The sequence below is a fragment of the Microcaecilia unicolor genome, chromosome 10, assembly GCF_901765095.1.
Source record: "Microcaecilia unicolor chromosome 10, aMicUni1.1, whole genome shotgun sequence".
In the NCBI taxonomy this organism is placed as follows: Eukaryota; Metazoa; Chordata; class Amphibia; order Gymnophiona; family Siphonopidae; genus Microcaecilia; species Microcaecilia unicolor.
Genome location: NC_044040.1, coordinates 215,752,779 through 215,896,957, shown reverse-complemented (window position 1 = coordinate 215,896,957; position 144,179 = coordinate 215,752,779). Strand labels below are relative to the sequence as shown.

Below are 144,179 nucleotides of genomic sequence, written 5' to 3'. Positions count from 1 at the left end.
TTGCTTCCCTATAAACAGAGTTTCTGTGTAGCTCATAAACAGTACTGGGAATAGGTTTCCGCGACAAATGGATCACGATATTATTACACTATGTGAAATCAATCCTCAATCCAAATAGCACAGTAAACCGATGTTTTAACAAATGGTGATTTTCAGGTTTGAATATTGACTCACAATATCTTGATTTTCTGTAGCAGGAACTTGCATGGTCTCAAAATCGCACAAGTGATGCCCTCTCTGGAAAAGGACCCATCAAGGGTCCCTACCGCCTGCTTTACCATGCGCCATTTTGGCAACTATCGTGCAGGCCATATCCGCTGCTGCCCGGTTGCCAATATACAAAATGCCAGGGGAATAAAGCATATAATGCACCTAACAACCTAACACAGGAAACTAAATATGTCTAAATCAAATAAATCTTAAATAAAGTAAATACACTATTAATTTAATACCAGAGAAGGGAAAGCATTACAAAAAAAAAACCCAATCAAATGTACTGCACATGTTTATTATAATGAAAAAATATACCTAATAGCCGCTCCTCATACAAGTGAACCAAACATGTGAAGCAGGAATAAAATCTCCAAATAAATCACTGGGGGAATAATCTGAATCAATTCCTCTTGTTTTTCCACCCTCGGGTTCCCACTACGAGGCCCCTGAATGTTAAAAGTCCAATGCTGATCCAGAGGAAAATATGTCAATGATCCAGTTCACTTTCAAAGCACTGTGGCTGATAAATCGTTCTCTTTAATCATCCTTTTAAATGGCAAACGGGATCACAGCCACACAAAGCTCAATCAAATCCAGCTTCTTTGATAAGTCTTATTAAAATACTAGTAAAAAAGGCCCGTTTCTGACACAAATGAAACGGGCACTAGCAAGGTTTTCCTCGGAGTGTGTAATTTTGAGAGAGAGTGGGTGTGAGAGATGGAGTGTGTGTGTCAAAGAGAGAATGAGAGACAGAGTGTGTGTGTGTTTGTGTGAGAGACAGGGTCTGTGTGTGTGACAGAGAGATCACTGTGATAGACAGAGTATGTCAGAGAGAGTGTATGTGAGAGACAGTGAGTGTGTGCCCCCACCCCCAGCCTCCCTCTTGCAGGTCCCCCCCCCTCCCCACCCCCACCTCTCTGGGCTCAGGCCTCCTCCCCACCTCTGTCTCCCCTGCCCCCCTCCAGCCATGCATGTCCAGCGACCCTCCTCTCCCCGTGCCCCCCCTGCAGCCACCCATGTCCAGCGACCCTCCCCTGCCTCCCCCCCTGCAGCCACCCATGTCCAGCAACCCTCCCCTGCCCCGAGGCACCTGAATGTTAAAAGTCCAATGCTGATCCAGAGGAAAATATGTCAATGATCCAGTTCACTTTCAAAGCACTGTGGCTGATAAATCGTTCTCTTTAATCATCCTTTTAAATGGCAAACGGGATCACAGCCACACAAAGCTCAATCAAATCCAGCTTCTTTGATGAGTCTTATTAGAATATTTGCAGCTCTATATAAGTCACAAAAACAACTTTCCAGTTGGTGATATGACCTCTGAATCAACGCATTACCGCCAGGTTAGCGCTGGAGGCCTTATCGCTTCCGAAACAGGTGGCGGTAAGGGTTTCCCCGGGGAATGATCGTGGGACAAGTGTTTCACTTACCACATGGCCATTTCCTTTTGAAAAAAAAAGCCTTTTACTCGCTGTGGTAAAAGGGGGCCTCGGTTTTCGGCAAATCCATGCACCGGTGCTACCTCAGGGCTCCTTTTACTGCAGTTTTGTAAAAGGGGCCCCTTTTTTTTTTTCTTTTTATTTATGCTTTAAAGATTAATTCAGTCTTAGACCACCATAATTAAGGAGGAGTCATTCAAAGTAATAAAAAGGATAATAACATCAATTACCCAGCCAAGTTGAAGGTGGAAGCGGACAATTCTCTGCTAACCACCACTTTTCTTTTTAGAAAATTATTAGGAGAGGTATGGAAAACAGGTGTGAGGATGTTATAATGCCGTTGTATCGCTCCATGGTGCGACCGCACCTTGAGTATTGTGTCCAATTCTGGTCGCCGCATCTCAAGAAAGATATAGTGGAATTGGAAAAGGTGCAGCGAAGGGCGACTAAAATGATAGCGGGGATGGGACGACTTCCCTATGAAGAAAGACTAAGGAGGCTAGGGCTATTCAGCTTGGAGAAGAGATGGCTGAGGGGAGACATGATAGAGGTATATAAAATAATGAGTGGAGTGGAACAGGTGGATGTGAAGCGTCTGTTCACGCTTTCCAAAAATACTAGGACTAGGGGGCATGCGATTAAACTACAGTGTAGTAAATTTAAAACAAATCGGAGAAAATGTTTTTTCACCCAACGTGTAATTAAACTCTGGAATTCATTGCCGGAAAATGTGGTGAAGGCGGTTAGCTTAGCAGAGTTTAAAAAGGGGTTGGACGGTTTCCTAAAGGACAAGTCCATAAACCGCTACTAAACGGACTTGGAAAAATCCAAACTCCCAGGAATAACATGTATAGAATGTTTGTATGTTTGGGAAGCTTGCCAGGTGCGCTTGGCCTGGATTGGCCGCTGTCGTGGACAGGATGCTGGGCTCGATGGACCCTTGGTCTTTTCCCAGTATGGCATTACTTATCTCCTTTATTCTCTCATAGGCGTTCTAGTCAGGTTGCGGATACTGGGGAAAGGATGGTGGATGCATGGAACGTCCTCCCAGCAGGGCTGCCGAAAGACAGAGCCAGGCCTGGGGCAGGGCCACGCAGCTGCCCCCCCCCCCCCCCCCCCCACACACACACACACACTTTCGGGCTCATGCCGCCCCTGTCTCCCTTACCTTCCTGCATCTGCTCCTCCCTTGGTCTGCCACTCTCATGCTCCTGTGTGCTGGAACCCAGGTTATTGTGTTAACGTAATCACCCCTGGACCTGACACACAGGAGCAGGAAAGAGACAGACAGATGGAGCAAAACCTTCTGCCTACCTCCGGAAACCTTTCCGGTGCTGGGCCCCCCTTGGGCCCAGAGAATGTTGCCCCCCACCCCCCATCTCAGCGGCCCTGCCTCCCAGGGGAGGTAACATAGTAACATAAAGAAACATAGTAGATGACGGCAGCAAAAGACCTGCACGGTCCATCCAGTCTGCCCAACAAGATAAACTCATATGTGCTACTTTTTGTGTATACCTTACCTTGATTTGTACCTGTCCTTTTCAGGGCACAGACCGTATAAGCCTGCCTAGCACTATCCCCACCTCCCACCACCGGTTCTGGCACAGACCGTATAAGTCTGCCCAGCACCATCCCCACCTCCCAACCACCAGCCCCGCCTCCCAACCACCATCCCCGCCTCCCACCACCGGCTCTGGCACAGACCGTATAAGTCTGCCCAGCACTATCCCTGCCTCCCAACCACCAGTCCCGCCTCCCACCACCGGCTCTGGCACAGACCGTACAAGTCTGCCCAGCACCATCCCCACCTCCCAACCACCAGTCACGCCTCCCACCACCGGCTTTGGCACAGACCGTATAAGTCTGCCCAGCACCATCCCCGCCTCCCAACCACCAGCCCCGCCTCCCACCACCGGTTCTGGCACAGACCGTATAAGTCTGCCCAGCACTATCCCCGCCTCCCTCCACCGGCTCTGCCACCCAATCTCGGCTAAGCTCCTTAGGATCCCTTCCTTCTGAACAGGATTCCTTTATGTTTATCCCACGCATGTTTGAATTCCGTTACCGTTTTCATTTCCACCACCTGCCGCGGGACACACGGACTGTATCTGAATTCAAGAAAGCGTGGGACAAGCAAAGAGGGCCTCCGAGGGAAAGGAAGGATTTGCAGTGCCAGGCAGGGGGTGTGGAGGAAGTGGAAGGTCTTTTGTTTGCCATTATGTTCTGTGTTTCTGTTTCTATTAAACATTAGCATTGCGGAGCAGAGCTAATCATCTGAAATCACTTCTTCTCCCTTTCACCTATTCATTGCCAATCATCAGACTTAAGTAAAGCAACTTAGTAACAGGAAAAATAACATGGAAACTCTGCCAGGGAACCAGCAAGAACCAGATTGGTACAAGAATGTGAAACTACCTGTTCCTCAGTCATTGTCTTGCATAGGTGACCCCGCGTCAGTTTTGAAGGAATTAAGGTGAATTCCCAAGAAAGAATACAGCAGTCGTTGGAATGCGGTAGCTTACCCCGGCAACCTGCTGCATATCAGTTGCAAGACCGTGGCCCAGGATCATTGCGTCATACACATAGAACCTTCCCTCACATACAGACAATGAGTAAGACCAAAGGGGATGATGACCCTGGTCGTATTTGGGGGTCACTGGGGACTGGGACAGTATCTATTGCTTAAATCGAGCCATTAACAGTCCCTGTGCTGAATTTAATGGCCGTCACCAAGAATCATCAGCACTTTAGTGATGCAGGAGATGCTAAGTTAGCCAGTTCTAGGCTGGAGATTTTGGAACAGTCCTGGATTTCTAACCTTCCCATCCCAGTACATTATGGGACTTGTAGAACTGATGTCAATGGGGCAGGGGTCACACACTACAAATCTTACCCTGCTTTGGAATATAAGATCAACACCAAAACCTCCAGCCTGGAACTGGGTAACTTGGCATTTCTGTTAGTGGCCATGAGCGGATCACCGAATCATTTCCCAATTCCAAATGACTCTTGTTGGGCAGACTGGATGGACCGTACAGGTTTTTCTCTGCCATCATCTCCTATGTTACTTTTGGGTTCATTTTCAAAAGAGAAGGACGCCCATCTTTCGACATAAATCGGAAGATGGGCGTCCTTCTCACAGAGTCATCCAAATCGGTATAATTGAAAGCTGATTTTGGACGTCCCCAACTGCGTTCCGTCACAGGGACGGCCAAAGTTCAAGGGAGCGAATCGGAGGCGTAGCGAAGGCGGGACTTGGGCGTACCTAACACTAGGACGTCCTCGACCCATAATCAAAAGAAACAAGGGCGTCCCTGATGAGCACTAGTGGGTAGTGGGTTTTAGGTGGGGGGGGGGGCTCAGCACACAAGTTAAGGGAGCTATGTTCCTGGGAGCAATTTATGAAGTCCACTGCAGTGCCCCCTAGGTTGCCCAGTTGGTGTCCTGGCATGTCAGGGGGACCAGTGCACTACAAATGCTGGTTCCTGCCATGACCAAATGGCTTGCATTTAGTCGTTTCTGAGATGGGCGTCCTTGGTTTTGATTATCACCGAAAATCAGAAACAACCAAGTCTAGGGACGACCATCTCTAAGGACGACCAAATTTCAGGATTTGGGTGTTCCTGACCGTAGTATCGAAACAAAAGATGGACGTCCATCTTGTTTCGAAAATATGGGTTTCCCCACTCCTGGATGGGGACGTTTTGTGAGGACGTCCTCATCAAAACTTGGACGTCCCTTTTGAAAATGCCCCTCCACGTTACTCTAGGTCACTTTTCTTTCCACCCTTTTATAGACAGCTCAGAGGATGAAATCCATTCTGATAGTACCTGTCCTGGGTGGCACAGTATCTTCTGGTTCTGGTGTTCATTTTCGTTTAATAATTTACTGTACCACCTTTCAGGAGTTAACAAAGTTCTTCACAGATTCATAAGAGCAAAAATTAGCCGTTTTGGCAGTCTGCACAAACCCATGCCACTCAACTCAATATACATAACATTTACAATTAAACAGTCAAACCCAGTATTAATCATAGGCCACAGCTTTATTAAATCAAAAAACCACACAATTTTTGGAGGGCACCCAAGCCATGAACCATAGTTCTTATCACCATCTCCCCACCTTGCAAAGCTAGCTAGGGAGTTAACGTCCTGTGAAGTCAAGCGGTGACCTGCCATGTTGTTCGCCAGCTAGGTCACGTGGAGGGGCATTATCGAACAGGGCGCCCACGTTTTTATGAGGGCGTCCTCGCAGGATGGCCTCGTAAAGGGGCAGGGCAACGTGTATTATCGAAACAAGATGGACGTCCATCTTTCGTTTCGATAATATGGTCGGGGACACCCAAATCATGAAATTTAGGTCGACCTTAGAGATGATCGTCCTTAGGTCGTTTTTTCAGATGGTCATCCCTGGTTTTCGGCGATAATGGAAACCAAAGACGTCCATCTCAAAAATGTCCAAATCCAAGCCATTTGGTCATGGGAGGAGCCAGCATTCATAGTGCACTGGTCCCCCTCACATGCCAGGACACCAACCGGGCACCCTAGGGGGCACTGCAGTGGACATCAGAAATTGCTCTCAGGTGCATAGCTTCCTTACCTTGGGTGCTGAGCCCCCCCCCCCCAAAACCCACTCCCCACAACTGTACACCACTATCATAGCCCTTAGGGTGAAAGGGGGTACCTATATGTGGGTACAGTAGGTTTCTGGTGAGTTTTGGCGGGCTCCCATTTACCATCACAAGTGTAACAGGTGGAGGGGGTTGGGCCTGGGTCCGCCTGTCTGAAGTACACTGCACCCACTGCAACTGCTCCAGGTACCTGCATACTGCTGCGATGGACCTGAGTATGGCATGTGAGGCTGGCATAGAGGCTGGCAAAAAAGTATTTTTAACCTTTTTTTTTTATGGTGGGAGGGGGTTAGTGACCACTGGGGGAGCAAGGGGAGGTGATCCCCAAATGCTCAACTTGACCAAGAAGTCACCATTGTGACAGAAGACTTAGTTATTCACCTTTCTAAGTTATCTGATCAAAATATTAATGTCCCAGGTGACTTCAAGCTTAACACGGAATTGAAAGCAAATAGATCGATATTAAACTAGGCCAACATCATAATTAACATTAAAACCTACAGTTTAAATGTAAATAAAGGTTGAGTACAATGTACCTAGTAAAAAGCTTCCAAGTAGAGCCAGGTTTTACAAGCCTCTGTAAACTCCAGATAATAAGGGCAAGACCCGATCTCCTAAGAAGCCACATTCCTAGCCTCAGTGGAAACTGACGAAGGGCTCCGTGTATTTAACCTCCGGAAAAGAAGAGGATTTCAACCAACAAGTCTGAGAAGATCATAAAGATATGTCAGGCTTTTACAAAATTAAGACATCCTTTGAAGATTTCAGGGTCTCTCAATAAAGTATTATCTCAAAATAATAGGGGCCAATTAAAGAATTCAACACAGAAGTAACGTGGTCAGAAAGCCTTAAAACTGTGAAGATTAGTACAGTCTGTTAAGGGGCAACTGCTGACATCAGCCATGACGTAAAGGTACAAGTGTTCTTTAGTACGGGCTCTGGAAATCTCTGCAGGCAGCCGTACTTCAAGATTTCTAGTTGCCCTACACATAGGACCAGATTCAGTCGAAAAAAAATCAGAACTAAGCAAGATTCTATAAAGGGCACACGCTCTACAGAATCACGCGTAACGCCGATTCCTGCACCTAACTTTAGATGCCAGACTTACACCTGCTGGCGCCCAAGTCCGGCCCACGGAGGCTATATTTTATAACTACATGCGTGACTTTTTGGAATGCCCCGATACGTCCATTCCACACCCCCTTTTGAGTTACATGCTAGTTGAGTTGGGCGTCATGCCTTATAAAATACAATGCAGCCAGATGCATGTGCAAAATTTAATGAGTGCCAATTAACTTCAACAATTGGTTAAAACCCAAATATTGATCATTAAGGGCTTGTTACTCAATTAAATTGCATGCACATCTTGGATGCATTCACAAATTTGGGCGAGTAATTCTGGGCATCATATATAGAATCCATGGGGTACATAGGAATAGCCATATTGGTTCAGACCAATGGTCCATCTAGCCCAATATGCTGCGTTCAACAGTGGCCAATCCAGGTGACAAGTACCTAGCAGAAACCCAATTAGTAGCAACCTCCCATTACTCCCCCAGTGGTCACTAACCCCCTCCCACCCTCAAAAAAGTTTTTAAAAACATTTTTTCCAGTCTCAAATGTCATACCCAGCTCCATGACAGCTTTAATCTTCTCAGGTGGAACTTTGTCAAAAGCTTTCTGAAAATCTTAGATATACTACATCAACCAGCTCACTTTTATCCACATGCTTATTCACACCTTCAAAGAAATGAAGCAAATTTGGTGAGGCAAGACTTCCCCTGAGATAAATTTGCATGCACTGCTACTACTGCATGAAAATCTCTCATGCATATTCATTATGGATATCCCAAACATCTGATTGGTGGGAGGTCCTTCAGAAGAATTTTATGAACCAGCGATCTAAACCCTTATATGCCCATCCCCCCCACTGTTTACCTGAAGCCTGCCTAACCATCTCCAACAGCGCAGGAACTGCCCCTCACAACATCAGAGAGAGAACCTTCTCGGGCTGCCATTTATCATCAGACTAGGATTAGAATATTTATTTATACACCACCTTTATCCAAGGCGGAAATACAAAACCCAGAGTAGCAGTAAAATATGAGCTAAAAGCGAGTCCATGCGCTCAGAGCACAGCAGAATCAAGAAGGCACAGAAAACGTCACACAAAATTAAAAATCCCTCAATGTCCTCTTGAAATACACTAGTTCTGGGACTACTAACTCTCACAAAACTGTTAAAAGCCCAGCTCTTTGAAGCAGGGGCGTAGCTACGGGTGGGCCTGGCTGGGCCCAGGCCCACCCAATTTCAGCCCAGGCCCGCCCGGCGCCAGCCCCAGCTCCCATTGCCGGCCACTGCTGCTTTTCCTGTTGAGCAGCAGGGCCGGCGCTACAAAAAGAAGAAGCGCTAACAGCGCTAAGGACAAAAAATGTAAAAAAAAAAAAAAAAGCGTGGCACCGGCAGGCACTGTCTTGGCAGCCTTGAGGCATTGGCTGCTGGCTCGCAGGCTTCTCCCGTCTCTTACGTTACTGCCCCTGGGGGAGGGAAGTGGAGAGAAAATTTGGGTTCAGGCCCATCCAAAATTGGCAGTCTGGCTACGCCACTGCTTTGAAGAGGCCTTATGACCAGGCAGAGAAATATAATACCACCACCCACTCCCATCCCTCAGCACCTAAAATGACCATTTGAAATTCAGTAGAAATTACTGAAGGCAGTTTTACTGCTGTGTTCCTGCAGTCTTTCCCAGTCTCCAACTTTTACTGTACGTTATCCAGATGCTGGTTATGCAACTACCTCACATCTAGCCTCAAGACTATACTGACTCCTCATAAAGACCACACCTCCATATTTCCCTTTGTTACCTACCTCCTTACACCACTTTCTTATCGTATACTACATAGTAACATAGTAACATGCCAGCTTATAATCGAAAGTGATCGCCGGCCATCTTCCGACACAAATCGGGAGATGGCCGGCGATTTTTTTAAAAGCGGCGAAATCGGTATAATCGAAAGCGGCATTTTTGACTGCATCGCCGCTTTCCCGTCGCTTCGGCGGCGAAAGTTCAAGGGGACGTGTCGGTAGATTAGCGAAGGCGAGACATGGGCAGGCATGGGCGTGGCTACCAGATGGCCGGCTTTCGCCGATAATGGAAAAAAAAAGCGGCTTAAAGCAGTATTTCGCCGGCTTTACTTGGTCCTTTTATTTTCACGACCAAGCCTCAAAAAGGTGCCCCAACTGACCAGATGACCACTGGAGGGAATGGGGGATGACTTCCCCATACTCCCCCAGTGGTCACCAATCCCCTTCCAAACTAAAAAATAAAACTAAAAACCTTTTTTGCCAGCCTATATGCCAGCCTCAAATGCCGTACCCACCTCCATGACAGCAGAATGTGTTGTATCCTCCGACAGCCTTTCCCTGGTTGCGATGTGGCTCTCGGGTGAGTGTGACACCTTTTCTGTTAGGTGCCCTGCAGAGTCACATTAGCAATGCATTGTGGTGGGTGTAGGGTACTGGCTCTACTCCCATGGTGCTTTTCCCCCCCCTGCTAACTGGGTCAGAGTGTGCCCTGTTTTGTTTCCTGTTGTAGTCCATGCGGTAGTGGCCATTTTTGTAAGCCAGTTTTAGTTCCCTTTCCTGTGTTACCCACGTTAGAGAACGTAGTTCTTACCTTGCATAGTGCTGAAAGAGGGCATTGTACACCATTGTGCCAGATCTGACCTACTGCTAATCTTAGTACCAGGGGACTCTGTGCCAATGGGGCATAACCTCTGATCTGCAGTTAACTGTGAGTAAACATGCTTATTTCAAGAAAGGACTTGTTCAGAGAGATTAGTCTTCAGGTGTGAACTGGTGTGCCAAAGTTATACAGCAGCAATAAGTCCTAGAGGCTGTGTGCAGGTCCCTGGAGCAATTTTAGTGGGTGCAGTACATTTGTGGGTAGTGGGTTTGGGGGGGGTTGGGGGGGGGGCTCAGCTCCCAAAGTAAGGGAGCTATGCACGTGGGAGCTTTTCTGAAGTCCACCGCAGAGACCCCTAGGGTGGCTGGTTGGTGCCCTGGCATGTCAGGGGGGCCAGTGCACTAAAACTGCTGGCTCCTCCCACGGCCAAATGCCTTAAATTTGGCCGGGGTTTGAGACATAACTTTCCATTATCGCTGAAAAACAAACCCGGCCATCTCAAACCCGGCGAACTCCGTGGCATTTGGCCGGGCTAAACCGTATTATCGAAAAAAAGAGATGGCCGGCCATCTTTTTCGATAATACGGTTCCTGCCAGCTGTAGCGCCGCCGCCAAAATAGATTGCCGGTGACGTTCGATTATGCCCCTCATAGTAACATAGTAGATGACGACAGAAAAAGACCTGCACGGTCCATCCAGTCACCCTCTTATACCAATTATCAACTGAGCCTTCGGTCTGGTACAACCTAGATGTAATATGTAAATCAGATGAAAGCCTGGTTCTTCTCACAAGCCTTTAAGACCTGTGGCAACTGACTATCCACCGGGACTAGCTTCCCACATACCCAGTAACTGAGACCAGTTCTGCATACCTTAGTCATCTGTATATTTACCTTCAATTTAATCCCCCATGTGTTTATCCCATTGGTTTTGTTTTACTCATCTTGTCCATCTCTATGTGTCAGTCACACTTCTCCTTTCTGTTAAGTAGGGCTCCAGCTCAATTTTAAAATGTAATCGCGATTAATCGCATGATTAAAAGTGGGGGTGTAGCCAGCAGTCCATTGGGGTGGGGCATAAGGGTGGAAAGTCAAAATGTTGTCCAGCTAACTTGAGGACTTAGATGGGCCAAATTTTCATGGTTTAAAATTTCACCCACTCACTAGTACATTCCAGTGGCGTAGCCACAGGTGGGCCTGGGTGGGCCAGGGCCCACCCATTTAGGGCTCAGGCCCACCCATCAGTAGCACATTTAGCAGTAGCTGGTGGGGATCCCAAGCTCTGCCAGCTGAAGAATTCCCCCTGATGGTAACGAAAAATGCTACTCTCCATGATACTGGCACCTACGCATGCTCAGTTTTCAGCGTAAGCCTGCTGCAGACTCCAAGGTGGAAAGAAGTGTTTTCCCGCCAGCTGAGATATTTTTTCATGGTGGTGGTGGTGGGGAGGAGAACAATTGGTATCCACCCACTTCTTGCCCAGGCCCACCCAAAATCTGTTGTCTGGCTACGCCCCTGGTACATTCTATACGTTGCCTGCACCTGGGGTTTCTCTCTGACCCACAGCCCTTGAGAAAACAGGAAATTGTATCAGAAGGGGTGGGACGGGTCAAAGGGAAACAGGGGGAGTTGGGGGAGGGAATTGAGAGAGCTTATAGAACCACGGTTGGGGGCTGGGATGGAAAGGGAAGGGAAAGATGCCAGACTGCATGGGGGGAGGGGGCGGGAGAGTGACGGGAGGGAAATGCTGTGAAGCACCATTATCACTTTTTAAATCAAGACTAAAAGTATGTTAATCACAACATTAATCGCAATTAACATGCAGCCCTACTATTAAGGTGTCTGATTATATCGTACTGTCATTGTATCATGTGTAGGTTATATGAATATTCTTAATATGTTCTTATTAAGGTGTTTCATTGTATTGTACTGACATCATCACTACCATATTATATTTATTTACATAGTAACATAGTAGATGATGGCAGAAAAAGACCTGCACAGTCTATCCAGTCTGCCCAACAAGATAACTCATATGTGCTACTTTTTGTGTATACCCTATTTTGATTTGTACCTGTCCTCTTCAGGGCACAGACCGTATAAGTCTGCCCAGCACTATCCCCGCCTCCCAACCACCAGCCCCGCCTCCCACCACCGGCTCTGGCACTGACCGTATAAGTCTGCCCAGCACTAGCCCTGCCTCCCAACCACCAGTCCCTTGATTTGTATCTGTCGTTTTCAGGGCACAAACCGTATAAGTCTGCCCAGCACTAGCCCCGCCTCCCAACCACCAGCCCTTGATTTGTATCTGTCATTTTCAGGGCACAGACCGTATAAGTCTGCCCAGCACTAGCCCTGCCTCCCAACCACCAGCCCCTTGATTTGTATCTGTCATTTTCAGGGCACAGACCGTATAAGTCTGCCCAGCACTAGCCCTGCCTCCCAACCACCAGCCCCTTGATTTGTATCTGTCATTTTCAGAGCACAGACCGTATAAGTCTGCCCAGCACTAGCCCCGCCTCCCAACCACCAGTCCCTTGATTTGTATCTGTCGTTTTCAGGGCACAAACCATATAAGTCTGCCCAGCACTAGCCCCGCCTCCCAACCACCAGTCCCTTGATTTGTATCTGTCGTTTTCAGGGCACAAACCGTATAAGTCTGCCCAGCACTATCCCCACCTCCCAACCACCAGCCCCGCCTCCCACCACCGGCTCTGGCACAGACCGTATAAGTCTGCCCAGCACTATCCCCGCCTCCCAACCACCATCCCCGCCTCCCAACCACCGGCTCTGGCACAGACCGTATAAGTCTGCCCAGCACTATCCCCGCCTCCCAACCACCAGCCCCGCCTCCCACCACCGGCTCTGGCACTGACCGTATAAGTCTGCCCAGCACTATCCCCACCTCCCAACCACCAGCCCCGCCTCCCAACCACCGGCTCTGGCACAGACCGTATAAGTCTGCCCAGCACTATCCCCGCCTCCCAACCACCAGCCCCGCCTCCCACCACCGGCTCTGGCACTGACCGTATAAGTCTGCCCAGCACTATTCCCACCTCCCAACCACCAGCCCCGCCTCCCACCACCGGCTCTGGCACTGACCGTATAAGTCTGCCCAGCACTATCCCCGCCTCCCAACCACCGGCTCTGCCACCCAATCTCGGTTAATCTCCTTAGGATTTATTATTTATTTGTAGTATTTGTATCCCACATTTTCCCACCTATTTGCAGGCTCAATGTGGCTTACATTGTTCCGTAACGGCGATCACCAATTTCGGAAAAGAGAAATACGTAGTAAGATGGAGACGAGAGAGTGGATTAAGTATTCAGGTAAAGAAAGTTCATTTTCGTAATAAGAAAATAAAAGGTATTGGATTAATCTTCAATCGTGATAAATTAATTTGGACGACCAGAAATAAGATGGGAGAGTTAGAATATATTGCACTAAATGAAAAATTAGATATAATAGGCATCTCTGAGACCTGGTGGAAGGAGGAAAACCAGTGGGACACTGTCATACCGGGGTACAAATTATATCGTAGTGATAGGGTGGATCGAATTGGTGGAGGAATGTGCGGGATGATCTTTGGGCATTCCTGGGTGGTAAGTCTATCAAGGAGAGCCTTGAATCAAATAGACTGAAAATTCGGCAGGAAACAAAACACTTCTTGGAATCACTGTGGATTGAAATTCCATGTGGAAAGGGGGAAAGGATAGTGATAGGAGTGTATGGATGTTCTACCCTGCCTACTTTATTATGGTGTATCAATTGTATTCTGTTCCACTGTTGCTGTTTTAATGTGTACATTACTAAATCTGTATCTTATTATTGCTGTTATTAGGATTTAATTTGCCTGTCTCTAAATTTACTTCACTGTTCTGTGTATTTTACTCACATTTGGTCATTGTGCTATTGTTATGCTGTTAATGTAATGTAAGTTGTTGATATGACGCTTCACCTGTTGTACATCGTCTTGTGTGAATCATCACAAAGGCTGTTAATAAATAAATTGGCTAAGCCATAGCAGCTTGTAAATGCTGCTGTCAACTCTAGCTTGTTTGAAAGTCACCTTGAGCTCTTTTCTTAGAAAAACCTGTAAGAAAGATATTAAGGTGAAAATCTGTTAGTGGTCATAAGTACATAAGTAGTGCCATACTGGGGAAAAGACCAAAGGTCCACCGAACCCAGCATTCTGTCCCCGACAGCGGTCAAATCCAGGTCAAGGGCACCTGGCAAGCTACCCAAACGTACAAACATTTTATACAAGTTATTCCCGAAATTGTGGATTTTTCCCAAGTCCATTTAGTAGTGGTCTATGGACTTGTCCTTTAGGAAACCGTCCAACCCCTTTTTAAACTCTGCCAAGCTAACCGCTCTTCACCACGTTCTCTGGCAACGAATTCCAGAATATAATTACGCGTTCGGTGAAGAAAGATTTTCTCCTATTTTCTCCAGACCACTGAGTTTTCAAAATAATGGGAAAATGAATCTGATTGAATTAGCCCCAATGCATGAAAATATCTCTTATAATGCATTCTTTTGGTGGTCCTAAAGAACTAGAGATGGACATTCCTGGGACAGAGAGTCCCCTCTGCCCCCTAGTTTGGGAGATACTGTCAATGATTAACCTGGTATGAAAAATATCTTTGGCAGAATTAGCTGCTAGAACTGGAAATACCTGACAGGGATGGTGGAGGTGAATGGCTTAGGGTCACTGATTCTAGGCTCAGTGCAGCTCTTTTCTTATTCATCAGGTACACTGACAGTTACCAGTCACCTGCACTCCTCAGGTTTCCATCATGGTTTATTCGGTACTTCCTGTTGGAACACACGGGTCCTTTAGTATTCTGTCTGACCCTGGAGTCCCACAGTAGAATGCTGAACCTGTGCAGGTCAGAGAAGGTAACCCCTCCCCCCCCCAGCAACGTACATATCAGAAGCCCTTACCTGCTCACTAAAGTGCACAACCAGGCTTAAATTTCCTGTCACCCACAGAAAAAAATGCAAGGTATGAAAATGCTCAGAGACTCTGGTCCTTGACGTTGGAAGGAAAATTAAAGCATCATTCCTAATCCAGAAATTTGTCGCCATAACCCCCCCCCCCCAATCCCTCTCTGTGCAAGCGTATCCACCACAGGATTAAAGGTTATGTAAAGGAAGGCTTTTGGGGGGGGGGGGGGGGCCTTTTTCCACTGTACCGCAAGGTGAGTTACATTCAAGTACAATGGACATTTGTAATTTAGGATTTTATTGAATTTTTTCACGTAGAGAGGTGTGGTAGCCGTGTTAGTCCACTCTTAAAGGTTATCAATAGAAATCAAACAAAATAAAACATGGAAAAGAAAATAAGATGATACCTTTTTTATTGGACATAACTTAATACATTTCTTGATTAGTTTTCGAAGGTTGCCCTTCTTCGTCAGATCGGAAATAAGCAAATGTGGTAGCAGATAGTATATATGAGTGAGACATCCAAGCATTACTTTGACAGTCTGACAGAGTGGGAGGGTGGGGGTATGCATGGGGACATCAAAACATTTCATTGATATTCTAACAGGATGGGTGTTGGTAGGTGAGAGGAGGGTAACTCTGTTTCTCTTATATATACTACCTGCTACCAACATTTGCTTATTTCCGATCTGAGGAAGAAGGGCAACCTTCGAAAGCTAATCAAGAAATGTATTAAGTTATGTCCAATAAAAAAGGTATCATCTTATTTTCTTTTCCATGTTTTATTTTGTTTGATTTCTATAGATTCTACATGGAATGTTGCTATTCCACTAGCAACATTCCATGTAGAAGTCGGCCCTTGTAGATCACCAATGTGGCCGCGCAGGCTTCTGCTTCTGTGAGTCTGACGTCCTGCACGTACGTACGTGTCACAGAAACAGAAGCCTGCGCAGCCTTCTACATGGAATGTTGCTAGTGGAATAGCAACATTCCATGTAGAATCTCCAACAGTAGCAACATTCCATGTAGAATCTCCAATGGTATCTATTTTACTGTCATAGTAATGCTTGAATGTTTTCACTTATATACACTGTCAGCTAGCACATTTGCTTATTTCCGATCTGAGGAAGAAGGGCAACCTTCGAAAGCTAATCAAGAAATGTATTAAGTTATGTCCTATAAAAAAGGTATCATCTTATTTTCTTTTCCATGTTTTATTTTGTTTGATTTCTATAGATTCTACATGGAATGTTGCTATTCCACTAGCAACATTCCATGTAGAAGTCGGCCCTTGTAGATCACCAATGTGGCCGCGCAGGCTTCTGCTTCTGTGAGTCTGACGTCCTGCACGTACGTGCAGGACGTCAGACTCACAGAAACAGAAGCCTGCGCAGCCTTCTACATGGAATGTTGCTAGTGGAATAGCAACATTCCATGTAATAGCAACATTCCATGTAGAATCTCCAATAGTAGCAACATTCCATGTAGAATCTCCAATGGTATCTATTTTACTGTCATAGTAATGCTTGAATGTTTTCACTTATATACACTGTCAGCTAGCACATTTGCTTATTTCCGATCTGAGGAAGAAGGGCAACCTTCGAAAGCTAATCAAGAAATGTATTAAGTTATGTCCAATAAAAAAGGTATCATCTTATTTTCTTTTCCATGTTTTATTTTGTTTGATTTCTATTGATAACATTGAATTTTTTTTTAATTCCATTTAGCATTTCCATCAATATACCCAGCAAATAATCCATCACAAAAATATCATCCTTATTAATTATACAGAACATATGAGTTGTTCTTGCCCCTGGAGGACTCGCAATCGGAGTTTGTACCTGAGGTAATAGAGGGTTAGGTGACCAGCCCAAGATCACAAAAAGCTACAGGAGGATTTGAATCGGGCTTCCCCGTTTCTCAGCCCACTCCACTCTCCGTGGAGTTGTCAGCAATGTGGAATTCATTTCTGAACCGAATAAACGATCAGTCTCCAGGCCCAGCAGATCCATCAATCAACAATTCAAGATTCTGTGGAAGTAAGGGATACACTTCCGAGTGATGAAAGGTTGGGCTCCCAACTGCTCAGTCACCCCAATAAAGGTTTGGGCTTTTTTGCTTATTTTATGACATTCAAGAATAAACCAATACTAATAATAAAACCAATACTAATTCTCATGAATAAAGGATTCATTTCCCAGTAAGCAGTCTCTAAAAATAATAGATTAATCACCTAGCAGATGGTAAAATGGATGACCTCAAGCACAAAAGGAAAGCTTTGGAGGAAAAAGTTTTGAAAAGCACCTCTGTAAATTATTCAACCAGGGAGACACATTTATAAACTAATGGCTGGAATAATGAGCTGTCTTTAAAGCACAAAGGACACTTCCTCCTCGTAGTGCCAATGCCACTTTACATGGTGACACAGTGCCCCCTAGCCATGGCACCTGGTATAACATGTCCAAATAAAGTTGCCATCACTGGGTTTATTTGCATTTTTCCAATCGTTTCTCCAACATTCTGAGCAGTTGCTCTACAGACTTCCACATCTCAGGTCCACTCCTACCTAAATAACCTTGCACCTCTGTATGCTTTCCATCTAGACACTGAGTAGAGAGGTGTGGTAGCCGTGTTAGTCCACTTTTAAAGGTAATCAGTAGAAATAATACAAAACATGGAAAAGAAAATAAGATGATACCTTTTTCATTTGACATAACTTAATACATTTTTTGATTAGCTTTCGAAGGTTGCCCTTCTTCGTCAGATCTAGACACTGGAATTGCTCCTGTCACCTTTAGGAGAGGGTTTTGTTAACTTTTATGAATACTGATAGATGACAAGTCAGCTAGGAAGAGTTAAGAAAAACCATTTTTAGTTACACCAAGGTCCATCAAGCTCAACAACCCATATCTGACAGTGGTCAGTCCAGGACGAAAGTACAGGTGCACGATCTCTATCTGAAATTCTGAAAACTGAAAGCTCCAAAAACCAAAAGTTTTTTCATGAGGAAAGGCTAAAGCGGCTAGGGGAGCTTGGAGAAAAGGCGGCTGAGGGGAGATATGATAGAGGTCTATAAAATAATGAGTGGAGTTGAACGGGTAGATGTGAAGCGTCTTTTCACGCTTTCCAAAAATACTAGGACTAGGGGGCATGCGATGAAGCTACAATGTAGTAAATTTAAAACGAATCGGAGAACATTTTTCTTCACTCAACGTGTAATTAAACTCTGGAATTCGTTGCCAGAGAATGTGGTAAAGGCGGTTAGCTTAGCAGAGTTTAAAAAAAGCTCTGGACGGCTTCCTAAAGGAAAAGTCCATAGACCGTTATTAAATGGACTTGGGGAAAATCCACTATTTCTGGGATAAGCAGTATAAAATGTTTTGTACATATTTGGGATCTTGCCAGGTATCTGTGACCTGGATTGGCCACTGTTGGAAACAGGATGCTGGGCTTGATGGACCTTTGGTCTTCCCCAGTATGGCAACACTTATGTACTTGGGATTCTGAATGGAATCTTGCGAGTCTCTGGGGTTCTACATGGAATGTTGCTACTCTGGGATTCCAGAATCTTGTTATTCTTTGAGGTTTCCGCCAGGTATTTGTGACCTGGATTGGCCACTGTTGGAAACAGGATGCTGGGCTCGATGGACCTTTGGTCTGTCCCAGGATGGCAATACTTATGTACTTATGCACACCAAAACTTACATTTGATGCATGTGACAAACGTTCAACCCACATCATGCAGGTGTGTTGCATCAGTCACGTCTCAGTGCTTCTACCAGTCAGACGTGCCTCTTCTCATTTTTATTTTTAGCATTTTGTGACTTTGAGGACTGTGAAAATGTCAAAAAGAGCTGTAGATTCCCCTATGGGTAATAGTGAGAAGCAGAAAATGAACAATATTTTCCAATTAGTACTGACACGCTGTGCAATACTTTCCCTAAGCTCCTGACCGTCATTCTGAAATTCAAAAAGTCCAAATTCTGAAATGTGTCTGGCCTCATATATTTTGGATGAGATTGTGTAGCTGTACCAAGCAGATTCCAGAAGGTAGATCTATTTTCTTTTTTTTGAGCAGGGACTGTCTGTATCAGGTGTTCAGCGCTGCGTGCGTCTGGTAGCGCTATACAAATGCTAATATTAATTTCTTATAGCTCATTTCAGGGGGCATTTCTTCCAACTCTTCCTGGCTTATCCTTGTTTATGGACTTTTCCTCCAGGAACATATCCAATCCTCTTCTGATATTGGGTCATTTTGACGTCATCCTCTGGCAACAGACTCTGCAGCTTTTTTATGCATTGCGAGAACTTTCACACTGAGCCCGCAAATAGGTGGGAAAAATGTGGGATACAAATGCAAATAAATAAATCAAATCAAATAAATACAATTTTGTTTTCAATCTGCTGGTCACTAGTTTCACGGAGAATCCTCTTGATTTTGTGTTGACAGGTTAAAGAATAATTTCTTAGTTCATAATTTTACAAGCCTCTATCATATCCCTTCTCAGTCATCTTTTGTCCGAGCTGAAGAGCCCTAACCTTTTTAGCCTCTTTTCACAAGGGAGGTGTTCCGCCTCTTATTATTTTCATCGTCTGTTTCACTTCTGAACTTTCTCTCGTTCTGCACCGATTTTTTAGGCATGATATATAGAATCTCGCTTAATACATATTGTCATGGATATTCAATCCCACACTTATAGATTATGCTGGACTCGTACCACATATAACTTTGGACGTCCATGTCAAATGTATAACTTATACCATGGTACCACCAGTATCTTGGGTCTTACATGTCTATCTTATCTGTAAAAACCCTGATATGCTATAAATAGGTACAGGTAGGGAAAGGGAACGGGATTTGATTGTACTGCATTTGATGGTAACAATCAAAGCAGTTTACATATTATATACAGGTACTTATTTTCTACCTGGGGCAATGGAGGGTTAAGTGACTTGCCCAGAGTCATAAGGAGCTGCAGTGGGAATCAAACTCAGTTCCCCAGAATCAAAGTCCACTGCACTAACCACTAGGCTACTCCTCCACTCATTCCACCAATAAGAGCCAACCTCATCAGTGATGTCACAATGGCTTGATTGCCCGATACTTGGCTCACTTCTGATATTGTGATGTCATAAGGGAAAGGGGGAAAGGGAAATGGGACTTGATATACCGCCATTCTGAGGTTTTTGCAACTACATTCAAAGCGGTTTACATATATTCAGGTACTTATTTTGTACCAGGGGCAATGGAGGGTTAGGTGACTTCCCAGAGTCACAAGGAGCTGCAGTGGGAATTGAACCCAATTTCCTGGGTTCTCAAGCCATTGCACTATCCATTGGGCTACTCCTTGACCAATTTATGGTGCTATTAACTCATTATACAATACTGCTAAATCTAGAAATAATTTGACACATCTAGATAAGAGGTTTCCAATTATTCTCCTGATGTTTTACTGAAAATTGACCCATTAGCCTTTATTAGAGTTAATGATGTTGATGTACCATTGCTCTCCAAGGGTGATTTTTGACTGATTGATATCAACGGAAGCTGACTTGCAAAGGGCTTTGTTGCATTTATGACCGGTTTATCAGTTACGTTCATTTTTACACCCACAGCATTTCAGGGCCATTCATCATCTTGGACTACTGCAATGCACTACTATGTGGGTTTACCCCAGAAAACACCAACATAGTTCTAAGAAGTGTAACATGCAGTGCTGAATGGAACAGTGGCCCCTTTGCCACAAGCACTGTGCCGGCTGCCAGTGGAAAATCTTTAATTTTTCACTCACTCTAAGGTGAAGGCCTGATTATTTAAAAGAGAACTTCTACAGATATGTACTGACACGTGCATTGTGTTCCACTGGCCTTGAATCTTGTTGTCTCATGGCCACATGATTGTGATTGTTCAGTGGTGTCGCCTCAAGACTATATACTAAGCTCCTCAAGGAGCTGAAGTCATAGGAACATAAGCATTGCCATACTGGGTCAGACCAAAGGTCCATCAAGCCCAGTATCTTGTTTCCAACAACGGCCAATCCAGGTCACACAGGTACCTGGCAAGATTCCAAGTGAAACAGATTTTATCCTGCTCATCCTAGAAATAAGCAGTGGATTTCCCCAAGTCAATCTTAGCAATGGCGTATGGGCTTTTCTTCTAGGAATCTGTTCAAACCTTTTTTTTAAAACCCTGCTAAGCTAACTGCTTTTACCAAATTCTCTGGTAACGAATTTGAGTTTAATTGTATGTTGAGTGAAGGAATACTTTGTCCAATTATTTTATATTTACCATTTAGTAGCTTCATTTCATGCCCCCCTAGTCCTTGTATTTTTGGAAAGCATAAACAAGCGATTCATTTCTACCCGTTCCACTCCATTCACTATTTGATAGACCTCTATCATATCTCCCATCAGCCGTCTCTCTTCTCCAAGCTGAAGAACCCTAGCCGCTTTAGCCTTTCCCCATAAGGAAGTCATCCCATCCTCTTTACCCTTTCCCCTCACCCTTCACTGTACCTTTTCTAATTCCGCTATATCTTTTTTGAGATGGAGTGACCAGAATTGCACACAGTATTCAAGGTGTGGTCGCACCAAGTCAGAATGATAATTTACAATTTCAACATCTAAAAACCTGGCTCTGCAGCTACAGGCGGTAGAACGAGAGGACATGAAATGAGATTGAAGGGGGGGGGGGGCAGACTCAGGAAAGATGTCAGGAAGTATTTTTTCATGGAGAGGGTGGTGGACGCTTGGAATGCCCTCCCGCGGGAGGTGGTGGAGATGAAAACGGTAACGGAGTTCAAACATGCGTGGGATATGCATAAAGGAATCCTGTGCAGAAGGAATGGATCCTCAGAAGCTTAGCTGAAATTGGGTGGCGGAGCAGGTGAGGGGAAAAGGGGTTGGTGGTTGGGAGGCTAGGATAGGGGAGGGCAGACTTATACGGTCTGTACCAGAGCTGATGACGGGAGGCGGGACTGGTGGTTGGGAGGCGGGAAATACTGCTGGGCAGACTTGTATGGTCTGTGCCCTGAAAAGGACAGGTACAAATTCAAGGTAAGGTATACACATATGAGTTTGTCTTGAGCAGACTGGATGGACCATGCAGGTCTTTTTCTGCCGTCATCTACTATGTTACTATCCAGCTTATAATCGAACGAGAAAAACGCCCAAGTTCCGACCTAAATCGGGAGATGGGCGTTTATCTCACAAAAACGAATAAAGCGGTATAATCGAAAGCCGATTTTGGACGTTTTCAACTGCACTCCGTCGCGGATGCGGACAAAGTTGATGGGGGCGTGTCAGAGGTGTGGCGAAGGCGGAACTGGGGCGTGGTTATCACCCGAACAGAGATGGGCGCATTTCACAGATAATGGGACAAAAGTATGCGTTTTTAGCTAGAATTTAGGGCACTTTTCCTGGACCCTGTTTTTTCACGAATAAGGCCCCAAAAAGTGCCCTAAATGACCAGATGACCACTGGAGGGAATCGGGGATGACCTCCCCTGACTCCCCCAGTGGTCATAAACCCCCTCCCACCTCAAAAAATGATGTTTCACAACTTTTTATTTTGACCCTCAAATGTCATACCCACCTCCCTGGCAGCAGTATGCAGGTCCCTGGAGCAGTTGTTAGGGGGTGCAGTGGACTTCAGGCAGGTGGACCCAGGCCCATCCCCCCCCTACCTGTTACAATTGTGCTGCTTAATGCTTAGTCGTCCAACCCCCCCCCCCGAACCCACTGTACCCACATGTAGGTGCCCCCCTTCACTCCTTAGGGCTATAGTAATGGTGTAGACTTGTGGGCAGTGGGTTTTGAGGGGGATTTGGGGGGCTCTACACACAAGGGAAGGGTGCTATGCACCTGGGAGCTGTTTTACCTTTTGTTCTGTTTTTGTAAAAGTGCCCCCTAGGGTGCCTGGTTGGTGTCCTGGCATGTTAGGGGGACCAGTGCACTACGACTCCTGGCCCCTCCCACGAACAAATGCCTTGGATTTATTCGTTTTTGAGCTGGGCGATTTCATTGTCCATTATCGCTGAAAAGCAAAAACGCCCAGCTCACAACTTGGCGAATAAAACATGGACGTCTAATTTTTTCGAAAATACGCTTGGGTCCGCCCCTTCACGGACCCGTTCTCGGAGATAAACGCCCATGGAGATAGGCGTTTCTGTTCGATTATGCCCCTCCATGTATTCTTCTCTGTTTAATTAGTAGTTGTCCAGAGCAGCTTTTCCTTTTGAAATTTGAACCATTTTTTTTTTCAAACTTTGACCTGCTCTCTTTGCAATGGTTTGTGGAGTACGTTTTAGTTCTCTTAACATTTTCATTGGCTTTTACGACTTACCTTCTGCCGCACTGCATCCATGAACACAGACACCATGGTCCTACTCTGGGATGTTTTGTTCTCCTGAAGGTTTCACACTATCACTACAGGTGGGTGATGTGCGGCCAGTGTTTCCTTTCTCCTTCCTACCCACACTTAGGTCGCCTTCACACAGTGATTCACCTGCTTTGCTGCTGAATTTTGGGTTGCGCTCGTTAACCCCTTTTGTTTAAATTTTATATATATATTTTTTAAATTTATTGTGCATTTTATGTTACTCATAACCTGCTCTATTTGCTCCTTCGAGTGAAACAGCCAAATATTTTTGTTTTTTTTAATTTTTGTTACATTTGTACCCCGCGCTTTCCCACTTATAGCAGGCTCAATGCGGCTTACATATTATATACAGGTACTTATTTGTACCTGGGGCAATGGAGGGTTAAGTGACTTGCCCAGAGTCACAAGGAGCTGCCTGTGCCTGAAGTGGGAATCGAACTCAGTTCCCCAGGACCAAAATCCACCACCCTAACCACTAGGCTACTCCTCCACTAGCAACATTCCATGTAGAAGTCGGCCCTTGCAGATCACCAATGTGGCCGCGCAGGCTTCTGCTTCTGTGAGTCTGACGTGCAGGACGTCAGACTCACAGAAACAGAAGCCTGCGCAGCCTTCTACATGGAATGTTGCTAGTGGAATAGCAACATTCCATGCAGAATCTCCAATAGTATCTATTTTATTTTTGTTACATTTGTACCCTGCGCTTTCCCACTCACGGCAGGCTCAATGCGGCTTACATGGGGCAATGGAGGGTTAAGTGACTTGCCCAGAGTCACAAGGAGCTGCCTGTGCCTGAAGTGGGAATTGAACTCAGTTCCTCAGTTCCCCAGGACCAATGTCCACCACCCTAACCACTAGGCCACTCCTCCACTGTTGCTACTATTTGAGATTCTACATGGAATGTTGCTATTCCACTAGCGAAGTCGGCCCTTGCAGATCACCAATGTGGCCGCGCAGGCTTCTGCGAGTCTGACGTCCTGCACGTACGTGCAGGACGTCAGACTCACAGAAACAGAAGCCTGCGCAGCCTTCTACATGGAATGTTGCTAGTGGAATAGCAACATTCCATGTAGAATCTCCAATAGTATCTATTTTATTTTTGTTACATTTGTACCCTGCGCTTTCCCACTCATGGCAGGCTCAATGCGGCTTACATGGGGCAATGGAGGGTTAAGTGACTTGCCCAGAGTCACAAGGAGCTGCCTGTGCCTGAAGTGGGAATCGAACTCAGTTCCTCAGTTCCCCAGGACCAAAGTCCACCACCCTAACCAATAGGCCACTCCTCCATATAATATAATATAATTTAATTAAGGGTACCACCAACTAGCCAGATGTACCAAATAATCCTACTGAATATGCATGAGATTGGAGGCAGGGCATGTAAATCTCTCTCATGTATATTCATTAATCTACTTCTTACACGAGCTCTCCTTATTTCAATCTAGTCACATTTAACACTGATATGTAATAATCTTTTAGTGACTACTGTTCAATTTTTATGTTCTTTATTATTTTTCATTCAATATGATTTCTATCAAATATTAATGCTTCCTTTTGGTATCCACATTCAGACCCTTTCTCTCATTTCATACATCCTATATTCTCACAAATTCCAAGGAGGTCACATGATACATTTAAACTGCACATGAAACACAATAACTGTCCATAGTCAATCGTGTATATTCATTAGGGTTATCTGGAAAATCTGACCGGTTAGGTGGCCTCCAAGGACGGAGTGGTCATCCCTGGTTCAGAACTTGTAACACGTCCCCACAGTGCGGTGACGTTACGTAAATGAATGAAGTCATCACTGCTGAATCTTCCTGGCAAGGGACCACAGATGCAGAAAACGAAATTCACCAAGCACGAAGACTCCAGTTTATTGTAAAATATAAACCCACTTTATTACCTCTGCAGAAGCTTATCCACATAAGCTCTGGTAACTCTGTAACACAGTACTTTGCACTTGAAAAAGTATAACAAATGATTTAGCTGCACAGACACCGGCTTGTCATACCATCAACTCACAACCCCACAATTTGCATGCAGCCTACAACCCCTGGCTGGTCCCTTTCATAGCAGAAACAAAACAAGAGACCCCCCCCCCCCCCTTTAGTATCCAAGCAGACAATACGAAGAGCAGCAGTGATCCAAGGAAGGGCGAGACAGCAAAAGTTCTCTCGAATGTAACTTTAATGGAAACTAGAACAGCCTCTCTGCATTTGAACTGACTCTTCAGCACAGGAATTGCGGTATATATTGGCTACTTATGCGTTTACCAGTGAATATATTTGGAAACCAGTGCGACCCCTGATGAAGGTTATCCGAAACGTGGCCAGGTCGGGTCTACTTTCCATTAAAGTTACATTTGAGCGGCCTTTCGCTGCCTCGTCCTTCCTTGGATCACTGCTGCTGTGTAAACTGGTTTCTTTCATATCCAGTAGCCCAAGAAGGAAGAGCAGCCCCTCCTCTCACCAACTTGCAGTACATCCAGTGTTCCACCAGCGGGAGTTCAGCACCGGCAACAGTAGGCAGCCTTGTTCCAGTACTGGTTTTACCCCACTGCATTAATGAACGGACCCATGCACTTAACATTTCCCATGGTGCGATCAACCTGCCAGCATGGAGTCAACTGAAGATGAAGAGTAGGACAAATAATACTAGGGATGGGCTATCGTTTGCGATCAGATGAACAAAGAGAGGTGGAAGATCCCAGAGAAACCAAGTCAAAAGATGACCAAAAACGTTTAAAAGTTCTCCAATGTTTAAAACAGGATGCATGGGTATATATGACTCAACACGGGCTGTGTTTCGGCTCTGGAGCCTTTCTCAGGGGTCCCGTCAGTCAGTGAGAAAATCCTAATCTTAGATAAACAGGATACCTTTTTGCAAAATCGCAGAGGGGACAGCATATTAGTCCGCAGATTTTCTTTGACCGTTTGTTGCAAGGTGCAAAGAAAAGCTAAAAATATGGTATGGATTTGCGTTGCAAGACGTATGAGGAGAGACTTGCTGACCTGAACATGTATACCCTGGAGGAAAGGAGAAACAGGGGTGATATGATACAGACGTTCAAATATTTGAAAGGTATTAATCCGCAAACAAGTCTTTTCCGGAGATGTGAAGAGAGTAGAACGAGAGGACATGAAATGAGATTGAAGGGGGGGGCAGACTCAAGAAAAATGTCAGGAAGTATTTTTTCATGCAGAGAGTGGTGGAAGCTTGGAATGCCCTCCCGCAGGAGGTGGTGGAGATGGTTGGGAGGCAGGGATAGTGCTGGGCAGACTTGAACGGTCTGTGCCCTGAGAAAGACAGGTACAAATCAAGGTAAGGTATACACAAAAAAGTGGCACAGTGGGAGGCGGGGCTGGTGGTTGGGAGGCGGGGATAGTGCTGGTCAGACTTATACGGTCTGTGCCAGAGCCGATGGTGGGAGGCGGGGATAGTGCTGGGCAGACTTGTACGGTCTGTGCCCTGAAAAAGACAGGTACAAATCAAAGTAAGGTATACACAAAAAAGTGGCACAGTGGGAGGCGGGGCTGGTGGTTGGGAGGCGGGGATAGTGCTGGTCAGACTTATACGGTCTGTGCCAGAGCCGATGGTGGGAGGCGGGGATAGTGCTGGGCAGACTTGTACGGTCTGTGCCCTGAAAAAGACAGGCACAAATCAAGGTAAGGTATACACAAAAAAGTGGCACATTTCTTGGGCAGACTGGATGGACCGTGCAGGTCTTTTTCTGCCGTCAACTACTATGTTACTGTGTTTCACGGGACCCCTAAGGAAAGCTCCACAGCCGAAACACGGCCCGTGTTGGGTCATATAACTATGTGTTCTGTTTTTAACATTGGAGATTCAACAGGGCCGGTCTTAAGAAAGGAGTAACCGGTAAAGCTGCACGAGGCCTCGCACTCCCAGGAGCCCTGCGCTGCCGACTAGAGACCTGCACGGGAACGGGTTTTGCGAAGCTTTTTTTCCATGCTTATGTTTTTTTTCCCCCCTGTTTCCTCTCCCACAGCAGATCCAGCACTGGACCCCTTGAGTCCAGGCGCCCTCCCCTCCCTCAGCCACAAAAACCTGATTTTTCTTTGCTGGTGCTGGCAATGGTAACAAGCTGTCTGGATCGACCTGGTCCTTCCCTCAGCAGAGTCCCGCCCACATGTAAACAGGAAGTGACGTCAGAGGGGTGGGACGCTACAGAAAGAAGGAATGGTTGCCGTTTCCGCTGCTGACACCAGTAAAGAAATCAGGTTTTTGTGGACTGGGGAGGAGGGCGAGGAGGTGCAAGACTCTGGAGGGGGGGCAGTGAACAGGTACTGGACTGAAGGGGAGGAAAGGAAGAGGTGGTGGATCCACAGCGGGAGAGGAGAGGAAACAAAGGGGAAAACAGGGGACAAAGAGCTGCTGGGTTATAAGGGAGAAGGGGAGATAGGAGACAAGAAGTGCTGGACCATATAGGTTGAGGAGAAGGAAAGGGGACAAGGAAATGATGGACTATAGGGGTGGAGAGAGAGGGGTGGGAAGGACAGGGAGATGGGCTACAAGTGTGGGTGGAGAATGAGAGAGAGGAAATATTGGGGTAGAAGAGTGTAGGAAGAAAGAGGGAGGGGAGATGCTTGGCATGGTGGAACCATGTGGGAGAGGCCATCAGGGTTCTCAGGGGAGATGAGTGAGAAGAGGATGGTGAGTACAGAGGGTAGACGTGAATCATTGGGGGGGGGGGGCAGGGCTAGGCAAGGGGTTGGGGAGCTCCATTGAACTGGTCTGCACAGGGCCCCGCAATTGCTAAGACCGGCCCTAGGAGATTTTGGTCATCTTGTTGTAGGAGTGGAACACCGGATACTACCCGAATACTACTGCCTACCAGAACAACCTCATGTTTTGTGCCTATTGATGGACTTATACTTATGTATTCTACCTCTGCTTTTGGCTTTTAGCCATACTTTATCACTGCACTGGACCATTGTGCCTTACTCAGTTTTATTGTTTACTAATGTAAGACAGAATGCAGGGCTATTAGACATATAGCTTGTAACTGTAACTGTAGTAGCAAGGCGTATACGAGATCAGCTTGCACGTAGATGCCCCATGAATAGGTGGCCTTGGAGGGTGCTAACACCCCCGCCCTGCATCTCTGAGCCGACGAGTCTTATCTCCTGTGCTAGAAAGGAGCATTGTGTGTATGTAGAATAAGCTGCTAAGTTTCGTTTCTCTTGCCAGTATCTTTTCAGTATTATGACGTGTGTACGTACTGAGAACTACAATTATGCACTGTATGAACTACAACTGTTTACTGCGCATGCCAAATGTGACGTGTAAGAGGCCTAGTGCGCAGGCCCAGTAGGGAAGTATAAATGTAAGTGTCAGGTGATTTGCGACACACAGTGTCCTGAGACTACTCGGTACTGTTCACTTGCTAGCAATAAAGTTGCCTTGTTTGGAACCAAATTTGGCCTTTTGTCTTCTGATTTACTAGCCTGTTTCATTGGCGAGCCAGCCAGGAGTGTTATCAAAAGGGAAATCGGATTATATTCTTCCCCTCCCCCACTGCGGTCGGATCGGGTCATCGATCCCCTTCCGAGAAGGTGGTGAGTGGCCACCGCTGATTTCAGCGTCCATCTCCCGGAGGAGGGCCGATCAACTCCGCCCGACTGTAGAGGGGGCTGTGTGGTTCCGGCAAGGCACCTTTTTCTATTTCAGAGAGAAGCATACGACGGCGCGGCCTGCGACCCCGGCGGACAGGCGAGTATACTCTACGTAGTGACCGGCCCAGTAAGGACCGAAGAAGAGGCGTGATCACCCTCTTTTAGCCAGTGACTAATACGGACTATTGGTATAAGACTAGGTCCCGAAACTCACTAGGCTCCGACGACGAAACCGAGCGGCGAACGGGAGGGTTTCTTGTGGCGTATGAAAGTGTGTGAATGGGCTTGCAGTTCCAGGCCGGGCGACCGCGATCTGGTCAGGCCGAGTGTTGAACCTTTTGTGTCTGGTGGAACGAGACCCCTTACTCCTCCACCACCCCTTTCCCCCTTTGTCCGTCACCTGTCCTTTGGCACTCAGGTTAGGATGGGCGGGGGTGGGTCCACACCGTTAGATTTAATGACGAAACACTTTAGCGAAGTGTTCGATCAAGATAAATGTAGCAGGGCCGGGATGATACAGCGATGTCAATTTATGTGGGCAGGGCTAGGGATTGCTGAATGGCCCCCGGGAGGGTCATTTGAGTATGAAAAGGTGGCGGCGGTCATGAATATTGTCATAGTTGAAGGGAACCCAGGCTGCCCCGAGGACATTCCATACATCCAAGCGTGGTTGGATGTGGTCCGGGATCCGCCGGCTTGGGCCCAACGGAAGGTAGAGAAAGCCGCCCTTATGGTGGTGAAGCAGAGGAAGGGCCGGAAAACTAAACTTAAAGCCCTGCCGACCTATGCCTTCGCTCTCCAAAGCCCGGCAACCGCTGCCGTTCAGAAGGCCGCAGGGACCGCCCCTATACGGCCGACCGCCCCTAGCGTAGAGGCCACTGAGACCACGCCCCCTGCTACCATTGTTAAGGCAGAAACCACGCCCAGTACTACCAACACACTTTCTAGAATGAAAACCCCGAAGGAAACCCGAGGGAAAGTTCAGGGTTTGCCCGAAAAGAAGCCCCCAAAGGCCCCGATACTTGCTACGACGGAAGCATACGAAGACGATATTGCGCCACCGCCATATGCCCCTATGTACCCCGGCTTCGCGGGCCTAGCAGAGGGCCCGGATAACGCCGGAGCCTCCGGGTCAGAGTCGGAGGCCGAAGAGATTCCCCGACCAGCCTCACCTGAACCAACGGGCCACGCGACTACCCGGAAGAGTACACGGGGGGTGAAGAACATTACCCGGTTTCCCCAATTAAGTCCACAGAAGGCCATCCCTCCCGGCCGTAAAGGGGGGCCCATCAATATATACCCAGTCCGACTATCTACCACTTTTACCCCAAACCCGACAGAAGAAGGGGGTCAGCCCATTGAATCAACAGTTTATAGCCACGTTCCCTTCTCCAGTGCCGACTTGTACAATTGGAAATTGCATGGGCCATCTTACGACCAGAAGCCCGAGCAGTTGGTAGAATTAGTGGAAGGCATTATATACAGCTATAATCCTACGTGGGGAGACCTTAGACAATTAAGCGCCCATATTCTGACCACGGAAGAACGCCGTCTCTTACAACAGAATATGGAGCAAGCTGTTCGGGATGCAAACCCGACTCATGCTAACTTACAGAATCTAATAGAAACGGAGGCGCCCCTCGCTGCCCCTGCGTGGGATTACCGGACCGTTGAAGGCCAGGCCTTTATCCGCCGGTATCAGCAGGCGTACCTGGCAGCCTTGAAGAAGGGGAAGCAGAAGGTTACAAATATGGGGAAAATCCATAGTGTAGTCCAACTGAAGGACGAGAGCCCGGGGGACTTCCTTGAACGACTTATGGAGGCATTCAGAAGGCACAGTCCAATAAACCCTGAAGATCCCAAGAACCTCCCAACCGTGGTTATGAGTTTTGTTAGTCAGTCAGCACCGGATATACGAAGAAAGCTGCAGAGAACGGAGGGGTTTGAAGGGATGAGCATCAGCCAACTAAAAGCTATAGCTGATCGCGTATTCGGATATCGCGACCAAGAAGAGAAGACGGAGGCCCGGAAGGAATCGACCAGACGGATGCGGAAGAAGGCGGATGTGTTGGCCACGGTACTGGAAGAGCGCCTGAGGTCTAGACCAAAGGGGAGGGGCAAAAGGACAAGAGGAACACGGTCCCCCATAGGACGTAACCAGTGTGCAAATTGTCGGCAAGAAGGGCACTGGTGGGCTGACTGCCCAGAGGAGATACGGGACCGCCCGAGAGAGGAGGAACCATGGGACCGCCCGAGAGAGGAGGGGACTAACGACCGCACAGGGGGCCCCAGACGAGGCCGGGGCCGAGGCCGAGGAGGTCGAGGATGGGATGACCAAAGGGAATGGCAGATGGCTGTTGACGCTACCCGGGACAGTACCGCATGAAGAGACCGGGAGGGCAGAGTCCCCACTGACCCTCTGGTGGAAATTCGGGTGGGGACGCAGTTAATGAGAGCTTTACTAGACACGGGGGCCCAACGATCTGTAATCACCACTGCCATAGCCCCGGCCACAAAAGAAACCATACCAATTGTGGGGGCTTCCGGGAAGTCCCTTGCGGCGCCCCTCCTCAAGGAACGCCAAGTTCAGATCGGAGGGACGATGGTGTCTCATCAGTTCATACACATCCCCGGATGCCCAGTCCCCTTGATTGGTCGAGACCTACTCTGTAAGCTCCAGGCCACCTTGAAGTTCAAGACCACGGGGGAGGTGGAAGCTAGCTTTGAAGATCGGCCAGTAACACTTGTCTGCCCAGTGAGAGAAGAATGGAGACTACACGCCCTCCCAACTGTAGGGGCCGGCGACTGTCGGTATGACCAGAACACCCCTTTTGCCCAGCAGAGGCGGGCCCTAATGGATGAAGTGCCTAATGTATGGGCAGAAGTGAACTCAGGCGGACTGGCCGTAAATGCTATCCCCATATGGATTGAACTCAAACCAAATGCCCAAGTCGTCAACCAAGGACAATACCATATCCCTTATGCGGCCCGGCATAGTATGCAAATTCACTTACACAAACTTCTTCAACAGGGGGTCCTTAAACCGATCAGATCCGCGTGGAACACCCCATTACTGCCCGTTAAGAAGCCAGGCACATCAGAATACAGACCCGTCCAGGACCTGAGGAAAGTCAACAACCAGGTAGCCGACATAGTTGCCCTCGTACCGAACCCTTACTCCATTCTAGCCCAAGTGCCAGCCCACAGCAAGTGGTATAGTGTCATTGATCTGAAGGACGCCTTCTTCTCCATCCCCCTTGCTGCCGACAGCCAGAAGTTGTTTGCCTTCACGTGGGAAGACTTACAGACTGGAAATAAACAGCAACTCACATGGACCCGGCTCCCCCAGGGGTTCAAGAATTCACCCACCCTCTTTGGTGACCAACTTGCCCAGGACCTGAAAACGTACCAGGACGAATACGGGCCGGTCGTCCAATACGTGGATGACTTATTAGTGGCCCGTGAAACGTACACGGACTGTGCAGAAGCTACCCTTTACCTCTTGAAAACCCTGGAAGCCCAGGGGTACCGGGCCAGTCGCAAAAAGGCCCAGATATGCGAGATCGAAGTCGAGTATCTGGGGTTTCGCCTCCGAGAAGGAACCCGAAGGCTCGGTACCCCCCGAACCCAAGCCATTCGCAACCAACCCACTCCTGCGAATAAGAAGGAATTGCGGGCACTCCTCGGAGCCGCTGGATACTGCCGGCTCTGGGTCATCAACTTCGCTGTCCTGACCCAAGACTTGTACGCCAAACTGAAAGGACCTGAACTCGAGGGCCAAAATCTCCAGTGGGAGAAACACGAACTGAAAGCCCTTCAGGACCTCAAGGAGGCCCTTGTGGCCCCACCAGCGCTCGGACTGCCAGATGTGACTAAGCCGTTCCACTTGTTCATCGACGAAAAGAAGGGATTGGCACTTGGAGTCCTCACCCAACTGGTCGGCACCTGGCAACACCCTGTAGCATATCTCTCCAAGGGAATAGACAATGTAGCACGAGGATGGCCGGGCTGTCTCCGGAGCATTGCGGCAGCCTGTCTGCTGATACACGAGGCCAATAAACTCACGTTTGGCCAAACACTTTTTGTGACCACACCCCACGCCATCCGCGGCCTACTCGAGAGTCACGGACCCAGATGGATGACCAACTCCCGATTGGTTAAATACCAAGCCCTCCTGTGCGAAAATCCGGAGGTGCGGATCCTGGACACAACTAACCTCAATCCCGCCACTCTCCTTCCGGCCCCTGAACCACCATTCCACGACTGTGAGGAGGTAATGGCCACTGTGCATTCTAGCAGACCTGACCTCAAGGACCAACCCTGGCAAGGGGGCATTACCCTGTTCACCGATGGAAGCAGCCAAGTAATAGAGGGAAGTCGAAGAGCTGGCTATGCTGTTGTATCTGAGGATCACGTGATCGAGGCTATGGCCCTGCCGCCCGGAACGTCAGCCCAGAAGGCGGAGCTGATCGCCCTCACCAAAGCCCTCCTGTGGGCTGAAGGAAAAGTTGTTAATATCTACACCGACTCCAAATACGCCTTCCTCACCCTCCAGGTGCATGGAGCCCTGTACAAGGAGAGGGGATTTCTGACAGCTGAGGGAAAAGGACTCGCAAATGCCACCGAGATTTGCCAACTACTCGAGTCAGTCTGGAAGCCAAAGAAAGTAGCTGTGATGCATTGCAGGGCCCACACCGGCCGGACGGACCCTATCGCCCGTGGTAACCAACGGGCGGATGATGCCGCAAAAAGGGCAAGTCAGCTCCCTTACTCATCTCATCCTTCTGACCCCGTACTCGTCGTCCAGCTCCCCGCAGAGACCCCTATCTACACCCCCCAAGAAACGGAGTGGGCCCGACAAGAGGGCCTGGAGTCACGCAATGGATGGTGGATACTACAGGACGGGCGCATATGGATACCCGAAGCCCTGGCCTGGGCAGTGACGAAAGAGGCTCATGATCGCACCCACCTGGGCAGGGACGCTCTGGGGCGCCTACTTGAGAAGACCTACTACATCAACAAACTGTCTCTGTGGACCAAAAACGCTTCCAGTCAATGTGTAACTTGTGCCCGGAATAACCCCCGAACAGGACCCAGTCCTGCGCCAGGACACGTGCTCCGGGGCACTAGCCCTTTTCACGTTTGCCAGATTGACTTCACGCATATGCCCCCGGCCCGGGGTTACAAAGCCATCCTAGTCGCAGTGTGTACGTACACCGGATGGATTGAAGCCCAGCCCACTAGAACGGAAATGGCTAAAGAAGTCACCTCCCTACTGATTCATCATATCCTACCCAGATACGGTCTCCCCAAGCAGATAAACTCCGACAACGGGCCAGCCTTTGCCAGTGAAGTAACTCAACAGCTCAGTACAAGACTGGGCCTCGATTGGAAGTTGCATTGTGCCTGGAGACCCCAGAGCAGTGGAATAGTGGAGAGAGCTAACCGATCCTTGAAGAACCAGCTAGCCAAGCTATGTCAAGAAGCCAAAGCCAAATGGCCCGACCTGCTTCCACTGGCCTTGCTACATCTCAGGTGTACCCCCAAGGCTACCGGCCTTACCCCTTACGAGATGATGTACGCTAGGCCACCGCCACTACCCTCTTTCCCCGACTCCCTGCAGATACAGGGCGAGAATTCCTTAGTGAGACAGATGAAAGCCTTACACGAGGTAGTGCAGAACATCCAGCAATACACTGAGAGAGTAGCTCCCCTGGTTTTTACCAGTCCTATACACCGGTTCAGGGTAGGAGAGGAGGTGTGGGTGAAAGAGTGGGATGACTCTGACTGTCTGAAACCCAAATGGAAAGGGCCCTCCCTTGTTCTCCTAACGACCCCAACCGCTGTTAAAATTGCAGGAAACCCAGTGTGGATACATTGGACCCGATTGAAGCCTGCTGCTCCTACTAGCAGCGCCCCGAAGCGTTGGACTGCGCATCAACATCCTGACGCTCCACTACGGCTGACCCTAAGAAAGACGTGAACCGACAGATTCATGCCTGCCTCGCAACAGGAGCTCAGCTTTTGGACCCACTGCGTCTTTGGCTCTGTGTTCATTGCAGCCTTCATCGTGGGCCTCATTGTCTTCTTGCTGCAAAGGCTCGGATACCTCCCACCATATATATAATGCTGAGCCTACTCCTCCTCCTTTGCTCAGTCCCGAGCTATCCTACCACCCTGAGCCAGAATTGCACTGAATGCTTGCGCCTGGTGCGCCATCGTATAGAGGGAGGATATCACCTAGTTACCACCCTCATCCACCAGACGCAGCCCCCGGAAGGTAATTGCAAGCTCCTTCTGGCATGCGCCATCATCACCCCGGATGGCCTCCAACAGTTCCACAGATGTCTCCAAGGCAACCTCACTGTCTGCCATAGTCCCACCAAGCCAAGATACTACAATGTCACCCTCAGTGTAGGACTCCCTGCGTATGTGGCCGGGCCCCCGGGAGTTGAAGGTGATGGCATTCTGTATTACGTCAATTCCACTCGCATCCTTGCTGGCGGTATCCCAACTGTGGCTACACTCACCTTCGACGTTTGCGCCGCCATGGACAAACACCCTTGGTCCCGTAAGTGTGGAAGCCAAAGTTGGCGTCAGGCATATGTGAACGACCACAAGTATGTCTGCCCCTTCAGTCCAGATATGAGATGCTGCTCCCCTTGGGTTTGGCTCCCCTGTGCCGGCGACACTCGAGCCTCGGGCTGGGAACGAGTATGCGCTTATACGGGAGGAGGATATGCCGGATGCACCGGCCTGGGCGAATTTCGTCGAGGTTCTGGTAACTATGTGTCCCTGGACTGGCCCATCCGAGGCCACGACATGCCCTGGAGAGGAACGTGGGGCCTTGGCATTGACGGCGGAGGGATGGATCCGCTGACGTATATTACCATATATCAAAGCCTTGAAACAAAGCCTCCCACGCACTACCAGACTACTGTCGTTGGGTACCAAGAAGTATTCAATGAAATCGCTCGCGCTGAAGAGGCAGCGACTAAGTTCCCCATCTCCACAGAAGCGCGGAATATGTTCCTCAACCTGGCCGAAAACATCGCCTTCTCCCTGGGAATTACCAACTGTTTCGTCTGTGGAGGCACGGATATGGGTGAGCAATGGCCTTGGGAAGCGAAGGAGGTCCGACAGCAAACATGGGATGCGCTCAACACTACTAACATTACCTTTCCCCAGCGCCCGAAGCCGTACGAATGGGCCCTGAGAACCAATATCATCGGTACCCTCTGCGCTAGTCGAGCGCCATCGAAGCGCTATTCTGTACCCGTGGGAGATTCCGCTTGCACGGGGGTCCTTCAGTTTAACGGCAGTCGACGTACCTGGTGGCAGACGGACCGCCTGCCCGCCCCGGAGCCCATCTGGACTGAACCCACCTTGAACGCAACGTGGACACACGGAGGGAATGCCTCCCTTAAATGGGTAGCCCCGGAGGGCTACTACTATATTTGCGGGCGCAGGGCCTATGAACAGCTCCCGGCCCGCTGGTACGGTACCTGTCTCTTAGGCACCGTCCGACCTAGTTTCTTCCTTCTGCCCCTGCGAGTCGGCGAGACGTTAGGCATCCCCCTGTACGTGGAAAAGGGGCCTGATAGCATTGCCAGACGTAAACGGTCTCTTCTAAGCACCAAACCTAAAGTCCAAATTGGAGACTGGAAAGACAACGAGTGGCCGCCAGAACGTATCATTCATTACTATGGACCGGCCACCTGGGCTGAAGATGGCACATACGGGTACCGTACTCCTATCTACATGCTGAATCGCATTATCCGCTTGCAGGCAGTGCTCGAGATCCTTACCAACGATTCGGCACTTGCCCTCAACATTTTAGCCCGACAGAACACTAAGCTCATTACCGCAGTTTACCAAAATCGCTTGGCTCTCGACTACCTCTTAGCCCAGGAAGGCGGGGTGTGTGGCAAGTTTAACCTCAGTAATTGCTGCTTACAGATTGATGACCAAAGCCAAGTCATCAGCGAGATAACTGACCGTATGGTCAAATTAGCCCACGCCCCCGTCCAAACCTGGAACAGCGCTTGGGATTGGACTTCCTCCCTTACCAGCTGGTTGCCAACTTCCGGGAGCCTGCAAGGCCTCCTGGTCATGGGTGGCCTATTTCTGCTGTCCTGCCTACTAATTCCTTTGTCTCTTCCCTTAGTTTTCAGGTGTCTCCGCTCCACCATGGAAAGTATCGCTGACCGCCGGGCTGCTGCCCAACTTATGGCCCTCCAGGTGTATTCCCCCATTCCCCAGGCTGACGAAGAAGAACCTTGTGGCTGACGCGGACTTCTGTCCTCCCGAATCAGTTTATGAGCCAATACCCTTGTGCCAGCATAAGACCGGCTACAAAGGGGGGGGGATTCCATTAGGGACCCTCCGTCTCAACCCCGGCGAAGTAACCAGCGGCTGCACAAAGGCTTAGGGCTCCTTGTGACCTCCTTGCTAATACTTCTTGTCTCTCCTTTCTGTTTTAGGGTTCTGGAAATGATACTCTCCATCAGAATGACTGTCTAGTATCAAAAGGGGGGAATTGTAGGAGTGGAACACCGGATACTACCCGAATACTACTGCCTACCAGAACAACCTCATGTTTTGTGCCTATTGATGGACTTATACTTATGTATTCTACCTCTGCTTTTGGCTTTTAGCCATACTTTATCACTGCACTGGACCATTGTGCCTTACTCAGTTTTATTGTTTACTAATGTAAGACAGAATGCAGGGCTATTAGACATATAGCTTGTAACTGTAACTGTAGTAGCAAGGCGTATACGAGATCAGCTTGCACGTAGATGCCCCATGAATAGGTGGCCTTGGAGGGTGCTAACACCCCCGCCCTGCATCTCTGAGCCGACGAGTCTTATCTCCTGTGCTAGAAAGGAGCATTGTGTGTATGTAGAATAAGCTGCTAAGTTTCGTTTCTCTTGCCAGTATCTTTTCAGTATTATGACGTGTGTACGTACTGAGAACTACAATTATGCACTGTATGAACTACAACTGTTTACTGCGCATGCCAAATGTGACGTGTAAGAGGCCTAGTGCGCAGGCCCAGTAGGGAAGTATAAATGTAAGTGTCAGGTGATTTGCGACACACAGTGTCCTGAGACTACTCGGTACTGTTCACTTGCTAGCAATAAAGTTGCCTTGTTTGGAACCAAATTTGGCCTTTTGTCTTCTGATTTACTAGCCTGTTTCATTGTGACTTGGTTTCTTTGAGATCTTCCACCTCTCTTTGTTCCCTTGTGGAAGAGTTGGTCTTTGTTCCTTGGCTCTATCATTTGCAATGCATGTCCTATATCGCTGTATATTGTTAACAAACAAAAACGAGCAGAAAAAAAACATGACGACATCTGGAAACAGTGAGCACTGTTTCCCGACAGTGGAACCACCGTGCACGTGCGAACTATTGTGCATGTGCAAACTTGAGTGAAGAGTGCACTTCTTTTCACTTAGTGCGCACCATGATCAGAAATTAAAAAAAAACCAAGAACAGAATGGCCAGAAAGAGCCACATAAAACAAAAATGTCGGGTCCGATATACTGACTGCAGGAGTTAGCCTGGATATTCAATGCTGGGATGTTTGCAGTGACTGGCATTGAATATCTGGTTTATTTTTGGTCAGTTCAAACTTAACTGGCTACGCCGATATTCAGCGCTGGCCGATTTAAGTCTGAAGCGGCCAAAGATAAGCCTGGTATTCACGTGGCCAAATATGGCCGCCAAACATGCGTTGAAAACTGGCGAACAGCCAGTTATATCATGCGATAAAACCGGTTAGAAACTAACCGCAAAATTTCAGCGGTCAACGCCGGCCATATCTCACTGAAAATTTGCGGATAGCCAGTTATGGGGCATCTAACCAGCCAAGTGCCGATCCTGGCCGGTTCCATAAACAACACAGGAAACAACACGAAATGTAAACGTTCTGAGAAGAGTAAACAAGATTCACGTCTAACCGTTCAACCCTTGGGAAGGGTGAGAGGTCGGATGACAGAAGAAGACATGGGGCGGGGCAGAGGCGGAAGTTCGTGTGTTGGGCTGTTTATTGACATTTATTCACAGAACGGAGCAAGTTCAAGTGCTGTATTAGATCTGAGATAAAACAAAAAGGAGGTAAAAACCCTCACGAAACCGTGAGATATGAAGAAAAAAAGTGAGGAGAATGAATGATACCAAATAATATGTTTATTCACATAAAAAATGACCCGACACGGCCTACAATTGCAAACGTCTCTTTGGAGAGGAGTATAACAAGCCTGTTCCGTTCTTTTTTAAAAAAAAACTTTTTTAGAAGAGAGGAGACCCAAGAGAATTCTGTTTTATCATTTGCCTTGGAGTACATATTTCAAGTCACACTCTCTGAGGTTTTAAAGACCCCTGAGGCAGGCCTTTGGGCCGAAACACAGCCGTGTCGGGTCATTTTTTATGAGAATTACGTCATTTTTTTATGTGAATAAACATATTATTTGGTATCGTCATTCATTCTCCTCACTTTTTTTCTTCATATCTCACTGTATTAGATCTGGACATGATGGAGGCAGTGCACGCAAACCCCACGAATAGTCTTTGCAGAAATCCTTCTAGCTCAGGAGTTACTCCAAGAACAGCTTGAGAAACACTGGACCCACTGACAGTAGTAAATCCTCCAGCTGCTCACTCCAGAGATGCTCACCGAACACATACACAAAAAAAAAAAAAAAAAACCAATTTTCACCAATTAAGCTGAGAAGGAATGTCAGATTGACCCCAGTTTAGTAATACTGTCATTACATTAAAAAAAAAAATACAACAGGCAGCATGCAATATTAACCTTCCAGTTCCCTCACAATATTTCCACAGCAATGAACCCTGAAGCGCAATTGGACAAGCCCCAGGTCCACCCCTAAGGACAAACAGCAAGTCACCACAGAACAAGGAATGAGGTAAACAGGAGAAGTGCCTACGTGTCACGGCTGGGCCAATCCCTTCACCGTCTCTCTGAAAACTCACATCGGGCTGCTTCAGTCCACTTTCCTACCTTAACATATGTATTTCCAACTCACATCCTAAAAAAAGAGGGGTTAGGATCAATTCCCAGGGCTCCGCTTCTGCTCTGTGAACTGGCCAAGCACAGGACGCTGCAGAGAGATCTCTTACGGCCCCACTGACACAATTCAGCCACTGAATTACGGCAAGAGGACCATAACACAGACAAAAGAAGGAGCTTGAATGGACGGGCTAGACAGGAAGTAGAGCGGGGTTTTGTAGTTGAGGTAAACCCACCCAAATGGTTTGCAAGTGAAGGCTTGTGGCACTATATAGTCCAACAGAGGCCGATTCTGTTCGAAAAGCCCGGAGAAGCTGGAGGAGACCTACAGGGCCAAAAGGAAATGGACAATTGGACAGGAGAAGCAGATGCATAGAGGTCCAGTGCTCCGAGAAGCTGCTACAAGCGCCTTCTTACCCTCGCTGAGTCAGCATTTTCCGATCCAGCGCCAGCCAAGCTGAAGGCTCACAGTACTCTTCAAATGAATATATACATACATATTGTACACCTAAGTTCAGCAGATTCCTCTGGGGTTACTCCTTAGAGCCCTCGGAGAACCCGCAGGCAGCCTCCGAGACATTACAGCCCCAGCGAAGAGCAAGCGGGAGAGTTACTGATCCTAAAATACCAACATTCCGAAATTATACAGCAGGGTTGGGGTGTGGGGCTGGAGAGGAGGAGGAGGGGGAGTCAGCGGGGGAAACCGGTCTTGTCATTTAAAGCAGAATTTCAACATAACTTGTCAAAACATCCAGCTGTGTAGAAAACTAGCCATGTAATTAATAAGACGTTTACATATCAAATGGGGCCAATTCATTAGAGCAGGTCCTACGGTTGGCCAACCATGTTCAACAGTCACAAAGTAAAAATACATTAATAAATTAAATATGCAAACAGTGCTTATTTTACTGAGAGATAAACCACCAGCTACCGGCGCAAGTTCACGCCTGTCGGGGTTCTGAAGGGGAAAACAGGGGGGGACGGACGGGTGTCTACAGAAGGCCTGGTCAGGGCCCCCTCCCCCATCCATATATGGATTAGTGACAGAACATACGTCTCCAAAGAAAGAAAATCAGGGAGAGGAAATGTCCAGAAAGGATTGAAAAATGGAAGCAAGGGAGCGCTCTGACTAGCTGTAATGCTCACACAGTAACATTACAACCCCGCTATCATTAAGGAGGGCTCTGGAAGCAGCCACTCCAGTTCCTCTGGGGATGCAGCAATGTCCCCCCCCCCCCCATCTTGCCTCCTGAACTCGAGATCCGACAGCAGTCAAAACCCACAGTCTCACTTGGTAGAAATGGGCCTTTATCAGCTGGTCATTCTCAAGTGCTGCTGAGAAAAGATTTCTTCTAGAGAGTGGGCAGATCCCCAAAACCACAAAATGAGAAAGCAAAGTTCCTTTCACTCTCCAGTATAACTTTCTTTTAAACACAGACAAGAGACTGAACACTATTAGAACATCAAAAATACTAAATCAAAAATGTGTACACCTAGGTAGGCTCACACAATCATTTGCTTCTTCAAATAAAATTTATATTTATATTTATATATATATTAAAATTACATCTCTTTGTAAAAAAAAAAACAGGTCTACCCCCTCCAAAACAAAAAAAAACAACATAAAATAACCCAACGACGCAGAGATCTGAATGGCAAGCCACATAAATGGATTAAGTCCTTTGGAAACCCTGAGCTGTTTCCTAAGCCAATACTTTTCATGAGTTGTTCATGACAGCAGCAAAACTGGCGAGGGGAAGGGGGCAGCAGTCTATCCACTCGTTCTACCCCTTTACACCAGGCCTCACAGGTATTTGGATGTTTCCTTGGTCATTATAAGTTCAGCAGCAGGACCGATCAGTTCTCCATCCACCCTGAAGCTCCTGGGGTGGGGAGGGGGAAGGTCCCCTCTGCCCCTGACATATATCCAGCTGTCCAGGAATGGTTATCATCGTCTGCAAAGAACCAAAAAAGTAAACATATTTATCTGTTTCTGGGTTAAAACAATCAGCGACACAGGAGAGAGAAACCTGTTTTCATTTCGCCCTGATTTTAATTAAAGGCAGGACTGCACAACTGGGCTGAAACTTCCCAGAGTGAGCAGGACAATCAGTGAGCCAGAGGTGAAAATTAATAGTGACAGCCGCCATCACTAGCAAATGGACTCACATGTCCTGTGCCCCAGGCCCAAAAGTTTGTTTAAAACAAATCCATTTTATTAAACTGTCCCTGTTCTCTGAGAATATGCAGTGAAACGACATCAAATTCAAAGAATCAGAGACAAAAATACTAGGACTAGGAGGCATTCAATGAAGCTACAAAGTAGTACATTTAAAACGAATCTGAGAAAATTTTCCTTCACTCAACGGGTAATTAAACTCTGGAATTCGTTGCCAGAGAATGTAGTAAAGGCAGTTAGCTTAGCAGGGTTTAAAAAAAAGGCTTGGATGGCTTCCTAAAGGAAAAATCCATACACCATTATTAAAACGGACTTGGGGAAAATCTACTGCTTATTTCTGGGATAAGCAGCATAAAATGTTTTGTACTTTTTTGGGATCTGGCCAGGTATTTGTGACCTGGATTGGCCACTGTTGAAAACAGGATGCTGGGCTTGATGGACCTTCGGTCTGTCCCAGTATGGCAATACTTATGCACTTATGAGGCTGGCAGCAGGGGATTTAGCATGTTAACCTCTGAAAGAGGAGACACTGCTCCACACAGACAGGAACCTCTACAAACACAAAGGAACAAAGTTGAGGATAGCAAGGTGGGCGTTCCTACTTCTGTCTGCTTGTACTGTAGGACTCCAGCAGGTGGGCGCTGGCCAGCTCCAGGTTCCAATCGAACATCTCAAGAACTTTCTGACATTCCATCCTGGTCTTCAGGCCCAGGCAAAAGAGCTGCTCCACCTGAAAGGAAGAAACCAGTACAGGTATCAGCGGGTTTCTATCACCAGGGGTTCCCAAACCCGTCCTGGGGGGAACTCCAGCCAAAGAGGTTTCCAGCATATCCACAGAGAATATGTATGAAAGATCTGCATACCAAGGAGGTAGTGTATGCAAACTGATCTCATGAATATTCATTATGGATATCCTGAAAACCTGACTGGCTGGGGTTCTCCCAGGACAGGCTTGGGAATCACTGGACTACTCAAATGTTCTGTGATATGGGTTGGGCCCCTGTCAGCATGCTCCATCTGTAATATTTATCTCCTCTCTCAAGCAAATTAATAAAAAACAGAAACAAACAAAAACCTAACTAGATGTGTAAATATGCCATCTGATCTGCAGAATCAACGCCTAGATCCTTTGCCCGCAGGCCTGCTCACCTTTAAGTACTGGACAGCTTTCTGCACGCTCCAGCCATGGTTCTGCAAGGCCGTCTGGCACTCCTCGGTGGTCACTCCATGGACTGTCCTCTGGACCTGAAGTTCACACAGACAAGAACGACCTTAGCTAAAGCGAAGCTGACAACAGAGGTGGTGTCGCTGTACACAGTGCACTACACGAGGTATGTGGAAGAGAAAAAAAAACCTCAGGATTCGGGGGGGGGGGGGGGGGGGGGGGGCAGATCTATGTGTAAGACTCTCACGTGAATGCTGATCACATCTTCCCCAAGAACCCCCAGATCATCACGCATCCTTACTGGTGCTGGAACAACCCTGACGCCATGAACAAGCATTTTGCACACGTAAGCCTGAAACCTGTCTAGTGACTGCAGCTGAATGGAGCTCTTTTAAATAGTGCTTGGAATTGGAGAAGCTGAGGTCATATCTCTTCATCAAGTTTAAGCAAAAATCCTACGTTACTAGTTAAGAACCAGGGCTGCCAAGAGGGGGTGCAGGGAAGGGGCAAAACTCCCTGGGCCCGGACTCCAAGGTGGGGGCCCGGGCCTGATGCCGGCAAGCTTCCTCTTGCTGCCTGCTTCCGGGTCTGTCTCCCCCTGCCTCCTGCATGTCACCCAGGACCAGGAGAATTGCATTAGCGTGATATTGCGTTAATGCAATCATCCAGGTCCTCACTCCCGGCACAGACAGGAACAGGAAATGGCTTGCCAGCACCCTGGCTCCCCCTTTGGAGGCAAATACAGAAGAGTAAAGGGGTGGGAGGGCGGGAACAGCAGTGCGAGGGGAAGGGGTTGGCTTGCAGTGGTCCAGTTCTACCCCAGGCTTGGCTATTTTTGTTACATTTGTACCCTGCGCTTTCCCACTCATGGCAGGCTCAATGCGGCTTACATGGGGCAATGGAGGGTTAAGTGATTTGCCCAGAGTCACAAGGAGCTGCCTGTGCCTGAAGTGGGAATTGAACTCAGTTCCTCAGTTCCCCAGGACCAAAGTCCACCACCCTAACCACTAGGCCACTCCTCCACTGTTGCTACTATTTGAGATTCTACATGGAATGTTGCTATTCCACTAGCAACATTCCATGTAGAAGTCGGCCCTTGCAGATCACCAGTGTGGCTGCGCAGGCTTCTGCTTCTGTGAGTCTGACGTCCTGCTCTTTTTGCAAGAATTTTTTTTTTGGTGCTCGACTTTACTTTATCTTTGTAAAGCTGCTTTAGAGCACTTCATAAGAATCAGTGAAGGTTTTCATGAACCAAAGAAAATTTGAAGTTAGCATTGATATTATCAATATATTAAAAAAAAAAATTCTTGCAAAAAGAGCAAAATTGTTAAAATCTATTTGGAAATAAATTAACAGTTAAAATAATTCTTTCCAAGCAAGGTTTTTATGACCAGTGATGAACACCACGCCCCCAGTTAAAGCCGCTGAAAACTGAAAGTAAGCAGTCGGGCGTTTTGAGGTCTTTTCCTTGCTTTTTAGAAACATTTTGTTAAAATCAAATATTATATTTCCATATAAATTTTATTGGATTTCACTTATTTATACCTGGCACAATGGACCTGGATTGGCCACTGTCGGAAACAGGATGCTGGGCTTGATGGACCTTTGGTCTGTCCCAGTATGGCAACACTTATGTACTTAAGTGCTTGGGATTCTGAATGGAATCTTGCTACTCTTTGGGGTTCTACATGGAATGTTGCTACACTTTGAACTTCTGCATGGAATCTTGTTATTCTTTAGAATTCTAGAATCTTGCTGCTCTTTGGGGTTCTACATGGAATGTTGCTACACTTTGAACTTCTGCATGGAATCTTGTTATTCTTTAGAATTCTAGAATCTTGCTTCTCATTGGGGTTCTACATGGAATGTTGCTATTCTTTGTTTTTCTGCCAGGTATTTGTGACCTGGATTGGCCACTTTTGGAAACAGGATGCTGGGCTTGATGGACCTTTGGTCTGTCCCAGTGTGGCAATTCTTATGTACTCATGTACTAAGTGACTTGCCCAGAGTCACAAGGAGCTACTGTGGGAATCAAGCCTGGTTACCTGGGCTCTCAGGCCACTGAACTAACCATTAGGCTACTCCTTCATTCATGGCCAGAGAACCAAAGAAGCCAGAGTTCAGAGCTTCTTCCCCAGTTGCAGCGCCTTACGATCTTTGGCAAGTCGTTTTACCCTCCGCTGCCTAAGACACAAAACTAGAGATTGTGAGCCCCTCTAGAGACAGGAAAATACCTACTACTGAACATAACTCACCTTGAGCTAGCACTGAAAAAGGTGTGAGCCAAGATCCAAATAAATATTTAAAAAAAAAAAAAAAACCTTAAAACTGATACTGGTGACATAAAGCGATGCTATTCCCCAACACGACAGCAGGTGGAGCACCAAGCCCTCAAGATTTAATCTGACTGGGATGAGAGCAGGGGCGTATCTGAACCGCGGTGGTAGGGGGGGCCAGGGCCAGAGTGAGGGGGCACATTATAGCCCCCCCCCGCCGCCGCCGCCATTGCCGATCCCCCTCCCCCCAGCCGCTGCCATTGCCAACCTTCCCCCTCCGTTGCTCGCCTACCTTCGCTGGCGGGGGACCCCAACCCCCGCCAGCCGAGGTCCGCGTCCTCCTGCCGCTGCCTTTAAAGAATTCCGTCAGCTGGTGGGGGACCCCCAACCCCCGCCAGCCAAGCCGAGGTTCATTCTGTTTCTGAGTCTGACGTCCTGCACGTACAACGTGCAGCGATGTCAGACTCAAAAGAAACTTTCGTCGGCGCCAGCTTCAGTGGAAAAATGAAAGAACCTCGGCTTGGCTGGCGGGGGTTGGGGGTCCCCCGCCAGCTGACGGAATTCTTTAAAGGCAGCGGCAGGAGGACGCGGACCTCGGCTGGCGGGGGTTGGGGTCCCCCGCCAGCGAAGGTAGGCGAGCAACGGAGGGGGAGAGTTGGCAGCGGTAGGGGGGTCCAGGGCGAAATCTGCGTGGGCCCAGGCCCCTGAGGCCCCACGCAGATACGCCCCTGGATGAGAGAGAAGCAGAGCTGCAGAGACTGGATGGGACAGTAGGCAAACCCAGGTGGCTGCCCCTCAGCCAGTCACACACAGTCCTACCTCACTACACCATCCCCAGTTAAACACATTTCCACTGAACTATCTAGCTGACCTAACTCCTTTTACTGCCACCAAAATAAATCAACAGGGTGGGGAGGTGGGCGATCCACATAGAACACCAGGTGTCTGATTTCGTGGCAGACAGTTCTGCTTTCTCTACCCACCCAGGAAGCCTGGCTCTAACCCACCCCTCCCCCTCCTCTTCCTGCCCACCAAATAGAACAGAAATGAGAAAGCAGCCAAAGAGATGTGGAGACCCTGTCCCTTTGCTTCACATCACTCTCCATCTTCTACTGTGGTGCCAGTACCATGAAAAGTTTGAAACGTATCTGCAGACACTTCCTGTTGATGATCAGTTTCAAACTTCCCATGGTTGGTGCAGGCACCATAATGGAAAAGGGAAGGCGGTGTTCAGCTAAGGGCAGATCCTGCAGCAGTGCAGAGGAAGGGGGCAAGTGACAGATGCTGGGGGAGTGGGAAAGGAGAGTAAGGACAAGAATGTTGGTGGAAGGAGGAAGAGGAATTGGGGGGGGGGGGAGATGAGAGAGCAATGGGCCTTTGGTGGTGGTTATGAGGGGGGTGACTCTTAGAGATGAGCCTGGAGAGGAAAAGGAGGAAGAGAAAGAGAGGAAATGAGTGTGTTAAGAATGAGAACGATGATACATAAGTACTGCCATTCTGGGACAGACCGAAGGTCCATCAAGCCCAGAATCCTGTTTCCAACAGTGGCCAATCCAGGTCACAAGTACCTGGCAGAAACCCAAACAATAGCAACATTCCATGTAGAACCCCAAAGAGTAGCAACATTCCATGTAGAACCCCAAAGAGTAGCAAGATTCCATGTAGAACCCCAAAGAGCAGCAAGATTCTAGAATTCTAAAGAATAACAAGATTCCATGCAGAAGTTCAAAGTGTAGCAACATTCCATGTAGAACCCCAAAGAGAAGCAAGATTCTAGAATTCTAAAGAATAACAAGATTCCATGCAGAAGTTCAAAGTGTAGCAACATTCCATGTAGAACCCCAAAGAGTAGCAAGATTCCATTCAGAATCCCAAGTACATAAGTATTGCCATACTTGGACAGACCAAAGGTCCATCCCTTGCTTCTCTCCTATTGGTCTTCCGGTTCCTCCTTCCCCTGCTCTTGTCCTATGGCTGTGCTCCTTCTCCCTGCTGATGTCAGTCGCCAGCACTTTTATCAGCTGAGCTCTCCCTAGACTCCTTGCTTCGGCTTCAACTTTGGTAGGTGTTACTTGCTCAGTAGTATGCTTCTCCTCTACTTTGTTCTTCGTTGCTGACTTAGCCTGTACCTGGATTACTCTCGTGTCTGCTGCCTGCCTCCTGACCTTACCTGTACCTGGATTACTCTTGTATCTGCTGCCTGCCTCCTGGCCTTGCCTGTACCTGGATTACTCTTGTGTCTGCTGTCTGCTGCCTGCCTCCTGACCTTGCCTGTATCTGGATTACTCTTTTGACCTGCTGCCTGCCTACTGACTCTGCCTGTACCTGGATCACTCTCTTGCCTGCTGCCTGTCTGGCCGTCATGTTCATCATCCCGCTTCCTGCTCCATCTCGCAAGCTCTGCAGGCCGCCCGCACCTAGGGGCTCAACCTCTGGGGAACGGCGGTCAGCCCAGGTGAAAACCGGGGTTGTCCAGCCACCAAGCAGAACCTGGTCCGAGTACCGGGCTCAACAGCGCTCTACTTGGTACAAGAACTCACAGGTCTGACAGTAACCCTTCTTCTTCAGATCAGAAATAAGCAAACGTAGACAAATATCAGAATATATAAGTGAAACCTTCACTGGGCAGCTGTGCAAAGTGAGTATAAAACCCTTCCCTTATATATTCTGATATCTGTCATCATTTACTAATTTTTCTTCTGAAGAAAAAGGGTTACCCTCGAAATATAATCAAAATATGTATTTGGTCCAATAAAAAAGGTATATTCTTTTCTATGCTTTATTTCTATTTATTACCTCTTGGGGGGCCACATTGCCCTCACAGTCGGGACATGTACCCCCTATACTCTGGCAGCCTCTGATCATATAACCTGGCAGAGCCTGATACAGGCAGGGCACATCCTAGCAGAGTCAGAAACAGGTAGGGCGCTTTTCAGGGGCGGGCCACATGCAGGCACACTCTGCATTTTATGACAGTGTGATAAGAGTCAGCAGTAGAAATTCCTGTAAAACAGGAAGGCGTGGGTAGGTTATCTGTTAAAATATTACCGCTGGGAAAGCTAGTCTTGTCCTTCAGCCACAGGAATGGCATGGGTGTGCCAAATCTGTAAGTGAACAAAGAGGGCTGGTGTTAGGGGAGTGCAAACAGGGCAACTGGCTCTATGCCCCACCGGCTACAGGGAGTCCCAAGCCCGTCTGAAGCTGCAAGAGATAGACACAGTCTGCTCAAAGGGTTCTGGGACCCCTCTCAAACTTCTGCCCTAGAGCACAGCAGCCCTGTGAACAGGTTCCCCACGGATAGACTGGTCTATCCCTACCAGATGAAGTAATGAGGCACGCAGAGCTGTGGAATTTTTTTGTCAAAGGATGTGGTCGAGGAGCTGGGTTTAAAGGAGTACGGACAAGTTTCTAGAGGAAAAGTCTAAACCGATGACTGGCCAGGTACACGGGAGAACCACTGCTTGGTATCCCTGCCAGATACACGGACCCAGACTGGCTGCTGGCAGAGATGGGATGCTGGTCTGATGGACCTTGGTGTGATCCAGAATTTAGGATTTATTTATTAGGATTTATTTACCACCTTTTTGAAGGAATTCACTCAAGGTGGTGTAGAGTAAGAACAGATCAAACATGAGCAATAGGTAATTACAGCAGTAAAAATATTCAATTAACAATACAAAGTATGGCGTGTAGGGACATAATCAAAAGGGATGCCCAAGTTTATCTGAGGACATCCTTGAAGGACGTCCCCATCAAGGGGCGGGGAAACCCGTATTATCGAAACAAGATGGACGTCCATCTTTCGTTTCGATAATACGGTCGGGGATGCCCAAATCTGGAAATTTAGGTTGACCTTAGAGATGGTCATCCTTGGACTTGATCGTTTCTTATTTTCGGCGATAATGGAAACTGAGGACGCCCATCTCAGAAACGACCAAATCCAAGTATTATCGAAACAAGATGGGCGACCATCTTTTATTTCGATAATACGGTCGGGGACACCCAAATCTCAACATTTAGGTCGACCTTAGAGATGGTCATCCTTAGAGATGGTCGTCCCCGGTTTTCTGCCATAATGGAAACCGAGGACGACCATCTCAGAAACGACCAAATCCAAGCCATTTGGTCGTGGGAGGAGCCAGCATTCGTAGTGCACTGGTCCCCTTGACATGCCAGGACACCAACCATGCACCCTATGGGGCACTGCAGTGGACTTCATAAACTGCTCCCAGGTACATAGCTCCCTTACCTTGTGTGCTGAGTCCCCCAAAACCCACTACCCACAACTGTACACCATTACCATAGCCCTTATGGGTGAAGGGGGGCACCTACATGTGGATGCAGTGGGTTTTGGAGGGCTCACATTTACCACCACAAGTGTAACAGGTAGTTGGGGGGGTGGGCCTGGGTCTGCCTGTCTGAAGTGCACTACACCCATTAAAACTGCTCCAGGGACCTGCATACTGCTGCGATGGATCTGAGTATGACATTTGAGGTTGGCAAAAAATATTTTTAAAGAATTGTTTTGAGGGTGGGAGGGGGTTAGTGAACACTGGGGAGTAAGGGGAGGTCAGACCACTGGGGGAGTAAGGGGCGGTCATCCCCGATTCTCTCTGGTGGTCATCTGGTCAGTTCGGGCACCTTTTCGTGGCTTGATTGTAACAAAAAAAGGACCAAGTAAAGTTGTCCAAGTGCTCGTCAGGGACGCCCTTCTTTTTTTCGATTATGGGTCGAGGACGCCCATGTGTTAGGCATGCCCAAGTCCCGCCTTCGCTACGCCTCTGACACGAACCCGGGAACTTTGGTCGTTCCCGCAACGGAAAGCAGCTGGGGACGCCCAAAATCGGCTTTTGATTATGCCGATTTGGGCGACCCTGGGAGAAGGACACCCATCTTGCGATTTGTGTTGAAAGATGGGCGTCCTTCTCTTTTGGAAATGTCTGATAGTATACTACTTACAATGTCAACACAATATGTAATAGAACATTTAATAGACAGCATAGGGTATAAGCAAAGATGGAACATATAGATAAGAGAGTAAGAGGAGTTAGAGAGTAAGGCGACTAATTTAAAGAAAGTTGCACATGAGGTCAGAGAGATGGTTAAATATTATCTCAGCTAGGACAGGAGTGGATAAACATGTCCCGCTGCCGTAAGTGCAGCTCGAGTCACTCCTTGTGTCTATGAGTGAGATTAACGAGTTAGTTACATCTTCCATTAAAGGCCTGGTTGAAGTCTTATGTTTTATAATATCAGGAATTATTGCAAGGTAGTAAGATCAGGCACCATTGTATTAGGCCAACTAATTTGCGCTGCTTTTCAAAAGCGTACAAAGACTAGGGAACGTGCCCTGAAATTACTAAGTAGCACATTTGAAACAAATTGGAAAAGAATATTTTTTTTCACTAAGCAGTTAAGCCCTGGAATTGTTCACCGAAGGATCTAGTAAAAGCAGTTAATGTAGCTGGTTTTAAAAAAAGGTTTGGACAAATTCCTGGAGGAAAAGCCCATAAATTGTTATTAAGGTAGACCTGGAGAAAGCCACTGCTTATCTCTGGGGTAGGTAACATGGAGTCTTGCTACTTTTCGAGACTCTGCCAGATACTCCTGACCTGGATTGGCCACTGTTGGGAAGAGGATTCCGGGCTATTTTGGTCTGACCCAGTAGGGCAGTTCTTTTTTTTTTTTTGCATAATAATTTTAAAATACATGTACCAAACTTGGAAGAAAAGCACTTCTAGCAACAATCTCAAATCTATAGGTATACATCACCATTACACAGGAAATAATAACGTGCAACCTAATCCACAAAATAAGGGAGGCGAAGACTACGAAGCTTACAAGAGGGTCTCACATTCAAAGCAGAAAATAGACAAAAGAAAGGTAGACTAAGAGAGCAGAAAATCAAAATCCAATTCCAAGCTTAATTTCCAACATCAACAGCTTCAACCCCACAGAGTCTGAGCGAGAAGCAACTGTTTTTTTTGACTCTATCAACAATCGTAGTTACTCAGCATCAAAGAAAACATATCTTGTAGAAGAAAGTAGGTTCTTATCACGGCTGGCGCAACCCAGTAAGCGCAGAAGGGGGGGGGGGGGGGATCCGGCCTTCACAGGGCGCCATCATACCAACAATCACCGCAGATGCAGGAACAGAACTTTTTACCGCCCTGCGGGAATGGCAAAAGTTTTGTTCCTTCAGTAAAAAATCCTTTCCTCCTTTCCCACCTTCCTCCCCGCAGGTCTCATGTACAGGATCCTGCAGCTGGCGATTCACAGTAAGAGAGGCTGTCTCTGTGGCCTTCTTCCTCCTGCTGCGTCCCACCTTCTCTACTGCAACTTCCTGTTTAGCATCAAAACAGGAAGTTGCAGTAGAGAGGGTGGGGCACAGTAGAAGAAAAGCCAGGGAGACAGCCTCTCTTACTGTGAATCACTGCCGGCTACAGGAACCTGTGAGATCCCCAGGGAGGAGGAAGGGAGGGGAGAAAAGTGCTGCCTGGACCCATGGGAGGGACAGGAGAAATGCGGGGGCGGGGGGGGGGCTGGGCTGTACTCTAGGGTTACCATATTTTGTCCCCCCAAAAGGAGGACACATGCCCCACCCCCTTTCACGCCCCATCCTGCCCCCTTCCACACCCCCGCCCGCCCCCCTTTCATGCCCTCGCTCCACCCCGTCACATTTTCCCCTCCCCCTCCCCGTCACCCCCCTCCCCTTACCTTACTACTGCCCTGGTGGTCTAGTGACCTCTTCTTTCCTGCCCGGAGCGCTGCCCTGCATGGATCCTTCCTGTTCGTGATCTTGGCGCCGATTGAAAACGGCCGCCGAGAGTTGAAGTCTCGCGAGGTCACTTCAACTCTTGGCGGCCATTTTGAATCGGCGCCGAGATCACGAACAGGAAGGATGCATGCAGGGCAGCGCTCCGGCCAGGAAAGTGGTGGCTCTTTCCTGCCCCGAAGGCAGAAGAGGTCACTAGACCACTAGGGCAGTAGTAAGTAAGGGGAGGGGAGGCTGGACAAACTGGCAGACTGGCAAAACCCGCCCGGTTGCCCGGACATGGCCTCAAAAAGAGGACATGTCCGGGTAAATCCGGACATATGGTAACCCTACTGTACCCAAGTGAGGAGGACTAGGGATGGGGTGGGGGTGGGGACAAAGTTTGCAGAGGGAGGGGGGGGGGGCTCCAGAAACCCTTGCAGTGGTCCTGGCTCTTATGTGTAATACACAAGCAACGTGACATACCTTCACCTTATGGGAAAGAAGAAAGCGACATTAATTTGGGATGTGCATTATCTCGAAATAACTGGGGGGGGGCCATAGTTCAAGGTTTTATCTGTGAACAGGAAGACAAGAATGAAGGTGGGATAAAACTTACCAGTCGGATTTTTTCAGAGGGTCCAATCTCATGAGGTCCATCGTAAACAATCTTTTGCAGACTGTGTGAGGTCTTTACGCAGCACCTAGACTCTGAGTTGCTATTGTTGGAGGAAAAGTTTGCTTTGTAGTCTGTATGCTGCACCATGGGCCTGACTGTTGCTGTGGTGACCACCCTGTTGGCAGACACCTCCTCTGGGCCTTTGGCTTCTTTGAAAAACTTTTCATACTTGTCCAGATAAGGAGGTCGTTCCGGAAGCAGGTAGTAATGAGTGTTGCTGACTTTTTTCCCATCTTTGACTATAGGAAGTATGCAGGGCCCCTTGGAACTGTCCTTGCCCTGGGCCTGGATCACTTTGGGAGTTGCATACTTAGGGTCCAAAGCAAAACTCTGGGTAGTGGGCATGGGTTTTCCAGGAGAGGTGGACAAATACGAGCCTAGAGAGGTGGTGGAGCACATGCTTGATCTCTGCTGAGGGGAGCCCACCTGCATTGCCATGGGGCTGGGAGTCCTAGAGGTAGGCTGAGAAAATGCATCTCGAGGTGGGAGCTGAGGTGGTCTGTCCTCCTCCCCGCATGACGCCGGAGAGAGATCTCCAGACCAGTGTCCAAACTCGTTCCTTTTTGTTGCTCTCGGAGGAATGGGTATCCTAGGAGGAATCTGAGGTTTATCCTCAGACAGCGTTAGGGTAATATTAGGCTGGGAGGCACTGGGGCTGGGAGTGGATGCCAAGGAAGCAGCAGCCAAAGGGACATTGAGTCTCTTCATGCATTCTTGTTGCAGTTCCTCAAAGATCTCTGCTGTTTGGGAGAAACTGGCTTGCTTGCCTTCCTTGGGAGGTAAAAAAAGATTATCGTCCAGCACAGCTTTGTCAAACGCCTTCTCACTTTCAGACACAAAGCCATAGTTTGTTTCGCCCTTCTCCTTGGCTTGCTGAAGATCAACTAGCTCATTCTTGCTCTTCTGAGCTAACAGAACATCGGTGCTGTTGATAGATGACACTTCAAAGTCATCTTCATCTTGGGCCACTTCGTCATAAGCTGGAGGTAGGGGCAGAGGTTTGGAGTCCCAGTCCACCACAGGCGTTGGATGTAGCGGCCTGGGCAGGGTCCTGCAAGGGCTCTGAGGGGGTGTCTTGTCCAGCAAAGAGAAAGCATCCATTGCTAGTCTTGCTAATGTCGGTGCAGTAAGTTCCTCAACCGTGGATGGGGTAGATGGGCTCAGTTCCTCCCCAAAGTCAATGAGTGTGAGCTCGTTACCGGTCCCTTTACCCTCATAGAGCTGGCGATCACCAATCTTTGTGCCGGTTACCCGCGCAGAAGGTTTAATAAGCTTCAGACCTTTCACTGGCAACTGTTTCTTCAGACACAGCTTCTTCAGTCCTGAAGTGAGGCCGTTGTCTTCTTCGCTGACAGGGTCATACGAAGGCTCTGAAACACAGAAAGGACATTTCAGAGACAGGGCAGACACAAGGAACGCTTTACACACGTGCTTCTTGCTCATGGAAGTCATGCATGTACATGCGTGGAGAGGTGAAGAAATATTGGGTTAGAGCTTTATTACAAGGGAGCGAGATATGCTCCTCTCTTCGGAAGTACTAGTTTCTGTCTGTCATGTGTCTGCTGTCCCGGCTCTATTACAGCAGTGTGCCACTCTATGACAACAGCCATGGGACTCAATGAAATGATTAGAGAGCCATCTGTGCTGCTAAGTTGGGAACCCTGCTGAAATCCTACACAAAAGTCAACACTGTGTGTTATGAAGGATCTTGATCGAGCCAGGGTTATGAAGCAAAACAGCTGGTAAGACGGACCTTCCCAAATCCATCTAGCTGACCTAAGATATCCACAAAGAACATGCATAGAATAAGGGAAAAGGGATGGGATTTGATATACTGCCTTTCTGTAGTTACAGTCATATTGTATACAGGTACTTAATTTGTACCTGGGGCAATGGAGGGTTAAGTGACTTCCCCAGAGGGGCAAGGAGCTGCAGAGGGAATTGAACCCACTTCCCCAGGATCAAAGTCCGCTGCACTAACAACTAGGCTACTCCTCCACTAGTAGCGTTCCATCTAGAATCTCAAATAGTAGCAACAGTCCATGTAGAATCTCAAATAGTAGCAACAGAATCTCAAATAGTAGCAACATTCCATGTAGAATCTCACATAGTAGCAATATTCCATTTAGAATGTCAAATAGGGAAAGGGAAATGGGACTTGATATCCTGCCTTTCTGTGGTTTTAGCAAGATTCTAAAATTCTAAAGAATATCAAGATTCCATGTAGAACCCCAAAGAGTAGCAAGATTCCATTCAGAATTTCAAGCACATAAGTACATAACTGTTGCCATACTGGGATAGACCGAAGGTCCGTCAAGCCCAGCATCCTGTTCCCAACAGTGGCCAATCCAGGTTACAAGTACCTGGCAAATTCTCAAAACAGTACAATATATTTTATGCTGTTTATCCCAGAAATAAGCAGTGGATTTTCCCCAAGTCTATTTTAATAATGGTCTATGGACTTTTCTTTTAGGAAGATAGCCAAACCTTTAAACTCCACTGTTAACTGCTTTTACTATAGTCTCTGGCAACGAATTCAAGGATTTAATTACACGTGAAGAAGTATTTTCTTCAATTCGTTTCATCACGTGCCCCCTAGTCCTAGTATTTTTTGAAAGAGTAAACAAGTGATTCACGTCTACCCGTTCCACTCCACTCATTATTTTATAGACCTCTATCATATCTCCCCTCAGCCGTCTTTTCTCCAAGTGGAAGAGCCCCAGCCGCTTTAGCCTTTCCTCATAGGGAAGTCGTCACATCCCCTTTATCATTTTTGTCACCCTCGTCTGTACCTTTTCTAATTCCGCTGTATCTTTTTTTTAGATGCGGCAACCAGAATTGAACACAATATTCGAAGTGCGGTCGCACCATGGAGCGATACAAGGGCATTATAACATCCTCATTTTTGTTTTCTATTCCTTTCCTAATAATACCTAACATACCATTCCAGTCTATCATATGGAGATAGTTCTGGTCATTAACCGGCATGATCCAAAACACCAAAATAAGGAACTTAAACTGTACCTATGCCCCTCAATTGCAATCAGTGTAGAATTTATTTTTATTTATTTTTGTTACATTTGTACCCCGCGCTTTCCCACTCATGGCAGGCTCAATGCGGCTTACATGGGGCAATGGAGGGTTAAGTGACTTGCCCAGAGTCACAAGGAGCTGCCTGTGCCTGAAGTGGGAATCAAACTCAGTTCCTCAGTTCCCCAGGACCAAAGTCCACCACCCTAACCACTAGGCCACTCCTCCACTGTTGCTACTATTTGAGATTCTACATGAAATGTTGCTATTCCACTAGCAACATTCCATGTAGAAGTCGGCCCTTGCAGATCACCAATGTGGCCGCGCAGGCTTCTGCTTCTGTGAGTCTGACGTCCTGCACATACGTGCAAGACGTCAGACTCACAGAAACAGAAGCCTGCGCAGCCTTCTACATGGAATGTTGCTAGTGGAATAGCAACATTACGTGTAGAATCTCCAATAGTATCTATTTTATTTTTGTTACATTTGTACCCCGCACTTTCCCACTCATGGCAGGCTCAATGCAGCTTACATGGGGCAATGGAGGGTTAAGTGACTTGCCCAGAGTCACAAGGAGCTGCCTGTGCCTGAAGTGGGAATCGAACTCAGTTCCTCAGTTCCCCAGTTGGCCCTTGCAGATCACCAATGTGGCCGCGCAGGCTTCTGCTTCTGTGAGTCTGACGTGCAGGACGTCAAACTCACAGAAACAGAAGTCTGCGCAGCCTTCTACATGGAATGTTGCTAGTGGAATAGCAACATTTCATGTAGAATGTCCAATAGTAGCAACATTCCATGTAGAATCTCCAATAGCAGCAACATTCCATGTAGAAGTCGGCCCTTGCAGATCACCAATGTGGCCGCGCAGGCTTCTACATGGAATGTTGCTAGTGGAATAGCAACATTCCATGTAGAATCTCCAATAGTATCTATTTTATTTTTGTTACATTTGTACCCTGCGCTTTCCCACTCATGGCAGGCTCAATGTGGCTTACATCGGCAATGGAGGGTTAAGTGACTTGGCCAGAGTCACAAGGAGCTGCCTGTGCCTGAAGTGGGAATCAAACTCAGTTCCCCAGGACCAAAGTCCACCACCCTAACCACTAGGCCACTCCTCCACTGTTGCTACTATTTGAGACTCTTCTACATGGAATGTTGCTATTCCACTAGCAACATTCCATGTAGAAGTCGGCCCTTGTAGATCACCAATGTGGCCGCGCAGGCTTCTGCTTCTGTGAGTCTGACGTCCTGCACATACGTGCAGGACGTCAGACTCACAGAAACAGAAGCCTGCGCAGCCTTCTACATGGAATGTTGCTAGTGGAATAGCAACATTCCGTGTAGAATCTCCAGTAGTATCTATTTTATTTTTGTTACATTTGTACCCCGCACTTTCCCACTCATGGCAGGCTCAATGCGGCTTACATGGGGCAATGGAGGGTTAAGTGACTTGCCCAGAGTCACAAGGAGCTGCCTGTGCTGGGAATCGAACTCAGTTCCTCAGTTCCCCAGGACCAAAGTCCACCACCCTAACCTAACCACTAGGCCACTCCTCCATGAGAAGTGTGGTGGTTGAAGACCATCTTTATAAGCCAAAAATGAAGGTTTTGGGGACAGGAAAACAGACTGGGGGTTTCTGAGGGTGATGTAATGAATGTGTCAGGGTCCATGATCCTGGCTGGACTGTCAGCTGAGTTTTGTTGATCCATAGGCTGACCTGGCTGGTGCCTCTGCCTTTTTTGGGCAGTCTTTCATAGCTGTTTACTTCTCCTGTCTGTCATACTTCCAAGGTATTTAGTCAGGTCTGACTGTGGTTTTCCAGCTTCCTGCCTGACACATACTAGGGGCATTACATCTGTCTAACAGAACCACGTGCCCTCTGGACATGCTAGACCCCACCAGCCTGTCGGCCACTAAAGATCTGTCCTGGGCCAGCCAGACATGAAGCAAGGGATGACACAGTTACTAGGAACTCTCTACTTCCGCCTTCTCCAGTTATCCGGGTCTGGAACCCACAATGCTGCTGACTCATATTCCCCTTCCTTCTTTTTGCAAGGGGGGCAGCTAGTCTCACTCCTCCCCACTACTGCTTTTGTCGAGCCTTTTGCTGGATGCGGGTCAGAGCATGGAGCACAGCACACCCTGTACCTGGAAAGAGAAAGCAAGGTGAGAGAGCAGGGCAGAACTGCTGAAACTTACTCTTAACGAGGCCGGCAGGCTGTGGTGGACGAGGAGGGGGCTCCCCTGAAAGAAAAAGAGGCCACATAGCAGAGAGGGGCAGTGAGAGGAAGGAAGGGACGGACAAAGCAAGAGGTGGAGCAGACACCACGAGAAGGAAAGGGACAGGTGAGGACAATGAAGAGAAGAGGAATGAAAGAGTTAGTAGTGCTGGAACCCAAACTTAAAGCCATGCAAGCAATAAGGAAAGCAATAAGTAACTTAAGCAATTCCATGAACATATCTGCTGAACTTTTACAAAATCAAAATGGAAAGCTGTCAGTCCGGGCGGCTGGCGTGGCTACGGAAGGGATGCTATAGTTTCATTACACAAGGATTGAAAAAGGCAAGTTTTCCATGAGCCACAGGAGATCTCTCGCTGGGGAAAGAGCCTGCAAAGGGGTGGTCTTACTTTTTGCCCTCCCTGGGAGCTGGGTAGGTTTGGCTGTAGTCAGGTCTAATCCTAGAATGTCAGGAGGGTCCATCGGATTTCCCAGGTACAACCTGTAACGAAAAAAAACAAAACAAAAACAGGACATGAAAAACGCAGCATGACCATCAGGGAAGGAGAAGAGAAAAGATTCAACAATGCGCAGCTGTGAAAACAGCAGCAAAAGATGCACGAGACATACTGACTCTACAACCAGAGACGGCCCCGTCATCTCACAAGAGACCCCCCCCCCCCTTCCTTGCTTCCCAGGGAACAGAGCTGTGCTGTTCCACTAGCTAGAGACTTATATCCAGCCTCCAGTCACACGCATTACTCCGTCACCTTCCACGCTATCTTGGCGCTAGACTGCAACGCTCCGCCATTAAGAAGAACAGTCCCAGAAGTAACATTTATTCCTCTGTAAACTGGCCCTCGCAGATTCTGGAGACCTGATGCTGCCCCTCTTCCGCTTAATTTCTTGAGGAACCATAAATTGTCAGGACAGATTCTGGAGAGGCAGAGTTAAGGAACGAGAGAGTGCCCAAGGAAGATGACACCCAGAAGGCAAAAGCTTTAAGACAAAGAAAAGTATTTATTTATTTTTTTACACAGCCTCTCCCTCAGGAAACTGCTCTGTAACTGCTCTCAGTGGACCTTATAGTTATTATGTTTACATAAGTACATAAGTAATGCCACACTGGGAAAAGACCAAGGGTCCACTGAGCCCAGCATCCTGTCCACGACAGCGGCCAATCCAGGCCAAGGGCACCTGGCGAGCTTCCCAAACGTACAGACATTCTATACATGTTATTCCTGGAATTGTGGATTTTTCCCAAGTCCATTTAGTAGCGGTTTATGGACTTGTCCTTTAGGAAACCATCTAACCCCTTTTTAAACTCTGCCAAGCTAACTGCCTTCACCACGTTCTCCGGCAACGAATTCCAGAGTTTAATTTCGCATTGGGTGAAGAAAACTTTTCTCCGATTTGTTTTAAATTTACTACACTGTAGTTTCATCGCATGCCCCCTAGTCCTAGTATTTTTGGAAAGCGTGAACAGACGCTTCACAGCCACCTGTTCCACTCCACTCATTATTTTATAGACCTCTATCATGTCTCCCCTCAGCTGTCTCTTCTCCAAGCTGAAGAGCCCTAGCCACTTTAGCCTTTCCTCATAGGGAAGTCGTCCCATCCCTTTTATCATTTTTGTCACCCTTCTCTGCACCTTTTCTAATTCCACTATATCTTTTTTGAGATGCGGCGACCAGAATTGAGCACAATACTCGAGGTGCGGTCGCACCATGGAGCGATACAAAGTCATTATAACATCCTCATTTTTGTTTTCCATTCCCTCTTGTCCTTACCGCTGCAGCCAGCGTAATGTGTTACTTTGTTATTAGATATGTAACTTCAAATTAACTATTCAGTCAAGCTCTGATACACAAAGGCTGCAAGTAACCCATAGAGAAACAATGTACTTTTGCAGAAGCGCCTGCAGGTCTGCCACGTGAGTGGTGTGACAGAGAATATTTGGGAAAAGCAATTTCTTTTCAACTGTTAGTCACCTTTTATTCTTCACTAGCCGTTGAGCCCGTAAAAACGGGCTAGTATAGGACGGGGGGGGGGGGGGGGGGGGGTTGAAAGGCCCCTTCTCCTCGCCGCTGCAAGGCCCCCCCCCGCCGCCGAGCTTGCCGCTGCCCCTCCGAGGTCACCGCTATGCCCCCCCCCCCCCGAGTCGCCGCCACCCCGCCACCCGGGCCGGGCCCTCGCTTCGCTATTGAAACAGCGCGGGAAAGCAGCACACAGCTCAGATGAGCTGCCGTCCTTCTCTGCCTGTGTCCCGCCCGACACAGGCAGGGAAGGAAGGCCGACGGCAGCTCAGCTGAGCTGTGTGCTGCGTTGACGCTGTTTCTATAGCGGAGCGAGAGCCCGGCCTGGGTGGAGGGTGGGTGGCGGCAGCGACTCTGGGGGGGGGGAGTGGTGGCGGCGACCTTGGTGGGGGGGGGGAAGCGGTAGCGACGGCGGTTTTGTCCCTCCCCTTGCGTAGTACAGACCCTCTCTGTCCCGCCCCCGTCATCACGTATTGACGCGGGGGCGGGACAGAGAGGGTCTTTACTGCGCATTTGCGAGTGAGTTCGGTCACTCGCCGTTTATTTGTTTGATTATAACGGTGTGCAATTGAGCACCACCCTTCGGTTTCCAGTGGAATCGCTCAACTGCAAAAAAATACTAAGAATGGAACAGAGAGACACCCAAAGAGAAAGGCAGGTGAAGAAAGAAAGCGAACTGAGACAAAAAGCAAAAGTGAGAAAGGACAGCAGGAAAAAAAAACAAAAAAACATGTAAAAGACCCAAAATAAGAAACAAAAATCCCAGACAAAGGAAGAACAAATGACAAAGAAGAAAAGCAACAAAACCAAAATAAATAAAACGACAAAACATGAAAAAGGCATAACAGCTAATCACCAGTAGAGAAAATAAAAGAGCGAGCAAGATGCACACAGAGAGCTAGAGGGAGTGAGGAGATGTACAGAGAGAGCAAGCAGGAACATAAATAGCTAAATGCGAAGTCGCAACGTAACAGCTCTGGTTCTTACTCGTCAATCCGATCCGGAAAACCCCAGCACTGCTGGGGATTGGTGTCTCCATGACCAGTGTGGATGAAGCTGTTTTTGAGTGGGCGGCTGATGTCATGAGCTGACAGACCTGCTACGGATGTCACCGTGTTTCTTGGAAACTGCCCCACTTTTAGGGTCCGCTTGTTCTGACCCCTCCACCAATAATTTTCAGCTCTAAGGAACAAAAACAAAAAAACTTTTATTACTGACAAAGATAAAAGAGAAAAACCCCAAATAGTCACCCACTCTGAATGATCATATGCCCAAAGAGATACTAGATTTTGGGGGGGGGGGGGGGGGGGAGAGAGAAAAGGGCTGCCTCTTCAATTCGAGTAGGTATCTAGAGCACACCAGGTCCTCTTTCCACCATTCTGAGTGATCGTCACTCATGACGGACAGAAACTAGCGAGAAAGGCAGGCGCTAAATCCTAGTCCCAAAAGCTGCGCATTCCTCGTAGCAACCAGACATAAAAACGGCAGAGCAATATGGGTATCTTAAGCCACATGTGAGTCTAGGATTTATGGTGCGTTCATTCCATGACCTAGAAGGTTCTAAAGCGAACTGGCCACGCTGGGCCCTCCGCCTGTGGTCCGGGATAAAGCAACAGAAACATCCTGCAATCTGTGGGAACTCAGCCAACCGCAAGCCACAAGGAAGTTGCTCCCTTGCCAAATGGCAAACTACAAATAAATGCCTGGGACAGACCTCGAGGAATAGTTAATGTTGTCACCATCAACACCTGAACACTCAGCTGTCTAATGTAATGATATTTAGAGGATAAACAGCGATTTATGCACACAGACTGCATATCTATATAAGTTGTTTCCCCTCAATGTGGCTAAAGGACACGTGGAGGGGCATAATCGAACAGGGCGCCCAAGTTTTCCTCAGGACGTCCTCACAGGATGTCCCGGCGAAGAGGCGGGGAAACCCGTATTATCGAAACAAGATGGGCGGCCATCTTTCGTTTCGATAATACGGTCAGGGACGCCCAAATCTCAACATTTAGGTCGACCTTAGAGATGGTCGTCCCTGGTTTTCAGCCATAATGGAAACCGAGGATGACCATCTCAGAAACGACCAAATCCAAGCCATTTGGGCATGGGAGGAGCCAGCATTCGTAGTGCACTGGTCCCCCTGACATGACATGAACCTGGCACCCTAGGGGGCACTGCAGTAGACTTCAGAAATTGCTCCCAGGTGCACAGCTCCCTTACCTTGGGTGCTGAGCCCCCCAAAACCCACTACCCACAACTGTACAACACTACCATAGCCCTAAGGGGTGAAGGGGGGCACCTAGATGTGGGTACAGTGGGTTTCTGGTGGGTTTTGAAGGGCTCACATTTACCACCACAAGTGTTACAGGTAGCGGGGGATGGGCCTAGGTCCACCTGCCTGAAGTGCACTGCACCCACTAAAACTGCTCCAGGGACCTGCATACTGCTGTCAGGGAGCTGGGTATGACATTTGAGGCTGGCAAAAAATATTTTTAAAGTATTTTTTTAGGGTGGGAGGGGGTTAGTGACCACTGGGGGAGTAAGGGGAGGTCATCCCTGATTTCCTCAAGTGGTCATCTGGTCAGTTCGGGCACCTTTTTGAAGCTTGGTCGCAAGAAAAAATGGACCAAGTAAAGTCGTCCAAGTGCTCGTCAGGGACGCCTTTCTTTTTTCCATTATCGGCTAAGGATGCCCATGTGTTAAGCACGCCCCAGTCCCGCCTTCGCTATGCTTCCGACATGCCCCCGGGAACTCTGGTCATTCCCACGACAGAAAGCAGTTGAGGGCGCCCAAAATCGGCTTTCAATTATGCCGATTTGGTCAACCCTGGGAGAAGGACGCCCATCTCCCGATTTGTGTCGAAAGATGGGCACCCTTCTCTTTCGAAAATGAGCCCAATATTGTTCCTTTAGCTGTGTTTACGAGAAGCGACCACAGAGGTGGGGCCTGACCATCTATTTTCTATGGCAAATCTATTGCTCAGTTGTTCACTTCACAGAGAAAGAACACATGTGCTCTCTCTGAAAGGAAAAATTACCAATAGTCTGAAAACTGCAGCCACAATCATTTTAAAAATATTTACCGAAGAGCCGAGATTTACTTCCTGACGCAAAAGGCTCCTGTTTATCTGACTTACACATTAAGCTTCAAAGCTCCTTTCAGCCACATCTGGACGAGACTCTTAGAAACTGAGCAGATCACCTCAAACCTCTCTTCCTCCATATGGGATCCCGAGAGACCACGACTGCAACATCTCTGCTCCCAAACTGTAACATAATGTACTTAGGCCTCCCAGTCACTAAGGAAACTACAGATTATTCAAAACGCTGCAGCCAAACTAACCGGAGGAGGCTGATGGACTGATTACGCCACCTGGCCAGGGTTTCATTCAGACTACCCACACTTGTCTTTATACGTCTTTACGAAATAGCCCCCACACTACCTACTTACCTATAAATATACCAACCCCAAAGAGTGCTCGGACCCTTAACAGACATCGGACTGGTACCTCCAATCAACCAAATCTGCTGACTTAAAAGAACAACCAACACAAAAGGCAAACAACTATGGAACTCACTACCAATAACGATCAGACGAACCTCGAACTATCTGAGCTTCCATCAAAACCTGGCTATGGACCGCAAAAGACCCCAACCTAATTGACCTCTCACCTGCCTGCATACTCCAAGGGGCAAAGAAAAGAGGTTAAGGAACACATTCCAAGGAGCTACTAATGGAAGGTGATCAACGATGGAGAAATTTTCAGGACAACCAAGAGTTGTAACCAGTTCATTAATCTCTTCTCCCTTTTTAAGTTACTAAGTGATACTTAGATCGGACACGCACACAAAGTTGCCATATGTTAATCCTATATAATAAAAGGCACCTCCAACATTCTGAAGCTGACTGCATGGCTGAGGCATTCCTGCTCTCTGTATCCATCTCCTGAATTGACATCACGTATTTCCGGGTTCGTCACAAGCAGAAGTGACCAACCACACGAGGTTTCTCGGCTTCAGAATGTTGGAGGTGCATTCTATTAAATAGGATTGGTCAGTTCCTTGAAGCACAGCCAGAGCTCAGCGTCCTGCAGTAACGCTCAGACACCAGAGAGCGAGAGGGGGGGGGCCTGACACCAGAGAGGGGGGGGGGAGATCTCTGTCACACACACACACTCTCTCTCTCTCTCTCTCTCTCTCTCACACACTCTACATCTCACACTGTATCACATTCACTCTCTGTGTCACACAGTCACTCACACATTCTCTTGGTCTCATACACTCAGTCTCACAGAGAGTCTGTGTCTCACACACACACTCTCTCTCTCGCACACACTGTATCTGTGTGAAACACACTCTCTCTCTCACACACTGTGTCTCACATACGCACTTGCACACACTCTCATTCTCACACACACACTCTCTCTCTCTCACACACACACTCTCTCTCACATACACTCTCTCAAACATACACACTCCGAGGAAAACTTTGCTAGTGCCCGTTTCATTTGTGTCAGAAACGGGCCTTTTTTTACTAGTGTAATATAATTCTTACTTTCATTGTATAAGCCAGTGGTTCCCAAACCTGGTCCTGGAGGGACCCCAGCCAGTCAGGATACCTACAATGAATATTCATGAGATATTGCATGCACATGGTAGGTATCCTGAAAACCTGACTGGCTGGGGTACCTCCAGGACCAGGTTTGGGCACCAGTGGTGCTATAAGCGCTTCCCAATCTGCATTTGTTCTCTACCTAGAACAACGGTTTAGTGGACTAGAAATGCCGAAATTAAATTAAAATTGCAGCAGAGTAACTGGAACTTTGTACCACACAACTTACTGGGTGAGGAAAGCGCAGAGACAATCTATATGAGAACCAACCCAGTTTCTCAGCACAGAACAAGCCCACATGCCAGAGGATGACCAGCACATGCCGATGTGGCTACTAAAACAATGACCTCTGATCACACCCAGGATCTGATAAAACTGCAACCTCCCCACACATAGTACATACACCCACACCCACACACATGGGAGAAATGGAAACCCCCACCCCCCACCCCTCTCACCCCAAGACAGGGCTGAATGCACCTAGTTCCTCAAACACAATTTGAGGAAGGGATGGATCAGAGGTTGCATTAATAAAGCCATGCACGCTCCACAGTGCAGCCGGTATCACACAGTCACCAGGGCACCGTATCTTCCTGCGGACATCACAAGCGTGTGCAACAGCTCCAAAGAAAAACAAAGGAGAGTTATTTTCATTTCTAGCATGCTTAGCTCAGAGCCCATACTGCTCCCTGCAGGAAACTGATAAGGAAAAACAGAGGCAAAAGTCTAATCACAGGGGGAAAAAAAAAAAGCTAAACTGAATTCCTTAAAGCAGCACCATGTGAAGAGAGACTGAGAAATTCATCTCAACCAGAAGAAAAAAAAATGAAAAAGAGATTACCGAGGGCTCTCCCCACGTGAAGAAAGGCTGATGTGATGAGCTGCCTGCCACTGCGCTCTTCTCCCAGTGAGCATGCAGGGAGAAGGGAGCGCCTGGATGCCTCCCTGCCTCCCACCCCCCCCCCCCCCCCGGAAGCTGCAGGGGGGAGGAGAAAGGGAAATTGTACAACTATTAACCAAAAACAAATAAAACCAGCTCAGCCGCCCCCAGGGGACTGGTGACGCACTGCGGGTGGAGATGGCACAGGCTCCACGTTGAACATTGCACACCCTGATCCCTTACCTTGCTACAACACCACAAGCACATCCAAAAACCCTCAACGTGTAAAGACACGAAGGACACAACCGCAGACTGCCATACAAACACCTGCTCCTCCACCACAAGCACCGTTCAAGAACCCACAACACTCACTATCCAAAAATACAAAATGCCAGCCCAGGGTACAGCAAGCAGGGAACTGAGCTGCCCTCCGGAGTCACAAGCCTGAAAAGGAAAGGAGATGCCAAATGCAATCCTGGCCCTGCGGCTGCTCCGTTCACTAGTGGTTCTTGAGCTCCAGGTTTTACAAAGCAGTAATGTGAGGCTGCATAGGGTCATATCCACAACAACAATTACCAGTAAATATGATTTTATTACAGAGTAACCGTGTTAGTCCACTTTTAAAGGCAATACACAGAAATAAAACAAAACAAAAAGAAAATAAGAAGATACCTTTTTGATTGGAGGTATATCAAGAATCAAACACACTTACAGTGGTGGAAATAAGTATTTGATCCCTTGCTGATTTTGTAAGTTTGCCCACTGACAAAGACATGAGCAGCCCATAATTGAAGGGTAGGTTATTGGTAACAGTGAGAGATAGCACATCACAAATTAAATCCGGAAAATCACATTGTGGAAAGTATATGAATTTATTTGCATTCTGCAGAGGGAAATAAGTATTTAATCCCTCTGGCAAACAAGACCTAATACTTGGTGGCAAAACCCTTGTTGGCAAGCACAGCGGTCAGACGTCTTCTGTAGTTGATGATGAGGTTTGCACACATGTCAGGAGGAATTTTGGTCCACTCCTCTTTGCAGATCATCTCTAAATCATTAAGAGTTCTGGGCTGTCACTTGGCAACTCGCAGCTTCAGCTCCCTCCATAAGTTTTCAATGGGATTAAGGTCTGGTGACTGGCTAGGCCACTCCATGACCCTAATGTGCTTCTTCCTGAGCCACTCCTTTGTTGCCTTGGCTGTATGTTTTGGGTCATTGTCGTGCTGGAAGACCCAGCCACGACCCATTTTTAAGGCCCTGGCGGAGGGAAGGAGGTTGTCACTCAGAATTGTACGGTACATGGCCCCATCCATTCTCCCATTGATGCGGTGAAGTAGTCCTGTGCCCTTAGCAGAGAAACACCCCCAAAACATAACATTTCCACCTCCATGCTTGACAGTGGGGACGGTGTTCTTTGGGTCATAGGCAGCATTTCTCTTCCTCCAAACACGGCGAGTTGAGTTCATGCCAAAGAGCTCAATTTTTGTCTCATCTGACCACAGCACCTTCTCCCAATCACTCTCGGCATCATCCAGGTGTTCACTGGCAAACTTCAGACGGGCCGTCACATGTGCCTTCCGGAGCAGGGGGACCTTGCGGGCACTGCAGGATTGCAATCCGTTATGTCGTAATGTGTTACCAATGGTTTTCGTGGTGACAGTGGTCCCAGCTGCCTTGAGATCATTGACAAGTTCCCCCCTTGTAGTTGTAGGCTGATTTCTAACCTTCCTCATGATCAAGGATACCCCACGAGGTGAGATTTTGCGTGGAGCCCCAGATCTTTGTCGATTGACAGTCATTTTGTACTTCTTCCATTTTCTTACTATGGCACCAACAGTAACAGTATGGCTCGCCCAGCGTCTTACTGATGGTTTTGTAGCCCATTCCAGCCTTGTGCAGGTGTATGATCTTGTCCCTGACATCCTTAGACAGCTCCTTGCTCTTGGCCATTTTGTAGAGGTTAGAGTCTGACTGATTCACTGAGTCTGTGGACAGGTGTCTTTCATACAGGTGACCATTGCCGACAGCTGTCTGTCATGCAGGTAACGAGTTGATTTGGAGCATCTACCTGGTCTGTAGGGGCCAGATCTCTTACTGGTTGGTGGGGGATCAAATACTTATTTCCCTCTGCAGAATGCAAATAAATTCATATACTTTCCACAATGTGATTTTCCGGATTTAATTTGTGATGTGCTATCTCTCACTGTTACCAATAACCTACCCTTCAATTATGGGCTGCTCATGTCTTTGTCAGTGGGCAAACTTACAAAATCAGCAAGGGATCAAATACTTATTTCCACCACTGTACACGATATCCACACTTTCCCTTGTGATGCCTGAGTGGAGTTCTGATGATGAACAGAACGGCAGCACTGCCCCCCCCCCCCCCATTCATTTACTTAGATGTGAACGAAGGGAATGAGGACAAATTTAAGGAGATGTAAAATCTTTAGATGCTAATATCAGTTCAGGAATTAAGGAAAACTGACAATAAATGACTGAATGAAGTCGAACCTTTTCCGGAGATGGGAAATCGGTAGAACGAGAGGACATGAAATGAGATTGAAGGGGGGGCAGACTCAAGAAAAATGTCAGGAAGTATTGGTGGAAATGAAAACGGTAACAGAATTCAAACACGCGTGGGATAAACATAAAGGAATCCTGTTCAGAAGGAATAGATCCTCAGGAGCTTAGTCAAGATCGGGAGGCGGGGCTGGTGGTTGGGAGGCGGGGATAGTGCTGGGCAGACTTATACGGTCTGTGCCCTGAAGAGCACAGGTACAAATCAAAGTAGGGTATACACAAAAAGTAGCACATATGAGTTATCTTGTTGGGCAGACTGGATGGACCGTGCAGGTCTTTTTCTGCTGTCATCTACTATGTTACTATGTAAAACTGGGAAAGCGGCACTGCTCCGATACTTTCTGATCTGTCACTAATTTACAAAAGAGCATTACTTGGGATTCCAAGCATTAGGTATGGGAAAGTCAGAAATTCCTCCTGTAATGGAACGAAGGAGGGCACCTCAGGGAATGACCAGGGAAACCCCTTTCAGGAAATTACATGCGAGTACTAGATAATCAAGAAAAAACAGGACAACAGTGAAAAAATGTAAACACTGAGGAGTAACCTAAGGAAATGTTTCTTTACTGAAAGGGTGGTGGGCACAGGGGAACGGGATCTCCTGGAGGTGTGGAGATGAGGATTGTATCTGAATTCAAGAAAAGCTTGGAACAAGCACAGAGGATCTCTGAGGGAGAGGAAGGGACTGTTGGGCTTAGTAGCTGGGAAGACTGGATAGGCTGTATGGTCTTAATCTGCCCACACGTTTCTGTGTTTCTAACAAGGTGACAGCAGTTTAAGCTACAATCATTTAAACAGCAGCAGCAGGAACTTAACCAGACAACATGACAGCGCAGCGAGATCACTGCTGGCAACCACTGACTCTACGGAAACAACGGAGCCCTGCCCAAGTCACACACGGAAAAAACGGAGCCCTCCCCAAGTCACACAAGGAAAAAAACGGAGCCCTCCCCAAGTCACACAAGGAAAAAAACGGAGCCCTCCCCAAGTCACACACGGAAAAAACGGAGCCCCCCCCCAAGTCACACAAGGAAAAAACGGAGCTCTCCCCAAGTCACACAAGGAAAAAAACGGAGCCCTCCCCAAGTCACACATGGAAAAAACGGAGCCCTCCCCAAGTCACACAAGGAAAAAACAAAGCCCTCCCCAAGTCACACACGGAAAAAACAGAGCCCTCCCCAAGTCACACAAGGAAAAAACGGAGCCCTCCCCAAGTCACACACGGAAAAAACGGAGCCCTCCCCAAGTCACACAAGGAAAAAACGGAGCCCTCCCCAAGTCACACACTCCACCCAACAGCAGCTGGTTCGGAGATGAAATTTTAGCTGAAGTTGGTTGACCAGTGGTCTACTGATCATCTATCCCCTAAGTCACACAGCCATGCCCCCCCCCCCAAGGTTAAAAAAAACACACACATAGCACTGAATCCCATGAAAACTGAAGTTACTTGACCTCTGCAACCACAGGAAAAAAAAATATTTGTGTATTTCAAGAAAATGGCTGCATAGTTAAGCAGAGATTCTATGTTTCACAGATGCATGTCGATCTATGAGCAAAAGTCTGGAATAAGCAGCTCTTAGCGCTGTTTTGAAGCTTCGTTTTGCAATTTTTCATATAAATGTAGATGTGATGGCGGAACGTTACACATCATCCACCTAATTCTATATATATTGCGCCTTGCTCAGGAGCCAACTTTTGAAAATTATTGGGGGTGCTGAACCCAATAGGAATTACCTATTCCTGGACACAGTCAGGAGTTTGTTCAATATTGGGGTTGCTTAAGCACCAACGGCCTTGAGTTACGCGTTCAAATCAGCACGGGGAGCTGATTTGCCCACGTAACTTTTTAATTTAATAACGATACAATCAGCGCTGATACCGGGATGGTAAAAAGGAATTATCAGGACTAATTGGCAATAATTAGAATTTACATGCACTACCCGCTAAGCGTATCCTATAACTTAGGGTAATTTCTACTGCACGGATCCCAAAAAGGGGGCGTGGCTATGGGAGCACGGGCGGGTTGTGGGCATTCCAAAAATTTACCCGCAGTGTTATAGAATAACCCGCTCCGTACCTAAACTTAGGCCTGGGCATTTACACCAGATTTTCATTGAAGTAATTGGCTGCACCTAAATTCTAGCTGCGTAGATGGATTTAGGCGTATTCTGTAAACTGTGCAGTTGACAGAATATGCCTAACAGTGTTTTCCTTCTGCGCCAATTTTTAAGTGACATACAGTGGGGGAAATAAGTATTTGATCCCTTGCTGATTTTGTAAGTTTGCCCACTGACAAAGACATGAGCAGCCCATAATTGAAGGGTAGGTTATTGGTAACAGTGAGAGATAGCACATCACAAATTAAATCCGGAAAATCACATTGTGGAAAGTATATGAATTTATTTGCATTCTGCAGAGGGAAATAAGTATTTAATCCCTCTGGCAAACAAGACCTAATACTTGGTGGCAAAACCCTTGTTGGCAAGCACAGCGGTCAGACGTCTTCTGTAGTTGATGATGAGGTTTGCACACATGTCAGGAGGAATTTTGGTCCACTCCTCTTTGCAGATCATCTCTAAATCATTAAGAGTTCTGGGCTGTCGCTTGGCAACTCGCAGCTTCAGCTCCCTCCATAAGTTTTCAATGGGATTAAGGTCTGGTGACTGGCTAGGCCACTCCATGACCCTAATGTGCTTCTTCCTGAGCCACTCCTTTGTTGCCTTGGCTGTATGTTTTGGGTCATTGTCGTGCTGGAAGACCCAGCCACGACCCATTTTTAAGGCCCTGGCGGAGGGAAGGAGGTTGTCACTCAGAATTGTACGGTACATGGCCCCATCCATTCTCCCATTGATGCGGTGAAGTAGTCCTGTGCCCTTAGCAGAGAAACACCCCCAAAACATAACATTTCCACCTCCATGCTTGACAGTGGGGACGGTGTTCTTTGGGTCATAGGCAGCATTTCTCTTCCTCCAAACACGGCGAGTTGAGTTCATGCCAAAGAGCTCAATTTTTGTCTCATCTGACCACAGCACCTTCTCCCAATCACTCTCGGCATCATCCAGGTGTTCACTGGCAAACTTCAGACGGGCCGTCACATGTGCCTTCCGGAGCAGGGGGACCTTGCGGGCACTGCAGGATTGCAATCCGTTATGTCGTAATGTGTTACCAATGGTTTTCGTGGTGACAGTGGTCCCAGCTGCCTTGAGATCATTGACAAGTTCCCCCCTTGTAGTTGTAGGCTGATTTCTAACCTTCCTCATGATCAAGGATACCCCACGAGGTGAGATTTTGCGTGGAGCCCCAGATCTTTGTCGATTGACAGTCATTTTGTACTTCTTCCATTTTCTTACTATGGCACCAACAGTTGTCTCCTTCTCGCCCAGCGTCTTACTGATGGTTTTGTAGCCCATTCCAGCCTTGTGCAGGTGTATGATCTTGTCCCTGACATCCTTAGACAGCTCCTTGCTCTTGGCCATTTTGTAGAGGTTAGAGTCTGACTGATTCACTGAGTCTGTGGACAGGTGTCTTTCATACAGGTGACCATTGCCGACAGCTGTCTGTCATGCAGGTAACGAGTTGATTTGGAGCATCTACCTGGTCTGTAGGGGCCAGATCTCTTACTGGTTGGTGGGGGATCAAATACTTATTTCCCTCTGCAGAATGCAAATAAATTCATATACTTTCCACAATGTGATTTTCCGGATTTAATTTGTGATGTGCTATCTCTCACTGTTACCAATAACCTACCCTTCAATTATGGGCTGCTCATGTCTTTGTCAGTGGGCAAACTTACAAAATCAGCAAGGGATCAAATACTTATTTCCCCCACTGTATATATAGAATCTAGGCCTAGGTGTTTCGGTGTCACTTTTTTTTTTTTTTTACATTTGTACCCCGCGCTTTCCCACTCATGGCAGGCTCAATGCGGCTTACATGGGGCAATGGAGAGTTAAGTGACTTGCCCAGAGTCACAAGGAGCTGCCTGTGCCGGGAATCGAACTCAGTTCCCCAGGACCAAAGTCCACCACCCTAACCACTAGGCCATTCCTCCACTTTCAAGTGGAACTCATTTTGCAAAGACATTCATTCATAATGTCCGCTGCTTAGCAAATAGAAAAGTTAAGAAGAATCAGATCGTGCAGTAAGAGCAGATCCAACTTCAGCCAATCACTGCAAGCTCACTCACCTCCTCAGGCAGAGGTTTGACAACTGTGGGCTGCCAGTTTTTCCATCTACAGTGGGTAGAAGATGCCTGGAATATGGATCAAGGGGATGTAAAGAAAGAAGCTACTGGTTACAGAGGAAGTGCAGAGTTGAGTGAGCAAAAACGTACTCAAAATGGACTTGCGAGATGTGGAAAAAGGTACTTTTCAGTTGCGGAAGCACTTTCTGCCTCTTTGGATGATGATTTCCAGGTGAAGAATGCAAGTCAGAGTGTTTGAATGTGTCTATCAAACACCTGTTGAAGATCATGTCTTGGGATTGCATGACAGCAAGTGGCGTTGGGATGTCTACAACGCCAATGGCATGGTAAATGCCGAGCAATACATCAAGACAATGGAGAAGTGTGCTTTCCAGGTGACTACAGATTCCAAGATGCCATCAAGCAAAAGCAGTTGTTGATTGGAAGAGATCCAAGAAGATCTCTACCCTTGATTGACCAACCCTGTCACCGCATGTGAATCCAGTTGAGGATCTGCGGCATGAAAGAGCAATGGAAATATCCAAGCGGAATCCGGCATCAAACAGAGCTTATGGGAACACTCACTGCAGACTGCAATCAAGTGGTCACCAGCTACCATCTTCCAAAGTTGGTCCATTTACTGCCAGGATGGTGCAAGGCCATCTGCAAGAGTAAAGACGGACCTACCAAATAATAACCATCACTAATACACACCGAAATTGGTAATTTTCTTGTCATATTCAAAAAACAATAATAACGATGAATAAAATAACTTTATTTAATCGTACGATGCCATGGGCACAACATCCGAAGAGCAGCTGAGTCACATTAACATTGCAATGTATAGATCAATACCTGCATTTTACGCTGTTGACATATGTAATGCGTATTTACGACTGAAACAGCATTACAGAATCATTGTGCAGGAAGCCACAAAGAATAATAGCATCTAAGTAAGCACAAATTTAAAAGACAGAAATGAAATTAGTGTCACCGAGACTGAAACTCCACATTGCAGACAGACAATCTATTCCAGACCTCTGCACACCACTGTACCTATAGATAGGCAGGTCTGGACTTGCACAAGAATCTTCGGCTGTGTCTGATGCTGCAACAGGAAGCAGAACTCAGCACACAGCTGTGAAGTGAATTTCTACGCCGTCTGCATTTAGGGGATAGACGATCAGTAAGCCACTGGTCAACCAACTTCAGGTAAAATTTCATCTCCAAACCAGCTGGTGGGTGGAGTGTGCGCCTTGGGGAGGGCTCCGTTGTTTCTGTACAGTCAGCGGTTGCTAGCGGCGACAGCGCTGAGCCTGCCTGTTGCCTAGTTAAGTTCCCTCTGCTGTTGAAGGACTGTAGCTTAAACTGCTGCCACCTTGTTAGAAACACGGAAACATGTTGGCAGATAAAGACCGTACATGCCCATCCAGTCTAGCCGTCTGTAACAAGTACTAAGCTCTACAATCCCTTCCTCTTTTGTAACAGATGCTCTGAGTTAGTCCCATGCTTTCTTGAATTCAGAGACAGTGCTTATCGCCAGCTGCTCCGCCGGGAGTCTGATCCCATTGCGTCTACTACCTTTTCTGTAATGAAAAAGGTTTCTTAGGTTACTCGTCACTCTTTAACCCTTTTTCGCCCTCAGCCGATCTTTTCTCTTTCGCTTTCCTTCTTATCTAAACAATTCTTCCACCATGGGGACAAGTTTATAACAGAGGCACTAATATTTGAATACACGTGACGCACATAAATGTCTAGATTATGAGAATATGCGCATACGTACCGATAGTCCACAGAAGCGCTACTCTGTAAATACACACATTGTCTCGGATAGCACACATTTGCAAGGGGGGGAGGGGATTTCATACACTGCCACTCTGTGGTTACATTCAAAGTGGTTTACATATTATATACAAGTATTTATTTTGTAACTGGGGCAATGGAGGGTTAGACGACTTGCCCTGAGTCACAAGGAGCTGCAGTGGGAATCGAACCCGGTTCCCCTGGTTTTCAGGCCACTGCACTAACTATTAGAATACTCCTCCACTCCAGTTATAGAACACTCAACGTGTAATTAAAAGCAGTAAGCTTAGCGGGGTTTAAAAAAAAGTTTGGCTAGCTTCATAAAAGAAAAGTCTCAGGGAATAGGACTTGGGGAAACGCCAATGCTTATTTCTAGGATAAGCAGCATAAAATGTATTGTACTGTTTTGGGATCTTGCCAGGTACTTGTAACCTGGATTGGCCACTGATGGAAACAGGATGCTGGGCTTAATGGACCTTCGGTCTGGCCCAGTAAGGCAACACTTACGTACTTATGCATATATCCCAAATCTAGAGGTGAGCATTTACTCCAGCTCTATGGGGGAGTAACCTAATGGTTAGTGCAGTGACCTAAGAATATAAGAGTAGCCATACTGGGTCAGACCAATGGTCCATCTAGCTCAGTATCCTGCCTTCCAAGCAGTGGCCAAGTCAGGTCACAAGTACCTGGCAGAAACCCAAATAGTAGCAACGTTCCATGTAGAATCTCAAAGAGCAGCAACATTCCATGTAGAATCTCAAAGAGCAGCAACATTCCATTCAGAATCTCAAAAAGTAGCAACATTCCATGTAGAATCTCAAGCATAAGAACATAAGAGTTGCCATACTGGGTCAGACCAATGGTCCATCTAGCTCAGTATCCTGTCTTCCAAACAATGGCCAAGTCAGGTCACAAGTACTTGGCAGAAACCCAAATCATAGGAACACTCCATACTACAAATCCCAGGGCAAGCAGTTGTTTCCCATGTCTGTCTCCACAGCAGACTATGGACTTTTCCTCCAGGAATTTGTCCAAACCTTTTTTAAACCTAGCTACGCTAACCGCTGTTACCACATCCTCCAGCAAAGAGTTCCAGAGCTTAACTATTCGTTGAGTGAAAAAATATTTCCTCTTATTTGTTTTAAAAGTATCTCCATGTAACTTCCTCGATTGTCCCCTAGTCTTTGTACTTTCGGAACGAGTAAAAAAATTCGATTTACTTCTACTCGTTCTACACCACTCAGGATTTTGTAGACCTCAATCATATCTCCCCTCGGCCGTGTCTTTTCCAAGCTGAAGAGCCCTAACCTCTTTAGCCTTTCCTCATGCGAGAGGAGTTCCATCCCCTTTATCATTCTGGTCGCTCTTCTTTGAACCGTTTCTAAATCCGCTATATCTTTTTTGAGATAAGGCAACCAGAACTGAACACAATACTCAAGGTGTGGACGCACCGTGGAGCGATACAAAGACATTGTAGTATTTTCGGTCTTATTCACCATCCCTTTTCCTAATAATTCCTACCCGCTGCCACACACTGAGCAGAAGATTTCAGCGCATTATCTACAACTACATCCACATCTTTTTCTTGACTGCTGACCCCCAAGGTGGACCCCAGCATCAGGTATCTATGAGACGGATTATTCTTTCCAATGTGCGTCACCTTGCATTTGTCCACATTAAATTTCATCTGCCATTTGGATGCCCAGTCTTCCAATTCCCTGCAATATCTCACAATCCACTCGTGTATCATCTGCAAATTAGATCAGCTCACTCGTAATTCCGATTTCCATATCATTTCTAAATAAGTTAAATAGCCCTGGTCCCAGTACGGATCCCTGTTCACACGTTTATACCTATAAAGGAAAAGATGGAATCTGTTACAGAACCGCCCTGTACACGACTTAGAAGGTGGCTTGACCAGGCCGAGATGAATTTCAGGATTGGCTCAGCATTTAGCAGGAGCTCTCTGAGGTGAAGGGGATGTAATCTCTCACCTCGCTCTTTTAAATCAGGCGTGTATCAAGCTCCCCTTCATCCACAGATCCTCTCTCTCTCTCTCTCTCTCTCTTTCTCCTCAGAAGGCCTCAGTCTCTTGCCTCCTTTCCTGCTTCTGTGCCCAGTCACCGCACTCACTCATTCACCCTTTAACCCAGATGGCAAACCTCCCTGGCTCTCCCCGCCTCCGATGCAGCGGTTGCCTAGGGAGGCTGTGCCTCTCTGTGTGCATAGCTGGTAGCCTCCACTTGTACACAAGCAAGAACAAAGCAAGAGGTGTCATTAAATACAGAAGGGATTCATGGCTAGGGCATGGGGGATGGGAGCGGGAGGGTACAAGGACTCTGTCAGCACAAAGACATGAAGAAGGGCAGAGTCCGCCAGCTCTCTAGTGTCTTTGGTCTTTTAACATTTCAGGGAAAAGTAAATAAATGTATTAGCAGCGGAGCGTCAGTCATGACTTCAGGGTCCTTAGCTCTGCTCTGGGGTCCAGCCTCACCCTGTTTAATATGACGCCAAATGATTTTAGCATCCAAGAAGTATTTCTAAGTTAACTTTCCTACAAGTGTAACATTTAGAAGGCTTTTTCTGACATTTTCTTTATTTACTTGTTCCATTTTTTTTTTTTTTACATTTGTACCCTGCGCTTTCCCACTCATGGCAGGCTCAATGTGGCTTACATGGGGCAATGGAGGGTTAAGTGACTTGCCCAGAGTCACAAGGAGCTGCCTGTGCCTGAAGTGGGAATCCAACTCACTTCCTCAGTTCCCCAGGATCAAAGTCCACCACCCTAACCACTAGGCCACTCCTCCACTGTTGCTACTATTTCAGATTCTACATGGAATGTTGCTAGTGGAATAGCAACATTCCATGTAGAATCTCCAATAGTAGCAACATTCCATGTAGAATCTCCAATAGTATCTATTTTATTTTTGTTACATTTGTACCCCGCGCTTTCCCACTCATGGCAGGCTCAATGCGGCTTACATGGGGCAATGGAGGGTTAAGTGACTTGCCCAGAGTCACAAGGAGCTGCCTGTGCCTGAAGTGGGAACTGAACTCATTTCCTCAGGACCAAAGTCCACCACCCTAACCACTAGGCCACTCCTCCACTGTTGCTACTATTTGAGATTCTACATGGAATGTTGCTATTCCACTAGCAACATTCCATGTAGAAGTCGGCCCTTGCAGATCACCAATGTGGCCGCGCAGGCTTCTGCTTCTGTGAGTCTGACGTCCTGCAGGACGTCAGACTCACAGAAACAGAAGCCTGCGCAGCCTTCTACATGGAATGTTGCTAGTGGAATACCAACATTCCATGTAGAATCTCCAATAGTATCTATTTTATTTTTGTTACATTTGTACCCTGCGCTTTCCCACTCATGGCAGGCTCAATGCGGCTTACATGGGGCAATGGAGGGTTAAGTGACTTGCCCAGAGTCACAAGGAGCTGCCTGTGCCTGAAGTGGGAATCGAACTCACTTCCTCAGTTCCCCAGGATCAAAGTCCACCACCCTAACCACTAGGCCACTCCTCCACTGTTGCTACTATTTGAGATTCTACATGGAATGTTGCTATTCCACTAGCAACAGTCCATGTAGAAGTCGGCCCTTGCAGATCACCAATGTGGCCGCGCAGGCTTCTGCTTCTGTGAGTCTGACGTCCTGCAGGACGTCAGACTCACAGAAACAGAAGCCTGCGCAGCCTTCTACATGGAATGTTGCTAGTGGAATACCAACATTCCATGTAGAATCTCCAATAGTATCTATTTTATTTTGTTACATTTGTACCCTGCGCTTTCCCACTCATGGCAGGCTCAGTGCGGCTTACATGGGGCAATGGAGGGTTAAGTGACTTTTCCAGAGTCACAAGGAGCTGCCTGTGCCTGAAGTGCAAATCAAACTCAGTTCCTCAGGACCAAAGTCCACCACCCTAACCACTAGGCCACTCCTCCACTGTTGCTACTATTTGAGATTCTACATGGAATGTTGCTATTCCACTAGCAACATTCCATGTAGAAGTCGGCCCTTGCACATCACCAATGTGGCCGCGCAGGCTTCTGCTTCTGTGAGTCTGACGTCCTGCATGTGCAGGACGTCAGATTCACAGAAACAGAAGCCTGCGCAGCCTTCTACATGGAATGTTGCTAGTGGAATAGCAACATTCCATGTAGAATCTCCAATAGTAGCAACATTCCATGTAGAATCTCCAATAGTATCTATTTTATTTTTGTTACATTTGTACCCTGCGCTTTCCCACTCATGGCAGGCTCAGTGCGGCTTACATGGGGCAATGGAGGGTTAAGTGACTTGCCCAGAGTCACAAGGAGCTGCCTGTGCTTGAAGTGGGAATCGAACCCTATTTCCCAGGACCAAAGTCCACCACCCTAACCACTAGGCCACTCCTCCACTATCCCACATTTTCCCACCTATTTGCAGGCTCAATGTGGCTTACATAATGCCGGAGTGACAGTCGCCACTTCCGGATCTGAAAAGTACAGAGTATTAAAACATGTACATTATAGGTAGATTACAAAGGGATAATTGCATTAATTTACTATAAAACCAAGCACTTCACAATAGTAACTTCTAACCTAACGGATCGTTAGCAGGCACACAACTCTTTTGTCAAGAAAGAACTGTTTTTATACCTTCCACCTATGTTCATCTACTACCCCACCCAGCACCAGCCCTCCAACCCACAATCCCATCCTCAAAACCCCCCCTTTCCTCTGATGCTTTTAACACTTTTGTTCACAACAGGACTCAAAGAGGCTTATTTTCAAAGCACTTAGCCTCCCAAAGTTCCATAGAAACATATGGAACTTAGCCTCCCAAAGTGCTTTGAAAATATGCCTCAATGTGCACTTCCTTTTCCCACACAGATGCAGTAAATTCAAGGATACATAACCCCGCTTTCCCACAGAACTACAAGTCCCAGAATGCTTTGTGACACGTTAAAAATGAAAAGGCGAAGAATGGGAAGCCCCCCCCCCCCCTCCCTGTCCTCCTTGTGCTGTGAAATCTGTGGTTATAGAGGCCAGAACTGATCCCCTCTGGTCTTAAAATAGTCGAGAATCCCCCAAACGCCAAGAAAGAAAGAATCGAATCAGGCTGCCACTGAACCAAGTCAGTTTATCGGGTTAAAAATGCAAACTATATGCTTGATAATACAAGACAGGAGAAAGATTCTGTTCCCAGCGGACAGTCGGCTCTCAAGGACAGGAGTTCAGGGCTAAATCATTATTTCTTTTAACTCTAAAGAAAGCTGAAAAGACCTGACACAAACCTAGTGAAAAACAACAAGAGGAAGAAAACCACCCAGGAGAAAAGCAGCTAAAAAGTCTGAAATTCTCCAAGGAAGGATGTGGTGTCCAATTACTACCTTACTGTAAAGGATTCAGAGGCTTTGCACTGCAGGTCTTGGCTGGCCTTCCTGCAAACTCCTTCCAGAGCGGAGAAAAGCAACTGAGCTACAGCAAAGCCAGGCTGCAACACTGCAGTGACCCTCCCTGACCCTACCTGTATGACTAAACGCCAGCGTCCCCGCCCGCATCTTATAAAGGCAAACTCCCACTTCCGTGAGCGGTGGCTGGCCCAGCCCACTGCCAAAAGAACTGAAAAAAAGCAGCAGAACAGGGCTAGACCCGATCTCCTTACTCAGCAGCTGGTTAGAAAACAATTTAATTTAAAGCTAGCTGTATGCGTATCCCCCCCCCCCCCCCCCCCCACACCCCCTCCAAGAATTTTAAACTGGGTTATTGGGCCTGGCATCATGGAAGGGGGAAGTTATGTGGCTAATAGTGTGATAGTCAGTGGCGTAGGAAGGGGGGGGCGGTGGGGCGTTCCACCCCGGGTGCACGCCGCTGGGGGGGTGTCAGCTCTGCTGGTTCCCTGCTCCCTCTGCCCCGGGGCAGAGAGAGCAGGGAACCAGCAGAGCTGACGCAGCTCCCAGCGACATGCACTCGGGGCGGTTCGGCCCTCCCGCCCATCCCTCGCCGCTTTCCCTTGTAAGTACGTGCTCCGGGGGGGGGGGGGGGGGGGGGGCACTCCGGAGGGTGCGCCGTGCTGCACCCGGGGGAGGGGGGCACTGCTAATAGTAGATTGGTTGGAGCGGGTGGATGTTGTCGACAACCTTCATATCACAAGGAACAAACTCTTTGGGCTTCTAATTCTAATTTCCCTAACAAATGCAGGAATTAGAAGTCCAGAGATACATGGAGGCAAAAACAGGACCGTCTCAGCCCGTCCGTTCGAAAAGAGGTGCTACGCCGAGACAGCCCAACGATCCATCGAGACTGCATCCTCCCACAACTACTTATCATTTCTATAGCGCTACTAGACGTACGCAGCGCTGTACACTTGAACATGTCTCCAACAGGGCACCGCAGGGTAACATCTGCGCTGTACCTGCCCTCTATGATGGTGATGACATCGTCCATCTCGATGTGGAGCTTGTCGGCCTCTTGGAAGTCCTGCAGGGCTCTCATGTCTGTAGGCTGGGCCTGAAAGCAGAGCAACACAGAGAGCGATGAGACAGTTTGGCAAGGCAGAAAGAACAAAAGCCTCTCCACCTACCCAACAACACCACCACCAGTCATCTTCCAAACTCTTTCCATTAATCCCCCCAAATAACAGTCAGCCTCTGGAACTGTTTGCCGGAGGATGTGGTAACAGCGGTTAGCGTATCTTGGTTTAAAAAAGGTTTGGACAAATTCCTGGAGGAAAAGTCCATAGTCTGCTATTGAGGCAGACATGGCAAGCAACTGCTTGCCCTGGGATTTGGGTTTCTGCCAGATACTTGTGACCTGGCTTGGCCACTGTTTGGAAAACAGGATATACTGAGCTAGATGGACCATCAGTATGGCTACTCTTATGTTCTAATCACAAACATTGTTTACTCACATCTGTAGCACGTTCTTTATTGCTGATCTAGCTATGGGGGCAATTCTTTAAGTGGGCGCTTCCTTTTCAGGCACCCCGACGCCAAGTGGTGACAGACTGTTCTTCAACGACATCTTGACGCCCAGATTCCATTACAGAATACTAGCGTAACCCCGGCAGTTATGCATCCGTAGTTAGACCTGGTGTAACTGCGGTTGTGTAAATGTGACGGGGGCACAGGTAACTTACGATATTCTGTGAGTTACACATGTAAGTGGCAGCACCACTCATGCCCCGCCCATGCGAACGCCCCGTTGCATTTACATGCTACACCACTCAGGTGCGCCCTTACAGAAGGGCGCTTAGTCGCTTTGCTGCCACTTGCGTGTTAACAGGGAAATTCCATAAATGGCGCGCAAATTTCCACGCACAACTAAATTGGCTAACGAGCCAATTTGCGCCAATAATTGGGTGCTAACATTCAATTACTGGCGTTAATTGGCAATTGGTTCACCTTCTTATCTCTCTTCCTCAATCTTACCCTGTACTCCTGTCCATAACCTGAGATCTTTGGACGCCAACCGGTTGCCTCTCCCTTCTCCCCGACTGGCACACTACGAGACCAGAGCTCTGCATTTTTGGGATCATCTTCCAACTCAAATTAGATCAGACGCCTCCTTTCCATTGTTAAGCAATTATTGAAGACTTAGTCCCTTCCCCCTGCCTACGAGTTGCCTTGGCCTGCTGTTGTGGATCTAGGAATTTCAGTTTTAGCTTTATTCCTCGTTTTTATTTCTTCTTTTGTTGGATGCATGAATTCTGTCCTATCATTATCGCTGCTCTTTTCCTTAGTGTTGCCTTTGCAGTATATCAAAATCTTAATAAACTATAAACAATCTGGATCTGGACGCATCTTGCTAGGCAATATTCTATACAGACCATGCCCAAATCGTATAGCGCACAACCAGGATAGGTTTCAGTTAGTGTAAATCCTCGTGCCCAAAGTTGTACACAACTATTCCATACAGGGCGCCCATCCCGGAATGACCATTATAAAATGGCACCAACGTTTTTCAGCGCTGAAATTTGAGGGCCATTTACTGAATCCAGCACCAAGTGTAAACTTAACCTGCACAAGCGCCAGTATCCTCTACGCCCAGGTATAGAATTGCCCTTAACGCAGGATGAACAGCCTCAGTTCTCAGGGGCCACAACCCAGTCAGATTTTCAGGATTTCCCCAAGATCTATTTGCATACAATGAAGGCAGTTCTTGCAAAAAGATCTCAAGCATATCCACTGCAAAACAAAATAAGGGATTGGATCAACCAAACACCCCAAAAAAAGGCCAGGTACCCTCAAAAGAGAGCCACTACCATCCCATCATAAGCAGTCTTATAAAGTCAATCAACTAGTATAAATTTGATGTTAAACTGTACCTGCTGTACATCGCCTTGCGTGAATCTCTTCATAAAGGCCGTTAAGAAATCCCAATAAATAAATAAATGTAATGAGTAATATTGACTACAGTCTCTTCTTCTCTGACCGCCATGTGTATATTTGTTGAAATAGTTGGTAAAATACATCAGAAACAGGACTTGTCGTAGGATGAAATGAAATTTTCTTGGTTTTTGGTTGAGTGGAGGAGTGGCCTAGTGGTTAGGGTGGTGGACTTTGGTCCTGAGGAACTGAGTTCAATTCCCACTTCTGGCACAGGCAGCTCCTTGTGACTCTGGGCAAGTCACTTAACCCTCCATTGCCCCATGTAAGCCGCATTGAGCCTGCCATTAGTGGGAAAGCGCAGGGTACAAATGTAACAAAAAGAAAATAGATACTGTTGGAGATTCTACATGGAATGTTGCTATTCCACTAGCAACATTCCATGTAGAAGGCTGCGCAGGCTTCTGTTTCTGTGAGTCTGACGTCCTGCACGTATGTGCAGGACGTCAGACTCACAGAAGCAGAAGCCTGTGCAGCCACATTGGTGATCTGCAAGGGCCGACTTTGCTAGTGGAATAGCAACATTCCATGTAGAATCTCAAATAGTAGCAACAGTGGAGGAGTGGCCTAGTGGTTAGGGTGGTGGACTTTGGTCCTGAGGAACTGAGTTCAATTCCCACTTCTGGCACAGGCAGCGCCTTGTGACTCTGGGCAAGTCACTTAACCCTCCATTGCCCCAGGTACAAATAAGCCGCGTTGGGATTGGTATTTAAAGGGTTTTTTCCCCCCTAATTTTTATTCATTGGGGAAATCCTGAAACCCCGACTGGGTTGTGGCCCTCAGGGTCCATAATGCACTTCACTGTGCACGACTGCACACACACATCCAGCTACTCACCACTGCGCAAACCCCTGTCTCACACACACACACACACCTTGTACTAGTCACATGGTACTTGCACAAGTGCCGTGGCTGACACTTTTGCACCTACCTCCACCAGGAAGTCGCGGAGAGCCACAAAGGTAGGACGATCCTCAGGTTTGTGGGCCCAGCACTGCAGCATGACGTTGTAGACGTCCTGGGAACAGTCCTCAGGTCTCGGCAGGCGTTCTCCTTCCTTGTCAATCTTATGGAGAATCTGTGTGCACAGACCAGAGCAGCTCTTGGTTTACAAGTATTTATTTGTTGCATTTGTATCCCACATTATCCCACCTCTTTGCAGGCTCAATACACTGAGGAGGCGGCAAGACAGAATGGCTCCAACTCCAACCCCCCCCCCCCCCCTTCTGCACGCAGTCCTTTGGTGTGACAAAATAAGACAGGGAGGCAACAGGGTGCTTACCTATGTTACCCTACCATGTGCGTCTGACAAGGTAGTGCGGTGGCATTATGGCTGGAAGGGGGGGGGGGGGGGGGAGGACACAGGTTGAGACAGCCTTGTCAAGGCTGGTACACCACATGACACATCAAATGCCCACATTAAAAAAAAAAAAAAAAGTCAAACAAACGTGAACTTATAACAGGTTACACCAGTATCAATTCCATGGAAACACTGTCAAGTTTCATAAAAATGGTGCCAGAACCACTCTTGAAAAGAAGGAGGGTGATCCTGGTCCCAATCCCACCACACCAAGCTTACTGGTTTTATTCGGTAAAGCTTGTGGTGCAGCATGATCAGAAAAGGCCGACACTGCAAATGGATTTAGGGATAACATCTGCAAACTGGCAGGATGCAGAGGGTCACAATTAATAGCATCTCTTCTAGAAGGCCGAAGGTGAGAAGTGCCCCCCCCCCAAGTTTATTACTATTATCATTGTGCTACAGGGTAAAGAACTCCTCCCCACCCCACCCCCACCAGAATTCATCCTGCAACAGTTAGTATCCTGTTTAAACGTCAGCCACCACGGGGGTTCTTTATGAGTACTGAATATCCAGGTACTGGAAATATTCTGACAAGTATCCAGATACCTACAATAACTTCCCACACATAGCTAGAAAATCACCAGTACCTGGATCTGTGCTGGGTCCACCTTAGCTCCACCCCATGACCACTCCGGCACTAATCCAGATAACGATGGGGAGCTCAGCCTTAATTTTCAGTGACATTATCACTGAAAATTACCGTCTGGCCCCAGTGAGCGGCCCTTTTCCAAGTAGGAGCCACTCCTACCTAGACAAGTGCTGAGAAAAAACACGACCCCATTGATTTTTTAAAAGAATTTGGATACTTTAGCCACAAGGACATACAGATTGAAGAAATATAAGACGGTTGCGTACAGGGTAATGCATAGGCGCTGTGTACGTCTAGTAGCGCTATAGAAATGATAAGGAGTAGTAAGAATAGGCAGCTGCAATAAACAGGGCCGTAGCTGCTAATACAGACCAGGAAAAAATCCCTGTTATCAGCTGGGGAAAGGCAGTGGGTGCAATTAAACAGAGGGTTTCCAGAAAAGGGCAGGGACGCTATCCTGCCACCCCAGGAAGTTTGTCAGCTTTGGGTAACCACGTCCAGAATGGATTTCCTAATTCACAAAACGTACGGAGGACTACCATGCATGCAAAGTTACCAGGCAGCTAAATTTGGGCTGAATGTCTGGTGCAAAGTAGAACGAAGTTCTCCAATTAACTTTCAGTCTCCCATTTCGCTGGCCAGAGTGTAATATCAGCAATGGCCAACCAAGGGTTAACCACACCCAAGAATGTCCCCAGCACAGCCTCCTTTTGGATGGCTAAATTCTATGCAGGGTAAAGACTGTCTGTCAGTAGGAGATCAGGGAAAGCAGTAAGTCAAACAGCAGGGTCACAACCTTTGAATTCTCAGCTATAAAAGAAATGGAACCAAAGGGCTTCCATATGCTGAAAGATTGCTTCAGTTGAGGCTATTTACATGAGAAAAGAGGACAATTTATTAGATTATGCAAACTGATCACAGGACCCTGCAGGAATCTCACACTGATGGGTTCACCACATCAGCCAAGAGCAAAGCAAAGGAAGCGGAGTGAAGCTAAGGGGTAACAGATTTCACCACTTTCACAGGACCTGACTTTTTTTTTAATCACAGTAGTATTTATGAAACATATTTAGTAAACTGGCAGAAGTTTAGCGGACAGGGATATGGGCAGGTATGGTGTTCTAGGGCCGCACCAGGGAAGAGAGTTAATGGGATCTTACCAGGTACTTGTGACCCAGATCGGCCACTGTTGGAAAAAGGGGACTGGGCTTGATGGCCCTTCAGTCTGTTCCAGTATGGTGATGCTTATGCACTCATGCAACCACACAAAGCGGAGGAACACTCAGTCCCTACGTACACTAGCAAGAGAGAGTCCAAGGAGTAGGGTAGATAGGCTCTTCCAAAAAACCAAGGGACACGTCAACTCAACAAGGCGATCTTTTGGCGTTTTGCTGACAGAAGCTATTGCGAGCTTACAGACTTTGGATCTACCTTGTTGATTTAAAGTTGCACGTAGTTTTGGAAACGTTGCCTTCCACTGTACAACGAACAACACGAGACTCCTGATGCAGGCGTTTTGATGCCGAAACACAGTCGCTGTGTCGACTCTTTTAAGATTTGTTTCAATAAAGATCACCTTGTTGAGTTGGCGTCTCCCTTGGTTTTTGGAACAGCCTACTCCTTGGACTCTCTCTATGTGCTTATGCTGCCATATTGTGAAGGGGTGAGGGAAGGAAAGGTCAAGAGGAAACTTTCTCCACTGATGCAGGAGCTCTTTCACTTTCCCTTGAATTCCCACGTAGAGAAAGCTGTGGCCACTCAGTAGAAGACATGTTGCAAAGGAAGTGACTTCCCTTCAGTTTAGTATAGTAACGTCACACACTATTTTTAATTACGTTAGATTACACATATGCTTATATATCGCTAATAATGCAAAGTTCATAGCTGTTTGCAATAAGATAAAAGCAAAACAGTATTTGGGAATTACATCATAAAATAATCAAAAAATACATTGACAATAAAAATACAATCAAAGTGAGCCATCCAACAAAACATGTAACTAAACACATTTTTTTAAACTACATAATTATGTAACATTTTAAAACTGTGTGTATACTCTGACCACACCTTTGGTGCTAAAAAGGCAAAACAGTTTTCCATATAACTTCTATCTTTTGATGCCTTTAGGTGATGGAAGAGCGAAAGGAGAAGTATAGAACAATCTTCTATCTCTTACAACCGAAACAAATAGAAAATGGGAGCTCAGATACCCAGGGCAATTAACTTAAACAGCATGCAAGAGAATTTAAACAAAATTCTGGCTTCCATAGGAAGCCAATGTAGATGAACATAATATGCATGCAAAATCGTAAAAAAACAAAATTTATCACAAACGCTTCTTCCCAGTGGGCCCCCCTGTACAGTCCAGGCACATGTGGAGCAAGGAAATGGCAAAAGCCAGCTTAACCTAACAGCCAGGTGAGTGAGTGGCTCAGGGCACCAGTGACAAAGGTGCCAAAATCCCCAGCCTGGTAGGTCACCAGCCCTGCATACCTTTGCTTTATATTCATCCAATCAGGTGGCACAGGTAGGACAGCAGGGCTGGGGATGCAAAATCTGCCCACTTAAGTCCCCGCTCCCCACCCCATGGCACACTGCATCTAATGACCTAGCAAAAAGATAATTGTTTGATAGGTATGCATTTCTTTATATCCCCCCCCCCCCACCCCATCCAGCACCTCTCTTTCTCCTTCCCTCTTTTCGGGTTCAGCATCTCTCCCTACCCCCCCCCCCCCCCCCCCCACACACACACAAGTCCGTTATCTCTCCCTGTCCTCTCTCCATCAACCCCTCCTCCTCCCGGTCACATGCTGCCCGCAGAAAGTTGCAGCAGAGAGAAGGCCCAGAAGCCAGCAGGGGCTGGGGGCAGCCTGTCTTCTCACTGCTGCTGCCAGCAGACCACAGCAAGTTTGCAAGACCATGGGAGGGGGAGGGGAGAGGGAGAGATGCTGGACCTGAAAAGGGAGGGGGTGGAGGAAGAGAAAGAGAGGGATAAAACTAGGAAAGCTGGCTGGCTTGAAGGCAGTGGATGTAGAGGGGACACCGATCTGGGGGGGGGGGGGGGGTTAGCAAAGCAAAAGTTAGCTCAGAGAACCACAATCACTTGAGCCAGCCCGGGGCAAAAAAACCCCCATCATTCGAGAGCTCATGACTGAGCACACTACCACACTTATGTTGCAGGGTACACAGCAGTAATACCGTCAATTATCACTGCTTCGCACCTCATCTGCTCTAGACCAAGCTGGACCCAATAGGATCTGAATGCAGAAAAAGACCCTGTACCTGGCTGCCGTTCAGGCCAATCCATGGCTCCTGCCCATACGTGAACATTTCCCAGAGTGTTACCCCAAACATCCAAGTGTCGCTGGCATGGGAAAAGGTACGAGTCTTCAGGCTCTCGGGGGCACACCTGAGCAGGACGGGAGGGGGTGGGGGGAACAAGAGACAGATTACAGTGAATGTCACAGAGCAGACAAGGTTCATTCACACTCCACACCCCTCACCTCACGCTGTCCCAGTGCTGGCTACTGTCAGAATGATTGCTTACACGCTGTTTTTTAATATGTAAGTTAAATAAAAAGTATCAGCAGTTCCATCAGGTGGCACTAGGATCAAACACACGGAGCTCAGCACTCCAGGAAGTGCTACAGAAATTTAACTTAATTACTCGCAGACTTAAAAGTAAACGTTCCAGGGTCCCTGGGGATGGAGAGGTGTTTGGCTTTTTAGCCAGGCCATCCTTCATGGCGCTGCTGCAAACGCACCAAAGTCTTGTCCCACAAGCACAGGACTCTTCCTGTCCCTTACCAAGATATGGACCACTTACATAAAAACATAAGTATTGCCATACTGGGACAGACCCAAGGTACATCAAGCCCAGAATCCTGTTTCCAACAGTGGCCAATCCAGTTTAAGTACCTGGCAAGATCCCAAAACAGTACAATACATTTTACGCTGCTTGTCCCAGAAATAAGCAGTGGATTTTTCCCAAGTCCATCTTAATAATGGCTTATTGACTTTTCTTTTAGGAAGATATCCAAACTTTTTTTAAAACCCACTAAGCTAACTGCTTTTACTACATTCTCTGGCAAAGAATTCCAGAGTTTAATTACATGTTGAGTGAAGAAATATTTCCTCCGATTCATTTAAATTTACTACTTTGTAGCTTCATTGCATGCTCCTTAGTCCTAGTATTTTTGGAAAGAGTAAACAATCGATTCACGTCTACCCATTCCACTCCACTCATTATTTTATAGACCTCTATCATATCTCCCCCCTCCTTCCCCCGTGTAGCAGAGAAGTAACCCTGAAGTTAGAGAAGCAGGCTGAGAGCCCCAGAAGTCAGGGTTCAAATCCCACCAAAACTTTTTGTGACCCTGGACCAGACACTTCACCCTTCATTATCTGAAGTACAAATTTAGACTGTGAGCACTCCAGGGACAGGGAAATAGTAAAACCCTGGGCTACCAAGAAAACGTTGTGAGCTCAGTACAAATTATAATGAAATCATAAAGGGGCAGGCTAATACAAGGCAATGGTCTAAGGCAGACTGGATCTCCTGCAGGCAGCTGGGTTTCAAAGCAACTGATGGTTGGATTCCTTAGGTGCAACCAGAAGACTTCAAATCCCCAACCAGACATGCAGGGCACAAAATGGGGGTATCTCCCTTCTACAAGAAGGCCTGGATTCCCATTAAGCTAGGAGATGAACCAATATAAGAACAATCCAAAACGAGGCTGGACAAACCAAAGGGGACTCTAAACTCATGGACAACAACACCTCAGGTAATTCTAGTGTCACCTGCTGCAAGGGATCCAGTTTTTTCTAGGACCAGTATAGATCCCAGAACTCTGTGCCATGAAGAACAAGTTTTGGGGTGAAATAGTGCTACAAGCAAGATGATCAGGAGCATGCCCTGATACCTGCTAACTGCAAAACTACCCTGTTCACGGACACTCTTGGAGACCCTGAGAAGATGCCCACAAGCGGCCACTCACTTGCAGACAGAGCCAGCCCAAGGGTATTTGATGCCCTAGGTGAATCTTCCCCCCTTGCAAGTCCCTCCCCCTACAAGGTGGCTCAGGGCCCTGCCTGTAGTCCAGCATCTCCTCATCCCTTCCCTATCCCCTCAGGTGTCCAACATCTCCCTTCCCTTACCCCCCTACCAAGAGTCCAGGATCTCTCTTTCCTTCTTTACCCTCCCCTCAGGTGTCCAGCATCTCCCCTTCCCTTCTGTACCCTGCACCCAAGAAGTCCAGCATCTTCCCTTCCCTTCCTACCCTCTACTCAGAAGTCCAGCATTTCCCTTTCCCTTCCCCCTCTCCCGGTGTCCAGCATCTCTCCTTCCCTTCCCTTTCTTACCATCCACCCAGGTGTTCAGCATCTCCCCTTCCTCTCTCCCAGCATTCAGCATCTCTCCTTAACTTCCTTGCCCTCTCCTAGATGTCCAGCATCTCCCATCCCTGTACTTTGCAAGACCTGCTCACCTCTTGCCCCACCACCACCACCATCACCACTCTACCTCGTCCTGGGCAGCCAGGGCCTCTGAATGCAGATGCATATGTAAGCTTTGTTGGGGCCCATGCCCTCCAGCAGGATGTCAGAGAGGATGGGACCCAGCAGAGCTTGAGCGCAATGCATGCTATTTTACGGAACTTCAGACCTGCCCAGGAGAGGGAAGGGAGGGAGCAGGTATTGTCCTACCACTTGTCTCTCAACTCCGAGGACTCACCAGGCAAACGGCACCTTCCGATGCTCCTGCATCACATAATGGTCATCGTTCTTGGGTAGTGCCCTCATGAGGCCAAAGTCTCCAATCTGACCAGTTCATTGGAGGCCAGCAGGATGTTCCTGGCAGCCAGGTCCCGGTGGATGAAGCGTTTGGACTCCAGATAAGCCATGCCACTGGCAATCTGAATGGCATAGTGGCAGGCAAGGAGATGAGGAAGTGGCCCTGGGTCTTCCTGAGGCGGTCCAAGAGGGAACCAAGAGGAGCCAGTTTCTGTCACCTGCAGAAGCAAGAGACCAGTTTAATCAGGTCCCAGAAAGGTGTGTCAGCTTGCACTGAAAAGCGTCAGACAAGGATACAGCTGCCTGTTACACTTCTGCCCTCTTCAGTGCCATCCAGTGTGTAGATGAAAATGATAGTACCTAGGCACACGGTTGGGTGAGCCTGCATACTGATGAGTGTCAGAGAAAGAGAAAGAAGCTCTTAAACAGTTACAGAATTGAAAAAGGAGAGTGGATATTCACAAAGGACCCTTTAATGCCAAGAAGATGAAATCAGCTCAGAACAGCAAGGAAACGAATTTTGACACATCAAAGATGAAACTGGTTAACTTGCAGAGTGTGGCAGTTACCACCTTAAATGAAGCTGTTGCGGAGTATATTGCTCAGAGCAGCAGCTACAAACCACGAATGAAAGCATGGTGGGGGGGGGGGGGGGGGGGGAAGTACCTGCATAGAGTGGCAGTTAGAGATCTAATCACCTTACTGCGCAGAGTAGCTGGAACATTACGTTTTTCAGGAACATTTCCCCTTGAAGATATATTCATTAGTGTTATAACCTTCCCTGCCACAGGCTGCAGGAGCCAGGTCCTATCCCCCCGCACTTCACTCACCATCTTCATAGGATGCGTAAGGACGACGCCATAGAGTCGGATGAGGTTGACGTGGTCGAGGAAGTGCATGGCGTTCACACTCCCGGATGAAGTCGTCCAGCGCGTCCGGCTGGCTCAGGACGTCCGTCTTCAGACACTTCACTGCCACATTTACCTGAGGAAAAAGACAGAGCACCTCGTTCAAAGCTCACAGGAACAGTGATGCCCCTACAGCAAACGTAACACAAAGCACCTTCCTTCATGGGGTTAATTTATACCACTTTCCGTGTGCAAAGCCCATTCATGTCGATACTACTGTGTAACCATGTGTGTGCACGAAAAGAGTGCCTGTACTTTTAGGTGAGCTGCGTGCTGACATTCCCTGAGGTCTAGTGTGATGGAGCGGGGTGATGAAACGATGTATGTGCACATTTTATAAAAATACAGATGTACAAAGGCAGGTGTCGGTGTGTGCACCAGCATTCTGTGCTACTGGGGCTGACCTTGAAGCCTAATAAATGCCTTTTCAGACTTGTCACATAGGTGTCCTGTTATCAAATCACGCCCTTTAAATCCAGTCTCCTATTCCAGTCACAACCCCTGTTCTGTCCTGCAGGAGTCCTAGTTGTTTTACTGTGGAGAGGTTCACACCACCCACACCTCGGAGCGCCCTGGCTACGTCCCACAAATAGCTCTGCTGATGCCAGATCTGGATTAAAGTACAGGCAAATCAGGCATGTGCCTAGAGTCCAACGTTTAAGGGGGGGGGGGGGGGGCCTGGCAGATGGGTTCGGACTCCCGTTTGGATTTTTTCAGATTTTTACACACTGTAATATGATCTGTCTCAAAGCCAGAAGGATGGGAAAGAGTCTGAACATTTTCAATAATTTAGCCCTCTGCAGTTCTCAACCCTCCCCCCCTGTTTCCAGGGCAGAGACTGGGGCTAGGATCCAGCCACCAGGCTCTTGTAGGCACACTGGGGGGGGGGGGGGTGGGGGAGAGGGAGACTGTGTTTGAGCATTGGTGAGAGCCAATGGAACCAGTGAGTGTCCTGAAGGAGGGGGGTAGGAATATAAGAGGAATGGGGGAAGTGTGAGGGGGCTGTTACAAAGCTGAGAAAAGAGCTGGCATCAAATGCAAGAACTTCACATGAGGACCCAGCAGAGCTGGGAAGGGGGTGGGGGGGGGGGCACTAATTGAATCAGTACATGAGCAGCTCAGCACCAGAAGAGTGCGTGGGTGAGTGTGGGTGTGTGTTTGTGCTCATCTTGCCTGAAAAGAGTGAGTGGTGTGTGTGTGTGTGTGTGTGTGTGTTTGCCTGAACAGTGTCGTGCATGCATGTTCAAGCATGTATGTGTAACTCTGTGTGTGTGTGGTGTACATCTGTTTTTCTTTGTATGTTTGTGTGTGGTGTGTTATCTATGCTTCTGTGTCTGCTGGTGGGGACAGTCTCATATGAATTTGAGCTGGAGTGGCAGAAATGCACTGGTACAAATGCACACTGGGGACAAACAGACAACAAACACAGTGAAGGTGACGAACAATCGTACAAAAGCTGATGGGCTGCTAACACAAAGTCTTTATTATAGATTAGGCTTGACTCAAATGTACAGTGTGCAGATACTAAGTGAAGGAAAGGTTTGCGGCCTGGGAATTTAGAAAACGAAAGTGCCCTGTTTACTAAGCCACGCTGTAGGCACGCTAACGTTTTTAGCGCTAAATGCTAGAGACAACCTATAGGAATATATGGGTGTCTCTAGCATTTAGCGAGTGCTAATTTTACTGCACGCTAAAACATCTTTAGTAAAAAGCGCCCTCGGTGTGGTAATGCCGACAAAGCATTCAACTAACCTCAAAACTAAGGAGGGGGGGGGGGGGCGGGTTTATAGCAAAACACACAAATGTCAGATTTGGTTAGAAGGAATTTTCTTTTGACTTTCCAGAGGAGAGACAGTGGTGTTGCAGTGGGAAAGGCCGTGGCACACCAGATCATCTGCCTGTTCCCAGCAGTGGACACCACAGGATGGCAAGAGGGGAGTGGGTTTCATGACACCAGCTCCAGAAAACTGGCACCCCCAATTTAAGTAATTCTGTGCTTGAGGCTGACACTGAATGCCCAAACACAGATCTCCCCATCATAGACTCCCGCTCCCACCCTCTTACTGGGTAGGATTTGGAAAATAAATAGACCCTGTCCAGAGGGATAAGTTTATCAAGTCCTGGTTTTACTCCTAGCCTCCGCGACTAATGTCACAGTCCAGCTGTCGGGGTTCTGTCACACCTGGGTCGCGAAACTGACGTTTCAGCCACCACACTGTGGTTTTCTTCAGGATGGAAAAGTCAAAAGAAATTCCTGCTACTCAAATTTGACAGGTGCTCTTGTGCATTTGGAAGTCAAAGTGGTCGAGAAGCCCCTTTTTATTAAGTACATTTCTTCCTTTATTTTTGATATTAAACTCTCCTCACTACTGAGGTTAGCTGAAGCAAATACTCTTGCCGGGACTGATCAGCAGAGACCCAGCAGAGGACGGACAGCACTGGTAGAACTATTTCTGGGGTCCTGATACTGACCTACCCAGGGTGCTATATGGCAGGACTGAGGTACACTGTCTGAGGCAGTGGCGTAGGAAGGGGGGGGGGCGGTGGGGCGGTCCGCCCCGGATGCACGCCGCTGGGGGGGGGTCTCGGCTCCGCTGGTTCACTGCTCTCTCTGCCCTGGAACAGGTTACTTCCTGTTCCGGGGCAGAGAGAGCAGGCAACCAGCGGAGCTGACGCAGCTCCCAGCAACGTGCAGTCGGGGCGGATCGGCCTTCCTGCCCGTCCCTCGCCGCCTTCGGATGTAGGTATGCGCTCCCAGGGGGGGTGCTCAGTGGCGACCCGCCCCGGGTGTTAGCTGCCCTCGCTACGGCACTGATCTGAGGCTATCCAAAACAGCAAGGGGTACGATGCAGGGCACAGCTAAGGTTTGTGGTGTAGAAGACTGGATTTTCACGGGGAAGAAAACCACACAGCACGATGGTTGAAATGTTGGTTTCACTCACCTGGAAGCAGCACAACCCAGAGAGCTGCAATGATCACAGTTTGATTTCTTTAAGAAACACAGGCACAACAGGGTGAAACTGAACAGTGGTGCTTTAGATTCAGCCTGTAGAAACCCCTGATATCTCCCTTCTTCTACCCCCCACTGTCCTACAGCCCCCAGGTCATGCCCTTCTGACACCCCACTACCAGCTGCAATTTTCCAAAATATAAGCATTTTCTTGCTGCTCACTGCTTAGAGAAGGGATTGACTGGATAAGTGATCTATTTAAATGTTTTAAAATAAATACAGGAAAGCACTGGGTTGGACCCAGTGATCACCCTCCATCTTCCACTGGGAAAAAAGGAAAAAGTTCAAAAAAAGGCTCCAGGGCAGCGACTCACCATGACCTGGCAGAAAATCACCACTGTCGTCACATCCTACTTACCAGCTTTGCGGTTGGGGTGCACCATTCCCCACGTCGCACCACCCCAAAGGAGCCATCCCCCAGCTTCTCAAATAGGGCAAGGTCCTTTTCACTGATGAGGCATGTGAGCGCCACCTGCTGCCCCTCAGTGGGAGGAGGGGAGGTGTCTGCCTTCCGGAACGTGCTTTGGGGCTGAGGCTGCAGCTCCAGCTCTGGCCTCTTCCCGCTGAACACCTGTGGCAGCGAGAACCAAGAGGTGACAGGTGATACGGTGCCCTGCAGCCAAACAAATGAAAGCCTGGTGTCAGGGCAAAAAGATCTGGCAGAAGAGCAGCTCTAGGAAGAAAAAGGGGTCCTGGGATTTGTTTATTCAGCCATGTACACAGGAATCCCTCTCTTCAACACAGCTAAAAACGCACGCCTTATGCAACCAGCGAGTTCACTCGGCTCCATTATAGGAGGGGAACTTTCCGGGTAAATGCCTTTGCAAACTACCCTCTTTAAAGCAGCCTTGGCAGAGCTGCCAAGTTACCCAGTTCCAGGAGGGAGATTTTAAGCCAGTCCTGGAATTCTGGCACCCCCAATTCTGTTGCATTATGGGCCCTAAAGCACTGATTTCAACTGATAGAATCAAAGACTACAAATCCCACACTTCTTTGGGATGAAAATATGGCCAAAAAGCCTCCCTGTAGGAACTGGGCAACTTGACAGCTCTACCTTAGGATAGAAAACGTGTTACTGCAGCTTCGCTCGCTAAAACCATTTTGGAAGGAAAAACTTTCAGGTTTTATGTACAGATTTATTTTTACGTTTTAGCACTTCATATACTGCAAGTGATCCTTGAGGCAACTATACGGTTTACAATTTCTGTTACGGGTACTTTGCACTGTCCCTAGTGGGCTCACAATCTAAGTTATATCTTGTACCTGGGGCAATGTTTATGTTTATTAAAAAGCTGCTTGATATCCCACTATTTCTGAATGGCAGGTCAGAGTGGCTTACAGTTAAAAAAAAATAATTTGACAAAGACAGGGAACCAAGTACAGAGAAAGACCATTACGACTTACGCTGCTGCTGTGTGGGAGCTTCGCACTGCATTTCATTCAGGGGAATATATCACACAAAAATTTTGGAAAGCATCAGCCTTTTGAAATTAGTCTATTGAAGCCTCCTTTGTCATTGGTGTGACCCCTGTCGCAGGTGCGGTAGCACCGAAACACGGCCCGTGTCGGGTCTTTCTTCAATCAAAGTTCACTATTAAAGGATTTTTTTTTCATGAAAGAACTGTGTTCCCTTTTGTTTTTAAAAGGCCCTTTGTGCTGTTTTTTTTGTTTACAGTTAAAAAAAACCCCATAATTAATTAAAATAGAAAAGAACACCATAATACAATAGGAAAGCAACAAGGGTTAGGTACACACACAAAAGATCTGGGACAGTCAGACCAAGCCTGAACCCCCCCCCCCCCCCCCCCAAAAAAAAAATCTTCAAATCTATGCTGAAAACCCACCTTTTCACCACTTCTTTTGATTCCTAGCCACTACTCATTTGCCTCCCCCCACCCCTTGTTCCTTCTCACCCAGTACTTCCCTCGCCCTTAATTGTCTTATCTGTCTGTATTATTTTTAGATTGTAAGCTCTATTGAGCAGGGACTGTCTCTCTGTGTCAGGTGTTCAGCGCTATACAAATGCTAATAATAATAATAATGGGGATTTGAAAGCTGTTTTAAATAGAAGAGTTTTCAGTAAAATGTTAAAAGACAATTCAGACTGAATATAGGGAGGAAGGGAGCAAGAAAATAAAAAGCAGAAGAGGCTAAGTGACTTTCCCATGGTCACACAGAGCTGCAGAGAGAATTGAACCTGGCTCCCCAGGATCTCAACGCATCAGGCAGCAGCGGGGACTGAACCTGGTTCCCCAGGTCCGCAACCTGCTGCACTAACCATTAGGCCACTCCTCCACTCAGCACAATATGAAGGAACAGTGTGCAAGCCTGAAAATGTAAAACAAGGTGGGACAGAAGAAACAATGGCATGGGGTCTAGGGGTCTGACCTAGTGACAGAAAACCGCTTCTGCGTGCCAGACAACAGGACCATCCTGGTGAAAAGATAAGAATGCAGAACACACCCTGAGCTTTATAATCTAGTTTTACTAGCCAAGAACAGAATATGCGACGGTGGAGGTGGCGGCGACAGAGGAAGGTCAGTGGTAGCGTCAGGGGAGGGTCGGCGGCGGGAGGGGGATCCAAAGTGGCGTGGGGGGTCGGCAGCTGGGGGAGGTGTGCTAAACTGTGCCCCCCCCCCACCTCGGGCTCTGGACCCTCCTCCCACCGAGGTCTGGCTACGCCCCTGGCCAGGAGCAGGGCCGCAGAAGACAAACGCAAATAGGAACGGAGGTGTGGAAGACCCTGAACAATTTTCAGAGGATGGTATTCATGAAAAGCCAGCTCCACTGGCTGACCTTTTCAATGCTTCTCTAGAGTCAAGGTGGTCCCAGAGGACTGGAGAAGAACAAATGTGGTCCCTCTCCAAAAAAACGGAAGGAAAGAAGAGGTTGGGAACTACAGGCCAGTAAGTCTAACTTCTGTGGTAAGTAAATGAATGGAAACGCTTTTAAAACAGAGATTAGAACACTTCTATAGCGCTACGAGGCATAGGCAGCGCTGTACACCATACACAAAAGACAGTCCCTGCTCAAAGAGCTTACAATCTAGATAAGACAGATAAACAGAACGATTAAGTGTAAGGGAATAAATAGGTGAGGATAAAGGACAGGGCAATTGAGTAGTGGTTAGGGGTCAAAAGCAGTGGTAAAGAGGTGGGTTTAAGACTGGACTTGAAAACGGCCAAAGACGGGGCTAGACGTAGTCTATTAAATCTGGGTGGTGTATTTAGATTTTAGCAAAGCCTTTGACATGGTTCCACACAGGCGACTTATGAATAAACCAAGCGCCCTCAGTATGGGCCCTAAAGTGACTGACTCGGTTAGAAACTGGTTGAGTGGAAGGTGACAGAGGGTGGTGGTAAACGGAGCTCATTCTGAGAAAGAGGAATGTTACCAGTGGTGTGCCACAAGGTTCGGTTCTTGGGCCGGTACTTTTTAACATTTTTGTAATCAATACTGCTGAAGGGCTGTCTGGTGAGGTTTGCCTCTTTGTGGATGATATCAAAAGCTGCAATAGGGTAGACACCCTGATAGCGTGGATAACATGAGGGAGGACGTAGCAAAGCTAATGGAATGGTCTGAAATTTGGCAGCTTGGATTTAATGCTAAAAAAAATGCAGGGTCATGAATTTGGGCTTCAGAAACCCCAGGGAACAGTACAGTTTAGGGGGTGAAGAACCTTTGTGCATGAAAGAGGAAAGGGACTTGGGTTTGATCATAGAATGTTGTGACTCTGGGCAAGTCACTTAACCCTCCATTGCCCCATGTAAGCTGCATTGAGCCTGCCATGAGTGGGAAAGTGCGGGGTACAAATGTAACAAAAAAAAAATGTTGGGTATTATTAGGAAAGGTATGGAAAACAGGTGTGAGGATGTTATAATGCCGTTGTATCGCTCCATGGTGCGACCGCACCTTGAGTATTGTGTTCAATTCTGGTCGCCACATCTCAAGAAAGATATAGTAGAATTGGAAAAGGTGCCGCGAAAGACTAAGGAGGCTAGGGCTTTTCAGCTTGGAGAAGAGACGGCTGAGGGGAGACAAGATAGAGGTGATAAAATAATGATGAGTGGAACAGGTAGATGTGAGGCGTCTGTTCACGCTTGTCCAAAAATACTAGGACTAGGGGGCATGCAATGAAACTACAGTTAGTAAATTTAAAACAAATCGAAGAAAATGTTTCTCACCCAACGCGTAATTAAACTCTGGAATTCGTTGCCGAGAACGTGGTGAAGGCGTTATCTTGGACCAGTTTAAAAAGGGGTTAGACGGTTTCCTAAAGAACAAGTCCATAACCACTACTAAATGGACTTGGGAAAGAATCCACAATCCATGTATAGAATGTTTGTACGTTTGGGAAGCTCGCCAGTGCCCTTGGCCTGGAGTGGCCGCTGTCTTGGACAGGATGCTGGGCTCGTTGACCCTTGGTCTTTTCCCAGTGTGGCATTACTATGTACTTATGATCTTCAGGTGGCCAAACAGGTAGAAAAGGTGACGGTGAAAGCTAGAAGGATGCCTGGGTGCATATGGAGAGGAATGGCCAGTAGGAGAAAGGAGGTGATGATGCCCTCCCCTGTAGAAGACCCTGGTGAGACCTCATTTAGAGATTACTGGTTCAAGCTTTGACCTGTCCAGATTGGGCTACAGTAATATCATTTTAATGCTTGCACAACAACGATTATCAGATGTCTTCAGCTCATACAAAATACAGCAGCACATCTGATTTTCTCACTTGGGCCGTTTTACATCAGCCATTTCATAGTTGATGAGGTTTGCGAGGCCAGGGCAAAATTCAAATTCTGCACCACTGCCTTTCAGGTTATTTATAGTTTTGCACTTTATTTATGTGACCTGGTGGAACTTCTACATCATACTTCAAGTAATAGTATGAAACCTCACAATCAAACGTGGCTAAAATGTCCTTCTGTTTAAGTCTGTTAGACCAAGGAAACTTTTTGATTCGCCTCAGTACTATGTTTATGTCTATTTAAAACTTGATAGACCACCTTTACACAGCAATAGGCCAAAGCAGATAAACAATAAAAATATCAACATAAAATCATGAAGGAACATCATTTCAATAGGAAAGAAAACATTCCTTCAAACGTAAGTTAAAAATGCGTAATAATATACAACGAAAATCACAGAAACACAGTTAAAGATCGACAGGCAATGGTGTGTGCAATCCAGATCAGGAAATAAAATTATTCAGAAATTAGTCCTGAAAAGCCAATTGAAAGAAATGAGTCTTTAAACGTTTTCTAAACTTTGGAAGGGAAAGTTCCAACAAGATATTGTCCGGATTGTCTCTTTCTGGAACCTTCTTCCTACTGAGATTTGAATGATAAGGAATTATCAGGTTTCCGAAAAGCTCTCAAAACTTTTCTATTTCAAAAATTCTCTGAATTATGAACAGTTAGCTTGTTAGATTGCTATTTTTTTTCATGATATCCTGGGTGTTATCAGTGGCGTAGCAGGGCGGGGGCGGTGGGGGGCGGTCCGCCCCGGGTGTCAACGGTGGGGGGGGTGCATCCGTCCACCCCCCCCCCCCGGCGGCAGCGCCTCCCCCCCCCCCCGACACGGTCCCCACCTGCCTACGAGCTCCATCCATCTGCAGCGCTGGCTGTAAAGAAGAAATCGCTTCGTCGGCCCTTCACCTCACTCACTGTGGTCCCGCCCTTGAGGAAACAGGAAGTTACGTCAGAGGGCGGGACACAGTGAGTGAGGGAAGGGCCGACAAAGCGATTTCTTCTTTACAGCAGCACTGCAGATGGATGGGGCTCGTAGCAGGTGGGGACCGTGTCGGGGTGGCACTAGCCGAGGGGGGGCGGTCCCACGTGCGGTGGGGAGGGGTGTCGTGGTTGGTCTACACCTGGGGGGGTGGGGGGGTGCAGCAGGCGATCCGCCCCGGGTGGCAGCCCGGCCCCCGCTACACCACTGGTGTTATTACCGTTCTGCCTACTTACCATGTAATTACCCATTGGTTTCATGCATTTTTATTTATTTATTTAAAAATGTATATTCCACCTACAACTAGCAGAGTACAATATCACATGCATATCAGAAGAAAAACAAACTGCAAATAAAACATACAAACAAAAAAATACAACATAGTAGCCCCATAATAACTCGTACAAAAATAGTCCTCAGCAACTTCAAAATAAACATTGTATCAAGGTAAAGAGTTAACTGCAACTCTTATTGATTCCACAATGAACTAAAAGTCCTGTATATGTAATGTGTACAATTCTGGAGACCCACCTTCAAAAAGACATAAACAGGATGGAGTCGGTCCAGGGGACGGCTATTAAAACGGTCATTGGTCTTCGTCATAAAAGCGTATGGGAACAGACTTAAAGATCTCAAGGCTGGAGAAGGGTAGGACATGATAGAGACATTTAATACCGGCACGGCATCAACGCACAGGAGGCGAATCTCTTTCAATTGAAAGGAAGCTCTGGAATGAGAAGGCAAATGATGAAGGAGAAAGGGGATAGACTCAGAAGTACCTGAGGAAATACGTCTTCACGGAAAGAGTGGTGATTTCATGGAAACGGCCTCCTGGTGGAAGTGGTGGAGATGAAAACAGTATCTGAATTCAAGAGAGCTTGGAGGAGTCCATAGGATCTCCAAGGGTGTGACAGGGAGAGTAGATGGCATGAATGGGCAGACCTGGACAGGCCATGCGGTCTTTTCTGCCTACATTTTTCTAAGTTTCTACGTAATCTAAAAGGATAGTTTTAAGGTCCTTTAAGAGAGAAGAGCTTTCATCATTTGGGGTTTGAAGGAGAAAGCTGAATCTAAAGAAACCCTACAGCCCCAGCCTGAAGGGTTTTAGAGAAGAGATGTTCCATCGATGTTTGGGTGGTTCAAGGAAGGGGGGCAGTTCAAGAGAGTCTGATCACTTCTAATTTGGAAATGCAAATTTATTTATTTGATTTAGCTCGCACTTTTTTCCGTAGTAGCTCAAGATGAGTTACATTCAGGTACTCTGGATATTTCTCTGTCCCAGGGGGCTCACAATCTAAGTTTGTACCTGAGGCAATGGAGGGTTAAGTGACTTGCCCAGGATCACAAGGAGCAGCAGTGGGATTTGAAACCGGCCACCTCCGGATGTTAAGACTGGTGCTCTAACCACTAGGCTTGCGGTAGTGATGTTTAAACCTGCAGTAAGCACATGTTACCGCTTACCGCAGCTTAGAAAAGGTCCCCTTACTCTGCCCAAACTGAGCAAACTCCTCCGCTGTTGCCTGTGACTGATTCCAATAGTTGTGCTTGCCATGTACCCCAAGTACTGCAGCAAATTTTCAAAGGAAAACCATGTGTGTTGCTTACTTTTAAAAATTAACCTGCACAAGTATGTAACCTTAAAAAACCGCTGTGTACTTTGATCTTACTTCTGCAGGCAGCTTGGGTGAGAGAGGGGGAGCATAAATAATGCAGGTACAACTGAAAATCCCAAACATGCAAACATGCCTCCCCCCCCCATCCCTTCAAACACAGCTACAAGGGTGTGCGATATGAAAGCCAACACTTACGAATAGCCCAGAAAAAGCCTGTTTCACACAAGACCATATACTCAGGTAACGGGCATTGAAAAGTGATTTCTGAATAATTTTTGTCACAATTATATATCACACACACATATATATCACTGTCCCAACCACACATTCACAATCCAATGTGTGCTGCTGTCAGTGTAACCACACCTCCTCTGCTCCCACCCAGCATCCACTCAGCAGCAATAATGGCCCTCCCCACAAGGGACGCAAAAGGAGACGTACTTTAGTCATCCAGGACTTGCGCTTACACATCGCCCGTCTCTTCTTTACCGCCTCCCACAGCCGCCTCTGACCTGCAGGAACAAGAGAACATCGATTTACCACCCCGAGAAGCTGCTTCAGGATATCTTTTAAAAAAGAATATGGGATATTCCCATAAGCTGTCTGCCCCAGGCTCCCTGAAGTCAGCTACAGGAGAACTATTTGTAAGGAACAGTGTAATGCCCCGAGGGGGGGGACACTCAGGGGGAAAGTTATCAATGTGGGATACTGTTAAGATGTGTTATTTTGCCACTAACTCATGCATTTTTACGACAGGTCCCATTGTATGCAATGACACCTAGTTACTAATAACTGCGGTTAACAGTAAAATAATACGTTTTAATGGTTACCCATGTTGATAACTTTCCCCTTTAATTAATGAAAAAAGAAGTCTTGAGAAAATCGAAATCATTGCTATATGTAATAAAAGTGAGCCCGGAATAGGAAAATTAAGCTACGTGACATCACTGATGAGGTTGGCTCCTATTGTGGAATGAGGGCATTATGACATCACATCAGCTCTGGTTACCAGAGACTGAAACTCTTCATACTAAGGAGGGAAGTTCATTGCTATGTGTAATAAAAAGTGAGCCATGTATAGGACAATTAAGCTATTGTGACATCACTGATGAGGTTGGCTCCTATTGGTGGAATGAGGCATTATGACATCACAATATCAGCTCTGCTTACCAGAGACTGAACTCTTCACACTAATGCACCGATGATCAGAAGCAAACGCAGACGCTAGAAGCTATTAGCAACCATACTAGCGTCCGCATTTGCTCCCGCCCCATGATCAGAGCTGGCGAGCACATGAAACAAGCTCGCCGGCTCTGACCACAGGAAGCATGCAAAACAGGGCATTACCTATTCCTCCCCAATGCTCTGCGGTCAGTGCAGCAAACGTTGGCACTGCTCCTGCAGCAAATCCTACTCCTGCTTGGAGCTGGCGTTAGGGTTTGCAGAGCACTGGGAGGAATGGGAGCCCTGTCCAGCAAGCTTTGCATGCTTACAGCCCCCCCCCCCCCCGGACACAGGGAGCAGGAGGTCCAGTGTGCCTCCAGCCCCCCTAACCCCCCCAAACAAGTTTCCCTGGTGACCCAGTGGGCTAACCCAGGACAGAGGGGGCTGGAAGTCCGGTGGGACCTCCAGCCATTCCCCCCCCCCCCCCCGACACAAAAAAAAACTCCTTGGTGGCCTAGTGGGCAACCCTACCCCCCCCCCCCCATCCACCCTGGTGCTCTAGTGCCCCCCAAACACCCAACACCCCCCCCCCAGTAGCACTCCCTCCTCCTGGTGCATCACCTTCATAATTGCGGTGCTCTGCCCTGCCCGATACATAAGGAGTTTGATCATCGGGTCCCCTAAGGGAGGAAGTTATCAACGTGGACTACTGTTAAGATGTGTTATTTTACCACTAACTGGTGCTATTTTAACACAGCACCTACTTTACGCAGTGAGACCTAGTTACTAATAACTGGGGTTAACAATAAAATAACACAGTAGCTCAGGTTGATAACTTCCCTCTTGAGATGATCTATCTGCAGTCCCTCCCCTCCCAGCTCTGCCTGTTTCTGGGACACAACTTGCATTGGGAACTGCTTTGGAACAGGGCAGGGTCCTGTAAGGAATGTACACTCAATAGCTGTTAGGTGTCTTGGTTTGCACCAGACTCAGTGAACCCCTTCCTCACGGCTCTGTCATCTGTCTGGGGTATACTTGCACCAAGCTCTGTGTGTGTTGGTCCAGATTTCAGCTCTGCTATAGCTACCTCTAGCTCAACCTTTGGCAGCCTGGGATGAAACCCACTTTTCTTCAGTGATTCACCCAACAGTTTAAGCCCACAGAATAGCTTTCCGAACTTCTATTGGAGTCTCCTTTTGAAGGGTCTCCTAAGAGCCTCCGTGGTCCATTTTTCAGGTCTAACTGAAAGCAGATTACATTTCTTACGCAGAGGTGAAGGGGATCGAGTATCCGAATAGTAATCAGCACGTAAAACAAGAGACCAATGACATTACACGTGTGCCCTGTGGGAGTGAAAGGGTTAAGACTGTGGTATGTGGCCTGCCACGTACAACCATGCCTCAGCCCACAATGTGAAAGGACTTCCCCTCAGACACAAAGGCCCGGGGGATCCCTTGTGCGAGAAACAGTGCCAAACACAAACCCACAAGGACACAGCCGCAGACACGAAATGCTGGTCCCAGCATGAAATCATGTTCAGCTTACTCTCTGAAAGTGAAAACCTTACCCAGATCACCAGTTATGAGAAAAAAAAACAAACAAACATTTGGGGGCATAAGCTGGTGAAATCACACCTGCCTGTCTCTTCCACAGCCAGTAAACAGCATTTCCAGTCATGTCTGAGCCAGTACTAAAAGCTAATAACAATCCATGTCACAAAACACGCCTTTGCCACTCCAGGATCCAGACACAGTGCTACAAGCATTACTATACCACAGTCCAGAGCCTCTACTGGCCAGGCCTGTGACTGCCCCCTACTGGAGATAATGAACAGCTGGCATTTCTTTCCAAATGGAGAATAGAAACAAGCTGAGGTCTCAGCTGGATTCATGGTAGCCCAAAATGCTATGTTTTCTGGACGCCTGCATATATAGCAGAAACACCCCCCACACACACATGCTAACACACCCCTCCCCCCATACGCACCTGGCCGGCCCATGCCAATCTTCTCCAGGTCTTCATTCTTGACGTAGTCGAAGTGGGAGAGGCGGGTGACATTGAGGTCATCGCGAATGCGTAAGAAGTACTGCTGCAGCTGCACCTCTGTCAGAAGTTCCAGAAGCCACTCCGAGCCCTCATCTGATTGCATACTCAGTCTCTGAGAAGAAAGAGGTTAAAATGAGCCTCCGACACCTTCCCCCCCCCTCCTACATTAGAAACCAGAGGGATATGATTGGTCTCAGCACCCACTTTGCTCTTTGGGGTAACCCTCTAAGGTGGGACCTCTATATTTAAAGTAACAGCACCTATGCATGTAAATGCCAAAATTCCACCTAAGCGCTTCAGCGAACACGGTCATATCTTACATAGCGCATATTTGGCAGATAGGCATTCACACAGGCAGAATCTGGGCAGGACTCACACATGCAAAATACTAGGACCAGGGGGCACGCGATGAAGCTACAAAGTAGTAAATTTAAAACGAACTGGAGAAAATATTTCCTCACTCAACACGTAATTAAACTCTGGATTTCGTTGCCAGAGAATGCAGTAAAAGCGGTTAGCTTAGCGGGGTTTAAAAAAAGGTTTGGATGGCTTCCTAAAGGAAAAGTCCATAAGCCATTGTTAAAATGGACTTCGGGAAAATCCACTGCTTATGTCTAGGATAAGCAGCATAAAAGGTATTGTACTGTTTTGGGATCTTGCCAGGTACTTGTGACCTGGATTGGCCACCGTTGGAAACAGGATGCTGGACTTGATGGACCTTTGGTCCTTCCCAGTATGGCAATACTTATGTACTTATAGAACACTATAGGCTGTGTGCGTGTCTCTGGAAAGTTTTATGGCTTACGTATAAATGTTCCTACCTCAATTATGTAGTCTATAAACTAAAGTAAATTACTACTTCTCTTTATAAAGCAATATAGCGCAGTGTTATAGAATTATCCCATTTATGAATAACATTTCAGTATTAAAACCAGCACAACCCCCCCCCCCCCCCCGCTACTTACACCCCCAAATATGACTAGATTAAAAGAGAAAGAAGCATTCAAATGTGCAAATATTTATTACTGGACTATAATTACTGATAATTCTCACACATAATAAACGACTTACACCATATTCAGACCAGTCAATTAAAAACATGCATAAAACCCACCTAAACTCCAATGTCAGAAGCTTAATCAAATTACAAACAGAAACTATATAACAGTTTTGAAAAATCAACACAAGCAAAGGCAAAATTAAAAACCTAACAACTCAAAAAATGGATTAAAAAAATAAGCCATTTACGAGTCTATGTTTGATTTTCTTGCTTTTTTTTTTTTTTTAAATGGTTTTTGAATCAATATTTTTGTTTTGTTTTACGTGTTGATTATTTTTTTGGTTGATGGTTTCAGGCTTATAATTTGATTATGTATCAGGATTATTAATCATTAACTATACTCCAGTAATAAATATTTCCCTTTTGGCTTTATGCTACTATTTTCGGTATTGATTTATAAACACGAGAACTGGCACATCTGTAGTAATTGGTATCACATCACAGACCTGCACAACAGCTCTGCCATATGCCCAGGACACCAGGCGAAACCCAGGAGCTGGCTAAAAGCTTCTACGCAAAGAGAAACGCTGCCAACTTTTAATTACCTCCATTTTAACTGGCCAGAACTGGAGGAAGAATATTACCAGATGCCCGGTAACGCAGCCCGGCTTCTATACACACGGATGCCAAGCACCCGTGTTTTCAATTTACTCTCAAATGCGGTAAATGCCCAACACAGCATTAACAAGTCCCACTTTCGGGCCAAAAGTGGAGATTTCATTTTTTTTTCTGTCAAAATGAAAAATTAAACAGAGCTTCCGACAACAGCTGTGCTAAGTGACCACTCAGCAACCCCACCTTACAGGCACTGTGAAAGGAATCACGTCCCCCAGAACACGAGACCCCAAGGATAGGAATAGAGACCACGGAATAAGCAGCTGTAACCAGGCTGCCCACAGAATTAAAAAAAAGAAAAGAAAAGAAAAACAGACAGAACTGTTTCTGTTTAACAACTAAAAACAAGATCAACCAAAGCAGATGCTGAAGGGAAAGGGAATTCTGCTTCAGAACTAAATAAATAAACATAGTAGATGACGGCAGAAAAAGACCTGCACGGTCCATCCAGTCTGCCCAAGAAGATAAATTCATATGTGCTACTTTTTTTTTATTTGTACTGTCCTCTTCAGGGCACAGACCGTATAAGTCTGGCCAGCCCTATCCCCGCCTCCCAACCACCAACCCCGCCTCCCAACCACCAGCTCTGGCACAGACCCTATAAGTCTGCCCAGCACTATCCCCACCTCCCAACCACCAACCCCGCCTGCCAACCACCAGCTCTGGCACAGACCCTATAAGTCTGGCCAGCCCTATCCCCGCCTCCCAACCACCAACCCCGCCTCCCAACCACCAGCTCTGGCACAGACCCTATAAGTCTGCCCAGCACTATCCCCACCTCCCAACCACCAACCCCGCCTGCCAACCACCAGCTCTGGCACAGACCCTATAAGTCTGCCCAGCACTATCCCCGCCTCCCAACTACCAGTCCCGCCTCCCACCACCAGCTCTGGCACAGACTGTATAAGTCTGCCCAGCACTAGTCCCGCCTCCCAACCCCCAGCCCCGGCACAGACCGTATAAGTCTGCCTAGCACTATCCCCGCCGCCCAACCACCAGCCCCGGCACAGACCGTATAAGTCTGCCCAGCACTAGTCCCGCCTCCAAACCACCAGCCCCGGCACAGACCGTATAAGTCTGCCCAGCACTAGCCCCGCCTCCCAACCACCAGCTCTGCCACCCATTCTAGACTAAGCTCCTGAGGATCCCTTCCTTCTGCACAGGATTCCTTTGTTTATCCCACGCATGTTTGAATTCCGTTACCGTTTTCATCTCCACCACCTCCCGCAGGAGGGCATTCCAAGCATCCACCACCCTCTCCGTGAAAAAATACTTCCTGACATTCTTCTTGAGTCTGCCCCCCTTCAATCTCGTATCGTGCCCTCTAGTTCTACCGCCTTCCTATCTACGGAAAAGGTTCGTTTGCGGATTAATACCTTTCAGATATTTGAACGTCTGTATCATATCACCCCTGTTTCTCCTTTCCTCCAGGGTATACATGTTCAGGTCCGCAAGTCTCTCCTCATACGTCTTGTAACGCAAATCCCATACCATCCTCGTAGCTTTTCTTTGCACCGCTTCAATTCTTTTTACATCCTTAGCAAGGATGCGAGGCCAGCTGTTAGGGGGCGCTCTGCATAAATGTGAACATCTGGAGCAGCAGCGGATACTGGAGCCTGAACACACAGGGCGGCTCCGACACACAGTTCCACTCACCACCTGTGCGAGAGATCTAAGCTAAACATACCTCCGTCTCAACCCCTGCACATAAAACACACACAATCGTGCAAGAAACTACTTTGGCGTGATTGAAATTGGTCTGGAGGAATCTATTACTTTCTCTTCAATAATGGGCAACAGTTACCCCCCTGCTTCATTTGTAACAGCTAATCAAAGGGTCCTTTTACTAAGGTGTGCGCTAGTATAAGCGTGTGGATTGGACGCACACAGATCCGTTTTTCAGCGCACCTGTAAAAATGCGTTTTTAAAAAAATTTTGACCGAAAATAGACGTGCAGTAAAATGAAAATTGGCGCGTGTCTATTTTGGGTCTGAGACATTACCACCACCCATTGACTTAGCAGTAAGGTCTCATGCGTTAACCGGGTCTATGCGCGTAGAATACCTTTTACCCGCCCGGTAGAGCCGCGCACCAGAAAATACAAATCATTTTCTGGTGCGCGTAAAAAATGAAATTACCACCCGGTGCCACATGGTACCCGGGTGGTAATTCCAAACTGACGCGTATTGGACTTGCCTAGATGCCTACGCGGCTTAGTTAAATCGCTCCCAACTTTGTTAAGCCTATCAACGAGGATCAGTCCATCTGGTTGTGCTTTTCAATGTCCACTTGCTTGCAGGGGGTGGCAGGAAAGGGGGATGAGGTGCATGGAGGACGGGGGCACAGCTTTCACCACCTCACTCTTCTTCCCCCACTCCTCCACCTTACCCTACATTCTCTCAGCCCTCCAAACCCCTCCCTCCCCACACACGGTGTATCTTCAGGCTAGAGTTGTGCACAGTAGATTGTGGCTATTTTTAAACCCTGTTGCCTTCCAACTTTCCCCTCAAATGCTCCACCCGGACCGGCAGCAGGAGAAGTGCTTAAGCATGTACTATCTCTTCCTGCCGCAGGCTCAATCTCACGGTATGAGCTGTCCGATTATGCAACTCGTACTGTCAGATTGTCCCTGTGGCAGCATGAGATGAAATGTGCTTAAGAGCTTCTTCTGCAGCCAGTCCAGGTAGAGCAGATGAGGAAAAGGACGAGGAAGCAGTGAGGCAACACTTAGAAATAACCACAAAGCTGCCACACCCAGCCTGCTCCCATCAGGCAGCCGCTGCCAGGTTCTTCACTGTTTGGGTGATGTGGGCCTGGCCTCCAGAGGCTCACTGCCTCTTCTGTTTGAGTCTCTGTACAGAGGGATGGACAAGACAGATCACTCTCACTTTTTTTGCTAAAGAAGATGGACAGACAGATTGACTGACCAATAACAAAATGCACTCTCACTTTTTTGCTAAAAAAGATGGACAGACAGATTGACTGACCCTTAACAAAAAGCACTCTCACTTTTTTGCTAAAAGATGGACAGACAGATTGACTGACCAATAACAAAATGCACTCTCACTTTTTTGCTAAAGAAGATGGACAGACAGATTGACTGACCCTTAACAAAATGCACTCTCACTTTTTTGCTAAAAGATGGACAGACAGATTGACTGACCCTTAACAAAATGCACTCTCACTTTTTTGCTAAAAGATGGACAGATTGACTGACCAATAACAAAATGCACTCTCACTTTTTTGCTAAAAGATGGACAGACAGATTGACTGACCCTTAACAAAATGCGCTCTCACCTTTTTGCTAAAAGATGGACAGACAGATTGACTGACCCTTAACAAAATGCACTCTCACTTTTTTGCTAAAAGATGGACAGATTGACTGACCCTTAACAAAATGCACTCTCACTTTTTTGCTAAAAGATGGACAGACAGATTGACTGACCAATAACAAAATGCACTCTCACTTTTTTGCTAAAGAAGATGGACAGACAGATTGACTGACCAATAACAAAATGCACTCTCACTTTTTTTTTTTTTTGCTAAAAACCCTGTAAAAGCAGCTATTCTGGAAATGAAGGTTTGTGATGCCCCATCTCAACAGAAGTGGGTTCTGATGGAAATCCAATGGAACAGGAGCAAGATCAAAACAGAGAAACAGAAAGACTAATGACAAGAAGAAAACGCTAAATGATTCCAGACAAATTCAGTGGCTGAAAATATTTCACAGCAAAAGGACTGGGCTGAAATCATTTCTGAGCGGAGACTCGGTCATTAAGAACAAAACTGAGAGCCAGCCCTCAGTATAGGGTAACTGGCCATGCAGATGAGAAGGATGTTAGAGAGTGATTTCCTAAAAGGAAACATTACAGGGGAGGGGGGTTAAAGCTATCACATGGTGTCTCAATTCAGGTGCCATGATGGAGAGAGCGCCTATGCCATCACAGAACACTAACATAAAGCAAAAACGTAGCCATGCCCACTTACGGAAGGTCAATGGCTGCTGTAAGTTGACATGCCATGCAACACCTGTATTGTAGCTTCCTAGGACTTGCGTGGCGACATGCCCACGATCCGCCCACGTGTACATCCCCTTGTTTGGCACAGACTATATCGAATAGTGGCCAGAACTTGTGCATGTAAATGCCAATTACCAGTGCCGATGACGCAAGTAAGCGCTGGGAACTCTATAACCTACGCACATATCTGGCACCAAATTTTGGACACCGGTTTACAGAATTGCCCTTTAGGCGGCTGAACCGTTTTTGGCCCCTTACGGACTCCGTATTATACTGAGGGGAGAGAAAACTGCACTGCTCAAACAATATCATTCAGACAAAAATCGTTACATGTTAAAAATGAGGGAGTCGTGGAGAGACAAAATCAACACTAGGAAAAGGACAAAAGGTACCACTATCACAGCCTAAAGTATCTGAAAAATAAGAGATAGGTAAGGAATGAAAGTGGTCGACTAGATCACCACTGGGCAATTCTCTGTGCCTGCACTACCCTGGCCTGTCCCTCACCAGCCACCCTGCTGAGGACTGTGTGCATGCACTGCCAGGTCTTTCACCATGCACCCTAGCTCCCTGTGTATGGACTGCCCTGGTCTTTTCCCATACGCCCTAGAGGGGACTGACTCCCTGTGCATGGATTGCCCTGGTGTTTAGCCATGCGCCCTAGAGGAGACTGTGCATGCACTGCCAGGGTCTTTCACTGTGCGCCCTAGAGGGGACTCCCTGTGTGTGCACTGCCCTGGTCCATTATTATGCACTTTAGAGGGGACTCCCTGCACGTGCACTGCCCTGGTCCTTTATTATGCACTTTAGAGGGGACTCCCTGTGAATGCACTGCCCTGGTCCTTTATTATGCACTCTAGAGGGGACTCCCTGTGCATGCACTGCCCTGGTCCTTTATTATGCACTCTAGAGAGGACTCCCTATGCGTGCACTGGCCTGGTCCTTTATTATGCACTCTAGAGGGGACTCCCTGCGCGTGCACTGCCCTGGTCCTTTATTGTGCACTTTAGAGGGGACTCCCTGTGAATGCACTGCCCTGGTCCTTTATTATGCACTCTAGAGGGGACTCCCTGCGCGTGCACTGCCCTGGTCCTTTATTATGCACTTTAGAGGGACTCCCTGTGAATGCACTGCCCTGGTCCTTTATTATGCACTCTAGAGGGGACTCCCTGTGCATGCACTGCCCTGGTCCTTTATTAAGCACTTGAGGGGACTCCCTGTGAATGCACTGCCCTGGTCCTTTATTATGCACTCTAGAGGGGACTCCCTGTGAATGCACTGCCCTGGTCCTTTATTATGCACGCTAGAGGGGACTCCCTGTGAATGCACTGCCCTGGTCCTTTATTATGCACTGCCCTGGTCCTTTATTATGCACTCTAGAGGGGACTCCCTGTGAATGCACTGCCCTGGTCCTTGATTATGCACTCTAGAGGGGACTCCCTGTGCATACACTGCCCTGGTCCTTTATTAAGCACTCTAGAAGGGACTCCCTATGCGTGCACTGCCCTTGTCCTTTATTATGCACTCTAGAGGGGACTCCCTGCGCGTGCACTGCCCTGGTCCTTTATTATGCGCTTAGAGGGGACTCCCTGTGAATGCACTGCCCTGGTCCTTTATTATGCACTCTAGAGGGGACTCCCTGTGCATGCACTGCCCTGGTCCTTTATTATGCACTCTAGAGGGGACTCCCTGTGCATGCACTGCCCTGGTCCTTTATTATGCACGCTAGAGGGGACTCCCTGTGAATGCACTGCCCTGGTCCTTTATTATGCACTCTAGAGGGGACTCCCTGTGCATGCACTGCCCTGTTCCTTTATTATGCACTCTAGAGGGGACTCCCTGTGCATGCACTGCCCTGGTCCTTTATTATGCACGCTAGAGGGGACTCCCTGTGAATGCACTGCCCTGGTCCTTTATTATGCACGCTAGAGGGGACTCCCTGTGCATGCACTGCCCTGGTCCTTTATTATGCACTCTAGAGGGGACTCCCTGTGCATGCACTGCCCTGGTCCTTTATTAAGCACTCTAGAAGGGACTCCCTATGCGTGCACTGCCCTTGTCCTTTATTATGCACTCTAGAGGGGACTCCCTGCATGTGCACTGCCCTGGTCCTTTATTATGCGCTTTAGAGGGGACTCCCTGTGAATGCACTGCCCTGGTCCTTTATTATGCACTGTCCTGGTCCTTTATTATGCACTCTAGAGGGGACTCCCTGTGCATGCACTGCCCTGGTCCTTTATTAAGCACTCTAGAAGGGACTCCCTGTGCATGCACCACCCTGGTCTTTGCCCATGCTCCAGATTAGCCACCTGTTGAGAAGCATCTACACTGCACTGCTAAGTACCTGGATGTCATCAGGACCCGAGTACGGTTTCACTCGCCAGATTATTGCTTGGCTAGTTGGCTTTCTCTGTCTATAGAGCAGCAAAGCCCCCCCACCCCCCACACACGCGCGTTCTGCAGGAAAATACGAAACCTGGGGGCCAGGCAGCGCCGCTAAATGAAATCCAATCCCGCCACCGTTTGTCTTACTCCCCAAAGGCAGGGGCTCGGAGCCTGCCCCGGGGAGCTGCTGCAGCACCGCCTCAACACTTACCCTGTAAACAGGAAAAGCGGCCAGGAAGCGAAAGGATTTGCTCAGACTCCTGATGCGCCTCATCTCGGCGGAGCACCGGGGTGGGGTAGGGGGGAGATCTTAACGGTCAGGGGGACTCATCCCCCAGGGGCTCTCCGCTTCTCGCTCTTCCTGCCTAGTGCATCTGGTCCTCTCCTCCCCCCCCCCCCCCCCTCGATCAGATTCCCATACAAGAGCATTTGATCGGCAGCCAAGAGGATGGAGGGTTCATTTCCTGTGGGCCTGGGAGCTGCGCTTTCAACACTCCCCCCCCCCCCCCCCTTCCTCCCTCCAGCACAGGCTGGACACTGGCTCTGCTGCCACAACGGATCCGGAGGAGGAGGGGGGGGTCCACCCCAACACGATCGCACACCAGAACTCCCCCCCCCCCCCCCCCCCCCCCCACTTTCACGGACATCTTCTTTAACAAGCCCCAGGAGATGAGCCTTAGGGATCCAAAGTGTAGGTACCCCTGGTGGGTAAAAGTCCCAAAAGCATCGTCGACATGGTATTAAGTTAATCACAACACAAGAAAACCGGAAAAAACCTTGAAGAGCAAACTGGCTTTATTATTATGCATCACAGCTGAAAACTGAGGAAGGAAGGACCCCTGTCTACTACTACTTAACATTTCTAAAGCGCTACTAGGGTTACGCAGCGCTGTACAATTTTACATGGAAGGACAGTCCCTGCTCAAGGAGCTTACAATCTAAAAGACAAGTGTAGAGTCAATCTGATAAGGCATACTAAGTTTCTCGAAAGGTTAGGTGCCGAAGGCAGCATTGAAGAGGTGAGTTTTAAGCAGAGATTTGAAGATGGGTAGGGAGGGGGCTTGGCGTAGGGGTTGAGGAAGATTGTACCAGGCACAGGGTGAGACCTGTCGGCTCAGTTTAGGGCTGCGGGGCTTAACCAAGACCGTTTTCTCAATCTGCAAGGGTCTTTCCGGTCCACCCCTGCTTTTTTTTTTCATTTGGTACTACTTGCACTTAGGGGGGGGGGTTGTTTCAGCCTTACGCATATTTTAATGCACTATTTCACTGATTTAAGTTATCAATAGAAATCAAACAAAATAAAACATGGAAAAGAAAATAAGATGATACCTTTTTTATTGGACATAACTTAATACATTTCTTGATTAGCTTTCGAAGGTTGCCCTTCTTCCTCAGATCGGAAGTAAGCAAATGTGCTAGCTGACAGTGTATATAAGTGAAAACATTCAAGCATTACTATGACAGTAAAATAGATACCATTGGAGATTCTACATGGAATGTTGCTACTATTGGAGATTCTACATGGAATGTTGCTATTCCACTAGCAACATTCCATGTAGAAGGCTGCGCAGGCTTCTGTTTCTGTGAGTCTGACGTCCTGCACGTATGTGCAGGACGTCAGACTCACAGAAGCAGAAGCCTGCGCGGCCACATTGGTGATCTACAAGGGCCGACTTCTACATGGAATGTTGCGAGTGGAATAGCAACATTCCATGTAGAATCTATAGAAATCAAACAAAATAAAACATGGAAAAGAAAATAAGATGATACCTTTTTTATTGGACATAACTTAATACATTTCTTGATTAGCTTTCGAAGGTTGCCCTTCTTCCTCAGATCGGAAATAAGCAAATGTGCTAGCTGACAGTGTATATATAAAGTAACACTTTATTTTTAGCAGATTGTGCAGGAAAAAACCTTTTTGATCTTACTTTGGGCATTTCCCCCCACTCTTCCTTGTAAAACTAGATCCGTGTTTGTTTATTTGAAAGAAAAAAAAACAACAACAACCTGATAAATTTTCCTATAAAAAGGCAGTGCTAGGCTAGGACAGTAAATACAGTAGATAAACTACAGCACAAGAGAAGAATAAAAATCTGTGAGATTGTGGGTTGTAAAACCAGCAATAATCAAAGAACATCACTGCATCACAACATCTTTCCAGAAAGCCCAAATGTCAGTCAGGCCCTCTCCAGAACTGCAGCATCCCTTTACCTTTCCTTGCAAGAATACAAAACCCCCCACAGCAGAGGCGTAGCCAGACAGCAGATTTTAGGTGGGCCTAGGCAAGAAGTGGGTGGGCACCAAATGTTCTCTCCCACACCAAAAGCATATCTTAGCTGGTGGGCAAATGCTTCTCTCCAGTCTCCACCTTGGTAGTCTGCAGCAGGCGTGCGCTGAAAACTGAGCGTGCGAAGGTGCCAGTATTGTGGAGAGCAGCATTTTCATTACCATGTGCTACTGGTGGGTGGGCCCCGGCCCACCCAGGCCCACCTGTGGCTACGCCACTGCAGTGCCACCATTCCCCTGCTTCTCACGCTGCTTGTTTCCTGCCTTCAGCCACCGACGCTGGGACTCCTCAAGTATACTCTGGTTAACGCTTGCATGAGGGGGAAGAGGAGTGCATTGCCCGCTCCCCCATTCCACGCCCAGGTACCCCCAAAATTGGAGGGCTGGCTAAGCCCCGGATACAAGGTGCTGCAATGGCTCTTGGGGCTACCTAGCTCAAATATGGTTAGGTCCGCACTGCATGTTGCAGATTTCTCCAGAGATTTTCAATAATATTCAAGTCGGGGACAATGAAGGCCATTCTGAAACTTTTATTTATTGCATTTGTGTCCCACATTTTCCCACCTCTTTGCAGGCTCAATGTGGCTTACAATACATCATGAATAGCGGAGATATATCTTTCTTAATTTCCTATGTTTCATGTTTACTTTTGAGGTACAATGATATTAAAAAAAAAAGCTTTTTAAAACCCCAATTTCCCTTCTTACTGCATATATGTCACACTGAATAATTTCCAGTCTTTAAACAAAATATAACATTAGACTATTGATTCCCAAACTGGGATCCACAGTACCCTAGGATTCCGTGAGCTCTTTTCAGGGTTTCCCCAAGCAAGGAAGTCTGTGGCGTACTCCCGCACATGATCAGTTCAGCAGCATGAACTGAGCATGTGCGGGAGTGCCGGGGTCAGTGGCTGAAGCACGCCACAGACTTCCTCGCTGCTCAGGCAGTACGGGCATGTACTTCGGTTAAACGCAAGCAAAGGTAGGCGGGGGAAGATGCTACATCAAAGAGTATGGCCGGGGAGGGGAGTCTGAGAGAGAAGGGGAGATGCTGAATTGAGGAGACACCTGAGATGCTGGACTAAGGGACAGGGCAGGAGGGAAGAGAGATTGGGCTCAGAGGGGTGGAGGAAAGGGAAGCAGAAGCTGGTTGCGAAATGTTTCCCTCGGGAAGAATTGCTTCAGGCATTTCAGCTTCCACATTGGAACATTTTCTTTGTTGTGGATGTCACTTGGCTCCCTAGTGTTAAGTAGCGGTCCATTGTAAAACCGAGGATTTTCAGGCTGTCTGAGATAGGGAGGGTGTAATCTGGGGTGTTGATAATTGTGGGTTTGTCTGCGCTGTGTTGGGATGAGAGGATAAAACAGTGTGTTTTTTCTTTGTTGAGTTTTAGTTGAAATGCATTAGTCCAAGAGTCCGTGATGTTCAATCTGATCTTGATTTCGTTGGTGATTTCAGTCAGTTTAGATTTGTAAGGAATGAATATTGTGACATCTACATAGATGAAAGGGTTAAGGCCTTGGTTGGATAAGGACTTGGCTAGTGGGGTCATCATTAGGTTGACGAGGATAGGTGATAACGGTGATCCTTGTGGTACTCCACAGACTGCTTTCCATGGTGATATGTTTGAGTTTGATTTTACTTCATATGTTCTTGTGGTTAGGAAACCCTTGATCCAGCTAAGTATGTTTCCACCAATCCCGAACTTATCTAGTAATCTTATTAATATATTATGGTTTACAATGTCGAATGCACTAGACATGTTGAATTGGAAGAGGAGGATATTTTTGCCTATTGCTATTTCCTGCTTGAATTTGGCTAGGAGGGTGAGTAGTATTGTTCCTGTGCTGTGGAGGGGGCGAAAACCTGACTGTGATTTGTGTAATATTGAGAATTTGTTTATATAATCTGTAAGTTGTTTGGCTACCCTGCTTTCCATCAGTTTGACTGACAACGGAATGCTCAATGCTCATCTCATTTTCGATTATGTTCTATGGCCAGACGAGTCAAAAGTGGAACTCTTTGGTCAACACAGGTCCCATTGGGCCCAACAGTACAATGGTAATATTCTGCGCAGTTACTCTTATACAACACTAGCGTAAGTCTGCACACGAACACTTCTAACACCATGTCAAGAGCCGGTGTAAATGTTTGCACCCAAATACCAGCAGTTACACATATAACTGACAGTATTCTAAAAGTTAGCACTTAATTGCTTGGCATGCCCCTGCATTTCAGCAGAAGACGGGAAGATGGGGGACTGCGCTCTAGAGATCACTGAATATAGTACTAATTTCTATAGCGCTACTAGATGTACGCAGTGCTCTACACATTATATGCAGGTACTTTCTCTGTCCCTAGAGGGCAGTGCTGTACACATTATATGCAGGAACTTTCTCTGTCCCTAGTGGGATCACAATCTAAGGTGCTTTTTCTACCTGAAGCAATGGAGTGTTGAGTGATCTGCTCAGCGTACAAGAAGCTGAGTGGGAATCGAACCTGGTACCCCAAGTTTCTCAGGTGACTAACCACTCCAGGAACACTGCTTCAAGGAGGCACAGGAAATGTCGAGCAAGTTTCAGAACAGAGGGAGTGAGACGAGACATGAGGAACAGAAAGGACAGCGACGTAGCAAGGAGTCGACCCCTGCAGAAAACAGGATGGGAGAAAATCCGTGGTGACTCGGGCCCCTAATGGTGATCAGCTTTGCCACCATTAGGCTGATGATAGCTTAGCAGTCTGGGAGGGAAACCATATTCCCTTCGAATGAAGCAAGATTTTGCCCAGGTCAGTTGGGGCCATGAATGCAGGTCCCACATCCAGTGGGAATCCCAAAAAGATATACTGTGACTGAGGAAGAAAGCGAGCTGGTTCCTCTGCCTGTACCTAATGCCAGCTGCAGCACAATTAACCAACCCCCAACCCCACCTAGTTGCATGACTCCTCAACACCTGCTGCTAACTCCATAGAGTTGACGTATCTCCTCCCAGGCCTATCCCTCCTTATCCCTCTGCTGCTTGGAACTACGTTGAAGGTCAGTGCATGACTTCAACACGGGGTGCTTCCTTAGCATGGTCCCACACCATCCTGTGCCAGGCGGCTGGTGAAGAGCTCGTCTCAGCCTGTTTGAACTTCCATAAGGAAGTGGGATGGGAAAACCTACGTTAAACATCTCCGGCTTAGCTCCTATCTTTCTGTGGTTTCTGCATCTCCCTGCCACTTGTTCTAATGCTGGGGACAGCGCAGTGCCAGACGTGACTTCCTGTGATTTGGGGTCACCTGTGACGCAAGGCCAAGTGCCAAGACAGCAAAAAGCAGAGACGGCCAGGGGAATAATGCTGTCATTGGAGATTTCTTGCTTTATTTTTGTAGACCATGAACGAGTGAGTTTTTGTTTCCTTGACATTTTGGATGCTTTTGCAGTATTTTGTTGGATCAATCGACTATATGCGAGGCTAAGGTTTGTGAACACATACACTGAAAAAGAAAGACCCCTGACACAGGCCCTTGCCGAACAACAGCCGTACTGGGTCAACAATAAAATTAATAACCGGAATGTGGCTCTAATGACATTATTTACCCCCCTGACCGTCTCTGCATTTTGCCGTTTCTGTTTTCTACAGAACGTTTTTATTCTCCTACCTGAAGCTCTGAGCCCTAGTGCTACAGCATCTGAGGTCCATAGGTTCAAATCCCAGCATGCTCAAACCACCGGGTGGTTGTATGCTCCACTGATTTAGCAGCCCTCACTTTCCGATATCCGTTCACGCACCAAGGATGGATAATAATCTATAGGAACCGCACGTAAAGATTTTCTCTGCTCCACGCTGCCACTCGTACCCCAGGGCAGTGTGAGAAGGCTTACCACTTGGGATCCTGGGGGAGGGGAGGTTTTCTTACATCTTGCCACTCACTGGAGAGTGTAACTGGAAGCTCCATGTACAATGCATTATTTAAGAACAGATCTGCTGAACCTGCTGCCTCTTGTATTACTAAGAGCAGTTACAGGAAGAGACACAGCTATACGGCAGAGAAACCCACCTCCATGGCTGAGTAAGATCCTCAGGACACAGGGAAGAGCCCAAGGCCATTTTACCCCTGTTGACCCCTTGGTTGCCAATCACAACTCAACATTTCGAAAGAATGATGAATTAAAAGCCAAATAGCACTTGCGCAAATGGCTTGGAAAAAGCACGGTCGACTTCACCAGGCTCTAAAAATTTTTAAGCATAAACATTACTGTATAGTTCATCACCAAAAAAGGAGCAGAGAGAGGGAGTAAAAGCCTAAAAAATTATAATTCAATCACTTAGGACAAAAAAACAAAAAGTAGACTTTATGAGTAAATTCAATTGAGGAAGGAAAAGTCCAGAAGCAGACAAACTGAGCCCACTAGTACACTGACCTGTTAGGAAGACGGGGAAGAGCTGGTACAAAGTCCAGCAAAACAAGGGGCAGATTCTAGCCTCTGAGAGTCGCCCGCTAACATTCACTTTTCATTCTGCATCTTGCTGGACTCTCTTCCAATGCAACCGTCCAGTCTTGGGTAGAGGGAGCGCTGGCTAATACAGGCAAAGTATCCCTAGCATCCCAGCTGCCAGTCCATGGCATGGTGTTTTCCCAGCACTCAGCTCGGAAAGACGGACACTGCAGCACGACTCCGCTGGCCTATGTGCACAGGGCACCCAGAGCCCATGAGTGGCACTGCCCCTCTCCACCATGCATGCTGTACCCAGGCTTGTGTTACACTGGGCTGTGCATTTATCAGAGTTATCACATCGCCCACTGTCTGCTAATGCTTCCAGCGCCTACAGGTGGCACAAGGGTATTGTAAACAGCAAGTACCATATTCTGTTACAGCACAGCAGCTCTGCATGAAAAATGCTGTGTAGAACATATCACATGTTCTGTTAGGTCACAAGGAGCACAAGTATATACACACATCACATGCCATTTCATTGCACTGGAGGTGCCATGTGTCGTTTGACTGTAAGGGAGGGGGGATGGGACTTGATATATGGCCTTTCTTTAGTTACAATCAAAGCGATTTACATATTATACACAGGTACTTATTTTGTACCTGGGGCAATGGAGGGTTAAGTGACATGCCCAGAGTCATAAGGCGCTGCGGAGGGAATTGAACCCAGTTCCCCAGGATCAAAGTCCACTGCACTAACCACTAGGCTTCTCCTCCACTAACAACATTCCACGTAGAATCTCAAATAGTAGCAACAGAATCTCAAATAGTAACAACATTCCATGTAGAATCTCAAATAGTAGCAACAGAATCTTAAATAGGGAAAGGGAAATGGAACTTGATATACCGCCTTTCTGTGGTTTTTGCAACTACATTCAAAGCAGTTTACATGGTATATGCAGGTACTTATTTGTACCTGGGGCAATGGAGGGTTAAGTGGCTTGCCCAGAGTCATAAGGCGCTGTGGAGGGAATTGAACCCAGGCCCCCAGGTTCTCACCCTGCAGTAACCTCTAGGCTACTCCTCCACTTGCAACATTCCACGTAGAATCTCAAATAATAGGAACATTCCATCTAGAATCTGAAATAGGAGCAAGATTCCATTTAGAATCTCGAATAGTAGCAACAGAATCTCAAATAGGGAAAGGGAAATGGGACTTGATATCCTGCCTTTCTGTGGTTTTTGCAACTACACTCAAAGCGGTTTACATATATTCAGGTACTTATTTGTACCTGGGGCAATGGAGGGCTGCCCAGAGTCATAAGGAGCTGCGGAGGGAATTGAACCCAGGTCCCCAGGTTCTCACCCTGCTCTAGGCTACTATCACATATTCTACTGGAATAAACAGTCAACCAACTGACTCTGGTGAACCTGCACCGCATGGAAGCTGGGCCACATATCTAGCAATCTGGAGAACCTTTTGCAGCCCGTGTTATCCCCTCTCTCACTCTACACAATATCGAACATGATGACATGGGGATAACGGGGGACAAGCAGAGAATGATGATGGTGCATTTATGGCCCATGAGCTGAACTGACCGCAGCATCCCCCTGCATTGAAAGTAAACAAGCAGCATAAGCCAGTGCCAGTACCTCCTCCGTCTCTTCTTCCTCCTCGCTGGGCAGCCGCTGATAGTCCGGCTTCTCCCCCATGGTGTCCGGAGCCGAGGGGGCATCAGTGAGGCTGCCACCGGATGCAGCCAGGGCAAGAACTGTGGAAGGGGGGGATCAGTTCCAGTTACATATGGGCAAATGCCCGAGAACGACCTTCTTGTCCTGCTCCCCCAGGATCTTCTGCCTCCCCACCCCACCTCTTTCTCCACAGTCACCTAGACTCAGAAATGCAGCTTTCCGCTTAAATTCCAAGCCCTCTCCTTGTTATCAGCGTCCTGTGCAATGTGCCCTCTTCCCACCTCTCTGCCTCTGCAAGGTGTGATTGCATACGCCAGACTGCAGCAGGAGCCTCCTTCTCCTCATCCAGTGCTCTGAAAACCCCGGAAGGATGCAGCCATGGTTAATGGTCCATCTCGCCTGCCTGGACTGGATGAGGGCAGCGGTACTTCAGAGATCCTTCCGGCATCACCCATCACAGCAGACTGCAAGCCGAAGGCTTTCTCGGGTTGGAAAAGGCTTTTCCATGCGCAGGAACCTGCTTGTAAAAACGCCCTGCGAAACAGACTTGGCACACTGCTTCCATTTCTTCCAAAGTGAGACAGCGAATGCCAGCAGGAGCCCTCTCCCACCTTATGCCACAAAGAATGCGTTTTTCATTCCTTCCATCTAACTGCAACCCACTGCAGAGAACAGTGGGGGGAGGGGAGGAGATAATGGGGGGGGGGGGGGGGACAGTCAGCAGAGAACCCCCAGTCTTCTAGGATTAATCTTCGGTTATTTCCCTGCCCTCTGCAGCTAGGGGGTGACAGCTGAGGGGAGGGGGGCTGCTCCTTCTTCTGAGATACAGAAGGCCTTTAAACTCCAGCATCCCTGCTGCAGTCCGAGGAGCATGTCAAATACGGCTGCCCCCTCCCCTTCTGTGGCTCCCCAGGGTACTCCCCGAAACACTGCCTGCATATTGTTCTATCTGCATTGGGAAGGGGAGGGAAGGGCAGGGAGGGAGGGATCCAGCAAACACAGAGCCAGTGAAAGCAAAAAAAGCAGCAGGGGGGCTCTGAGGGCTGGATCAGGAAAGCACAGAATAGCTGCATGCATTTGCAGAGAAGGGTTTTATTAATCCCTGTCTGCCACACACAGTGTATGCATATCCAAAAAGAGGGTGAAAGTGAAACCCCTGTGCTCCTGCACAGACAGGAGAGGAGAGGACAACCAAGCTGGTTAACCTTCAGCACAGATGGGAGGCAGATTTCAGTCTCAGGACAGAGGCATTTGCACCTGGAAAACAGAATCAAAACCACCCTTAATGCTGGGAGGGAAGTGAACTGACAACTCCAGATTCAAATCGGGAATTATGCAATAACACCAAAACGGGGACACAGGAAAAAAATAAATAAATAGCTTTTTAGGAATGCCACTAGATCAGTGCTTCTCAACCACTGTGTCCTCAAGAGATGGGCGGTGCAGTCACAAAAACTTTGGTGTAGACAGAAAGCCTGTACATAAGTACATAAGTAATGCCACACTGGGAAAAGACCAAGGGTCCATCGAGCCCAGCATCCTGTCCACGACAGCGGCCAATCCAGGCCAAGGGCACCTGGCAAGCTTCCCAAACGTACAAACATTCTATACATGTTATTCCTGGAATTGTGGATTTTTCCCAAGTCCATTTAGTAGTGGTTTATGGACTTGTTCTTTAGGAAACCGTCTAGCCCCTTTTAAAACTCTGCTAAGCTAACCGCCTTCACCACGTTCTCCGGCAACGAATTCCAGAGTTTAATTACGCATTGGGTGAAGAAAAATTTTCTCCGATTTGTTTTAAATTTACTACACTGTAGTTTCATCGCATGCCCCCTAGTCCTAGTATTTTTGGAAAGCGTGAACAGATGCTTCACATCCACCTGTTCCACTCCACTCAATATTTTATATACCTCTATCATGTCTCCCCTCAGCCGTCTCTTCTCCAAGCTGTATAGCCCTAGCCTCCTTAGTCTTTCTTCATAGGGAAGTCGTCCTATCCCCGCTATCATTTTAGTCGCCCTTCGCTGCACCTTTTCCAATTCTACTATATCTTTCTTTGTTTCCTTTACAACCACCACTGCATGCTGGGAAGACCAGCAATCTTGAGTCCAGTCCTTGAAATCCCTGTAATTGGTTCCTATTTACATAGTAACATAGTAGATGACGGCAGAAAAAGACCTGCATGGTCCATCCAGTCTGCCCAACAAGATAACTCACATTTGCTACTTTTTGTGTATACCCTACTTTGATTTGTACCTGTGCTCTTCAGGGCACAGACCGTATAAGTCTGCCCAGCACTATCCCCGCCTCCCACCACTGGCTCTGGCACAGACCGTATAAGTCTGCCCAGCACTATCCCTGCCTCCCAACCACCAGCCCCGCCTCCCACCACCGGCTCTGCTTCCCCACTACCCCCAATAATAACGGCTGTCTCCAGCCCCAACTGTACACGTCGCGGGTCTGCTGTTTGCTATCTAGTTTCTGAGTAGCATATTTGCAGGTTTTCATGTTGCTTCACAGTATCTGGCAGTGCAGGGATTTTGTGTTGCTGTTACTGAGGTGATACTAGAATTTCCATATATATATTTGTTGTATGACAAGTGAGAAATCTGGGATTGCTGTGTTTGCATACAGCTTTTTGATATGGGATAGGCAAATTCATTCTAAACTTATAATTAAACAATGAAATATTTAGGCGTGCTTTGTTCAGCTGTGAGTTTTAATGTTCTGTGTGTCACAACAGAAGAAAGGTTGAGAATCACTACTACTACTATTTAGCATTTCTATAGCGCTACAAGGCGTACGCAGCGCTGCACAAACATAGAAGAAAGACAGTCCCTGCTCAAAGAGCTTACAATCCAGTAGACAAAAAATAAAGCAAACAAAATCAATTAATGTGTACAGGAAGGAGGAGAGGAGGGTAGGTGGAGGCGAGTGGTTACGAGTCAAAAGCAATGTTAAAGAGGTGGGCTTTCAGTCTAGATTTAAAGGTGGCCAAGGATGGGGCAAGATGTAGGGGCTCAGGAAGTTTATCCCAGGCGTAGGGTGCAGCGAGACAGAAGGCGCGAAGTCTCGATGGAGCAGTAGCGGAGGTTGGAGTGACAGAGGAGCAAATGCTGAAGATTTGGGGCAGAAATTCTTTTTTCCCTTTTCCCTCTTTATTCTGATTTAGACGAAGTCTCTTATATTTCTCTACTTTTATGTTTTATGATTTTTGTATGTAAACCGCTTTTTTTTGTATCCTGCTTATTTTCGAAGGAGAAGGCCGGCGATCTTCCGACACAAATCGGGAGATGGATGGCTGGCCATCTCCGGAAGCTGGCGAAATCGGTATAATCGAAAGCCGGTTTTCGCCGGCTTCAACTGCTTTCCGTCGCAGGGCCGGCCAATGTTCAAGGGGGCATTTCGGCAGGGTTATGGAAGGCAGGACGGGGGCGTGGTTACGAGATTGCCAGCTTCGGCCGATAATGGAAAAAAGAAGGCCAGCTCTGACGAGCACTTCGCCGGCCTCACTTGGTCCATTTATTTTTAGGACCAAGCCTCAAAAAAGTGCCCCAACTGAGCAGATGACCACCGGAGGGAATCGGGGTTGACCTCCCCTTACTCCCCCAGTGGTCACCAACCCCCTCCCACCCCCCAAAAAAAATTTAAAAATACATTTTTGTGCCAGCCTCTAATGACAGCAGTATGCAGGTCCCTGGAGCAGTTTTTAGTGGGTGCAGTGCACTTCAGGCAGGTGGACCCAGGCCCATCCCACCCCCCACCTGTTACACTTGTGGTGGTAAATGGGAGCCCTCCAACCCCCCCCCCCCCCCAAACCCACTGTACCCACATGACGGTGCCCCCCTTCACCCCTTAGGGCTATGGTAGTGTTGTACAGTTGTGGGGAGTGGGTTTTGGGGGGGGGGGGGGCTCAGCACACAAGGTAAGGGAGCTATGCACCTGGGATCAATTTGTGAAGTCCACTGCAATGCCCCCTAGGGTGCCCGGTTGGTGTCCTGGCATGTGAGGGGGACCAGTGCACTACGAATGCTGGCTCCTCCCACGACCAAATGCCTTAGATTTGGCCGGGTTTGAGATCGCCGCCATTAGTTTCCACTATCGGCAAAAACCAATGGCAGTGATCTCTAACGCCGGCCATCTCTAAGGCCGGCCCAAATGTTGAGATTTGGCCAGCCTCGACCGTATTATCGAAACGAAAGATGGCCGGCCCTTTCCATGCAGCAATAAATTTAGCAGAATCAGAAGTAGAAAGATGAGACTCTTGAATCAGCATTTATATAACCCCGGTCCCCTGTGGCACTCCACTGTTCACTCTCCTCCATTGACAGAAATGACCATTAAACCCTACCATATGCAGTATGGAACAGTATTGTTTGTTTTGTACTGACATCTACTATAATAAAACTCACCCTCAACGTTCTGAAGACACTGATGTCACTGCAGCCACTCAGACACCGGTTCGTAAGTTCATAGTGGTGAAGCCACAACACTCACCATGTCTCCATGCCCCGCCCTTGCGTCAGACGTGATGACGTCGAGGGTGGAACAATTACAAAACAACGAAAATGAATGAACGGGGAGGAGTAGGGAAACACGCGGAGCGTATTTCCCTACTCCTCCCCTTCCAACAAATCTCTGCACACTGCCTAACAAACAAAAGCGGCTGGGGATGTGCCCAACCGAAGCCATCTCTCTCTGCTCATATCTCCTAGCCCCGCCCTCACGTCAAACGTTATGACGTCGAGGGCGCAGACATGGCCAGAGATAGATGGCTTCAACCGACGAACCCCACAGTGACCACCGACTAAAAACGTGCCAGCTACCCTCCAACCACCCCTCCACAAATGGCCCCGCCACAATCGCGGTCATCGTTCGACAAAGTGGTGAGTTACAGGGGAGTGGGAGAGGAGAGGGAGGACGGCCTCGAACTCGGAGGGGACGAAAGGAGGGCGTGGGACTCGGAGGACAGAGAGAGAGACAGCAACGGAGGGAGGGGGGAACCCTTGCTAGCGCCCGTTTCATTTCAGGCAGAAACGGGCCTTTTTTACTAGATTATAATATTTCTGTTGTATGATTATTTTGCAGTGCTGTTAAATGTTTATATTTCTGATATTGTTTCTCATTAGTCCTATTACAAGGGATCAATCTGATTGTATGTCTGCTTATATTTGGTCATTTTACTGTTGTTATGCTGTTAATAAAATTGTAAGTTTTATATCAAGCTGTACATCACGGGTAAATCTCTTCATAAAGGCGATTAATATATCCTCTAAATAAATAAATCACGTGGGTGACTTCGTGCTTCACCTAAACCTTGGCCAGCGCCAACCTACAAAACTCCGTGCTATTGGAGATATTCGTGTAGTTATAGAACTGTGCTTACGCTCACATCCAGCGTAAGCGCACACATGTACTTTACAGAATGAACCCTCCCCCAGATTCTATATAGTGCATTTAGATTTAGGTGCCAAAATTGGCGCGGACTCTATAACATCGCACTAGTAACTTAATTGGCTTAGCAAGCTAATGAGCATTAGTTGGCACTGATTAGAATTTAGGCGCACAACTCACTAAGCATATTCTGTAAAGATGTGCGCCGAACATCTAGCATGCGCAGGCAAAAGGGGGCGTGGCTATGGGCGTTTCATAGGCATTAGAGAATGACACGGGGACAAAGTTTGGCCCTGTCCCCTTGGGTTCTGTCTCCGTCCCCACCCCATCCTCACAGGCCCTGTCTGAATTCCCCCCCCCTCCGTCCCTGCAGATTCTGTCCCAGTCCCTGCCATGTCCCCGCCCCGTCTCCATGGGCTCTGTCCTCATCTGCAGAAGCCTCAAACAATTATGATTTTATATTTAAATCTTTGTATTAAAGTATAAAAAGGAACAATATGCTGTGCAACTGTTGTGTATAAATTACAAATAGAGAACAATAATAACAGCGAGCAGCTATAATAACCCTCCTTCCCTACACCAACCTCTACCCTTCCAACCCCAACAATAGCTGACTTCTACTACACCAAGGAATCCTAATCCACACTGTTAAAATGTCCAGGGGTACAAAATACAGCCGTTCTGTATGCCTTAGAGGGGAGAAATATGCCCCAAGAAGTACTGTTATGATTTTTTAAATCTGTGGATAAATAAGAAATCATCAACAATCTCAGGATTCAGTCTAGCTCTCCTGCCTTCCACAGTCCCTCCTGCAATAGAAGATGTCTTCTTAGAAGATTTTCTGGTGGCAGGAATGTACAGGATCCCCCCATGCATATTTTGCTAGCAGTGGCTAGCATATTTACTTGTTTTTCCAAAACCAGGGCTTTTTTTGAGGGGGTACTTGGGGGTACTGAGTACTGGCACCTTTTCCATTGGCTGCTAAAATTGACCCGTGGACCCCCAAGTTTTAATGAAAGAGCTCAGGCTCTACACACCAATTCTGCCTTGTCATAGATTCTGTGACTGGTTGCAGGAGGCCTGGCTATTGTGGGGTGGGTCCCTCAGTGATCACCTCACCCCTGAAGGGTGGTCTGGCATTTGAGTATGGCACCTTTTCCATTGTCTGCTAAAATTGACCCATGGACCCCAAGTTTTAATGAAAGAGCTCAGGCTCTACACACCAATTCTGCCTTGTCATAGATTCTGTGACTGGTTGCAGGAGGCCTGGCTATTGTGGGGTGGGTCCCTCAGTGATCACCCCACCCCTGAAGGGTGGCCTCGCATTTGAGTATTGGCACATTTTCCATTGTCTGCTAAAATTGACCCGTGGACCCCCAAGTTTTAATGAAAGAGCTCAGGCTCTACACACCAATTCTGCCTTGTCATAGATTCTGTGACTGGTTGCAGGGGGCCTGGCTATTGTGGGGTGGGTCCCTCAGTGATCACCCCCATCTCTGAAGGGTGGCCTGGCATTTGAGTACCAGCACCTTTTCCATTGTCTGCTAAAATTGATCCATGGACCCCAAGTTTTAATGAAAGAGCTCAGGCTCTACACACCAATTCTGCCTTGTCATAGATTCTGTGAGTGGTTGCAGGGGACCTGGCTATTGTGGGGTGGATCCCTCAGTGATCACCTCACTTCTGAAGGGTGGCCTGGCATTTGAGTACCGGCACCTTTTTCACTAGAAAAAGTGCACTGTCCAAAACAAATCAAAATATCATTGTCTGCATCGCTCAAACATAAATAACAGTCCGGCTCATTAACAGGCTTCAAAGTAGAAAATGAAACGGGGACAAAGTTGTCCCCGTCCTCATGGGCTCTGTCCCCATCCCCGCCCCGTCCCCATGGTTACTGCAAGTTCCTGTCCCCATGTCATTCTCTAATAGGCATTCCAAAATTTACACGCCTAGTTACAGAAAATAGCCTAGTGCGCCTAAATCTGCGCACAGGGATTTACACCAAATTTTCGTCAGTATAAATGGATGCATACAGATTTATCAACTAAGCGTCTGTTTACGCTTTCCAAAAATACTAGGACTAGGGGGCATGCGATGAAGCTGCAGTGTAGTAAATTTAAACGAATCGGAGGAAATTTTTCTTCACTCAACGTGTAATTAAACTCTGGAATTCGTTGCCGGAAAAAGTGGTTAAGGCGGTTGACTTAGTGGACTTTAAAAAAGGTTTGGACGGCTTCCTGGGGGAAAAAGCCATGGAACGTTATTGAATGGACAAGGGAATAATCCACTATTTCTGGGATGGGCGGGACAATTTGTTTGTTCTTTTGGCCGCTGTCGGAGACCCTTGGTCTGTCCCAGCATGGTGATGCTTATGTACTTATAATCGGCGCCTAAATCTAGTTGACGATTACCGAACACACTTCGTCGGCGCTGATTTCAGCGCCAACGTTTTAGGTGCCATATATAGAATCTCTTCCATGCATGGGCAAAGGAGGCAGCACGCCAAGCTAAGAGCCCAAGCTGTCTCTACTGGCTGTCTCCTCTTCCTCATGGTTAGAGGAACTAGACGAGCAGCCTTCCGTTACAGCGGATCAGTGCGGGAGAACGTATTGCCAGGTGAAAGAGGGGAAATTCCTTGCATTTGAAGATGATGGTGAAGACTTAGGGCCCTGTTTATTAAGCCAACGTTTTAGCAGGCACTAATGCTAGAATCATCCATTGGAATATAATGGGTGTCTCAATCGTTAGCGTGCCTACAACGCGGCTTAGTAGACAGGGCCCTCGGTTACTTATGGGGAAGGAGATTTTATGTTGGACAGAACTGATTTTGTTTTTTTGAGGGGAGATTTGGGGCATGGAGGATTGGAAGGGGTTTTAAATATGTTATGCCGAATGTCTCCCCAATTATTGCAGGGTTTGCAGGTCACACTGTATGAAGAGATAATCTATTTGGGGGTTTACCTGGATTCTCACCTGACTAAGAATGCGCACATGAATTATTTGGTCAGAAACGTCTGTGGTAAATTACGACAAATTAGATACATTAATTCTTACTTAGAGCAACAACAGGTATGGAAAACAATCCAGGCAACACTTTTATGCATTGTGGACTACCGTGATACAGCCCTCTTGGGATTACCTTATCATCAAATGCCTAGATTACAAGTTCTTCAAAATGCTGCAGCCAAATTGAATTTTGAGAGCTCAAGGTGGGGATCACTCAGCCCCATTTTTAATAGGAATACATTGGTTGCCTATTCAGGCGAGAGTTGAGTTTAAAATTTTAACTGCCTTTCGGTATAGCTCCCATTTATATGGCCGCTTGGCTGTCTTGGTACATGTGGAAACTGTGTTCAGAAGATCACTGGAGAATCACTTTTCCCTCAGCCAAAATTAACGTGGCAGAAACGAAATACTGTGGGTGGTGGCCCTTCCCTATGGAACGCTCTGCTGTTACATTCACAGCAATCTTCGTAGAGATTAAAAGACACATATGCTTAAAAATTACGATGTATGATTTTAGGGCTAGGAGATTTTAAAGTTAATTCCCTGGTGTATGTATCCTTTGGTTACTGAAATGGAGGGGGGAGGTGGATTTCTTGTATATTTCTTGAATATATTTTCCTAATGAGATATTGTATTCTCCAATCACCCAGCTCTGAGCTACTTCTACCTGTTCAACTATTTTCTCACCTCTGCAATAAAGCTGCCTCTCCTCAGATTTCTACCTCCAACCACTGATTCAGCTCTCAGAATTACGGAGTCTCTGTGCCTTGGGGCAACACTTCTGAACATCTGACTGTGAGTAAATTATCTGTGTTTATTCAATAAAGGAAACTTCAGAAAATATAGAGACTTCAGGTGTGTTCTGGTGTGCCAAGGTTATACTTCAAGATATTGAGACTTTACAGTTAACAAGTCTTAAGAGGCTTGACAGTAAGTGAATTTGTAATGGAATTAACAGATGTTTGTTGGTGATGTTTATTTTTACTGTACTCTGCCTCGAGCAGTTATTACGGTTAAGCGGACTACAAATGTATGATTAAATTAAATTAATGGGGGGAATGTTTTCTTGGGCATTTTGCTTGAATGCCTTCCATAAATCATACGTCAAGGTGGATTATATCATCATATATTTTTAAATAAATAAATAGAATTAAATTAAGCCCAGCTCATAGCTCCTGAAAGAATGTAGGTAATTACAAAAACACCAGTCCTGCCCCACCTGTTCATAATGGTTCAGATGAAAACTGTGATAGGCCATGCAACGAGGGACGGTAAAACCAGTGTTCACCTTCCTACCATAAAACCTGCTCTTTAATATTTTGCTGCAAGAACTTTCAGCAACAAAAACAGTTTTTAAAAACTACTTCTTTCTAATACATAAAAAAAGGAGTCTGAAATAACACATTTACAAACCACTAACGAGGAAAGAATAAATGCATTCAATTCATTCTGACCAATACATTCATTTAAGCTAAATGCGGATTCCACAAAGGCTGCAAGGACCTTTATTGGATCAGTAAAGGAATTAACCCCAGGACAATGATGTATCTGAGCTCTGGAGATTGCAACCTGCAAAGCATCCAGCTTTTCTCCAGGAGGGACACAGTTAAAGCCAGAATGACTCACCGAGACCCTTAAACTGGTGGCAAGGACAGGCAGTAATGATCAGATACAGGGGCACCATTCACTGCCATTCAAAAAAAAAGGAGCTGCATTGTTTCTCAGCCTGTTCATTAAGCAGCTGGAGCACCCACGGCCTCCCACGGAGATGCATGTTCTCAACACAACACACACACACAACTGTTACTGCCAGCCAAAGCAGACAGAGCACCCCAAACTCTACACTGAATGTCAAGCAAATCAACGTACTGAGGGGAGAGTTAATATTATGAAACATAGAGATATAGTGCTACAATGTGTACGCAGCACTATAAGGGAGAAGGGATGGGACTTGATATTAGTTGGTTTTTGCAACTACATTCAAAGCGGTTTACATATTATATACAGGTAGTATACGGAGGGTTAAGTGACTTGCCCAGCGTCACAAGGAGCTGCAGTGAGCATTGAACCCAGTTGCTCAGGTTCTCAAGCTACTCCTCCACTCCACTACAGAGGCACACAGAAGAGAAAGTCCCTGCTCCGAGGAGCTTACAATGACAAACAAGACAATTAAATGTTTACAGAGAACCAGGGTAAAGATTTGCCACAAGATGGGTTGAATGCAAGGACCAAAGTTTCCCTGTGGGTAAAGAAGCAAGAATTAAACCATTGCTTCAGAAACAATATGATGTAGGAGCCTTCATGAGAGTCAAGAGACAATGCATTTCAGAAGTTGCACTAACACCCTTTCAAACTAAAGGCTGCGTTTCCTAAAAGGCGCTACCCCGAAAGCACGTGCAAACACTGTGAACGTGCGTTATTAATGAAGGGGTTCCATCACATAAAATGGATCCTGCGCCAATTAATACTTGTTAGAGTTCAGCAGTCCAAACAGAATTTCTAGAGCAATTAGAAATAGCTTATCTGGATGATCCACCACATCCACGGAAGGCCAAACGCGCAGATTTTAAAACAAAACCTCTAATTCCTCAGGAATTCTTCACCACTGCCAACTCCAGGCTCCGCCCATTCTGCCTCGCCTCACCCTATGCCTGGAACAACCTTCCTGAGCCCTTACATCAAGCCCCCTCCCTGCCCATCTTCAAGTCTTTGCTTAAAGCCCACCTCTTCAATGCTGCCTTCGGCACCTAACTCTTACCTTCTGGATATCCAGACTGCCCCAATTTGACTGCTCCTATCGAACTGACTACTCACTTGTCCTTTGGATTGTAAGCTCTTTGAACAGAGACTGTCCTTTTATGTTAAATTGTACAGCGCTGCGTAACCCTAGTAGCGCTTTAGAAATGTTAAGTAGTAGTAGTAGGAAGATGCATGATTCGTACCTCCCACGGAAAAATGCGTCCTAATTCTATCATCTTACACCTCTTTTCGCACTTGTGCGCGTAATTGAATAATGCCAGCTGCGTGAGCAACTTAATTGTTAAGGGGCCCTTTTACAAAGGGATGGTAAGTCCAACGCGGCCTTACCACACACTATGCCGGAACTTATGCCGGCGGCAGTTCTGCCTCGAGCGCACGCCATTTCCGGTGCTCCAGGAAATCTTTTTTCGTAGCGTGGCTCTAACCCGGCAGACTGCCTGGTTACCGCGGGAGCCCTTACCGCCACCTCAATGGGTTGCCGTAAGTGCTCCCCACCGCAAGGCCATGCGGTAAGAGTCATCTTACCGCATGACCATTTTTTTTTGGGGGGGGAGGGGTATTTTACCCACTGCAGTAAAAAGGGCCCTGGTGAATGTTAAAAACAGCCCTGGCCGCTACCGCAGGACCCTTTTTCCTGCAGCTTAATAAAAGGACCCCTAAATTAGGTGATAACCAGCGTTAATAATGGACTCTAATTGAAGTGAATTGGCGCTATCTGGGACACATTTACAGTTAGACGCATAACTGCACTTATTCGGAATTCTCTAACCTTAGCGCTTAATTTCTTTACTGCACAACTGCTAGGGGGTGCGGAACGGGAGGGGCACAGGCAGCTGAGGGACCGTCTGGCAATTATTTCTAAGGTCATAGAATATTGTCTCTTACGCACAGACCTTTATTTCAGCTTTTCAGCTAAGGAAGTGTTTCACATCTAAAGTTAGCTAGTATTGTAAAATGGCAATTACCTGTTTAATTACCATTACAGAATTTATGCGTAGCGCACATACTTTGGGCGACCTTTTCAGAATTATTCCTATAGGGCTGGATTCCATATATGGTGCCAAAAAAAAAAAAAAAAAACTAGCACTGAAAAACCCCATGTAAGCGGTATTCTGTAAGCCATGCCCGTAATTCAGGCCGGCTTACGGAATTAACGCTTAAGCGGAGAGGTCATTTGTAAATTTGAAAATGTGACGCAAATGCCCGCACCTAAATTTATGCGCAGAGAGCTGTTATTCCACAATTACATGCACAAATCAAAACCAAGCCCTCGATCTGCCCACAACCAGTGGCATTCCGAGGGGCGCTGACACCCGGGGCAGATCGCCAATGCACCCCGCCCCCCCAGGTGCAGCGCCCCCACCCTGGCGAAAGAACCCCCCCCCGGGTGCACGCCGCTGGGGGGGTGCCGTGCGCCGGTCAGCGTCATTGGTTTCCATGCTCCCTCTGCCCCGGAACAGGTTACTTCCTGTTCCAGGGCAGAGGGAGCATGGAAACCAACAACGCTGACCGGCGCGCGGCACCCCCCCCCCCCCCCCGCGGCGTGCACCCGGGGCGGACCGCCCCCCCCTTGATACACCACTGTCCACGACCCTCCCATTTCTGCTCCCCATTTTTTGGCCTGCACATAATCTTTAGACTCGGACCCCATGCCTAACTTTACGTGGAGTAAGTCCCAATTAAATCCAATTGGCGCCAATAATTGCTTGTTAAAAAGCCACTTATGGGCACTAATTGGCTCGTTATTCTATTAAAGTGCACATGCACATCGGGAACCGCCTAAACTCTTTTACAGAATCAGGGGGATAGTGCTTCCTTGCAGCCATTATTAAGTACATAAGTATTGCCACACTGGGACAGACCAAAGGGTCCATCAAGCCCAGCATCTTGTTTCCAACAGTGGCCAATCCAGGTCACAAATACCTGACAAGATCCCGAAAAAGTTCAATACATTTTATGCTGCTGATCCCAGAAATAGCAGTGGATTTTCCCCAAGTCCATTTAATAATGGTCCATGGACTTTTCCTTTAGGAAGCTTCCCAGGCATTTTTTAAACCCTGCTAAGCTAACCGCCTTCACCACATTCTCTGGCAACGAATTCCAGAGTTTAATTACACGTTGAGTGAAGAAACATTTTCTCTAATTCGTATTAAATTTACTGCTTTGTAGCTTCATCGCATGCCCCCTAGTCCTACTATTTTTGGAAAGAGTAAACATGCGATTCACGTCTACCCGTTCCACTCCACTCATTATTTTATAGACCTCTATTATATCCCCTCCTCAGCCGTCTTTCCTCCAAGCTGAAGATCCCTAGACGCTTCAGCCTTTCCTCATAGGGAAGTCGTCCCATCCCCTTTATCATTTTCCTCGCCCTTCTCTGTACCTTTTCTAATTCATTTATATCTTTTTTCAGATACACCTCCCTGTGGGTCCCAAACCTGGCTATGCCACTATCAGCGCCTCCCTTTCTTTCAGGAAGGAGAAGCTTTACTAAACAAAGCAAAACAGTTTCTCTTTCTTTTCTAGAGCAGAGGACTTGGAGAGCAGGTCACGCCAGACCTTCCACTGGCCCTATGAGTAGGGTTACCATATGGCTCCAGAAAAAGGAGAACGGATTGAGCCAGCCAGGTTTTACTTCCATTGCAATGGAAGTAAAACCCGGCTGGCTCAATCCGTCCTCCTTTTCTGGCTCAATCCGTCCTCCTTTTTCTGGAGCCATATGGTAACCCTACCTATGAGTAACCTCAGGCAAGTCATTCCACCTACCTACCTGTGACTCATGTTTCTCAGCTGTAGGTGGGGGTTGGGTGGACAATAACAAAACTAAATACTTGTTCAGTTTGTAAAAGGCGACCTGTGAGCAGCCACTTCCGCTGGGACCTGACAAATATTCCAGGTATTTCTGCAGTCTGTTAGACTCATCCAAAACAAATTGGTTCACTCAAACCAACAAAACACACATCTGGGCAGGAATGCGTCAAATTCAGGTTAAGCGAGTTTCTAGGACTATTAAAATAAATCTTAATTAGACCCAAACCTGGGTTCAGACCGAAAGCTCAGCGCTGTCAGCGGGGAATCAGCATCAAGAGCTCAGACCAATGGGCATGGAGGGGTTAGAAATTTATTTTGTGCATAAAGCCAGGTTTTAAACGCTTATTGAGAGGGGGGGTGGTTAAATAAAAGACTCTATACAATATGGAGGGAATTGTATAACTGGCATTGAAAAAAATTCAGCGCCAAGCACTATTCTATAGAATAGCGTTGAACACAGATCCCGTACCGAACTTTTGGGTGCCGGACTTAGCCTGCTAAAACCTGATGTAAATGCCGGCACCCAAGGTAGGCACGGTAAGATGATATTCGGTTAATTCTGCATGCAGCTTTTTGGAAAGCCCCTGGCCACGCCCTCCTTTTCAGACATGCGCTATGAGAATTAGGCGCCGAGCCTTAAAGAATAGTGCACAGCCAGTTGCACGCACAAATCCCAATCAATGAGAATTAACCGCAATAACAGGTTGTTAGCGCCCAATTATTGCTAATTAAGAGCTTGTTAATCAATTAAGTTGCGCACGCAACTTTGGCGTCACATATAGAATCCGGGAAAAAATGCATAAAAGTCTGCAGAGAGAAAATACGTACGCAACACGCGTGCCGACATAATCACAACGTATGTCATTCGTTATAAAATGCGCAGTCACAGATTATACACGTGTACATTTATCTCAGCTTCGATCTAGTCTTATTTCTGCCGCTTTACCCTCATATTTTATAAAACACATAAGCATCCCTTTGCTACGCTAAACTAGATGTCTTCTTACCCTCTTGACATTGTTCTTGCTGTACACCGTGCCTTGGGTGAACTTCTTCAAAACAGTGGTAAATAAATCCAAATCAGCAACATTTTATAAACTTATCCCCATAAAGTTGTTGACCCAACTCTCAAAGAATCCCTTTGGCATTACAAAGGTTCTGCAGACATGTGTCGGAGAAATCCAGCCCAGAACCATCTCAAGAACCTGGGCTTTAGCATCCTCACGTTGATCGCAGATGTGCTCAATGCAACGTTCTCTTTGTAGAACTGGCCGTGCTCTTTTCTCATTGGTCCAAACACTTTCCTCTTTCGTTCTTATTCCTAGGTTTCCATTCTTTGTCCTAACATCTTATTTCTTGGATTTCCACACTTATTCCTGGAAGAAACGCTGGATTCATTTTACAATGCTACAGCCCCCCCAAATCCCGCCTTAAACCCTCTGCTCAGTTGCCCAATCACAGAGATACCCCTCACGAAGTTCATTCGCATGATGGATGCAATTAGATTCAGAATGGAAAAAGAGTAGCAAACACAATGAAAACATTTTTAAAAATACTTTAAACATCAACATTCCCTCAGGAATGAAAAATCCAGAAGGGAAAAGCAAACTGTCTTCCAGGGCCTCTGTTCCGATTGCCAAGTTAGTCCACTTGGATACAAAGAAACAAAAGTCAAAAGCCACTAGACCCAGGACCTTTTCATCGGACTGGCTGAATACTTTTGTGACTGGTGTTTGAAAGCCCCGCTTCCTTTATTGGGTCAGACCAGATTTGTGTTGATTCTGCCCTGATCCGATGAAGAAAGGAGGGCTCTTGAATACCAGTCACAAGAGTATCTGCTAGTTCAATTATAAAGAATTACCTGTAACTTAACTGTTAATTTTGAGAGTTCAGTTGAAATAAAGTTAAATTTTCCTAATAGCAGAATCCTAATATTCAAAAACCAAGGAATACAATTCAGACTGGAGTCCTTGAAACATTTGCACTTCCCAGTGTTACAAGAGGTAACATTATAAGGATTAAATGGTGTGGACAATCCCTGAATAACCACTGCTGACTGGCTGTTAGTGACAGAGCGAACTCTCGCATGCTCACAGCTGATTGGCTGTCATTGTCAGAACAAGCTCTCTGTTACAGCCCATTGGCCGTCACTGTCAGAGCGAGCGCTCTCAGATACTCACAACTGATTGGCAGACACAAATGTGGCATTCATTGTAAGTTGTGAATGTTAAAAGCAAAACCTGGGAACAAACCCATTCAGAAAACCCACAGTACAGCAAAGAGAAACCAATTTATCCAGAGGACAGGACTTTGATCCCCAGTAACGATCCATTTCATGTTTAAAAATAAATTGTTTAAGAGGAAAACAAGATATACATTTACCTTGCTGAACAGAATAAATTCCCTCACCTCCGGCATGGTTCTGCCAAGAGAATGGGAAGAGAGTCCAGGAAATGAAATTATCCATCAACCCAAACCTACTTAACAAGTCACATGGGTGTGAAGTCACCAGGACTGGCATCTGTGATAGATTATGTCACTGTACAACCAGCAACACTCTAAGAAAAAGTCATGTGGACTGTACAAGCACGTACATGACTCAACACTCACAGGCAACTCCTACACCCCCTTGCAAAACGTGAAGGAGGAAAATCCAAAATAAGAACACACAGTGGTGGGCGGACTGGTTCCCTCCATGCTTCTGAAGTACAAAATTCCCCAGGGAAGATGGCTGACAAAGTTATTGTTTCATGGGAGACCACTCAATCCTTTCACAAAGTCACTGCTACCTCAAAACGGATGCAGCTGGGACTCACCTCATATCCTCCTGCAACATCTCTGCTGTTTCCTACCAAATCAATCCCTAACAATTTCGGCAACTCTTTTCATCCAATGTAAACAACTGGGCACCACAATACCATTACTTCTTGCCAGCGAAGATCTCTTTGTAGTGGACAATATACTTCCCCCCTCCTCCCCCCCCCCCCCCAGCAACACTGGCTCACATGTGTTGTCTGCTCCTCACACCATAGGAGCCTCATAGCAGCCACTATGTCATAGAAAATAGTAAATATTTCTTCCTATCGTATAGCATCTCCACCTTGGTGTTCTGCTCCGGGTCTCTCCAACGTCTTCCCTCTTCTTAGGTGGCTCCCAGTAATTCTACTTCTGTGGCTCTACCTCTTTCTCTTTGACCCTGCTCATCAGATGTCAGTTGACCCCCATTTCCGCTCTGCCACATCATCTCTCACTCGTTTCCCACCCCCTTTTCCAGATCATTCCCTTCTACCCCTTCCGCATCTATTTCCATTGGCTCCTCCCACGCTCAGAACATATTCTTTTATGGCTCTCCTCTCTACCCCTTCCAATGTTCTGTTAGAGACTCTTCATCAGGTACATTTCCCGTCCAATTTGTTTCCTTGTTGGTTCTTTCCTCACATTCCCAGCCAAGGTGGTAGAGCCAAGTACAGTATCTAAATTCATGGGAGAAGCACCGAGGATCCAAAGAGACTGGACAGTTGGTTTGGATGGGCAGACTAGATAGATTGTTCGATGTTTAGATTATGGAGATAGATTTACATTATTTATCTTTCCAGTTCTTACTGATGTTTGATACTACAGTGAAACCTCGGTTTTCGATGACTTCGGTTATCGTCGGTTTCGGTTTTCGTTGATTTTTTCAGTGAAAATTTTGTCTCGGATTTCGTTGGTTGCCTCGGTTTTCGCTGCTAATTTTGCGAAAACAAAGGGCAACCCACGCGTTCTCCTGCTCATTGGATTTACATTGATTCATATGGAAATAATTGCCTCGGTTTTCGTCTGTTTCGGTTTTCGTTGATTGTTTTCGGACGGATTATCAACGAAAACCGAGGTATCACTGTACAAGTTTAGCACCCTGGAATCATTGAGACAAAAGTACAACCGAGCCAGGAAGGACCGAAGCCTGCTGCAGCCTAGGCACCAGCTCTGAGGGTTCAGTGAACATAAGAACATAAAAAGATGTCCTACTAGATCAGACCAAAAGTCCATCTAGCCAAGTATCCTGTTTCCAACAGTAGCCAGTCCAGGTCACAGAGTCTCAAAAAGTAACAAGATTCCATGATACTTACCTCAAGGGATAAGAAGTAGCTCTCCCCAGGTGTGGCTTAAGAAGAGTTTACGGACTTTTCCTCCAGGAATTTGTCCAAATCTTTTTTAAACTCAGCTACATCAACTGCTTTTGCCACATCCTCCTGTATCAAGTTCCAGAATAAAAAATGTATTTTCTCCTGTATGTCTTATATATGTGCTACTATGTAACTTCGCAGAGTGTCCCGTAGTCTTTGTATTTCTTGAAAGATTAAACAATCATAGTAACATAGTAAATGTTGGCAGATAAAGACCTGCACGGTTCATCCCGTCTGCCCAACAAGGTGCCCAGAGTTGAATATGGCACATTATTAAACACTGGTATACTTCATCTCCGTCTGTCCCTGCCAGTTTTGGGCCACAGACCGTAGATGTCTGCCTGGCACCAGTCCAACTTCCCAATTATTGGAGTTTCCATCAAAGCCCCAGCCTTGATCTTGATCTATTTTTTGCCATTTATGGGACCCAGACTTTAGAAGTCTACCTGGCAGTGGTCTTACTTCTCAACCTCGGAAGCTGTCGTCAAAGCTCACTCCAGTTCTGAGGCCATTTAAGTTTTGCTTTAATTGGATTCCATCCTTTTTCTATATAGTGTTCCTCTGTGTTTATCCCATGTATTCTTGAATTCTGTCACCGTTTTTGTCTTCAGATCCCCCCATGGGAAGGCATTCACCACCCTTTCTGTGAAAATTTATTTCCTGATAAGTTTCCCACCCTGCAACCTCAACTCATGAGTCCATAACCTCTAGTTCTATCACTTCAATTCACGTTTACCCGTTCCACCGCTCAGGATTTTATCAATCTCTATCATATTTCCCCTCAGCCGTCTCTTTTCCAAGCTGAAAAGCTCTAACATCTTTAGCTTTTCTTCATATGAGAGGAGATCCGGTATTAAGAAAAGGTCATCAAACTGTCAAGGAAAAGGTCATTTATGTTGAATTTGGCACCCCCAGTCGTTTTGAAATGTTGACTCCTATGTCTACAGCTCTCTGCTTCCATCCCCACAGGTCCTGGGAAGAATCAGACTGTCCATGGAGGTCAAGAGGTCTGTGAAAACAGCTCAGACCTTCTAGTATCCACAGCCTGGCAAATGCCTTCCTGCCACTTGAAGTACAACCTTCCAGACAGCAGAATTCTTAAGACTTCCCTTACTACCCCGTAACATTGGGTAAACAACAGATACAGAATTAATAAAACCCGCTATCAAACAGAATCCAGAACACACTGTGACCTGCAGGAGATCCACAGTAGAGAACGGCACGGGGACCTGCAGTAACCACGGAGATGGGGACAGGGACAGAGCTTGCGGGGATGGGACGGGGATAGAGCCCACACGGACGGGGCGGGGATAGGGACAGAGCCCACGAGGATGGGGACAAACTTTGTCCCCATGTCATTTTCTACTTTGAAGCCTGTTAATGAACTGGGCTGTTATTTATATTTGAGTGATGCAGACAATTATATTTTGATTTTTTGGAAAAACAAGCAAACATACTGGCCACAACTAGCAAAATGTGCATGGGGGGGATCCTGTACACCCTGCTACCAGCACATCTTCTAAGAAGACATCTTCTATTGCAGGAGGGACTGTGGAAGAGAGGAGAGCTAAACTGAATCCTGAGATTGTTGATTTATTCATCCACAGATTAAAAAATGATAACAGTGCTTCACAGGTCATATTTCTCCCTCACCAGGGCATATAGAACGGGTTGTATTTTGTACCCCTGGACATTTTAACAGTGTGGATTAGGATTCCTTGGGGTAGTAGAAATCAGCTATTGTTGGGGTTGGAAGGGTAGAGGGTGGAGGTGGGAAGGAGGGTTATTATAGCTGCTCATTGTTATTATTGTTTTCTATTTGTAATTTATACACAACAGTTGCACAGCATATTATTCCTTTTTATATTTTAATAAATAAAATAAATAAATAAAAAGATTTAAATATAAAATCATGATTGTTCAAAGCTTCTGCAGATGAGAACAGAGCCCATGGGGACGGAGCAGGGACAGAGCGGGGACAGGGTGGGACGGAGACAGATCCTGCGGGGATGGGATGGGGCGGGGATTGAGACAGTGCTTGCGGGGACGGAGACTGATCCTGTGGGGACAGGGCGGGGATGGAGACAGAACCCACGGGGCAGGGACAGGGATTTAAATGCTGGCTTTCCCAGTGCTTAGCCCACTGCTCTAACTAGCAGGCTTCTCCTCCAATCCAGAGCTTTAAAGAAAGCAAATATTAATAATTTACCAACCGGCCATTATTAAGGCACAGGCAGTACAGAAAAGACTTAAAGCTGCTCCTCCAGTTTTTGGAATCTCTAAAGCCACCTTCCCCTTCTCTAGGATCTGCCCTCTGGTCTTCTCTATAGGTCCCAAAATCTTAAATCTGGCCCTGTAGACTAACATTCAAAATACCAAAGGCAGAGGCCAAAGACATCTCCAACCATGGAATGGAGCAATAACCTAATGGTTAGTGCAGCGGGCTTTGATCCTGGCAACCAGGGTTTGATTCCCACTGCAGCTCCTTGTGACCTTGGGCAACCCTCCAATGTCTCTAGGGACACAGAAAGTACCTGTATATAATGTGTACAACAGTGCGTACGTCTAGTTGCACTATAGAAATGATTAGTAGTAGTGATCCGTGGGATCTGTAGGAGTGTTAAGTAGTGAAAACATGGTGTGACTGACGCTGAACTGAGCACGCACAGGAACACCGGCGTTGGCAGCTCAATCACGCCGCTGACTTGAGTGCTGCTCTGGCTGAATGTGTGGAGACTCACGCAAGAGACTTCTTAGGCTGGCGGGAACGCCAAGCCCCACCAGCAAAGGTATGGTTTAGCATGCTGGGGTGGGGGGGGAGGAAAACTATGAGGAAAACTATGTGCCCCCCTTGGTCCACCTCTGACCCCCCCCCCCCCCCAAATGGATTTCTGGCTATGCCACTAGTCTGAACCATGATGCATGGGTTTGATGAGAAGCAGCGTCAACAGAGACCCTGTCCGCTCGAACAGCATCAAAACTGGCAAATGAAGTCTGATCAGTGTTTCCCAGCCTCTCTTGAAGGAACAACTAGCCAACCGCATTGTCAAGACTATAACATGAATATTCAGGGGGACAGATTTGCAAACACTGGAGACTTCTTTTTTTCTCATGTATATTCATTGTGATAATTCTGAAAACCTGGTTGGCTAGTGATGCCTGTTGGAGAAAGTGGGGAAACACTGAGATTGGTCCCGGACAGGCTTTAAAGTGTGAACCCCCCCATTCAGCAGTGAAAAGCTCAGTATGACCGCCATCCAGTCCCCACAAACCCCTGTTAAAGCGATGAGGTGCCTGGCACAGGTCTGAAACTCCCAGCCCCCCTGAGCTCTTCCTACTGAAGAAACAAGAAGCCGCGTTATTTACAGCAGGTCTCGCACAAGACCACAGAAAACACATCTCTTGTGCAAATCAGATGCACCTTCATCATCAAGCCAGCTGAACAGCAAATGTCAAATTTCCGCAAACAAAAAGATGCATCACACAGTTTCACGGGATCCAAACATCAGCCCACAGGAGGCATGTGCTTTGCACTACTTCCCCCCCACCTGAAGTGATATTTTTGCTCTAATTATCTGCCCTGTGTAGTTCTGAGCCTGCCATCGCTAAACCTACGATAAAACACAGAACTGGAAGTCTGCCCAGCCCCATTCATCTCTCTCAGCTAAGAATAGCTGTTATGTAAATCCGGAGGCATTTAAATCGCTAGCTCTCTCTGGAGATGTCCGCTAAGCTTTTCACGCCTCAGCACCAAACATCTGTTGCACGTCTGGCTGCCAGCAAGATGCTTTAACTCAGAGAAACAGTTAAGGGCCCTACTTGCACCAGTTCTGTGTCTACCAGCTGTGACCCTGCTCAGGTTCCAGATGCAAAAGATCAACCCACTGTGTGGGTGAGAACAGAGATGAGGTGGCCGTGAACTAAGAGAGGGAATTAACAGCAGGAAACTCTCTGCTGAAGATACCAGAACTAAAGGTTGATTCACAAATAAAACGGCAAAACACAGCATGAAAGAAGATAAGCCAAAGAATGAAAGGGAAGGTCCTTAAATACACTGAAATAAAGAACATTGGAAAGCAGCTGGATCCCTTCAAAGACCTTCCTGAACCACACCCAAGAGACAAGGGCAAGAACACCCTAACAACGCAACGCAACGTAGCAAAGATAAGAAAGAAAGGTGACAGCAGGCAGCTGCAACTTTCTCCAAACAGAGAAGGAAAAATCAAAATTTTCATTTAATTCTGGCATTTATAATTCACTTAACCATCAAGTTCAAGGCGAAGAACAATCATACATTATAAGCAGGGCTCACAATCTCGAGAGCTAAGTGACTTGCCCAAGGGTCACAAGGAGCTGTAGTGGGACTCGAACCCAGGATGCTGGGATCAAAGCCCACTGCACTAACTATTATGCCTCTCCTCCGCCCTGCAAAAACTTAAAACCGAAACTCAGAGGTGCTGACTGCAGACCCCTTTCTCCTGAGAGTGTCAAGCTCAGATCAATCTCATATTTGACACAGAAGACAAAAATGCCTGGTACAAGACCCCCCAGTACTATACCTGTTCTGTCCTCCAACAGCTTTGACCCTAAAATGTATTTAA

General features: G+C 47.2%; 1 protein-coding gene and 1 long non-coding RNA gene across 2 annotated transcripts in view; both read right to left on the bottom strand.

Annotated features, from left to right (window-relative positions):
- Window positions 1–42,751: 42,751 nt before the first annotated feature.
- On the bottom strand, window positions 42,752–113,324 carry LOC115478595 (activated CDC42 kinase 1-like). The gene is given in 17 exon segments (XM_030216069.1): window positions 42,752–42,883; window positions 43,303–43,398; window positions 52,968–54,397; window positions 58,684–58,775; window positions 61,297–61,491; window positions 80,780–80,874; window positions 83,683–83,829; window positions 87,986–88,112; window positions 90,435–90,522; window positions 90,525–90,638; window positions 90,641–90,704; window positions 91,315–91,401; window positions 91,403–91,477; window positions 94,770–95,024; window positions 102,193–102,263; window positions 104,902–105,073; window positions 113,252–113,324. Coding segments are annotated over 17 exon segments (3,303 nt in total). The 5' UTR covers window positions 113,315–113,324.
- Window positions 113,325–131,857: 18,533 nt separating this feature from the next.
- Window positions 131,858–144,179, bottom strand: part of LOC115478598 — an 18,257-nt gene continuing 5,935 nt past the window's right edge. Inside the window, exons 2-3 of the long non-coding RNA XR_003943551.1 lie at window positions 138,229–138,236; window positions 131,858–131,931 (exon numbers count right to left, since the gene is read on the bottom strand). This is a non-coding gene — a long non-coding RNA (uncharacterized LOC115478598). The remainder of the gene's footprint in view (window positions 131,932–138,228; window positions 138,237–144,179) is intronic.